Source organism: Eschscholzia californica, unplaced genomic scaffold, assembly GCF_041429995.1.
Source record: "Eschscholzia californica isolate CP2 unplaced genomic scaffold, dmEscCali1.0.p SCAF_5, whole genome shotgun sequence".
NCBI classification, from domain to species: Eukaryota; Viridiplantae; Streptophyta; class Magnoliopsida; order Ranunculales; family Papaveraceae; genus Eschscholzia; species Eschscholzia californica.
Window position 1 is genome coordinate 40,510,379 of NW_028238472.1, and position 117,694 is coordinate 40,628,072.

Consider the following 117,694-nt stretch of genomic DNA (forward strand, 5'->3'; position numbering starts at 1 on the left):
CTTGGTCGAAGGACACTCCTTCAGAAGGGCATCCTCTTCAGACCGAACAGATATATCCTTCACAAATGTCAATGGCTGGTCGTGCCACCTATGATCGGGTAGCTATGGCCCTTTCCTTTTATAAGGTCGGCCTTAGCACGCCGAGATATATGGGCACGACCAGCTTTTAGGCACTTTTGCCCATCTTCTGCTATCTTTGTCCGGGCTTTTCCTAACCATTTTAAGCAAGCTAAGGCGGATCTAATATAAACCTCTTGTCGTGTTCCTTCTAGTCATATCTTCCCGATCAAGTTGTCACTCTTTCGTGTAACCTGTTGTAGGATTCGGTCGAAGTTAGTCGCGTATCATAGGATTGATTCGACGGTCGTAGTTGGCTCTAGCTAAGCATTACCATCCCTAAATCGACCGGAATTGACGATCTTGATAAAGTCATCATTTGTCTTATCTAACAAATTGAGCGCATCTTGGTCGAAGGACATTTCCTTCACTAAGTAATTCTTAAGGTTTTAAAGTGTTGCATTACATATGTCTTTTGAATAAAGGATCTCAATAATACCATATTGAAAATAACACTTACGTCATTTTTAAGTTTTCTAAGTGTTTCAAAGATGTCCTTTTGCATAGAAGACCTCAATAACATATTCTAGAAAATAAAATCCCAATTAAAACTTGACATAGGACCACAAAGATTTTTTTTTTTTAAGTTTTGCATTAGAGATGCTTTAAAGTAAATTTCAATCTAATTTACAGCATCTTCAATGCAATATTCAATCTTACAAACTTTGAGTGTCGCATGGGACTTTTAGAGTTTTTGTTTAAAGTCTTTTATCAATGCGAAATTCAATTTGGATCCCTCATTGTCCAACTCAACATTTTTAAAATTTAGATCGATTGAAATCAAGTCTTATAAATCTTTAAAATAACTAAATATTTCTTCACAAAAATTATCATGTCACGTAAGCAAACAAAACAACTTTAGAGATTTGCATCAGAGACAAACAAAAATTAAAAATATCTATAATGCCACATAAGAATGAGAATCGCAACTGATCTTGACACGTAGGTTTAATGGAATTTTTAGGAGTCCACTTGATACGTGTGAAAATATTCGATGTGAAATCATTTTTTTCCTGATGGGAAAGAAAACTTAGGTTTTCTTACATAAATTCAATTTTTTGTATTTCTTGTGCTGGATAACACATGAGGGAAACTTCTAAGGGCTCCCTAAGATATCACAGTCGCCGCTATTTATTACACGTAAAGGGGCACCAGTTGCAACAAAGTCAGGCGCAATTAGAAGTTCCCAAACCTAATTCTTCATCCCAAAACCGAATTTCATCCTAGAATCAAGTTTACATAAAGGAAATGGATTTGAATGGGAAAACAACCTTGATCTCTGTTTACATGTGATTGTTGGTGGTTTCCATGGTAAACAACAACATCGAGTTGCTTCAACCTAGTCGAATTTCTTATGTTTCTATGTTGTTTATGGGAAACAAAAAAACTAGAGCCTTTTTTAATATACTAGGAAAATTTGTTGCTCAAATTCGATGAAATATGTAGCTTGTAATGAGGGAGTTAGAGATTCGTTTTGATTTGAACTTAAAATTGGTTATGTGAACATTCAATGGCCACCATAGAAAGATCTTCAACTAGTGTGATGGCGAGACAGAGAGAGAGAGATTTAGAGATTGAGGTAGTTTTTTTGAAGATTGAGAGGGAAAAAAGGCAGAGATTGAATGAGGAGAGATATAGAGAGCATTGCATCAGAGGTACGAGAGAGAAATTTAGATGGTTTCTGGAGATTGAGAGAGAGATAAGAGATGGAGATTGCATTGGAGAGAGATGCGCGGGAGGAGAGAGATCGTATTCGGAAGGAGTGGGGAAACTGATTTCCTGATAATTTTCGAACTTTTTTCCACATAAATCAGTTTTCTAACATTTTTAGTCCAACTAAACAGTAAAACGCTCAACAAACAAACCCTTAGTGTTTGCCTTGAAGATGATGTTATTTGTTCCATCTTGAGACGTGGAGCGGGTTGGGATGATTGGATTTTATGTCTTCCCTATTTAGCTACTGAAGACATAAATTTTTTTATTTTTTATTTATCCATCAGCAAATGTGGGGCCCGCATCCTTTTGTCTTGTCGTGTACTCTTTACAAACTGATTTTCAAAATACATACGTTTTCTCTAAATTTACATACTACCATCCTTCACATTCCGTCTCTCTGATTTAATAGCATGAGAAAAAATAAAAGTTTATTTGTAGTAATTGTTATTTTACTTTGTTGAAAAAGAAATTGTTATTTACATAAGTATAACTGAGGGAAGTGTGAGAGTCCTTGTTGTTGTCTCAATAGGAAGTTGATGATGTTAGACTAATACATAAACAGGTAATTGTTGGTGAAAACTCTAAAATATGAGCCTTAATCCTACCATAAGTCCGATATTAATAGAAAATAGTCAAAGGTCTAAAAAGAAATACAAATTTTGATATTTACCAAACAACTCATTTTTTGCATGAGATGGTTATCTTATCGTATTAAACAAACAGGAGATTGAGCCGAAGACCCAATTTTAATTTTTTTGAAGTTAAAAATTATATCTTTATGGTCAAACTCAAAATTTGTAATTTTTGATAAAAGCCTCAAATATAAGTATTTTGTTTTGTTAAAAACCTAATATTTTTTGTGAAGTTGACGCAAAGTGTTGCAAAGATGTCGCAAGTTGTTACAAATTAAAAAAGTATTTAGGGAGCTGAAGACAAAAAAAAAATTGATTAATCTTTTTTCACTAAAAAAATGTAGGGAGTTTTGATCAAATTTCTCCAAAACAAACGTAAATAATTCTATACATTTTATCGTTTAACTACACACAATTTAATTTATGTTGCGCATAAAATAACATATTCTTACACATATCTACACATTTACTAAAAATTAACACATTCGTGATATATTTATGTATTTGTATAGGAAAAAGCCAAATATTTTGAAAAGAAATAGACTTTTTACCTATTTTATATTAAGTTTGGACCTTAAATCCAATATATTTTTTTGGGTCTATCGCCCGCCAACCCTATAAAAATGGAATTCTATATGGTTTTGCAGGTATCATGTCAAATATAGATATGAATTGCCAGTAATAAATGCAGGTCAATATCATATCAAATACTAAATTTAACATAATTTATTTTCATTCAGAACTTTACGTAATTCAGAATTTTACTCCAAAACTCATGATTTATTAAACTTAGTTATAATAAATAAGGTAAAGGTGGGATATATAAGATGGACTTTAGGCTTCTTATGATAACTAATAAGAGTTGATATAATGACCATTAAGAGCTCAAAGTTGGTATACTTAAATCATGAATTTCATGATGTACCAATACCTTGTTATAACTTTTGTACTCTATGTAAAAAAAATTGCAACTTTACCTGTGAGATTTAAAAATAAAAAAATATACTTAGAGCCAACTAAAATGTACATAATGACTCTCATCATGCAAACTCCATTATTTTGACGAAAGAATGTTAGCTAGATAAAGTGGGGTAGATAACATTTAACAACTTATCAAGTAAGTACTAGTTGGCCCCTCTTACTGATGAGATCACCATTCATCATTAGGGCTCCTTTCTCTCGTACCCCGTCCCCTACTCTTTATGAGTTTTTCTTCCTCTTCTTTAGTCGATGAATGAAAACTTTTCTTTAGTCGAAGAATGAAAACATTTTTTGTTACAATGATAGAATGAAAACTTGGTACTTCCAGTATCACTAAATTGTCATTCTCATCCCTAATAAGTGAATAATGTTAGATATAGGATACCTGCCCTAAATCTTTTTTTTGTTGAAACACCTAGAGTTTGTTAGAATATCCACCACATTAGTTGTTACATTTGTTTTTCATATATGTATAACTAAAGTGCTGTTTGTTTTTCTAAATTTTCAAATTTGAAATCTGAATCAGATACCAATTTAGATTTCAGATGTTTGTTATTGTAAATCAGTTGGTAGCCCAGTTGGCTAGTGCATTACTCCGCAAAGCGGAGCTCCAAGGTTCGATCTACTGGAAGTGTAAATCTAGGAATATTGAACTAGGGTTATTAAAAGTATTAATAATGTAATAAAATTTGTCGGGCTTTAGGCCTCTTTCATCTTGTCGGGCTTTAGGCTTTTTTCATTTCTTGGTTTAACTTAAGCAGTTATCATGCTTATCACATCTTCCGATGTATCAATGTCTTTTAACGATTAACGTAGAACGTGGCGATTTCGTAAAAAAAAAAAAACAAATTCTGAAATTTTGTCTAAATGGCTTAATGTCTGAATTGGCTGAATGAAGGCCCATACATTTTCAATTTCAAACAAGTCTGAAAAAGGAGTCCAAAAATCATAAAAGACATATATACGCTGTTAAACTCTTAACATACATAATTATATCCATCATCTTCCATTTTCCACCACCACCAACACCAGGATCCGAGCAACACCTCCATATACCACCACCAGAAACTAGATCAAACCACCACAAACTAGAAAGGGTTTTATGCACCCAATCCTTAAAGAAGCTTGTTGTTCACGAACCAGAAAAGTTTTGATTCACCTTAATCTTAGAGAAACTTGTTGTTCACAAACCAAAAAAGTTCTTATAAATTGATCTTCGATTAGAGAGAGTTTAACCCTCATCTGATCTGGCGAGGGTTTCACTTGGATGATCTGTTAGAGAGAAAGATAGGGACTATGAGTGCCAAAAATCCTTGATTGGAGTGGTAAGAGGTATAATCTTCCACCTAGAGATCAAGGGTTCGAGGCACACGCTGAACAATTCAAAAAAAAGATAGGGACTATGAGAGAGAAATCCGACGAGAGCTACCATCTATTAGAGAGAGAGATTCAACGAGAGTTACCATCTGTTAGAGAGAGAGAGAGAGACGACGACGACGACGAGATTAAATCGATTAGAGAGACAACGAGATTACATCGGTCAGAGAGAGCAGGCGAGATTACATCAGTTAGAGAGAGAGCCGGCAAGAGCTTTTCAATAAGGAGAGAAAGACCCCACGAGAGCTTTTGGAGACTGATCTGTTAAGAGGAGAACGAAAAAAGTCTTGGGGTTTCTAGCTTTTTTATTCACCCAGGAAAAAAAGACAGAAAAAAATTAGGGTTTTTGTGGTCTAATCAGGAGTGTAACAGTCAAAATCCTAATTCAGAGATTCAGATTAGAAACAAACATCTTATTAGTAAAATAATTTAGCTATTTCAGATTCAACTAATTCAGATTCAGGCACACATGAATGAAAACAAACAACGCCTATGTAATCAGTGTTTTTAAACAAAAGTAATCGACGACTAAAGTAGAAATACACGACAACTAAACATATGTAAGACAAGCCAAACCAGTTGCTCCAAAAACGAATCAAACATAATTGTCGATTCACTGGCGAAAATAAACTATAAATAAGGGCGGAAGCTAAGAGTGTTAGGCCTCCCCTGCACACTACAGACTAAAGAATTAACTTACAAGAGGCTTAAAGCCTTGTAATGGCATCCTAGTTTCTAACTGAATGACTAAAATGTTTGGTGTGAGTCCAGTTTTGATTAGTAGTCGAATAATGAATACAATACCTAGAAATTTGTCGAGAGATGCACCATCAATCAGATTCGCTCTGATTCCAATTTTTTCAATCAGAAATCATAACAAACTCATTTTACAAGGTCAAAATACAGGACAAAATTGTTACATATTTAAAAGGAAAATCATTTCACTTAATTTCCGTACATAAATAAAATCAAAGTGAAAAAAGAAGTTTTAGAGGCGCCTCCCAATGTGGCGCACCCCGCACAACCTTTGACTTGGTAAAATCTAGTTTTACTGCATATGGTAAAGCGTTCCAAATACGGTGGGCTCAGACCGAATTTCGTATAAAATTTGGCTCAAGGTCCACCGAGTTTAACTCCAATGTTTCGAGTTCAAATCGGTGGACCCAGGGTGAATTTTGTCACAAAATTTAACTGAAGCGTTCAACCCCAATGTCCTAGAGTTGAAATCGGTGACTTGAGTCAAAATGTATAACAGAATTCGTTTAGAGTCCATCGATTTGAGTTGTATTCAATAGTGACGGCAAGGTTCAACCATAAAATCCATTCAAACAAACCTAATTTTTTCATTGAAAAAAGGTTTGGTTTGTCTACTATTTAGCTCATAATACATCATCCTACAAACACTTCCTCAATTATTAAAGTTCATCACCGTTAAGATTAACTGATTTCAACCAAAAAACCCAAATAAAATCATTGAGATTATCTAATTTGGGATTGTCTAATGACGAGTTTAGAGAGAGAGAAAAAAAAATAAAGAGACAAATTTCATCATTCACTTGAAGACGGCCCTTTTGAGAGAATTCACTTATAAAAGGGTATTATAGTAATTTAAATAAAGTATATACCAAAAAAAAATGATACTGGAAAACATTTTACCCGCAAAATTAAAATGTGATCTGCCACAACGCAACTAGCCTCTACCACACCTTACAAACCTAGTTTGAACTAAAATAGTAAAGCTTGTAAATTTGCAATAAATTTAATATTTTACTAAGTAAAAGCTTGCTTACCAGGGACATAAGGCGATTGAAAAGGGGATATGATAGTGTTTAGAGTATGTTTAAATCCGTCAGCTAGAATTTTAGTGATAATCTTGTAGGTGGTATTAAGAAGACTGATGGGACGGAAGTCCGCTGGGGTTTGCGGAGAGGGAGTTTTAGGGATAAGGCAAATGTGAGTGTGATATGTCAAAAACGTTTGACAGACTTGAGTGGAACTTCCTTATTGAGATATTGAGAAAATTAGGTTACTTAGAGCACTGGACCAATATGATCTTCAGCTGCATCTCTACTTCCTCTATGGCAGTTCTGGTGAATGGACTCCCAGGTCAAAGATTCTTCCCCTCTAGAGGTCTTAGGCAAGGAGACCTCCTTTCACCGTTTATCTTCACTATAGCTATGGAGGGTCTTAGCCGCCTCATCTCCTCTTCTACTGGTTCAGGTAATTTCTTGGGCTTCCCCGTCAACATCTTGAATATGGAGATTACCCATTTACTTTTTGCCGACGACTGTATCATATTCGGCAAAAACTCGATGGATAACATTCATAACCTTAAAAACATTCTAAACACTTTCTGCGAAACCTCGGGACAAATGATCAACTACAATAAATCCAATATTTTCTTTTCCAAAAATTCACACCCAAAATTTAAACGAATGATCATGAGATCGCTCAAAGTCAAATATGCCTCCGCTTCAGAAAAATACTTGGGAGCACAAATGTTTATCGGAGCTAACAAAAACAAAGTCTTTAACGAATTAATAGATCAGATAAACCGCAAACTCAACAAATGGAATCACTCTTTTCTTTTTCAAGCAGGTCGCACGATGGTCATATCCTCCGTGGTGGCTGCAGTACCCCGATATCAGATGCAATGTTTCGCGCTTCCAAAAAGTGTCAACAAACGCATTATGACTATCCAAAAGTCATTCTGGTGGGGTAAGCCTAAAGGCATTTGTACTAAAGCCTGGTCCTCTATTAGTCTTCTTCCCAAACGACTGGGAGGTTTAGGGATTCACGTTCCCGAAATAGATAACAAAGCTTTGCTTAGCAAGCTTGCTTGGAAACTGCATACAGAACCTAAGACAGCTTGGGTGCAAGTGATGAAAGCTAAATATTATCCAAAAATTGACTTGCCGGGCCCAGCAAAACCATACCATTCTTGGATATGGAAGAACATAAGTAAATGTATAAGTCAAACTCGTAACCTCACTTGTTGGGAAGTACACAATGGTACAGACATTAACATTTAGAATGATAACTGGATTCCCAATTGCAGTGCCCCCCTACTAACATCAATAACTCCATTCTTGTCATAGTCTCTCAACTCATAACAAATAACAAGTGGAACGAGAACATATTGAACGATACTTTTGACTCCCCTACCAGAAACCTAATAAAAGCCATACCTATTGATAGTGATGGGAAAGATAAAAAAAGATGGGCTCTCACAGACTCAGGACTCTTCACGGTTAAATCAATGTATAATCATCTTAGAACTAATAATATACCGGCCCCGATGCCCAATCATAACTGGAATTTTATTTGGGCGCTGCCTACCATTCCGAGAATCCAAATATTTATCTGGAAAATATGCTGCAACGCTCTTCCGGTTAAAAGTCGTATCGGCAAATACATAGGCAATAATTTCATGTGTAACAAGTGCATAACAATCGAAGCGATAGAACACGCTCTCTTATATTGCCCTGTGGCAAAAAACATATGGTTTCACTTTAACATTATATCAGAGAACATTACTTCCATCAAGGAATGGATCTTTTCATGGCAAGACCCCACCCAAACGAACATCACCACCAATGGAACACATTTCGCGACCATCCTTTGGAAGATATGGAAAATGAGATCCGATAACTGTTTTCAATACACCATCACGGAGATCAATACGGTCATTACCTCGATCAAAAGCTTCCCAGAAAAATTAAATTTCAAAGTTAATACTAAAGGACAAGATTGATAAATGGAAACCACCCGCGGACCCTTTTCTTAATATTAATGTTGACGCCTCGTTTGTGTCAATAGAAGGTAACATAGGTACCGGGCTTATAGTCCACAATGGGGAATCGAAATTCATCGGAGCATCAGCAACCTCAGATAGAGCGAGAAACAGCGAAGAAAGTGAAACGTTAGCAATTCTTAATGGTCTTCTCTGGGCCGAAGAACACAACCACAGTTTCATCATCATAGAAAGCGATAACTTCAACCTCATCAAGCACATTCAGGATAGTCGACACACCATTCAATGGCAATCTAAAGTCTACATGAAAAGAATCCGAGAAGTCAAAGGAAGACTTGAGAATGTTCTCTTCAGCTACATTAAAAGACAGAAGAATGACCAAACAGACAAATTAGCTAAATGGGCAAGAAAGAAAAACAGATCCAAGATCTGGAAGAATGTTCCATCTTTTTTAGTTAATAAGCACTGTAATAACTTTCTTATTCAATGTTATTGGATGTTTCAACAAAAAAAAAGTAAAAGCTTGCCTATATAGTATAGTAAATAAAGAAACACAAATTTAGTGTTTTCAAATGTATTTACTACTAATACATAAAAGAGAGAAATTTTCGTTTATGCAATAAACCATATGAAGAAGTAAATTTACTAGATTCTTCTCTTCTTTTAGAATATGAAAGTTGGAATGCCTATTTTGTCAATTTGAGAAATTTTTTGGTGTTATTTAGCAACTATTAAGTCAATATTTGTTTGAATTTTGATTTTTTCCTAGTTTATTTGTGTCAACTGGCTCAAAACTCAGTACCAGAAGAGAAGTTCCTCCTCATCTAAGTAAAATTGATTTTCACCCATCCCAATCTTCTCTTGAGTTATTAGATGCTGGAATAGAAACCCTAATAATTTTTAAGTTTGAAATAGTTTTTTTTACTTAGAATAAACTATTAAAAATCCATATTTTCGCTAAAAAAATATTTCTCCTTCATACTTACATGTTTGGTATTTTACCTGTCATCCGAAATAAGTACGTGATCTCATAAAAAATTAGAATGCGACAGATACTTGTATGACCTCATATAGCATAAAAATGAGCACCAATGTATATACACGCCTGTGTGTAAATTCGACCCAACGTAATACAATACGATGTGAGCATAGATATCACTGTACACGCACACCCGAAGGATACTGGAAAACATCTTACCCACAAAATTAAAATGTGATCTACCACAACAGAACTAGCCTCTACCGCACCTTACAAACCCAGTAAAACCCTAGTTTAAACTAAAATAGTAAAGCTTGTAAATTTGCATTAATTTTAATATTTTACTAAGTAGAGGCTTGCTTATATAGTAAATAAAGAAACCAAAAATTTAGTGTTTTCAACTGTATTTACTACTAATACATAATAGAGAAATTTTTTTCCTTTATGCAATAAACCATAAGAAGAAATAAATTTACTAGTTTCTTCTCTTCTTTTAGAATATGAAAGTTGGAATGCCTATTTTGCAATTTGAGAATTTTTTTGGTGTTATTTAGCAACTATTAAGTTTGAATTTTAATTTTGGATTATTTCCCTAATGACCCCCTATTTTGTGACCAGCTTCCCGCCTGGCCCCCCACTTTATGAGAATTACTCATATGGCCCCCTTCCGTTATAACACAGTTACTCTCTCTCTCTTCCATTTCTTTTCTCTCTCCTCCAACATGTTTTCTCTCTCTGCCACCTCGTTAAAACCAGCCACCTCATCACCTTCTCCGCCAAGTGTCGCCGGACCAAGGTCTGTTCTTGAAGAACAGACCTCTAGCGAAGGTCTCCCTTCGCCGGAATGTTAGAGAGAGAGGAAGAGAGAAATTTTTTTTTTTTTGGTTTGAAGGTCGCCGACCGGAAATTTTGCCGGCCGGCGACACCTGTCGGAGAAGGTGATGAGGTGGCTGGTTTTAACAAGGTGGCAGAGAGAAAAGAAATGGAAGAGAGAGAGTAACGGTGTTATAACGGAATGAGGCCATATGAGTATTTCTCGTAAAGTGGGGGGCCAGGGGAAGCTGGTAACAAAGTAGGGGGCCATTAGGGAAATAACCCTTTAATCTTTTCCTAGTTTATTTGTGACTTTGTCCAAGGGTAAAATGAAGCAAAAATATCATGTTGTATAATAGGACATCCAATCAAATTCAAAATAAAGCTAAATTAGTCAAATAATCTTTCTCTCTGTCTCTAGGTTCTCTCTTTGTCTGTCTTTAAGTACTGTTTTTAGAGAGAGAGAGACGATTAGTAACTGATGTCCCACCACCAACTCTCTCTCTCTCTCTCTCACCCAGCCTAAACCAGACCATTTCCCTTCATTACGTTTTCTACAGAGAGAAAGAAACACAAGTAAGAAGTGGAATTTAGAGAGAGAAACACACGCAAGTTCAAGTTTTAGAGATAGAAAGAGAAAAATACTACTTTTTTAGTATAAAAGGATAAAAACTCTAAAATTGATTGGAAGAGAGAGAAACAACAACTATACCAACATACAGGAGAGAAAGAGCTTCTCAAAAGGGGAAAAAAAATAATCCACACCTTCTTCTTGATAACTTCTCTCGAATCTTCACTGAATCCTGGATTTTAAACCTAGATTGAACATCTCTAATCGCCGATCTGCTGTTTCTGTTCTAGTTTTTCTTCACAACTCTTTCATTGGATGAGCTAGCGAAGAAGAGGATTTCTTTTGAAAATATCATTAATGGTATTGTATCATCATTTAACCTAAAAGTGTTTCTATTATTTTGATTTAGTGCTTTAGTTTTGGTTGATTTAGTTTTAGGAATTACTGTCCTTGACTTATTTATGTATGAAGTGTTGAGCTGAATCGATTTTGGAGGATAAGTAGTTGATTAACTTTGTTTTGTTTATGTGAACTTTGTTTTGGCAATTGAAATCACTTCAAGTTATGTGTAGTTTTTGAACATTTGTTTGTTGAGAGATAGAGGTTTTGTTGATCTATTATTTGAAGAAATAAATTTGGTGGAAGTCTTTTTGATGGATATTTTGTGTGTTGACAAGTGATCTATGTCCTAGTTACTTCATTTTTTAGTCCGAGTTTAGAATTTAATCTCAGAAATGCTCTGCTACTTATGGGATTGGACTTGATGTGATAAAAAAGAACTTGAGTTCAAACACAATGGTAACTACATTTTGAAGTAGGGCAAAATGACATGCTTTTGTAAAATTTCTGAGTTTAGAAATGCCGTGCTGGTGTTCGAAATCCCATTGACGATGTAATGTTGCGTATCGTTCATTTTACAGATGGTTTTCAGTGGTTTCGGAATGCTTTAAGCATCTTTCAGGTTGTATATGGGTTTCTTTACGTTGTTTGAACTGGGGCTAAAATAACTTATGGTATAAATTATAGGAGAACAATTTAATTTGATATAGAGGGAGACAAGTAAATTTAGTAGCCATGAAGAAATCCTTCAGCTCCATGCTGATTTTTATGACAATGAGCTGTATAATAATATCCACATATTTATCAACGGTGTACCTTTCTTAATCATATTTCATGAACATTGAGTAATGTATTTGCATTAGTCCTGCTTCCTTGTTTTTATGACCTTTGATTATCTCATTGTTATTTCATTAACGCTGAGTAATACCTTTTCACAAGTTGCAAACTCCTGGTTTTGTGACCTTGCTTGTTATGTTTCTCAATAATGGTTTCTTTTGTAGGGGACGCCTGTCAACATAGTTTTAGGTTCTCATGTGTGGGTGGAAGACCCAAAGTTGGCTTGGATTGATGGAGAAGTTATACGGGTTAATGGTCAGGAGGTTCATGTTCAGACTACAAACGGAAAAAAGGTTTGTGCTTTCTTCACTATTTCTTCTATAGTAATCCATCTCTGTAATCTCTATGCTTCACCTCATGATGACTCCTTAGAAGACCTTCATTACCTAAGGAATTAGTATGTTTGTATGCTGAGTTACTGCCAACTTAATGACTTGACAATACTTGTGTTTTTTGAATATCAATTTGTGATCTTGGGTTCCATTTAAGTTGCAGTTCTCTAAAACTTGCTAACCTTCACTCGATTAGTCGATATTAAACAAGAAAGACGTCAATGCTGAGATGACATGTGATCCTCATCATAACTATTTGCTAGTCCCCCCCCCCCCCCCTATGAAACTGCTAACTGCGGAAGCATTATACAAATTTCCCTACCTAATCTCTGATGTCCAGCTATATAAAATATCTATTGTACACACTAGCCCTTCCTAGTTCTTCTTTTTAAAAAACAAAAAAGAAGCTAAACTAACCTTTGTAATAACCAGTTTTCGTCATAATGGATAAAGAGTTTGGTGCTTAGCTATAACTTTGACATGTACTTCCCTCCTAGTTGTATCAATTGTTTGATTGGTTGAGTGTTTTTAGGTTGTTGCAAATTTATCGAAGGTGTTTCCAAAGGATACTGAAGCTCCAGCTGGAGGTGAAGATGACATGACAAAGCTTTCTTATTTGCATGAGCCTGGAGTTCTGCAAAACTTGGCCACTCGTTATGAACTTAATGAAATATATGTAAGACATTCTTTGTCCTGTGAAAAAGGGTATGAAGGTGATTTAATGTGACATTTCTCTTCCACTTCTTCTATTTCTGCAGACATACACTGGTAATATCTTAATTGCGATAAATCCATTTCAAAGATTACCTCATCTATATGATACCCACATGATGCAACAATATAAAGGAGCGTCATTTGGGGAGCTAAGTCCACATGTTTTTGCAGTTGCTGATGTTGCATACAGGTGATTATCAGTTTTTTTTTCTTGTTGATATGGAGAAAGATCTTTACTTTTTGTTTTTTAGAAGCTAACTTTTTTTCTAGGTGGGCCTCAATTGTTATATATGTCTTCCATGATATAATAGGGCAATGATAAATGAAGGCAAGAGCAATTCTATTCTGGTTAGTGGGGAAAGCGGTGCTGGTAAAACTGAAACAACCAAAATGCTCATGAGATATCTAGCATACTTGGGTGGGCGGTCTGGCGTAGAAGGAAGGACGGTCGAACAACAAGTTCTGGAAGTAAGATGGAGTTCGTGTTTGTTAATGTTATCTTATGTTCTATTATTCCCATTGTTCATGCACTACTTTTTTATGGGGTGCAAGATAATCACCGTTTCTCTGGTTTTCCACGATGCAGTCGAATCCAGTTCTTGAAGCATTTGGCAATGCTAAGACTGTTAGGAACAACAATTCGAGGTGAGTTCTTTCATCTTCTGTGTTGGAGAATATTTCTATATGATTACTATAGCCTAGAGCAGTACTTGTCAACTACGTAGTTAGGTTTGCAAGTCTCGCGAGTCATATCCTCGAGCTGATTTTGGGTGGCTGAATCCCCCCTCCCCCCAACACACAGATTTTTTCTCTTTGTTTCTTTCTATTTTCTTTCCTTTTTCTATACGTGACTTCTATGACAGTGACGAATAAAAGAAGTACACATTATTGTTTCCATGCTAGAAATACTATATTTGTGTTAGTCATTTACGAATATGTATATATATTTATGATACTGCTTTGTCGAGATTTACCGAGTAACTCCGGAATCAATCAGGCAACTCCCGAGGCCAACTACGTGTCTCATCGTAGTATCACACACAAGATGAAAATAAATCTTAACTGTTCTAACTTCTATCATTAGCAATTGTTACACTTCGATTATATTACCATTTAGGGGATTTAACTAAGTATTTAACATATTATCTACATTTATTACTTGCCAAGGAACTAATATGCTTTAAATTTATGTTCATTTTATTTTTGATGAAGTCGTTTTGGTAAGTTTGTTGAAATCCAATTTGACAAGAATGGAAGAATATCTGGTGCCGCAATTAGAACATACCTTTTGGAAAGATCTCGTGTCTGCCAAGTTTCAAATCCCGAGAGAAACTACCATTGCTTTTATCTTCTTTGTGCAGCACCCCCGGAGGTATTTATCCTCTATTCTGATTTCTGAGTTTAGATGTTGTTCCTTTAGCCTGACATTTCACATTCACTTACTCAAGGTAATTTCTATTTCATGATGTAAAATTTACAGGAAATTGAGAAATATAAATTGGCGAATCCAAAATCATTTCATTATCTAAACCAATCTAATTGCTATGAATTAGCTGGAGTGGACGATGCACATGAATATCTTGAAACCAGGAGGGCTATGGATATAGTAGGAATCAGTGAGCAAGAACAGGTCAGCATCTCTTCTAGTTCAGAACAATGATATGTGTGTTGGCTGGTTAGTCAGATTTCTAAAAATAACAAAACTTTTCAGGAGGCAATTTTCAGGGTGGTTGCTGCAATTCTTCATCTTGGTAATATTGATTTTGCAAAGGGAAAGGAGATAGACTCCTCCGAAGTTAAGGATGAGAAGTCTAGATTCCATCTGAAAATGACAGCTGAACTCCTTATGTATGTCCATTACTAGCTTATATTCTGTGTATGTATCTAAATTTAATACAGCTACTTAGTTTATCGAAACTATGTGATAGGTGTGATGCTAAGAGCTTGGAAGATGCACTGATCACACGTGTAATGGTGACACCAGAAGAAGTTATAACAAGAACTCTTGATCCTGCCTCTGCAATTGTTAGCAGGGATGGTTTAGCAAAAACATTATACTCACGTCTATTTGATTGGTAAACGGCGACATGCTTTGAAATGTGAATGCATTTTTGTGAAGTTGTGATTGTCATCTGTTGGAAGTGTTGTTTCACTAGGAATATTTGGTTATAGTGGATGTTTCATTACATGTGCAGGCTGGTGAATAAAATCAATGATTCAATTGGGCAGGACCCAAACTCAAAATCAATAATTGGGGTTCTTGATATTTACGGTTTTGAAAGTTTCAAATGCAATAGGTAAATACAGCAGCTAAGAAAGACATTATCATGATTATTGATTGAAAACAAATTTTCGAAACATATGATGCTTGCTGCCGTACTCATAGCTTTGACGTTCGTTACAGCTTTGAGCAGTTCTGTATCAATTTTACAAATGAGAAGTTGCAACAACATTTCAACCAGGTACATTGTTAAATGAATCAGATGAACTCTGTAGCCTTTTTATATTCTTCAATTTTTAACTCCTTAAATACTTTTGCAGCATGTTTTCAAAATGGAGCAGGAAGAGTACACGAAAGAGGAAATAAACTGGAGCTACATAGAGTTTGTCGACAACCAAGATGTGCTGGATCTTATCGAGAAGGTTCATAACTATGTTCTTTCAATAGTAACACTTAGCCTGCTTGCAACAAACCCTTGTATCTATTTATGTTGTTTTCTTTCTCGTTATGTTAGATCTATTAGCTTATTGCCACTTTTAGATCGAATAGTGAATAAATGTAATACCTGTTAGTAGCTTTAAAGATGACAACTTCATTTGTTATGCAGAAACCTGGAGGTATTATTGCACTACTAGATGAAGCCTGGTATGTTGCTAATCACACCTCCTCGTGTTTATTCCTGTCCCTGTATTAGAACTTTTAAATAATTTGGAATGTTCAGTTCAGAAGCATGTCTCAACTTCTCTGATCCTTACAATTGATTTCTCCACTCACACTGGTGTTGTTCATTCCTTTTTTCACTTGTGTACTCATTTGGTTGGTTCATGCAGCATGTTTCCAAAGTCAACACATGAAACATTTGCCCAGAAGTTATACCAGACATTTAAAACTAACAAGCGCTTTCTTAAACCAAAGCTTTCCCGTACTGACTTTACTATCTCTCACTATGCTGGGGAGGTAAGTGGTTTTATATATGATAATCTCTACTAATCTAATTATTTTCTGCAACAGATTATATAATTCCCCACAATTGTGCAGGTAACTTATCAGGCTGATCAGTTTCTGGATAAAAACAAAGATTATGTGGTGGCAGAACACCAAGATCTGTTGACCAGTTCGAGTTGTCCCTTTGTAGCTGGTCTATTTCCTTCACTTCAATTAGAAAGTTCAAAGTCATCCAAGTTTTCATCCATCGGGTCACGCTTTAAGGTAACCTGGCTCCAGTTCCTGCAAGTTTTCTGTATTCAGATGGAATAATATCTGTAAATGAGTTTTCCCTCTTACCTCTTAAATGGTATAAATCTCTGAGACTTGTGAGCAAATGTTAAAAGCTTGTTAACAATACACTTAAATTGTATTCGGTCAAACAATCCTCCTTAATGCAGCTCCAACTTCAATCTTTGATGGAGACCTTAAGTTGCACGGAGCCTCATTACATCAGATGTGTAAAGCCAAACAATGTTCTCAAACCTGCCATTTTTGAAAATTCCAACATCATCCAACAATTACGTTGCGGTGTAAGTTCACTATGCGAAACATCAGTTTTTAATATCACTTGCGAGTTCACATAAAATCATTTGTTAGCTAAGTAAAAGAAACTTTTCATGTTATTTGTGCTTTAGGGTGTTCTCGAGGCAATTAGAATAAGTTGTGCTGGCTATCCTACAAGAAGGACGTTTTATGAGTTTCTTCACCGTTTCGGTCTCCTTGCTCCAGAAGTTTTGGAAGGAAAGTAAGTCTTCTTTAAATCAGATTGTAGCTCATGTAGTTGCAGAATTGTTTAACTGGGAGAACATTGTATTATAACATAATCTATAGGATCATATGTATGATGTATCAGTGTGGTTCTCCACCCTTTTTCTTAATATTAATTCAAATTATTCAACAAAAAAAGATGATCATTTGACCTCTTTTCTTCCTATACAGCTATGATGAGAAAGTCGCATGCCAAAAGATTCTGGATAAAATAGGACTAAAAGGTTACCAGGTAAGTTTAACGTACTCATCTCGAGATGCTTCACAGTATAATTTAAATGATTTCAAATGGCATAACCCGTATCTTTTCACTAATAGTCAATCAAATATCTGTATTAATTTGTAAACAATTTGTAAATTGCTTGTTTCCAGTTTTTAGATCTTTTTGTTCCTCCCTGCTGCTGAATTTCATTAGTAACGGGCTCATGTTCTATTAATTGTCCACGCGGACATGTCAATCAAATCTGTATAATGCATAATTTCTCCATTGCTCATTTTCGCTCGTGCTTTTAATCTCTCCAGTGTCTAATTTCATTTTAATTGTTTATTGTTTGTGATATGACCCATTACTACTTCGTTATCAGATAGGGAAAACTAAAGTCTTCCTGAGAGCTGGTCAAATGGCTACGTTGGATGCACGAAGAGCAGAAGTATTGGGCAATGCAGCTAGAGCCATTCAAAGGCAAATTCGTACATATATAGCTCGCAAGGAGTTCATATCACTTCGGAAGGCCGCAATTCATTTACAATCTCGTTGGAGAGGTAACTTTCTTTCTTCTGTTGCTTGGTATACATTGTTGAAGTGATAATGGTTACTCTAAAGCTTAAACATTGTCTTAGTCTTAGTCTAAGTTTAAACGGCCTATATATGTTTTTGGTGCAGTTAGTGTCAAACTTCAGTCCCTATTCCATTTGTTAGAAATACACTTCACTTCTTATTCCTTTTGCTATAATTGTTTCATCTGCTTAATTGAGTGTTGATATGATGCCTCTTACTTTTGTTGCAGGCAAGATGGCTATCAAACAATATGAGATGTTGAGAAAAGAAGCAGCAGCTTTGAAGATTCAGAAGAACTTGCGTCGACATATGGCCCAGAAATCTTACTTGAAGTTACGCTCATCTGCCATCAAATTGCAGACGGGCTTAAGGGCAATGGTTGCTCGCAATGAGTTCAGATTTAGGAAGCAAACTAGAGCTTCAATTATTATTCAGGTATGTTTTTCTCTCAGTGAGTCAATGCCATAGAATTTCCTTTTTATTTCTCGTTAGTGTCGTACTAGAGGGTTAAGTACGTATCAACTCAGTTTAAGCTTGTAAGCGTTCGTTAGTCTTATATGCTTCATAGAACACAAAGACTTCAGTTTTTGTGGAACTTAGCTTAAAGCTATCAAACTCTGGATGTCAAGTAATTTAACCCAAGTCATTGGTGGTTTCAGGCTCATTGGCGCTGCCACAGAGAATATTCTTACTATATGAGACTCCAGAAGGCAGCAATTGTCTCTCAGTGTGGTTGGAGATGCAGGGTTGCTCGGAGAGAGCTGAGAAAACTCAAAATGGTTTGTCCTACTTTCTAATGTGTCTTCGTTAAACTAATCAAAAGGGTTTAAGATCATTTTGTAATACATATGGAATGTTGTAGTACTTACCCATAATAATGTGTGAAGGCTTCAAGAGAAACTGGAGCCCTCAAAGAGGCAAAAGACAAACTTGAAAAGCGCGTTGAGGAACTTACATGGCGTTTGCAGCTGGAGAAGCGATTAAGGGTATCACATCAAACACTTCATGTTTATCTACCTTCGCTGATTGTTCTTCTTTCCTATTTTTTAGGTGGCGAGGCTATTTGAATGGGTTTATTTGTAACTATATGTGATTTTATATGCAGACTGATTTGGACGAAGCAAAAACCCAGGAAATCTCTAAATTGCAGGATGCTTTGCATGCAATGCAAGTACAAGTAGAAGAAGCAAATGTCAGAGTAATCCAGGAACGAGAGGCAGCTCGGAGAGCTATTGAAGAAGCACCTCCTGTAATTAAAGAGACCCCTGTTTTAGTTCAAGACACGGAGAAGGTTGATTCATTAACAGCAGAGGTTGAGAGCTTGAAGGTAGAATCACTTGGCTTCAATGTAAACAGATATGCTATGTGATTTTTATCACCTCCCAGAAGCTTTTTTGAAACAAAAATGGCATTTACCTCGTGAGAGTGCCTTTTTTGTTTTAATGCACTTAAAAATAAAGAATAACACATTATCAAGAGTAATTACTTGACATAGTGAAGAAAATATAAAAAGAAGACAATTAATTGTGTCAAATTGAGGAGGCAAATCTTTTTGCGATGCCTATATTCCAAAATGGTTGGTATTATTTCATCTACAGAGCTTAACTTTATTTATAATTATCGACTTGCAAGGGAGAACAGAAAATATTTAAATATAGGCCCTCATCGGTATTTGGGTTTTTCTTGGCGAATTTTCACATCCATTTGCTGTTCTCATTGTGTTTATTTAAGTGCAACACACAAGTTTTCTAGTTAGCCCCATATGAATTTGACAAAATAGTGTGGAAGTTCTTTGGTTTATGATTAGCTACAGATATTCACAACCTGCTTTGCCAAGTTCATGTGTATTGATTAGAAGTTGGTCTATGTAACAGCATATTAGCACTTAAATAAACCCCACTAAGGCACGAGTGGGAAGTGAAAACTTGCAAAATTCCCCGGTATAACCAAAGCCCTAAGGTAATAAGGTGTTATGGTTATCAGAAATGCCATGACTGACGTATAAGTTATAACATAACTAGTCTCCATGAATCATGAAACCCCTCGTATATTTGCATATTTCAATCTTTCACTGGATCAGTTGTGTAGCTCTAATGAGTTTTTGGGTTTTCCTTGTAATCTTGTTTCTATTTTTTAAACCCCTTGCTTTGAGGCTGTTTTAAGGTGAAAGCCTTTACCCTCTGTTGATATGTAGGCTATTTACTGAACTTTTTGTCCCTCCTACAGACTTTATTGCAACTAGAAAGGAAGACAACAGAAGAAACCAAACAAGAATTCGCCCTTGCTCAGGCTAAGAATGAAGAACTGATGAGAAAGCTTGAAGCAGCAGCACGTAAAGCTGATCAGTTACAAGATACTGTGCAAAGGTTTGTCAATTAATATAACCATATAACAGAACGAACTTCAAATGTTTGATTGTTCATTGGAATGCTTATAGTTACTCAGTAACAACTGACTACTTGGTTGGATTAAATCCTCCTGCCTTAAAAATGAAAGGATGGTCTATGGGACCATAACTTTGTTTATATACGAACTTGATAATATTTTTCTATGATTTAGTTTTCAAGAGAAACTCAACAACATGGAGTCAGAGAATCAGGTACTAAGGCAGCAGGCACTTGCTATTTCACCAACTAGTAAATCTTTAGCTTCACGGCAGAGGACAACAATCTTTCAGGTATCTGTCGAACATTATTATAATTAGTGGCACAATTGTTCACTTTCACGCTTTTATTCGTCATTTACAATTGGTTTTTCTTAATGAATACAGCGAACTCCAGACAACGGAAATGTTTTAAATGGAGAACCAAGAACGCCACCAGTAAGGAAATCTTACTTTGTTATATTATTTATGCCACTTCAGCATTTTCACTGATGCAGTAAATAAACAATATAATATGTGCCCAATTCTCAGGATTTGACTCTTGCTGTATCTAATCCACGAGAACAAGAAACTGAAGAAAAGCCACAGAAATCTCTTAATGATAAGCAGCAGGTGATAGTCATATATATATATATGCATACTTGTTTTCTAGTCTAGGGATTTGATTTGAGAAGCAATTTTCTTGAAGTCTGTAGTTCTTTCCTTGTTATTTGCTGATTCTGCTTCTTTCTTGTGGGGGTGAAGGAGAACCAAGACTTACTGATAAAGTGTATTTCGCAAGACCTTGGATTTTCGGGAGGAAAACCAATTGCTGCTTGTGTTGTATACAAATGTCTCCTTCAATGGAGATCATTTGAAGTTGAAAGAACAAGTGTTTTTGATCGTATAATTCAAACAATTGGCTCAGCTATAGAGGTATCTCAGTATTTCCAACTTCCCAGTTATAAATATATACGAGTTAATTAGGATATTACCGTTTATTTGGGGAAAAAATGCGGCTCACATATAGGAATTGCATAATTTTACTGATAATTAATATTCTTATGCAGTCTCAAGATAACACAGACGTGTTATCTTATTGGTTGTGTAATTCATCCACGTTATTGTTGCTTCTTCAACGTACCCTCAAAGCAAGTGGGGCAGCTACAATGACTCCACAAAGGCGAAGAACAACATCTGCCTCTCTTTTTGGAAGGATGTCTCAAGTAATGAGCAAACAGTTTATCTTTTCATGAACCTGCTTCCTTTAGTTTAGTTTCTACTCCTCTTTTGTGTTAAATAACATTTCTGCTGGTTTTGTGTTTTAGGGACTTCGAGCATCTCCACAAAGTGGTGGACTCTCGTTTCTTAATGGTCGTTTGCTTGGTGGACTAGATGATTTACGTCAAGTTGAAGCAAAATACCCAGCCTTACTATTTAAGCAACAACTCACAGCGTTCCTTGAGAAGATATATGGCATGATAAGAGACAACTTGAAGAAGGAGATCTCCCCATTGCTTGGATTATGTATCCAGGTACCTTCTCCCTTTATTATTTTCTATTTTTCCATTAAATTGTTTATTTGTTTGCGTTCTGATTTTGTGTAAAGATGTTTGCTGGTAAGTGGTTAATAGAATATAAGTAAATAAAAATGTTTTCGGTAAGGATTAGTAACTTGATAACAAATTGGATCAACAAATAGTAGACATTATCAGGGTGAGTGCCACCTAACCGATAACTGGTGAGTAATCTAAAACATGAATGAATGTGGTATGACATGAAGTATGTGGTTTGCCAATGACAATATTGAGTATTACACAAGCCTTACAAGGTTATCGCATTAGATTTCATCAATCAATTGAGTGATAGATCTACAATCTTTTACATGTGGGCTCAATGGAGACTCGTAAAAGTATACCATTTTCCTAAAGGGCTTCAAACACATACAATTCCACAGTATTTCACATACGATACAAAAGTATGATTCATATGATGTTAATCTTTTTGGTGTACTCATTTCCAAATTTTGTTTTGTGGTAAAAATACGTGTACTAGTCATATTTATAGTTTATAGATAACAGTTATAATACCATGCTTGGGAATTTAATCATTTTTGCCTAACAACATAGGCTCCCAGAGCATCTCGTGCAAGTTTGGTGAAAGGATCACGCTCACAAGCAAATTCTGTCGCTCAGCAAGCTTTAATTGCTCATTGGCAAAGCATTGTAAAAAGGCTCGATAGCTACTTGAAGACCTTGAGAGCCAATTTTGTGAGTAACAAGTTCCAACTTCTTAATTAATTAAAAAAATCCTTTTAATCAATATTCATACATCCAAAATGGTTTTGGGGAGAGGAAGAATAAAGTCGAAAGCTATCTCGTTCATAGGTTCCTCCATTCTTGGTGCGCAAGGTGTACACTCAGATATTCTCTTTCATCAATGTCCAGTTATTCAACAGGTAATGTGTTCAAAACTTAATCTTGGGATGTTTATATCAAGCCATCTATTCGTTTATGCTAATAATGTTATTGCCCATAATCTTATTATTTTTTCAAAAAATAGAACAGAAATTTGATATCACAGCTTTGTAATGATTTTCGTTCAATTCGTGTAAATTTGATAAGATTTGTTTGTTTGAGGCGAATATATTCTTATACAAATGCAATTATCAAACCTCGTAGATATGTTTTTAGCGAAGTACTCCCCAATGTCATATATTTTTAACTAAAGATTCGTCTCTCCCAGTGTCCATGTTCTTCTCGTCTGGCATACTGCATTCATGAACCCATCATTAACGCTTCAGAGTTATAATTTATGATCATATTTTATGATCCAAATGTTTATATTTCCCATACATCAGATTGGTACCAAATTTCTAATGTAGTTAACATTATTTTCGTTTCTACAGTCTCCTTTTGCGTCGTGAGTGTTGCTCATTTAGCAATGGTGAGTATGTAAAAGCAGGATTAGCAGAGTTAGAGCAATGGTGCATTGATTCTACTGAAGAGGTACGAACGAACAAATCCCGCTTTATTCATCTCTTTCTTGTTCAGAAATCTTACTAACACTCAACCAAAAACTGTACTCAGTACACTGGATCTGCTTGGGACGAACTGAAGCATATCAGACAGGCAGTTGGATTCCTGGTATGATCTATATATCAACCCGTTCATCCATCATTTTCCGCTTCTCCTTCTATATAATTTTATGCAACTAACCGGTCGTTGGAAATTTTCTGATGATTCAGGTTATACATCAAAAGCCGAAAAAGACCTTGAATGAGATCACAAAAGACCTTTGCCCGGTATAATATACTTTTTATATCCTGTGAACCCTAGACAAAGTTCTATTCTATCAATTTATCTTGTATCATCCAAGTTAGGGTTTTTGTATCTTACTCTTTTTTTTTGTAATTTTCAGGTGCTGAGTATACAGCAATTGTACAGAATCAGTACAATGTACTGGGATGATAAATATGGTACCCACAGTGTGTCATCAGATGTGAGCATCATCATCTGAATTAGGTTTCGTTTTTATCTCAGTTTCTTTTCTAATATTTTAACTTCTTTTGGAGTCTGATTCTTTAGGTCATTTCGAGTATGAGAGTTCTGATGACCGAAGATTCAAACAATGGTGTGAGCAGTTCGTTCTTATTAGATGACGATTCAAGGTAGAGTGCTCAAGCTTTTGAAAATGTATAAGCTTATGCATGGTGGTCAACTGACCTAAGTCTCATTGGTAGTGATTCCTCCTCGGCTCATCTGAGCCGTAACCAAGTCTGAGCCCGATTACTTGGATCTCTCTAACATTTGAGTTTTTACCCAATCCAAATTCATCGAAGAGATATTGTATCCAAGGAATTTAGGTTTCGGTTGAAATTTCGGCAGCCATGGAAATGGAAAAATTTCGGTTATTTTGACAGAAATATTCGAAATTTAATTCCTTGACAAGACCATAGTTACCAGAAACGGGATCCGCTCTGGTACGAAAACGGGGTACGGATACGGGGTACGCTAATTAGACGTTTCCGATTCGCTAGGGGGTATAATTATTGGCAAAATTTATGCAATATATATATATATATATATATATTGCATAAATATTATGGACAATTGATTTTCTTAAATTAAATAATATTTCCTAGATCCATTATCCCCAAATTCAGTAACCACTGCAGAACCTAAAGTTAAAGCAATATTCACACTTTGTAAACCCTAAATATCATGTTTTCATCTTTTTTTTCTTCTTGCAAATGGGTTCGCCAGATTTAGCGATCTGATTCGCGTACCCACTCTGAAAGGGTACGATCGAACCAAATCGGAGTTCGCTCTCCAAATGACCGTTTCCGGTAACTATGGACAAGACATTGTTAAGAGAAACTTAGTTAACTTTCGCTAGACATAGAAGCGGAAATATTTCAGTTATTTTGAAATAAAAATTTCGAAATTTAATTCCTTGATTGTGTCAAAGGTGTTCAAAGAATTCAAAAAAGAGGAAATAGAGTTTGCTCTCAATTTTGTGCAACTTCGCTCACGGTATCACATTTGTTGGTAGTTGAAATTTAGCTCAAGACCAAGCATTTGCCTGATTATCTTAAAGTATTTTGGGATAAGATCATGTTTGAAAAAATAGAGTATATCTTTAAAAGTTAGAAGTCCTATTTGTTGTTCGAAGTCATATCTCTGCTCCAATTAGAAAAGGATGGGGCTATAGTAATACTCACACATACTGATGTACATCACAATAATTGACTTCTTTTTATCGTTACTTAGTATTACTTTTTCTTTTTAATCATATATTGATGTAACCTAACTTGTATTTTACGTTTGTTGATTCAGCATACCGTTTTCAGTCGACGACATCTCCAAAACAATGAAACAGATAGATATAGCAGATATTGATCCTCCACCTCTGATACGTGAAAATTCAGGATTCGTCTTCTTATTACAACGTACAGATTAATCTATCATCAAGATCAGTATGTTCCATCCGCAACTCCTTCGAATCGCACATAAACTGTGGTTCTTCATCTTTACCTACCACTTGTGCATATATCCATAATTCATCATGTCACCGTATATGTACATTATATACATACTATCCATCTGCATTCAAGGTTATTTGGTCTAGGGCACGATCTAGATGCCTCCTGGTCCAATATATTATTTTATGATTTGATTGATTTTATTTTTCTTTGCACCTCCTCTCACGATGGGAGGGGTATCATTTTAGAAGGCAAAATGGAACTATGGGTCAAGGGTTCTTTTTTTTGGTAATTTAAGTGTAGTTCATGATAACAGCCGCATTTTTAGGCAAATAATTGGTTGATGTATTAAAATTACAAGAAGATGGTGAACTTTTATATGATTTGATACCTGGGGTTTCCTTTTTTTTTTTGTACAAATATTCTCCTAACATGTAATCTCAGTTTTAAGTTTTAACCACAACTGACAAAGGTTCACCTCGTATTAATCGGCCGTTTGGGAAATAAAGAAAAATCTCCGCAGCATAAAGACTTAGTCGGTCAATATTGACTTAGAGGGAGTATTTACTTTTCAGTCCAAAAATAAACCTAATTGGTTCTTAGCTCCTACTCTTCATCTTCACCTCACCTCCACTAATTTCTCCCTACTACCACTATTTTATTCTCTTTCCTCCTCTCTTCCTCTTAGTCTTCAATGTTGAATGAAGATCCTATGCACCTCAGAAGCTTAAGGTACCACTAATTTCTCCCTACTACCTTCAGCCATATTTTAGGGCTCAAGGTACCAGCATTGCTTACGTGCACCATCTTAGTCTTCTCGTGAATCTCATTGCAGACTTGGTTGTATTTGAGTCAAGATAGGACTTAGGTGCCTAGGATAAGCGTGATCCTCTAATTCCGGGCTTGAGTTGTAGACCTCTTTTTTATTCGACCTACCTTGTTGACCAGTGGGTTGATCCAAAGGCTTTCAGTCTATTCTTGGCTCATTGACCCCAGTCAACTGATGACTATTTTTTTGCATCATCAACCACTTTGATATAAATTGCCTTCTCACGAACCCTAGATATTTCACTATTATGGATCTCTTTCTCACTCTACAAAGCTCTATCTCTATCTTTTTTTTTCTTTCCTTCACTAAGGAGCGGTTGCACCATCTCTCTTTTCTATATGCTTCCGTGAAAAGTAAAGAGGATTAGGATTTTTAAATTCACCAGTATTCCAAACTAACATAGAGTTTTGTTACTTCCATCCATTTCTACATAAAAAAAAATAGGGGTGTTACATTATGTCACTGTTTTAGGGAAACACCAAAAAATTCGGAGTACAAAATTTTGGGTGGAAACTTTTGACAAATCTTTTTGTTTCTTTCAAACTCCGACTACCATTTCTTCTCTATTCCTCGAAAGTCGTCAGGAAACTGCTTTTGTAGGCGACTCCAATTTTTTTCTTTAGATCTTTCTCTTTCTTCCTTCGGCCAACGCCACCGACCACTAGTACCTATTTTCTCCTCTTTTTTGGTTTTTTCTCTCTCCCTCTCCTCTGTCTATCCCCCCATCCTTATCCCTTTAATTGTATTGATGAAGGGGATCATCCTATTTGTCAAAATGCCAATCTGATTTTGGGAGAAAATTCTCCCAAATTATTTTGGTTATGGATTTGGGGGATTTCCCCTCAAACCAGTAGTATGTGTTCCGGCAAACGAGATGTTCCCTTTCGCTAGAACATACAAAAACGGAGAAGGGAAAGGAGGAGATAAATAGAAAAAGGGTAAGAGAGAGTGGGGGAAAAGGAAAGAAAAGTGAGAAAGAGGGGACAAAGAGAGGGGAAAGGGAGAGAAATGATTGTGGCAGTTGGAGGTGGTGGTGCTCGGAGATGGAGGAAAAAGACAAAGAAAATGAAGTTTTGTTGGTCTAGAAAATTTAGTAAAGTTACTATTTCTTTTTAAAATTTTGCATCCCGAAAATTTTAGCGTTTCTCCAAAGCGTTTAGAACAGTCATTGGTGACAACAAAAATATGCATATGAACCCAAATTAGCGGCAAACCTACTCAATGAATTTTGGGATTAAACATTCATTAGGATTAGTCGATCTGGAATCTGGAATCTGAACCAATGTATTGTATGTATGACTTGATTATTTTCATGTGTTTACTTCTTTGACGATTTCAGATATTAAATAATTTTTTTTTTATCAAAGTCGGACTTGTTTTATAAGCTGAAAATAGGTGCATTGGATATAAATATTTAGTTTCAAGTTTTTAAGATAAAATTAGAGGCAATTTTTTTTCTCCAAAGCCAGAAAAGACCAATGTTTTTTTATAATGGCGAAAGAAAGTCACTTGGGTAAAAATTATGAAAAGAGAAATAAAACTTTAAAATGACATGTAAGTTCTGCCCATAATCCAAGTTGCTTCGTCTTTAACCCTCTTCAAACCAAAGAATCTGATTTTTTTTTTCTCTCTGGACCTTAGTTCTAACAAACAAATTAATTTCCTAGATAGCTGTAGTTATTGTTCGATTTTGGTTGAAACAAATAGTAGTTTGCTTTATTATTTTATTGTTGAAACATGTTGATGGTTGGTGAAAACAAACAGTAGTTTGTTGGTGAAGCATATTGGATCTGTAGAACAAATTGAATGTGACACTTCCAACAAAAAAAAAAAAATTGAATGTGACATACATACCTTTGCTGTAACCAGACAATTGCTTAATTTTCAATTTTTAAAGCATTTTGGTGTTATATGAAACAAAACTAAAATTGTTGTTTGTATTGAATAAGGTGTTGCTTTGTCTTGAACAAATTGGTGCATGTTTGTTGATTTCTTTTTCCTTTTTTCATTCTTTACCAAGTAACATTTTGTCCCATTGGTCCAACGGTTTGAAGCACACGAACAACATATTGTATTGAGAAAAGATCAGTTTGTATCGAACAAACAATTGTTGTTCACCTTAGACAAATGAATGTTTGTCTTGAAGAAAAAAAACTATTTTTTGTCTTGAACAACTTGTGTTTGTCTAGACTCTAGAACAAATTGTTGCATGTTCATTATTTATTTATTTTTTCATCTTCTCTTGTTGTCACGTGATTGGTTCAACTGTTTGTATATAACAAACAACAGTCAGTATCGAGCAAACAACTTTTGTTTGCCTTGAACGAACTACAACTTGTCTTAAACAAGCTGGTGGTTGTTCATCGTGTTTCTTTTTTCATTTTCCCTTTTCATTCTTTTTTTGGATAACTTATTTGTCCTATTGCGAACTATTTGTATTGTGCAACCAACTGTTTGAGCAAACAATTGTTTGTATCGAGCAAATATTTTCGGTTTGTTCATGTCGTTTTTTTCGTTTTCCCTTTTTATTCTTTTAGGGGTAATTTACTTTTTCAAATGACCCATCTGTTTGTATAGAGCCTGGAAATCGTCTTAATGTCTGTTATACAACCCAAGACAAACTTTATCTCTACACCAAATTCTAAATTTTTCTTATTGTATAGTGCAAGTAAATATTGTTCTTTCCTCACCTTGTTCCAGCAACTTTATCTCTACACCAAATTCTAATTTTTTTTTCTAAAGCTAATTCTATTCTGTAATCATGTCCATAATATCTGGAATTGGTGATCGAAGGGTCACGAGACAAACCAACCCTCTCTTTGGTGCCCTTGTTTTAACATGGATAAATAATAAGGCTACAATTTTCAATAGGTCTCAAATCGAAAGTAAAATTGGAATATTAAACCGAAGAAAGTACGAAAATGGGGCATTCCTGCCAAAGAGATCTAGGAGTTCTTCCACTACCCACAACACTTCCTACTTTATATTAACACAGACCTGCCATGACTTGACTCAGTTCATGATAGCAGAAAATTTGAGCACATTTCTTCAGAAACCTTTTTCACTTGATATATAAATATATAAAACAAACAACATTTAATAGAAGCAGATCTACTTGCCCATTTACAGTTACACTCATCTCTTAATCATATACCTCTGTTTGCCTCACCAAAATTTTGTTACCCACCAAAAACCAATACAAGACCATTGGGCGACCAAATCTTGATCCTGCTGTAAAAGAATGAATAGAAACAAATCCGAAATGCAATTTATATACCAAGTCTTGTTCACTTAGTCCCTCGTATTTTGCATAAGTTCGAACCACTGCAACAAAAAAAAAGGAAAAGATGTTCAACAAACAGATCGAACTCCAAAAAGATAGTAGTAATTTGAGAATCTTACTTGGTTTAAGATGTTTACCTGTCTTAATAGATCTGCAAGGGTTCTAGGAAGTGCTTCCATGTTCTTCAGAATAATGTAGTAAGGGAAGGGGAAAGAATTCAAGTACTTGGTAATTTCGCCTTCCTTTGTTGCTTCCAAGTAGTTGATGATAGACTCTTCTGGATTGCCTGGATTGTCTATTAACAAAAACGCAACCATTCGTTTCTTATTCAAAGCATCTCGGACTAATCTCTTCAACTTTTCCTTTTCAGTGAATCGACCATCAGATATGATCAAGATGAGTTGCTGAAGTGGGTTTTGACCAGAAGGCAGGCGTGAGTGAACCACAGCTTCATCAAGCTTGTCGTTCAAGAACTTCAACAAATCAACCATTGGCTCATCAGCAATGGTGTTTTCTTGCTTGAAGGTCAAGCTTGAGATCATCTTCATCCCTGTTTCTCCAGTAAAAGGTTGATTGAAGTCATGAATTAACTTAATATTTCCTTTCTTTCCAAAGCTTGTAATGGCTAATTGCCCAACTTCAAGTTGGGACATTGCTCGACAAACTGTAACTAAAGCCTCAACAGCTACACTGCCACAATAGCTTTCGGACATACTTCTAGAGTCGTCCACAGCAACCATTACTTGATAATCACGTTTGTTTGGTCGTGTTCGTCTCAACCATATCTTGTCTTTCCTGTAATGACTTGCAATGTAGGGAATTACCTGGATAAATCAAAAAACCAAACATACAAGTAAGGGCAAAAGATAAATCCAAATCTCCAGTTTTTAGATGAACACGAATTAGCTTTTTGTTCCACTGATACTCTTACTTAGTCTTACTCGGTGCAGTGGTGGTGCAATCTCTACCTATAATTTAAATCACCTAGATTTTAGAAAGTAGTTAATTGAAGTGTATGGTCAGGAAGATGCTACATCAGCTTCTGCTCGAACCAAGTAAAACTCTAAGAGGAATACGTACTTCTCCTTGTTTTTACACTTAATTTTTTGCAATTAATCAGGAAATTAATCGTCTACCTCAGTCACTAACATGTAAGAAAGAGTTGGTAGTAAAAAGTAAGAAATTTGGGTGAACATCAAAATCTGAAATTTACCTTTTTCATGTTTATTCGCTTCCCAGTTTTATAATCCCCTTGGAGTTTGCTTGCCACGGTAGGTTCCATAACGAGCCGAAGTTGCTCGGCCAACTCTTGTGAAAGCCTTGTCGTGCTTAGTTCATATTTTCGCCATAAACTTGCTGCGTTCTCCCTCATATCACCAGAGATTTCCTCAAGCAACTCTGCCTTCCCCATATCTTCATCATCATCTACTCTTAGGTTACTAATCCCCAACAAGCTATCATTCATGTACGACCTATTAATGGCAATCAAATCACCCAGCATGTTTCCAGGATCATCATAATCACCTTTTGGTGATCCCTCGTCCTCAATTACACCATCACTGATAATTGGGTCCTCCGTCCTTTCGTCAATTTTTTGTTTGAAGGTGGAACCAGTATAATTTGTAACGGGTAGAATCTCGGGGTCATTCTTCTCGATCTCCATATCAGCGATGTTTTGCTTCTCTGTTGTATGATCTTCGCCTCCCTCAGGCTCATTTCCTTTCATATTCTTGTCCATCTGATCAGATGTAGCTGGTCCTAGTGCCTGGGAAGTTCCATTTTCAAACTCAGAAACGAACCCGTATTCTTCAGCTTTGTCATCTTCCATATCATCAGAACCATCTTCTTTCCTTTTTTCCTCTGTATCAATAGATGCTTTCACTCTTTCCTTCCATTTTTCTAAAGCATCCCCGAGACTACGGAAAGGGTTTGGATTAGTCCTTTGCATAGATTGGGAATCATTTTTATCTTCTTCAGATTGAGCATTTGGTTGATCATTGGTTATCTTTCCATTTTCGGATGAATCAGGTATTGTCATTTCTACTTGAGGAACATTAGTAGAAGGCAAGCCCCTTGAAGGAGCAAGACCATTCTGCATGTTACTGGTATTAGCCCATTGCTCCTCTGGTGCAACAGTGCTTGAGTCACATGCTTGTGCGTCACCATTCATTCGAGTTGCAGTTTCTGCATTAGGATTTTCATCTCTAGTTAAATTAGGCATCCCTTTATTTGGAGCAGTAAGATCAGTCTCATGATTCTCATCATGATCATGATCCATACCCTGATCATCAGTTTTACCCCCTTCTTCTGATTCTGCATCCATATCTTCATCATTCTCTCCATCGGTCTTTCCATTTCCATCATTTCCTTCCTCGCCTTCTTCACCATTATCTTCTTCAGGGTTTGTTTCTTCCATGGAGTCAATATCTTGATGATCTTCGACAGTAATATCTTCTTCATACCCTTCGTTTTGCTTGTCGTCGGGCTCTATTCCCGATGGATCTGCATATGCTTCATCCTTGTCCATCACCATGTCATCCATGTTTTCATCATCTTCAGGAATGTTTTCACCTTCATCTTCATTCTTTGGTTTATTAGGGTCATTACCGTTTGTTTCCTCAGATTCCTCTAAATTAGCAACATCATCTTCCTTGCCCCTGAGTTCGTTGGAGCCAGAATCTGATTCTTTCACAGATGGGCCTGTTTCGTACTTCTCATTTTTGTTCTCCGGATTTGTTTCTTCATCATCTTTGTCCCCAAGTTTTTCATCAGCTACTTCACCATCATCACCAGTTTTTCCCATAGCAGAATCAAGCTTTTCTTCATCACTATCCCCGTTTTCATCATCTTCAGAATCCTCGCTAACACTAAAAGTATCTGCCGCAAAATCTTGATCCATTTCTATGCCTTTTTCATTCTTACTCGGAACGTCATTTTGGTCTGGTCCTTCATCGGGCTGTATAGAGGAAACACAGTAAATTACACCAAGTGTCGACAAGTATCAGTATTAGCCCACAAAGTGAAGATCGGGAACCATCAATTGAAGGAGACAATAACCTGATGAACAAAGAGAAATACAAATGATGAAATGAAGAACGTGATGATTAGAAACAACCATACCTTCTCAGAACTTCCAAGAAGTTGATCTTCATCTTCGATTTGATCACTCACATCTTTCAGACCAGCACCTTCTCCCATGCCTGTTCCAGTTGCATCTTTCGATTTTTCTCCATCTCCATCATCCACTTCTCCAGGAGGAATACCGAACCCTTTGGAATACAAGGAAGCAAACACATTGGCAAGCATGTGAGTCATTTCCGCAACCTGCAAATACAAAATTGGGTTACATAAAACTGCAAAACTAGTCAAAGAAAAAGTCCAAGAAATGTGCTAAGAGAAGTAATGTACAGTTCTGTGCATGGCTAAGAACTCCAGTAGGACTCCATCTGCAAATGTCAATAGTGGATCCGTCAACATATGAAGATGCTTCAATTGTGTCTTTACTTCTGAGCAGAGACTGGGATTTCTGTCTCCAGCCTGGTCTATCGTGTCAACCTGTATAAAAACGCATTCATTGGCATAGAAGTTCATAAGCAAAAGAGAGTAAGACAGAGAGAACTAAGTAACAGCATTTCAGCTACAATCCTGTGCTAAACTATACAAAGAGATTAGAATAAGGTAAATTGCATACCCCAAGTTTGATTGTTTTGCTAAGCTTTTCAGAAATGAGATTCAAACGAAGATTCACTAGGGAAGATTCGAATATAACTTTCCATGATGTAATATTCCCCAGGGATGAATCTTCTGGGAGAAGAAAACTAGTGCTCATTAAATTTAGTGTTCGGAATGCTTCCATGATCTGCTTGGAAGTTTCCTTGACAGAGTCGGCAAATGCAACTTCAAGATTAGTCAAGGCATCCAAAACACCACTCTTTTCTGAGGCACTGGTCAACTTCTTTTTAGGTTCCCGAGTGGAATTAAATTCCTCCATTACCACCTTCCCCTGCAAAATTAGAAGCTCGTTTATCTTTGTTGACTTGTTTTTGTCAGATAAAGAAATTCTCTTAGAAGGAAGAAAAAGAGAGCTTAATCAAACATAAAAACAAGTGAATGTATGAATACCGTGGTTATTATTTCTCTAAATCGACCGAGCAGAATCTCTAACACCGATCTTCTATCAATATATTTTTCACTACAAATGTGGATTTGCTTCTCAAAATCGTTAATTTCCTCGAAATTCTGCATAACCAACTGCTCCATCTGCTTTGAAACTACAAAAGGAAGTGAAGAAGCTTCTGCTTCGGTTATCATTCTGTTGTCCCCTAGAAGGTATCGATCTAGTGATTCCTGTTAAGAGAAATGTCATTAGTACATGAAATATATTTTACGAAATAATAATATCACATGAAAGAGAAGATGTTCACCTTAGATTTCTTAAAACTCAACATGAACTTTTCAATAAAATCAAGAATCATACTGGACTCGGCCTTGACACTTTGACAAGTATTCGAGTGAGAACTTGTGACTTTCCTTAGTAACAAACATCCTTCATGTGACATGGAATATAGGCTGTCGAATAACCGCTGATGAATTTAAACGAAAAATATGATTAGAAACATTTAGAAAACAAAGAAAATTGTTGGAGGATTTGAAGGTTAAAGACTACCTTTTGTTGCCACAAGCACTTATAAGTGGCGTGCTGGTTCAAGGAAAGAGAACTCTCTCTACCAGCTTCATCACCAAAACGTAAATCTCTTACGCAAGCTGTACATTTCTTCAAGCTGTTCACATGTTCGGCAAAACCATAAGCAACCGATCGCTGCTCCTGTTGTATTACCATGAGGTGATCCAGGAACGAGGCTGATCTGACAACCTACAAGGAAAATTTATTAGGCATGAGTAGATGCAAAATCCAGTGTCTAGTAGAACATGGATGCCATTTCTATTGCTCAGAGAGAGAGAATTACTTGTTCAAGACTGAAATCTTGGTGGAAATTGAGACAGATCTGCCGGAGAAGCTGAACCATGGCTACACTTTTATAGTAGTATTCACTTGCTCTTTCCCAGTTCGACTTGGAGCTCAAACTGGGAAGAGACTGAACCATGGTATCATTGTTGATATCAAAATTTGAAGCAAGGATGTGCTGCACATCGTAAGATGGTTGAAGAAACCAGCTACTTGGTTGGTCAGATTTGAGACCATCCTGCAAAAGATTCAACATATAGATATTAGTCTTATGAAAATCAAATTTCACTCAAATAACTAATATTAGAGTTAAAATGACTATTGCCATCCAAGCAAAACAAGTCAGACTCAGGATGATTCAGATGAAGACAAGTCAGACTCGGGCAAATTAGAGATAGTTAGAAGGAAAAAGGAACAGAAGAAAATATGTTTCTTGAGGGACCAATTTAAAGCTATGATACTCTATATAAAAATACCTCAGAAACCATGGACTTGTGTCTTGATAGCCCACAATTTTCTAAAAGCTTTAAAAAGTCAGAAAGTGCCCTTCTCTTTCCAAAACTCTTGTTCTCATCTTTCCAACGGTCAGTACAGTCAGCTGCAGTTCTGCATATATTTTCAAGAGAAATCCATATATCCTTCGATTTTTCCCAGTATGCGAGGCATGTAGACTCTGAATTGATGTGTTGACTGATGATACTTCCAATCTCTGTTAAGCATTAAAATATAGAAGTTGAATCAGACGTTTCAAAAAAATTTAAGAAGGAAAAGATTTAGGAAGAAAGAAGTGTCAAAATCTAACCATCAGTATCCTCTAAGGCAGGTATCTTTATAGCACATGGCAGAGCCAACACAACTTTCTCTCTCCAGTCATTGTACCATATTGGCACGGATAACCTAAGAAATAGCAACGAAGGTCAAGAAACAGTACTTTTACAAAGGCCTAAATAATGAAAAACAAACCCGGCAATATAAGAAATACCACCTTTCTTCGTCACTGAACAAAGTCATGTCGACTGAAACTGGGAATACCACCCCCGAACTCGTGTCTGCTGGAGCAGTGGAGGTTTTTGGTCCTAGGAGAGATGGAACTTTAATTCCTTTTTTCCCGGCCTCTTGACTTATAATCAGCATCACTGGTTGTTGAAGGAGATCCTGCATATACCAGCTTAACTTTGTTATTCTCAAAATTTTTTACGCTATATAGGATAGTACTGCATCTTATGCCAGAAACTGAATCAAAGAGACAATTTTAAGTCACTTGAACAATTTTTTTTATGAAAACGCTTGCAGTTGAATAATACCAAAGATCTTGAAAACAAGGAAAGTAGTTTTGGTTACAGTGCAATTGCGGTATGCATGGAAATGGAAATATTTTGGCGATTTCGACCGAAATATTTCGAAATTTATTTCCCTGACAAAGCACTGTTAAGAGAAAGTGAGAAATGTAACTAAATTTAAGTTTCAATGGAAATTTCGTTAGGCAGGGAAATGGAAATATTTCAGTCATTTTGATCAAAATATTTCGAAATTTAATTCCTTGCTTGAAAACTGATACTTCTACTGAGACGTTTCATAAGAGATATAGTAATTGCTACTTGCATTGAATTTTTGTATTATTTTTCGAAGCTTTTGGCGGGTCCTTTTGGAGCTGTCTATCGACAAATAAATCTCAGGGCGTTCCCACCGACAAAGCTTGAGATGCTGTTTCAAATCAGCCACAATGTTTTTCCTCTGAGCTTCAATGTGCTCCAACACTCTGAAGTAAAAAAAAATAACCATTAGCATTACATCCCTCTCTATTGTCAATTGGAAAAAGACTAGAAGAATCCTACAAAATATTGATGGATAACTTACACTGGTAGAAATTGCACATAATATCCGAAAACATTGTACAGGATCTTCAAATTGTCCATCATAGAAGCACTGCATAATTGAAAATGGGAATGTAATTTATCCGAGGGATCTGGGATCATGCATACAACTAACTGCAGATAGGAATTTGAGCTAATTGGGCATTGGAATATATGAAGCGGAATAATAGAAGTGGTCTGGATCTGACCTTGAATACGATTTCAAGTGAATGCCACGATTAATTTGACCATGGAAAGCAAGTAGAAGTCGAAGGCGTTTCCCGAACTCCCCTATGCTTGACGTCTGAATAAAGTCCTCCAAACTGCATATTCCAGTTAATGAAGTAAATATTAGATAATAAATGAAAGTATTTGTAGGCCAAAAATCAGTTTGGCACAGATTGATTTGGACTCGTACAAGAAGATTTATACCTCTGTATTGTAGATAGACTATCTCCAGATGAGTCACCAGTTTCCCCACGATGAAGAACCGAATACAAGGGAAACCACAACTGCGTAAACGACAAAAACGATTAAGATATAGAGCTATAATTCATACTTAAGGACTAAGGCATGCAAAATAGCAGAAAATTACCTTTCCAGCATTCATCTCATACTGTTCCTGAACTCCATTCAGTAGAGCTGGCCAAGATTCGAGCTCCAACTTCTGCCAGGAAGATGCTAGAGTACGAATCGGTTGCAATTGAACTGAAACCAAGAGATTAAATATCAAATTATTGGTCATAACGAGAACAAAAATTGTTTCATTGAAGTAACTATTTACCAGACAGAGCAAACTTCGGAGCATTTTCCTCCAACAGTTGGCCTCTGCTCAGTAAAAATTGCAAACCTGCAAGAGCCTTCCAAAAAAAAAAAATACATATGCGTCAAGGATCTGTTTATTGGAAGGTTTTTGTTTATTGAGGTTTCTGATGAAATAGAATTACAAAAACTGGAAGCATGAATAAAAGTAACTACCTTAGCCACAGGAGTACCCAATGGAAGACCCAACAACATTTCAGTTACATCCAGAATCTTCTGCACATTTGGATGATCAGGCCAGTCATTCAAAAGATTAAGAAGCCTTTCCCGGAGATTTCCAAGTGGTTCCACCATGGAAGCCAGCACAGGAGTATTTGAATCCTGAAAAGAAATAAAGCAGTTAAATCAAAAGAAATATAAACAAACTAACAAACCATATTCATTAAAATATGAAGAGATTTGTTATCATATGCACAACCTTGTAAAAGTTGTAAGCAGTAGCAAGACGAGATGATTCAAACTTTTCCTCGAACTCCAAGCATACACGTAGTAAGTGCTCGGGCATAAGCTTCGCATCTAGGGTGGACGATATTATACCTCTCAAATCTGTAATCAAGTACACAACAGATTGAGAGATGTATAGACAGAAAGTCGTTTATTTAGAAGGTTAACTAGACAGATCATCAACAATCACCTTTGACTATCACCATTCCCAATTTGTAAGAATCAATGAATGAAGATAGCTTTTCTGCTTCCGGTATCTGCCAACTTCCAGGCTGAAAGGATAATTAGTAGATTAGCACAGCATTGCAGAGATGTTCATGATGAAAACAAAAATTATGGTTCTTGGGGAGAAGATTTATCTGTAAATATCCAAAAAATGACAACTTACAGATTCAACTAGATTACTTGAACCAAAAAATTGATCGTGAATATAGACCATGTTCTTCAAAATGGAATCCTGAAGGAGGTTCCATTCTTCTTCGAGATTTTCATTTTCCTTGGGAGGTGCCTAGAAAATGGAATAAAATACTATTTAGGGACTACAAATAGAAAAATTCCTAGACTCTAGTCCATGTATAAAAACAATACCCATTCTGTAGCTTCCCCCTCTGCAAGCAAGCCTTGCCACTCCATAGATAAAGTCTCATCTGAGAAAGAGCTTCTGAGTGATGATACGTCAACTTCCAGAATGTCTTCAATCTTGAATTGCCGTGTTTTAAATCTGTAGTTCTGAGCTTCATCTTCTTCTCTTTCTTTTGTTTGAACTTTCATGCTCATCCACAGTAGAGAAAATTGATTGAATATCTCAGTCAGGAGCTGATTGGAAAAGCAACCATAGTTAGCATCGATCTTTTACAAATAATTTCGTGAACTGAGGTAAATGTTCATGAAACGACAATTTCTCACCGTGAAGCATTCATCATCCATAAGCAGCGAACTAGCTACGTCATGTGATTTCCGAACAAGAACATTATGATAAAGAGAGGCATGCAATTGCAACACGGAACCCTGTGATTGGTTAAAAATGATATTTGTCACCAACAAAAAATGAATAACGTCATCGATAAATACCATTACTAACTATGTAAACATGCATGACATTAACGAAACGTTTTTTTTTTTCTAAATGTTTTATAATTCTACAGAAATTCTTCAATCTCTAGTGATCCGTTAAACAGAAATGATAACAAATGACGAACTAGAGCTAGCAGATTAGCAAGGATTCTTCTTAAGGGAATAACAAACCATTTTATCATCGCCGATTTCTTTTCGATTACTGAAAAGCTTTTTCAGAAGGTTCACATCCACAGTATAAGAAGATTGAAAATTGAGCCCTTTGTTGTCGATTCCAGTTGAAATGGATACAACTCCAGAACCTCGAGGGAATTGCATGAAAGAATAGATTGTTTCCTGCGAATAAATAACAGGAGTAAGAAACTGATACCTGGGTGAACTAATGTAAAGAAAAAGAACGCGCATTACCAGAACAGAACTGATGTCCTCCTCAACCTTATCCAAAAATACTTTCTGCAGAGAACTTGACACAATCATTGACAACCCCAACTTCATTTCGTATACTGCAACTTGAATAGGTTGAAGCACATCCATATATGAAGCATATTCATCTGATAAACGATTTACAAAGCTGGTTGCAGTTTCCTGGTTACATAAAGGTACAACTCGTTAAAAATACGTAATAATCAGATATAGAGAAACGAGAAAGTATTGACTACAGTTAATAATTACCTGCCAGTTGGATGCCTGATAAATCATTTCCATTGTATTCATATCCTCTAGGTTCTTAGTCAGGAAAGATGTAACCAATCCTAGGAAATCGGCACACTCAGATTCTAACTTTGTAAACTTATCAGGATTGTCCCGATATACTACCTGAAAACAGAAGGTTTTGTTAAACAAATATATGTCAAAGTACTATTATTGGTTGGGTAATAGTTTTAAACACTTGCCAAATTACAAACTGAATATTACAATTAAGCGAGTATTGTGATATGAAAACAACTACTTGTAAACAATAAAGAAAACATTGGGACAGAAGGCTAAAAAACATTGAGCAATAAACGGTGTGAGGATTCCTGTGAAGAAACTATCTAACATTTATACTCGCATTCAACTATCAGTACAAAATTCTTGGAGTGGAGGCCATAGATATGACTTCTTTTTCAGCAAGGTAAATAGAACAGGCATCAATATCCGTATATATAAGAACAATAAAATGAACAAGGTAAATTTGACAAGAGGAAAACATTCTAGATTAGAAAGCAGTTCGATTTACCTTTCTTTTTAGCTTTCTCCTCTCTTCTTCAAGAGATTCTAGGGAGAGTACTCTCTGTTTCTCATCGTCTTCCGTAGAGCTCCTTCCTGCTAACAGATTGCACTCCTCTCTAACCTGTAAGAAGCAACAATTTCGAACACTAAGTTCAAGTTGATATAGTCTAATAAACATGGAAACTGGGACAAAAAATGATTTTACAGGCCTTAGTAAAACGCGAAGGGAGAGATCCCCATGTAGAGTAATCTCTTATGAAAATCATGTTTTACATAACAACTAAATATATACGAGTCTCCGGTTTTAGCAAGTCTGAAAAAACTAAATCGACACATATTACGAGTTAGTAATTGTACAAAATGACACAACTTGTAGACTTCTTATAAGTGATTTGTGTCGTTGTGGTTGTTTTAAAATGTTACATTGAAATAATATGACAGTTACAAAAAAGAAAAAGAAAATTTCACCTCTATTTCAAGTTTAAGCGAAGAAATCTTTTCCTCTAACTGAGAATGCTTGAAGGAATATTTAGTGGCTGGATCAAGGTCGCCAGGAGACAGGATCAGGTAGAAACGCAATCCTCCAATGTGCAACCAAGCACGTCCAAGATTGGACAGCAAATCTAAAATGTAAGGTAATCAGAAATATTAGTCAGGAAAAAGAACAATTCCATTGACCGAAATAACTGAGGAAGATTATCGGGTGTCTTGAAGCCTTACCATGAGCAGGGTGCTGAATGTATAGCTCTTGAAGCAATGGTTTAATAAAAATATCCACCAAAGAAGTCAATTTGTTTTTAACCAAAGAAGTCCTATTAATGTGGCTTGACGCAGCAATAAGCGCTGCTAACGAATCTAGATCTCCTTGCTGTGACCAAATAAAACATAAAATGATGTTTTTCAGAAGAGCAAAACCAAACCATGGAGCACAACTTTTATGATGGAACAAAATGTAGTTCAAAAGGTATCAAGTCTGAAGTAGTTAAAAGAATATGATACAAAACTATCCCAAAAGATTCATTGTACAGAACCAAACATTCACAGTACATATTAGACTTCGATAGATATACATGCAACTTTGATGGGCCTATCAGACCTTGCTTGGGGGTTTGTACAAGTTATTCCAGCCAACTGTAGGTCGGACTTGACATTCAGAAATTCAACCTCAAGTTAGGTGTTGATTCAAAAGAAAAACAAAGAGACATGAACTCGAATTCAAGTTGAGAATCTATTTTTACCTAGGTTCATTCCTAGGTAATCGTAATTTAAGCAATGCAATGTACGAGGCTACGAGCAGGGCATACCTATGACACCTAGTAACTGGTATCATCCAAGACCCTTCAAGAGGAAATAAAGATTACTGAAGCAGAAGTCTACCTTAACTTGACCTCCAGAAAAGGAACAGAAAATTGACTTGATCTCTTCATATTTTTCCTGCTGGAAAGATTTTTTGTGTGCAAATATAATCTGGAATATGGAACATCATATAAGGACAGATCCCAAATAAGTTCCAGCAGTTGAAGTAAGAAACCAACAACATACTACCTGTTGGAAGAGAGACTGGGCAGCATATGAAAGAAAACGAAGTACGTCTTTCTCTGATGGAGAATCTTGCCATATACATCTTGAAGCAGCTCTAAGTTTCAAACAATGCACAGAGTAATCCTTGATCGTGGAAGCACCTTGCCTGACCATAATAATACGAGAAATAAATCAAACCTCAGAAGTACTGAAGAAAAGAAGAGCAATTCCATCACCAAGCATTTTATTTAATGCCAGGTACAAAACTACCCTGAGATTTCAAAACACAAGCGGGAAAGAGGAATTAAAGATCTTACAGAATGTTGTCCAGTGTTGCCATTTTTGAGGGAAAGAATAGCATATATGGTAATGAAATATCATAGCCATCTATCTTCGAAAAGTTCCGGATTGGTTCAGGACAATAAGTCCAGACAGATGAATGCCACTTGAACCACATTTCAAGGATGTAAGTGGACACTTTTCTGTTCACCAAATCAACTGATTCCCAAGCATCCAATGTCCATAGAATTGCCTGATGCGGTACAAAATCTGTTGGAGGTCTCGAAGAAAATTCCAGCGAGAATCTCATAGCGTAACGCAAAATCTCAGAAATATTTGACAAAGAAGGCAGAAGTACTTCTTCATCAAGCAAAATAATATTTGATAGTCTTTCAAGTAGCCCCATATCAAGAGAAAAACTTGTGCCATCACACAAAGGAAGGATCTCACGCCAACTTCCGAAAACAGAATCACTACATAAAATTTCAGGGATGAAAACGCAACACGCAGCTGAATGTTTGTTCAAGGAAATGGCCATTTTAGACGATAGAGAAGCCTCCATCTTGAGTTTATCACATTCATATCTCTCCATAAGCATCTGGGGAATCTCATCCAATTGTTGGACAATACTGGGATCAGCCTTTGTAGTATAATATGATGAGAGGCAAACACCTTGCAGTGCTAAGGATTTGAGTTCTTTGTCAGCTGATACAATGACCTCCGAAGGAAAATGATTACCAGATGAAACTTGCTTCCATACTTTTGTCCTTTGTGGCCAAATCGATTCACAAACACTTGAAAGCTGCCTTGTTTTTTCATATAACTCCGCAGAAGACGGCAAAAAAGGATGACCCCCATGAACCCATAACAAAGATTTTGGGAAATTAAAACGCCAGGAAGAATTTTTTACCAGATTATCGAACTCTTTCAATAAGTTGCCAACTACTTTTGCGAAGTCTTTTTGCAGTTTTAGCATATTCTTCATCAATAAACGCAGTGATAATATCTGGGATTTCGGTTCAGATGAAGTTATTGCTTTCCAAAATGATTTGTGATTATCAAGAAGATCCATGTACAACTGAGTTCGATCATCATAATTAGGGGAAACCACAAGATTGTTCAGTACCTCCTTCTCCAACTCTTGAAGACACTTCAGCAAAGGAATAAAATCACGAGTTTCTTTATTAAATTCATGTTCATCCTCAGCATTCCATTGTTGCAAACAGACCCGTAATAAGGGGACCCACTGAATGGCATTATAGAGGCACCTACTACTCTTTTGAAGTGCTTCATCAGATGAAGTTAAGTCCACCAACTTAGTTGAAAGCAGTGGAAGTAGTTGCTTATCACCATCTATTCCGTAAAGAGAAGTAAGCGTTCTTTGACATTCAAAAATACATTTCCAAATGGGATGGTTCAGTTCTAGTTCAAATATGCTCAGAAAAGATTTGAAGAAGCGGCAATTTGGTTCCACTACAGAACTAAACCACTTTAGCCAGAAGACATAGAGTTTAAGATCCCCCTCAGTAACCTGTTCAACCATCCAGTTAGCAGCAAAGGAAAGCATCTTATTTGCAAGTTCCATATCGAACTTCTTAATGTCAGCATCCCTCAATCTGGGAGGATTTGAACCTGTGGGAAATAGAACCAGTTCTAACATATGATGAGGAATAATGGATGGATATAGGTTGTTGACCACCTGTAAGTACGCCTCTATCTGACAAATGCCATCAACAGAACCAGCTTCACTAATCAGACTTCTTTTTTTGCCTAACTCATATGAAGCACATTGAGCCCCCAAAAATTCCAAATACATGCAATTCTGTCTCATGGAAGCTTGTCTGGAGTTCGATGAAAAATCCCTCAATTTAATTGGAGTTGGCCATCCTCCTGGCAGAGAACACCCTAACAATGGATCGACTTCATATAATTTTGACCGAGATAGATAAGAAACTTTTGCATATGAGATGGCATCCTTCCCCTCAGTGTCACCTAAAGAAGAAAGATAGGTATGCTCCCAACTTAACTGGAGACTCCACAGAGGCATATTACCGTTCATGATAAGCTGCTGAAATAACTGAACCCATCGTGAGAGCTCAAGGAGTGTAATTTGCACGCCAAGAGTTAAACCTGTTTTTCTGGCAAATAAATGAGCTTCAGCCATTGCGTCGACAAACTTAGATATGGGTATACCTGCTTGGACTAGGAATCTCTGCACATCTCTTTTCTCATTCTCCTCATGGTTATTTTCTCTTACCCCATCGTATAGCCAGTACGGCTGCATCACAAATATTTCGACTCCTCGATTTCGCATTGCTCTAGATATTTCACCATATTTTGGGTTAACAGTGAGGAAGAGTCTAAATTTACTGTGAGGATGGAGCACCACTGGTTTTCCATCTACAAGACCACACTCGTTAATAGTAATTGATCCACTTGGTTCGACCAGAGAGTTGATCCTATCAAGAACCTATATTTAAAACAACCCAAGGTGAGAAGTGGAATACAAACATATGGTATCAAAGAACTAGAATAGACGATAGAAAAGCAGAAAAAAGTAATAAATAACCGAGATGATGCACCAACCGTGGGGTTGCAAAAATTCGCATTCTCCAGAACAATCCATTCTCCACATTCAATGGCCTTTATTAGTATCCCTGTAACCCATTCGAACTTTGCGGAAAATACCTGCTTCTTGTTATTTTCTTGCAATTCAAGGATAGTTTTTTGAGTTTTACTTAAGTCCTCATCAGACCAAGATACACATTGCATCTCCAACCCCAATTTTAATTGCTCAATTGTTTTTTTTTGAATAATTAATTGCTCAATTATCTGAACCAGTAAATCCAGAGAACTACATGGGGCGCTCTTCCAACACTCAGCATACGCTGAAGTAGAAGTTGACATAGGGTCGTAATTTATGCTGGATAAGAAAAAAGACCACCTTGAGAATATGTTTTTTCTCTCAACTGCTAGTGCTTGTGATGTGGATTCTAAACTCAACCGACAGAAGTCGTCAACGTACTTTTTAACTTGGGCAATGACAGATCTGAAGTTTCGAAAAGCATTATATTGCTCAAAGCACCCAAGCAACTCGGAACTATCAGTTGCAGATGAGAGATTTAACTCATGGAGCACATTACCCGTGAGCTGAGAAAGTAACCTCACAAGTGATGTTTTACCTGATGATGATTGACCAACCACAATGCACAACCACTGATGTTGTACACAATGCATGGCAGCTTCCATGATATAACGATTTGCAGGTAGTATACAGAGCTCATTTTTCGAAACTTTGAATGGTTGAGAATGGTTTCTCTCAATAACTGAGTTTCCCACAATCAAGGACTGAGGATTGATCTGTACTCGAGGATTAGGATTTATAAACGGCTTCACCCCAAAAATCTGTTCATAGAGTTTAATTACTTCTCGACGATCAGTTGATGTGCGCATTCTTTGAATATAGACTACGTTGAGAAAGCAATCCACTTTCGATTTCACAGGCGCAGCATCTATTATCTGACATGACCGAATAACATCACGTAGGTTGAACTCCCAAGGAGAACCATCTTGACCATATTTGTGAAGCAACATGGTATCCTCATAGAGACGCTTATTAAAATGAATCAACTTGGAAAGAAGTGACTTGGGGATTAATGGGTGTAGTGAAGCACAGATTTTAAGATAGTCATCCTCAACCAACTCATCCACATAAACCTTTGTAAAACGATTAAGAAAGGATTTTGGCAGGCCTTTTCTTCCACCGCCCTGAGAAGACGGATTTTGGCAAGCAAAAACTCTGAAAGATGATGGACACTTGAAAGTACACTGGAGCTCTGGGATATATACTTCGGCACGGTGGTCAAGTATAGCATTCAAACCCTCTAAAACAGACTGGGGAGCAAGATTGAGTTCATCCAACAAAACCCAATCCCCGTTCTTTAGAGCTTGCAAAAGGATCCCATCGCACCATGCGAACTTCATTCCTTCCTCATCTTCAATGGGCAAATCTAGACCCAACAAATCCATCATATCAGTCTGTTCAGAGAGGTTTATCCGCACAACATTATGCCCTGAATATTTGCCTAGTGCAACAATTAAACTTGTTTTCCCAACTCCTGGACTACCTTCCAACAGGACAGGTTTTGCAAGTTGCATGGCTCGCAGTACCCTCAATGCATTTCTGCAAGTTGTTGGAGCTAAGAACTCAAATCCCTCGGGCTTACATTCCTTGTCACCTTTTGTGATGTAGAAGGGGTTAATACCAAATCGAGAGTTAGATTGCTCATTGTTGCAGCCCATATTCATAGTATTACTCATTTCACTCCAGCCAAAATTTTGCATTTTGGCTATCTGTAGTTCTTCAGCATCTCTTAGCTGTAGAGAGTCAACAAGAAAAGACAGAGATTTCTCTCTCAGCGCTCCTGCATCGTGCCTAGAGATATTAGAACCCAAACTTAAACCATCTAGCAAAACAAGGAAGACACCATGTAGGAATGCATAATTAGCTCCAAGACACCCTTCAGCTACATTAATAAACTCAACCCAAGATAGGAGATCTCTTACAGTCAGCGATCTTCCTGTTTGTAATTGGTTGAACCACTCCCAAAAGTTAATCATTGGATCCATAGTGTTCAAAATTGTTGGTTTCAAACATCTTTGTGTAGCAATACTTCGAAGTTCTTTTGAGTCGCTAACAGGAGTCACCCATATCTCAGTAAACCTATTTCGAAGAGCTGGAGATAACTCCTTCTTCCCGTAATCACCCCCTGGATTCATTGTTGCGAGAAGAAAAAAGTTTGGATGAGCAGTTATTGTCTCCAAAAGTGGTCCACCTTTCTCCGCCAATGACAACTTTTTTTCTGGCTCCAATACACTGTTCAACCGTTCAAGCACACTATCGTCAGCCAAGGAGATCTCGTCAACCAGAAACAGGTCCCCATCCTTCATTGCTTGTATAAGAGGTCCATCTTGCCAAGTAAATATCGTCTGCCACTTCTGATGCAACTGAACAAGAACCTCTATACTTTGCTCAAAACTTCCAAGATCTTGCTTGCTTACGTTTGGATGTGATACATCTCCTTTCCTGTAAGTGTCCCTTATTACGTTCAGCTGACTTAATGTTGAAGAAGCTTCGCCAATATCCGAAGATATTGCAACAGGCCCTGTGAAGTGAAGAAAAACATTTGATCCCCTTAGTTGCTCGACTAGACAACTGAAGTCCTTCATTAACTTTGATCTATCCCTCACAGGGTAGAAACCCCCAAGAAAATCTGACGTTTCTGTGTACTGATGGCAGTTTAAAATGTGCAGCTTGGACTTCAGAAAGATACTTAGCAACTGGCAGACCGTAGTCTTCCCACCACCAGTCTCACCAACAAGAAGGACAGGCTCGCGCATTTTATAGCAACGTTCGATAAGAAAGTATAATCTCTGCATAGTTCTAGTCCATGTAATATTCCCAAGATGCTCATGTATTCCCGCATAGGTGGATGGATTCAAATTTGAGTAACATGAGGATGCCTCCTGTATTTAGCAAAAATAAATTATCAGAGCAAGGAATATAATAAATTGTGTCTTGGGATCAGATACGAAGAAAAATAGTCCTATAACTGAAGTGGAAAGGAACTAAGAGGATGTTGAATTGCTCTGGGCAAACCCAAGGCTCGTTAATTTTAGTGGAAATTGGCAAAAAGTCTCTGGTCAAGTTTTCCTGTCAAAAAATTATTCATCAATTTTTTTTGGGCTACAGCTCCTTATGTAAGGTTTTCACATGTTTGCACAGTTTGCACACATTTGCATAGGGCCCTCGGCCCTAAAAAGTTATTAACATGTCCTTTTAACCAAGACCAGTAGGAAATTGAGTTCTCTGGGCAATTTCCTGCTAAATTTATTAGTTTATCTCAAGGAACTAATTTTTCACGCACATAATATTGAGGGTGCATTTTTCTGAATCAATAGGCTACTTCTGTACCAAGTCCAAGTCTTCTAGAGAAGAAGAAACTGAACTCTAACCAAAAAGCGATTACTAAAGCATTTAACTCAAAATAAAGAAACTAATAAACAAACCTGCAGATACAAATTATCCTTCTGAAGTTTAACTCGTGGGAGATTCTTCACCAAAATTTCTTGAACAACATTCTTCTCATTTTCATCTCGTAACCTTTCAGCCAGGAGAAAATAACCGTCTTTGGCCAGATCTTCGTATGACTTTCCATCAAACTTCCTGAAACGGTCTGCCCAGCGAAACAAGTCCCTTGGAGTTATAAAACCATGCTTTCCAGCGAAAACTTTGCTGCTCTGCCTATGTAGCTGCAAATCCTCCATAACCTTAACCATCTTTTCAGCGTAACTTGGAGGTATTTCACATCTTTCTGTTAGTATTGTAATTAACTCATTGCCTGGAATTTCATCAACATGAATCTCCACAAAACGATTTCGAAAAGCTCGAGAAAGCATTTTACGCCCTCCATACAACGTGGGCGGGTTCTGCGTGGCAAAAAGCATGAAATTTGGATGTGCCTGTATAGTTTCTTGTAGTTCCGGCACAAAAAGCTCTCGATTATCATCTAACAATCTATTCAGTGCTTCTAGAACATCTGATGGTGCAAGGTTAAGCTCATCGAGAACTATCCAAGACCCAGTTCGAACAGCCTTCACCAAAATGCCTTCTTGAAACACAAGCTTCCCATAAGCATCAGTAACATAAGAACCCAGATATTCTTGTAGATCAGTGTGCTCATGGTTATTAATGCGAACAAACTCATGACCAGTGATTGAAGCGAGATAGTGAACAAGGCTTGTCTTCCCACTTGAAGTAGGTCCCTGTAACAGAACAGGATATCTCTTAATGAAAATAGCACGTGCAAGGTTCTTTAGATGCTCTTTAACACTTTTTGTAAGAACATATTTTTTCCCGAAATCATCAGACTTCGAAGCTTCTCCAAATTCTGAACTCTTCATCAAGTAACGATCAAATGGTACATTTGGGGGCATAGATCCTCCTAAATATGACATTATCATATTGTTCATGAGTTTTGCACTAGGTCCATCCAATAAGGTCTGGAAAAACATACAAAGTCCATCATAGAGAGCTCTTTGAAATCCAAACTCCTTTTCTGCCTTCTTTGTATATTCCAGTGCACGGTAGAGAGATCTCAAACTAAATTGAGGCTTTTGATTAGCGCTGTCTTGAAGCCTCTCTTCCGATCCCTTCTTAGCTGCCTTATAGAAATTCACAATCTTACTCACTAAATTTTTACGACTCTCGTCCATGAATTGGTTGATAAAGAGTGCCAAATCTCCATCATCCAATACCTCATCAACAAAATATTCAGAAAATCTACTCCTTAAAGTGCAAGACAAATCACGTTTTCCAGCATCAGTAGCCGGATTCATACAAGCAAAAATGCGGAAATCAGGATGGCGCTTTATATAATCAACATCTCCTCTTTCTGCTAAGCAAAGTGAGCCACTTTCTCCTTCTAGAACACCGAGAACTCTTTGTAGCGTCTCTGGTGGAGCCAAATTTACTTCATCAAGTAGAATCCAGTGACCCTTTCTAAGTGCAGTAACAAAAGCTCCTTCAACAAATGAGAATGCCATGCAAGAGGAGGAATCTATCTGCCCACGAGCTGTATCAAGTCTACCGGAAAAACCTTCCCAGGCTTCAATGACATCTCCACTCAATTGTTTCTTCCGTTTTATACCAGATCCTGATCCTGCTGCTGCAGGCCGTACATAGTTAAGGACATCGTGACAATATCTTTGAAAGGCCTCTAACAGTTTCTTCCAATCCTTCTTCTCCCGATAATTCTTTAGGAAATTAGTTACTGCCGCATTAGCCTGAATAAGATATAAAAGGGTCATGTTAGACGTGTAAACTCTATAACGGAAAATTGATCTGAAAAACTGATCCGGAATAAGATATAGATGGGCCATGATAACATGAACTCAAAAGTTGAAAAAAAAATGTCAAAAGCAAGATACCTCGGAGGAAACGGTCTTAGGTAACAGCTCTGTGAATTCATTATAAAGAGGGACACATATGAACTGAGGATCTGTAGGTTTAAGCCCACCTAGTAGATCAGCAACATCACTCTGCTGACTTAAGTTCTGGAATCCAAACACATTGAGATAAAGTTACCTCCATACACTAGCAAGCAAGTGAACAATCATACACAAGGAAACAGAAACATACCAAAACTGTAAGAGGCTGGCCAAGCCTCGTCGCCAGATTCTGTACAAGTGTAGTCTTCCCAGTACCAGTTTCACCAACCAAGAGAACAGGTTCATTATTTTTGACCGAGCAAGCTATCTTCTGGAGAACATGTAGTGAACTACGAATACCCACAAATGGTTTAGGTTGTTTATGTAACTGCATATGGAACATCAAGGAAAATATTAGATAACCAAGTTAATATTGTTTGATACATCAAATTCCAGTTAAAAAGGCAACTTACCATAGCATGAGTTCGTCTTAGGACAACACGTCCAACTTGCAAATCCATATGTTTCTCCTGCACATGAATTACATTAATAACAACGATAATGATGATGATGATGATGATGATGATGATGATGATGACGACGATGATGATGATGATGATGATAATGACGATGATGAATTGATGATAATGAGCAAAACCATTATAATGAACAGAAGAAACCTGAATTGTCGGCTTATTTAGAGGATATATAGTTTCAGTATCTGCCGTCATAACTCCCCAAGTCCTTGCAATTTCCTTCATTATCATCAGCCGGTTGTCTGGGGAAGCAGAAGATGATGCGAAAATATCTACTGCCTGAAATATATGGTCCACTTTTAGCAACAGAAAACCTACTATGCCAGCTACCTTCTCAATTATCATCTCTTAAAACCATTTGAAATTCAAGAACTGATCTGCATCAAGCTCACCTCTTCATAGACACTCCTACATTCGTAAACCGACAAACTAAGCGCTACAAAGTTGAACCCTAGGCCTTCAATTCTCTTGCACCATTTCAAGAGGTCCCTGTCATATTATATAAGAGAGATGTGAAACAAATAGTCGTGAAGTTTTTCTTGAACAAAACAAAGAACTGCGTATTGATAAAAGAAACGTAATTTTCAAGATGAAATTCTAACTCTAGAGCCACGTGCGACACAAAAATATATATAGAAAGAGAAAAGTTAATTTTAATCAAGCTCGCCTCTCAATATCTCTATAATACCGAAGTTTTTACTAGTCATGAAGTTAAGATGAAATAACTGCTAGAAGGGTGTTACTACCTCAAAGAGAATCTATTGAAAGATCGAACTCCTCCAATTTGGTATGATGATGCATCATTAACTCTTTCGAAGGTTTCTGTGTGACAAAACCAGCTTATTCAAACCTACATTCAAAACCTGAGAAGCATACTGCTCACAAACAGAGATTTCATACCTATGATTTTCTTCGCAACAGATTCCAGCTTTGGATACCATGCATTGACAATATCCAGTAAGTCCTTACTATTAGGTGATCCAATCACCACTTTCCACCACAGGCCACCAAGAGAGACCCTGCCTATTAAGCAAAAGCATCATCTAGTTAATATTCGTTGATATCCAGAGGAGGAGGAGGTTGGGGGATAAGATGGTCCACGAGCATATGAAACTATAAACAATTTTTTAAAATAAGTTTTTATGCTTCAAGGCAGTTTGCCCTGACAAGGTGAGGCGGTGCCTCGAGGCGTACGCCTTGTGCATAAAGGCGTAGAATATTTGTTTTCCAAAGGAAAATTATATCAATTATGTAAAACGTAGCATAGTTTTTATACTTTACTACCGTAATATACAATCCTAAGTGTTCAATAAACAAAATACTAATATTTTGTGTTGCCCAACAACTCCAAAAATAACTGGTGACTTCAGATGCAAATGTTTTAGTCTCGAGTTCAAACCGTATGTCTCGAGTCATCAGGTGACAGCCTCGCCTCAATGCGTACGCCTTGAATGTTTTTCAAAACATTGACTATAAAGTCATGTAATATTAAACTAAACAAAAAAACTCCCAAAAAACGGTCAGTTGCAACAAACCTTCTGAATTATGAGAACCGTCATTCGTTGAACTTGATATTGTAGCAAACAACCGAAAGCTATCTGCCACACTTACTGCCTGCAAAAGCTTAAGATGTATCAATTGCAAAAGAAGGGATTTCATATAGTATTTGCACTTCCAAAAGACATTCATATAATTGAAGCATGTCGAAGGTAATAAAGGTGAAAAATAATTAGGGAAAAAGAATTTATGTCCAACCGACTCAAGGAAGTCATGCAACAACAATGGTACGGCACGGCACTGTGAAGCATGTTTGTAGGGAATTAATAAGTTGCTGATTGTTCGATAAAGTCTAGGCCTGGGCTTGGTGCTCAGGTGCTGCGGCTAGAGGACATGGAGGAGGGCATGTGCAGCTCATTAAGGATGATACAGTTGGTGTTTGAAGGATGAGAATGAAACATATTCGATGTTTCGTTTGTTTTTGTTTCACTTTATGGGCTTTTAGTCCGTACCTCTTGTTATGGGTTCAGGTTCCCTTAAGCATGCTCATTAATGCAAAAAAAAAGACTCGGCAACACTTGTCAATTGCCGGTTCAAGGGAAATTGGGGCCCTAGATGAAAATGGAGTAGTTCCCACTTCCCTACATCTAAATATGAGCACATGTGCATTAAAGCACAACCGTCAACGTACGAGCAATGGAATGATGGGATTAAACTGTCGGTTATCCGAAAATAACAAACACACTTGTATCTAGAGATACCATTCCAGAGCAATGACCAGAAGTCAAAATAATGTGAGGTTTAACGCTATCATAGCAAGACTCCAGACTTTTAGATTAATTAAAGACATGGGTTCCGAGATAACTGATGGTTACAACTGACTCAAAGTGTTGGAGCTATATCAACGAGTTAACGAGATTACATTTCACATGTATATGAGCTTTGTGCGCCTTCTGTATGACAGCATTTCACGAGTACCATGAACACAGATAAATTGGAAAGAGTAAGCGAGCATTGCCAAAATAACTACATTGAACTTGGGCACACAAATCTTCAGCCAAAGAAAGCAAAATTAGATAGAGCGTATTTACCTCCCCGCGACCAGTTAAAAATGTGTTTGAGCCTGCTAGGAGAGGTAATAGTATGCATTGTACATCAGATGGTGCTTTGTCGAAATCCTCGAATACTACCCAAAATCCGTTCATAAGGGCCTTCATAAAACAAAAGGCAAGCACATTTGAGGGAATCAAAAGTATTACTAATTACGAATCCGAGCATAATGAATAAATTTGCTCTTAAACTAACAAACCTGAGTAAGTGAGCCAGGCTGCCATTTAAATTCACCGGGTTTTTCAGTACAGATATAACTCCCGATTAGCGTTTTGCCGTCCATTTGTTCATCCATGTGAATAGATAGAACTGAAGAGAAGAAGAGCCATAACTCGTGACGAAGGTATTGAAGATAAGCATATTAAAGCATGACATTGTCACTTAGATCTACTAAATAGTTGCTACCACCCTAGATAATATGTGCGAACTAAGGTAAAACAGGCAGTAGTCAATTGTAAGATTTACAAAATATCTACCAGAAAGTTTCTTAGTTTAAATGCCTAAGGAAACCCCTCATAAGTGTCCATAGAAATCTAAGATTATTGTCAAGTATCACTTGGGTATACATATATATATATATATATATATATATATATATATATATGTATATATATATATATATATAAGTATCAGTCAGGTATATAAATATATGTGTAGAGAGAGAAATAGACAACTAGTTGAAAGCCTTATGATGGGTTATTTATCTTACAACCTGCACATGAAGACTCTTATAACATGTTAAGAGCTTCATTGCGGTATGAAGAAATAGAGTACCTCGATTTCCACTATCTTCGGCCAACTTGTTGATAAGTGCTGTCTTTCCCGAACTAACAGGACCATACAGAAGGACAGGCCACTTTTGACTGACCGCCAGGAGGACCATCTCAAAGCTCTTCTTTACAGTAGATGTCAAGACAAAAGGCTTATCCACTGATTTTGCATCCCTGAAAAGTAAAAGTGAATGTCAAAAAAAAAAAGCAAAGAATCATGTATAGATCAAGTAGGTGCACATATTTTTTTTTTTTTTGAAACATTTGAATTAATATTGAAAAGAAAAAAGTAGGTGCACATATTAATTCCCAAATCTATACCTATTTGTTAGCCTTCTGCTCCTTCTTGATGACTCCTTGTTTGAGCCTGATGAGCTTTTCGTCAAAGTCTTACCAAGACCAAAGGACTTCATACAACGTTCCTGATTAAAATCAGTATTCTCATCCACATTGTCAACCATTTCTAGTTCATTTCCTTCGAGGTACCACCCTAACTTTTCCAGTGATACATCACCGCAAAAATCATCCCACCTGCATATGGAAAGGTAGATAAATAAGATATAACCACTAAATTGTTTAAAACAAAAACTATTCTTGAAGTAACTAGGTTGGCTAGAAGAAATAATGACTAACCGTAATAAGCAAGCAAGAGCCTCTTCTTTTCCTAGACCAAACTTTTCAGTTGCTCTATCACTCATTTGCAAAGTTATAGATAGAACTTGTGATGTACACCATCTTATATCCAAAATATTCTGGGTAAAGTGCGGATCAATGCTTGAATCAACGCTTGTAGATAGATTTGCAAGGTCCCAAAAAGAAGCCCAGTCCCAGAGTTCACAAAAGACTTGGCGATCTGTGCGAAGTAAGCGTAAAGATGTGCGGACAACATCCAACAAATGAGTTCCATCCTGAGAAACAAAAACAAAAGAGAACGTTATACTCATTTCGAAGAGATTTCAGCATGTCCTGTCATGAAAAGAGTACATGAGAATACACTACTAACATCTATGAAGTAATGATCAAATTACCACCTCTGAGTTGTATATAAATTTGTGAGGAACCAATAGACAATAGATCAGAGTACAGTAGATTTCCTTTTTGTGAGGTTGTGAGGCACAAAATCAAGCTAATTTTAGTGGGTCGGGACTGATATTGATAATATGAAGATGACGATCCTTACACTTACACACTTTGGGCTAAGAGAAAAAGTTGGACACAACCAGTGTCGAGGGACTTTATTTTGAATTCGATGGCTATGTTCGCATCATTGAAACATTGTAGACTTTTGATTTGACCTTTACATTTTGATTATGTTAGTATATAAATATATTGATATATTTATAGCTTCCCTTGTTCTATAAGTCACTGAATAATAAATTGTAGCAGAAAACAGTAGAATTGTACCTTCATTAGCATTTGTGAAACTGAATCTGGTGGCAAGAGGCATTGGAAGGGGGGAGGAGCAAAACTAAAATAAATTAATATGGTCCTGCATTATACAATAGCTTGAATTTAATCACGTGAAAAGAGATAACGTAAGAAAATAAGCTGGGATATCAGATTATTCTACCATAAAACATAGTTAGAGTCTTGCATGAGAAATTAAGAATAAAATGTATGTTTGCCATCTCCTGTGACCTAACCAGTAACATATGTGCCAAAGGCTTCCAAAATCCAAATACAATCGACCCCCAGTCTAAACACAGACACAAAAACATTCTACAAACACTCTTGTTCATGTTAGGAATGTTAATAGCAATGCCTGTTCAGAAGAATACTAAGAACTTTCTACACCACCCTTTAAGCGAACAAATTACGGTCCTTGATCACAGCTCTGGACATGTTCTACACCCCTTCCATTCTAAGCAAGCCATTTAAATGCACTTAGCAGTTCATCAAGACTTTGCAGAATCCACATATTCTTCATGAAGAAGATGAAAGTTATACATTAAGAGCTCCCATACTAATAACCAATTAACAAGATCATAATTTCTTATTTCCTGTAGCTAGAAACTGAGTCTACTACAAGAATACTAACAACCTTCCGTAAGCTAATGATAATCAATTGAAGTTCAATCCGAACTTATACGATTAAAACAAAAGAAAATCAAGCTAACCAACTTACCCACGTAGATAAGGTAGTAAATCCATTGCTCTACAGAATGCGAAACAAGCAAGTTCATGCAGCTTCAACCCCATCCCACTTTTACAATGAGCCTCAATAACATTAACATCATCTCCAGTTTCCATCATCGTATCGTCCGAATTAGATATCAAACATGGCACCAAACGAAGTAAAGAGACAGTTTTTTCAACAATTTTTCGAGAAATAGGACGAAAACAACCCATAATTGGAATTGTATAATCTGGGTCCAGGAACAGTTGTGCTATGGAATTCACTACTTCTTCTTCCTTCAATTTATCTCCCTAAGAAAGCATAAAAGAAAAGTAAAATGAGCTTTAAATTTTCAAAAAGAAAAAAATCAAAACTTTTTCAGATGTTATTTATTACCTTTTCTATTAGAGATTTTAATGTTGGATTGGATTTGAGATTGGGGGAACGAGCTAGAAACCTCTTGAGAGACGATTCAACGCTAAAACTACCGTCAATCGACATCTTTCTCTGATTAATAATCTGTAACAAAAATATTGAACACAATAGAAAACAAGTTAAGTTGATAAACAAATTAGTATAAAAATTTGAACCCTAAGTTCCAAGTTGAATCCAGAGGCAGCTAATACGATATAGAACGTCGAAGAGGTTTCCCAGAAGAAGAAGAAAAAAAAGGAGGGAAACTGAAGGAAATGGCTTTGGGTTTAGGGTTTAGCACTTAGCAGTAATATATGGACAGAGTGGCGGTTCAAGCTTTTCTGTTCGGCTATTTGGACGTTATGTTTAGGGTCATTTCCAAGTTGTGCTCTAAATTGTTACTAAATGGAAAATTTGGGATCCAAACTGGAATTTACCATGTTAAACGGGAGTCAAAACGGGTAGGAATCGGCCGCTCTGGCCTACCTGTGTAAGACCTAGGGCGGGCCTAGGGGAAAGGCCCGCGAGTCCGGATCTGCCCGCAAACCGTCCGAGCCCGATGTGTCTGTGAGCGTGTGCCATCCAAGACATACATTATCCGTCCAGACCGCCAAGTTTAATCAGTCGGGCACGAAGACCAGAGTCCGACCGATAAGCCCACTGATTGATATGATCAACTTACTTAAACATTTTGATCTTATATAAATAGTTATAATCAATTAGTAATATAATTAGCGTTTAGGCTACACATTTGCACACATGTGCATGGAAAGACTATGTTTCTTATATATAAAGTTTTGTATCTCTTTCATCCCAAATAGTTTACAATGTACGACTATGTTATGGTTACAAAATAAGTTTTGGTCTCCACATCTAATCCCTCGTCACAAGTGATAAAGAAAAAAGTGATTGGGGTTTTTCATAAAAGAGTTGAGGAATAGAACGCTCTTGTTTAGGCTAAGTTTAAGGGTTTTGCTTGGGTGAAATCTTAATGAGTATCTTTAATGGACACTCAAACCAAAAAATAAGTATTGTGCCTGATTCCGACAGGTCCGGTCCCGGATTACCCGACAATTTAGGCGGCTCGGACGGGCAACAGACAACCAAACTTTGCCAAGTGTCAGGCTGATTTATCTGAATGTTTGGATGGACAAATTGAGAATTTGTACGTTCCGCCCGCCAAAAGAGCAAGTGATAGTAGACTACCCATCCGGTTCGTTTCCCACCCCTAGGCAGTTGGAGCCCGTCAGAATTAGAAGAATGATTTATGAGTGGCAAAGAATGGGGCCTAAATTTGCGGGTTTTTGACCTTATAACATCAACACTAATTGATAACTGAGTTTAATAATTAGTAATTGAGTTTACACATTTCGGTTTATTATTTTTGGCAAAATACGAGGGTCGTCTTTACCGTAAAATAATTGAAATTATAAATTTAATTATCTACAGACGATATAAGTCTCTACAGATCATATCCTTTACTAAACCTAACACTAAAGTAAGATATTACAATTACTAAAATCACATTATTTAAAAATTATTCTCGGTAGTCATATTTTTTTACACGCCAAATAAGAAGACATGAAAATGCCCCCATCTGATTCTTTTAACTTTAGCATGTTAGTCTATTTCGAGACGTTATTTGATCACAAATTGAGTGTTTCTCTTACCTAAGTGTTTTCTAAATAATTATGCACAAAAACGAATAAAAACGGGAGAAAGAAACACGAGGCCCATCTTGTATCGAGGTCAAAGGATGATGTTATGATGATTATATGATTTATGTGTATTTGATGAATTGAAATAAATCGATTTCTCATATTTAACTAATTACTCTTTTCAGACGTACTTCCATGCACCTCATGTAGTTAATATGTGATCAATATCGATCGTAGTTTAGATTTCCTTTCATGCATGCAATATGCCAAGCATATCTCAAAGTTAGGCGACTAGGCAACGCTCTCAATGACTCGGTATCTAAGCATTAAATACTCTTATTTGACTAAGTATGATCTCCTGACATACATATAGCTTAGAAATGTCTACTTTAGGAGTTTAGATTTAGCCTCAAAACATTAGGTTTCAAGATTATTTTTTTTCACAAAGTATAAATATACAAACTTTGAACCAAATTGTGAACATAAAATATAGGAGGCAGAAGAGAGAGAGATAGGAAGGATGGAGAGAGATAATGATGGTGGTGGTGGATTTCTGGCGATGGTTGATAAGAATAAGATTTAATTTTTTATTTTCTATTTCTGTGATGGGTCGCTGGCGAGGTTTCGGTCGATCGTCGCCAAAGACCCTTCTCTGAAGATGGAGAAAGAAAACATAAAGAGTGGTCGTTCGAAAGGAAGAGTAAAAAAGAAATAATTAGTCAACTGTTAAAGTTGACTAAGATTGACTAACAGAAAAACTTAAAAGAGGATGATATTGGAAGTTGGTCATCTTTTGACGTACGGTTCACTGAGTGAAAAGATTTTATTTATTGACTCACCTTCGGGAACACCTGTCAATTAACACGCATAGCCATCAGGAGCTTGCCTCTAGTTCGTAAACAAAGCCATCAAAAGTTTTTTTAAAGTACGTTAACATAATAACCATAAGAAGCTTCGTTAACATAACCATCAGAAGCTTGCCTACCTGGTATATTCTTTGACCCGTGAACATCGTTGGGATGATCAATCTACATATGCATGAGACGATTGGTACCTCTGGTAGATTACATTCATGAAGCCTTTTGTTTTACAATTAAAACACCACTTTCAATGGAAACACTTTGATTTCAAGATTTATAGAATGTTTGTACACTCTTTGGTGGGTAATTCTTCAGTTTTTATCATTTTTCCACCAAAATAAGAATTTAGACTTTCACTATTTTCCATGATGTTCACCATTAAAACACCAATACAAAGCTTTAACTACTAGAAGATGACCTTGGAGCAAGATAATGGTGTGATTTCGAGATATTTACCAACAAATAAGCTTGAAGTAATAGGGTAGAATGCAGTGGCGAAGCCAGGAATTTTCTTCTGTGGGGGCACTTTTAAAAAGAAAAATCCACATAAATTAATAAATCAAACAATATATATTAACCCATTATATTTTAATTTAGTGCATTGAATACTTTCCGGATCGAGTCAATAGAAAAGTGGTTCGTCCGGCACTATAGTTTATCATATTTAGAAAACGACAAATTTGGACGAATTTTTTCTTCCAATCAACATATTGCTATTTAATCTTCTTTGAATGATATAAGAAATACGTAGGTAAATTTCATTATATTCTTAATTACTATATTTTTAGAGTAATTTAGTTCAAATTTTTGAAGAAAAAGAACTACACAATTTAATTTAGAAATTTATACAAAAGAAAGCAAAAAAAAAACACTTGCTTTTTAGTGGAAAAAATTCACACGCAATCAAAATTCTAAAGGTAAATAAATTATATATTCATGTTTTTATCTTATTTGATTTCAAAGGCAACTGACTATATACGATCACATTTTTTACTAAAATATTTTACTTTTTATGTTGATTGTAATTTAGTTGTTACACTTTATTTATGTAAATAATCAAGCAAGGTAACTAATCTAACACATTGAACGAAAATGTAAATGTTATGCAGAAAAATAGTTTTATTTCAAAGAGGAGATGATTAGGAAAAATCGTGTTACTCATCAGACTAGGTTTACGAAGGAATTAACTTACAAAATAATTGGTATATATCATTTCACGTTGAAAGAATGAGATTATGGTGAGATGGAGTTTACACTATTTTTCCATGGACTTGAATTAATTGCTTAATTTTTGTGGTGGATACATATGAGAAGTGGATTTTCTTTAATAACTAAATAGTGGGTTTCTTACGAAGAAAAGAAATAAAAAAAAATCATTTACAAATTAAAAGAAATTATTTGAGAATAGTGTTAAGGGGAGGTTTTGGGAGCTTGTGGGGGCATGCACCCCTACATGCCCCTTACTAGCCCCGACCCTGGTAGGAAGTGGTGGTCAATGGAGGAATGTCGTATTTTTAGAAGTGGTGGAGGCTTTGACACTTCCTGACCGAGTGGTGAGTGGAGTAAAACTTGACTTGGTCAAAGCAAATTGACCAAGTCAAGTGAAATGTGAGTGTGACAGGTCACAGGCACAAACCGTGCAACAATGATGATATGCCCGGCCTGAATCCCGGTCGGGTGAGTTGGATCGCCAGCCGGGCATAGCACATGACGACATGACATGGTGGGTTGGTTTCCTCATATTTTAGATGGAATCCAAAATTAGTCCCTCGTATTCAGCTTAATTATAAATAAGGCCTGCTACTTAAACCATGAGTCCGCTCAACTTTCTTTCACGACAAAATCTCGATTAGTTGGGACATTTTAGATGTCCCCAAATGTCTGTGTTATTGAGACATTTGAAATGTCTCCAAATGTCCGTGTTATTAGTTGGGGACATTTCAAATGTCCCCAAATGTCTGTGTGGTACATTTCAAATGTCCCGAAATGTCCCGAAATGTCTCTGTTTTTCGTTTGAGACATGAAATTAAGGACATTTCAAGACAAATTGGTTATATGGACATTTGGAGACATTTTAGTGCAAAAGTTGGAGAGCTATTGGAGAGAGAATGTTTCTGAAAATATGGAAGACATTTGAGAAAATTTGGGGACATTTCAATAAGGAAGATAATAAAAAAAAATTATTATTATCAAATTAGAATAATAATATATATAACAATGTAATACTCTATTATAGTAATAATAATATTATTATTACCATACTAATAATAAATAATATTATTATATTACTAAATTATACTATTATTATATTACTATATTATACTATTATTATAGTATTATAATAATATTTCATTATTATATTACTGTGTTACTGTATTATTATTATATTATTATATTATATTATCTCATTATTATATTACTATGTTATTGTATTACTATTATAACATATTATTATATTATATTATATTATTATATAATATTATATTATTATTATATTATATTATTATTATATTATATTATTATTATATTATATAATATTTTAATAAATATCAACCAAATGTCTATCAATGTCCATATATATTCACGAATGTATATCAAAGTCGAAAAATAAATATTTGAAATATTAACAAAAATATTTTATTTCATATGACAAGACAATAATAATATTAAAATAATAAATATCAACCAAATGTCCATCAATGTCAACAAATATTCGCAGATGTCTACGAAAGTTGAAAAATATATATTTGCAATATAAATAAAAATATATTATTCCATGTGATTAGACCATAATGATAATATTAAAATAATAAATGTCCGCTAATTATCTATCAATGTCCCCAGATATCCACAAATGTCTACAAACATGAAGAATATATTTTTGAAATATTAATACAAATATATTATTTTATATGATTAGACAATAATGATAGTTTTAAAATAATAAATGTCTACTAATTGTCTACCCATGATGAGATAATAATAATAATAATAATAATAATAATAATAATAATAATAATAATAATAATAATAATAATAATAATAATAATAATAATAATATCTATTACACATTTTGTCTATGGATTCAATATCTTGAAATGTCCAGTACATTTTGTCTATGGACCAAATGTCTTGAAATGTCTCCAAGACATTTTGTCTATACCCCCTTAAATGTCTTGAAATGTCTATAAAGACAATTTGTCTCTAGGTAAATGTCCTGAAATATCTTAAAATGTCTTGAAATGTCTATGAAATATTTTGTTTCTGAGTGTCCCCCAATGTCAAACTTGCAAAATACATTGTCTTTCACAATAAAGGGCGTTGCCTATAAAATTACCCATGTCTTAAACCACTACCATAGTACCCCCGTTAGAAAGAGAAAAAGTAAGACAAACAAATGAAGATTTTAGATAAAAACAATTGAAACCCTACTTTGAATAACAAATTAAAGAAAAATAGGAAAATTTGGAAAGAATTCCCTAGTGATACTGAATTCTTAGAATATTGAATCATGTACAAAAAAAAGAAAGCTAGCATAAAATGTGAAGTGTGAAGTGCTAGCAGTGTTGGCTCAAACTCGTAACGAAAAGCCCACCTACACTCAACATTAGCACATCCACCATTAGAGCTACTCTATATTGTAGTCTTCCTTCTTAAGGAGAGTCTAATTCGAGCCCTAAACAGGGACAGGTTTTCATCTTCTCTTAATGCGCCCAGAGATCTGCAAGTAGATCGATAAGGAATACACAATGAGAAAAAAGAAGGGCTTTTAATGTTTCATTTTTTTGTTGAAAGACTTTTAATGTTTCATGAAATATAAGAAAATTTTTAAAGCACATTGGGTCTAGCAAAAGAGTAAAACATATCTTGTGGGTTTAAATTTAATGCTCCTTGAATTGCTCAACAAAGAAACAATAATCAAACCTCTCCAAATAGTTTACCTAAATACATTAATAAACCCTTCCAGTATATGCTTTCAACAAAAAAAAGAAAAAACCTTCCAGTATATATATATATATATATATATATATATATATATATATATATATATATATATTCGAATAAATACCCTTCCTGTAGGTCAGCATTTTGGGAAACAAAAATAGTCTTCGGAAAAAAAAGTGGAAACCCAAACAAACATGATCCGAACACACCTTTAAGGACTCCTACAGAAAGTCGTCGACTGGAGTTGTCCGACGACTTCTTGTCTTTTTTTTTTCTCTCTCCCTCTCTTCTCTCTCTTTCTTCTCGCTCTCTAACTCCGGCGAAAGGGCTCCTCCCCTTCGCCGGATGTATATAGAGAAGAGATGAAGAAGTGTTGCATGGTGAAAGTGTCGTCAGAATTTATGGTGGAGGTCGCTAGAGTTCATGGTGGAAGTGGGAGAGGAAGAAGAGAGAAGAAACTGAAAACATTAAGTGTTTGGAGGAAACAAAAACTTTTGTTTCCATCCAAAATTTTGTATCTCGAAAAATACTTTTATTTCCCCAAATCACCCGCCTTCCGATATTAAAGCTATAAAAATTATCTGTATCTAAAGATAATGGGTCAGAGTATCCAATCAAATTTGTTTATTTTACAATATGATTTAAATAGTGAAAAAATGGAGCAACATAAGTTACCCCAATTAATAAGAAATTTAGGTGAAAATGTCCAAAATATGAATCTTAATAAGGCCATAAGTTAATATTAACAAAAAGGATAATGTCACTATGCCCGACACGAGTCCTGACCTAATCTCGGTGAGCTGACGTGTCGGGCCATAATCTAGAGAGAAAGTGAAAATTTCTGTCTCTAAATCACTGGAACTCGTGTCGGACATTGCATCACGATTTGTAACACAAGATAGACCAAAAGTTCAAAAAACTAAAAATATTTATATTCACCAAACAAATAATTTTCACGTACACTATTTTTATATTCACCAAACATAAATAATCCTATACATTTGCCAACAACTGATAGCTCAGTTGGTCGTGCACATGTTCTAAAATCCTCAAAATCCTAAGTTTGATTTTTTTTTTGAGTCAAAGTAATATCTATTGATAGGAATTAAGGATATTACAATGCGAGAGAGTGCAAGAAGAAAGACAATTGAAATTACAAGTATTTGTCTTTCTAGAGGTACTAGCCAGGTTATGAGCTGACATATTAAACTTCCTATTCACAAACAAAAAAGTGACATGATCAAAAGAAGACACTAAGTTCTTGACATGCTTCAAAACATGTTTGGCAGTCCAATGTATCGAGTTATGACGGCCATTCAAAAAGTTTGAGACATTTGTCGAGTCTCCCTCCAAAATAAGTCGATGTACATTGTGTTTCTTTGCCCATTCTATACCAAAACAACACGCTTTACTCTCCCCTTCATCTACCGATCGACTCAAGAGCTTGGTGGATCCTTTGGCGAGCTGTCTACCTGTGCAGTCTGTAATGGAAATAGCAACAAAAGTAAGAAGAGAAGACCTATCCCATGCAGCATCATAGTTAATCTTTATATAGCCTGACGGTGGAGGCGACCATTTGGAGACAACAGGAGGTAGATCAGGTTGGTAGGTATTGAGATGCGTAAGATGATAAATTATTTGACTTCTTTTACATTTTGAAATTGTGCTGTAACTATAATGATGATAAATAAATAATTAAATAAAAATCTAGTTAGTAAAAAAATAGAAAAGAAAGAGAAAATTTAATTGGGGGAGAAGTTATATAATAAAGGAGCGCCGTGCCATGTGTAAGATGACAAGATAACCTCCATAACTCTGTCATCATTTTGGTTATGGTGGCAGGTTTCTTCTTCTTCTTCCTCGCTCCTCTAACTCTCTGATTCAATCCCAAGAAGAAGAAAACCCAAAGTTGTGATTATTGCGAGAAAATGTCTAGCAATAACCAAGAAACCATTGATGATGGAGATGCATTTCGAAAGGTGAAACAAAGATTCAGCGACAGAACAAAGGTTAGAAAATAATTAGCTTTTGATCTTCAAAATGAAGTTCATCTTCTAAGTTTCAATGATCTTTTATGTGGGTTTGTTTTATTTTTTGCAGAAAGTTGCTCAAACAAAAGAGATTTTATCTAAACAAGCTGTTCAAACCAAAGAGATTTTATCAAAACAAGCTGTTAAAATTGCTAAACAAGCTGAAGAACATGAACAGTTTATCACCAAGGTATCTGTATTAATGGGTTTCTTCATTTGGATCCAGTCTCTTCTTTTCTCATTTTTAAGGGTTTTATTGAAAAGTACTATTATATATTTCCTTTGTTGTTTTAGGTCACACATCTGGTGGGGGTTCTAGGGTTTGGTGCATTTTGTTTCCTTTTAGGATCAAGTGAGTAAATTATTACAATTTTCTAAAAGAGTAGCAGAATGAGTTATTGAAGGCAAAATTTGAATTGTTTGTTTATTTCTTGGTTTTCAATCTTCAGGACCACAAGACATTCCTTATGTATACTGTCTGTTCTTTGTTACTTTTGTTCCGCTTCGATGGATATATTATCGATTCAAGAAATGGCATTATTACCTTCTGGTAAGCACTGATCCATCTTAGAGCATCTCCAATGAAAGCATGATTTATATTGGTTTAAATTCAAATATTTACGAGTTGGACAATTACAGATATCTCAAGAGGACTCTCTAGAAATAGACTGCTCTTCGAGATATCTCTATCCAAATTGAGTTTTGCATTGGAGAGAGTTTTGAGCAAAAACTCTAAAAAAAACCTATGTGGCACCCGGAGTTTCTAAGATCAGAGTGCTGCATTGGAAATTTTCTTACTCCCTTGAGGTTTGAGTCATACTTTTCCAACTAGTAGTTTTCCTTTTACGTTCTTGTGAATCATTGTAACAACCCAAGCCTTTAATATAGATTATCCCAACTTTTGCCTCCCAATCGGGTACATTTTTTGTTCTTGGCCACAATCTCACCCCGGAAGGCCTCAAACTTACTAAACTTGAGCATGCACCTATAGCTCAGTCTCCTGGAGCTCCTCCTAGCAATGTGAGGTATTACAACCACATATTTATAGAAGTCTCCTTTTTCCAGGGACTTGGATTTAGTTGGTACCTTTGTATCCATGACTATGAGAAGAGGTTGAATTTGTAAATATTCATGGTTTCTTAGACTTCAGAGTGTGCTTCTTCTAGGTAAGAGGCGAGCTTTTTATCTTAAAAATTATGGGCTTTAATATGTATGAAAAGATTGATATGAAGTTAATAAGACGGGAAGTGGAGAAGCTTATTCCTTTCGAAAGTTATGCATCTTCAATCCATGTTCGCGTTGAAGTTTGGTCTTGGTGAAGATGTTGATTTAGGGTTTGAGAGTAAATCTTAACATATAAGATCCTCCATAATTCGACATTTCGAGTAGGATTTGGATGCATTGTGCGACATTTAACTCCATGTAAAACAAAATCCTGAATGCTTTCCATAAGTTCTTGATTGGAAGTCTGGCCTTGATCTCTGTCCCACTATATCAAATGGACGTTTCAAAAATTTCTCGTTAGTAGAAATTTGAGCATGTAATTGGCTTATGAATCTCGTGTTTGGTAGTAAAGAGTTTTTTTTTATGACATACCAAACTTATCAAGCACGTTTAATACTATCCTTTTGTTTGGTGAAGGATTTCTGCTACTATGCCAATACGATTTTCCTGGTCATGCTTCTCTTGTACCCAAGGAATGAAAAACTTTTCATGGTTTGCTTCTCATTTGCTGAGGTATGCATAAGATTCTTGTTATTTCTTGTGATTTGAATGAGCAGTGCAATTACTTTACCAAACTTGTAACTTCGAAAATGCTACTCTAGGGGCCACTGGCTTGGGCGTTGATTGTTTGGAGATGTAGTTTGGTTTTCAGTTCTGTTGACAAAATCGTTAGCGTTCTCATACATCTCTTGCCTGGTGAGTTTGTTCTTTTTCTAGTTTTGGGTTGTTATTTGTTAAAATGTTCACCTGTTATTCGCTGAAAGGCAGTTTATCCTCAAGTAGTGGTAATTAAGCAACTCTTACTTGATTCCTATAGTTGTTATAACTCCAATTTGGTTTACAGGGATTGCTTATTTTACTATTCGATGGTGGAATCCTGTGACCTTTGAAGCTATGCATCCAGATGGAAATGCGAGTCGAAGAGCATCATGGCCTTATGTGGAGGACAAATCGTACCTATGGACATGGCTCTTTGTTGTGCCCTTAGTTGCTTATACCTTGTGGCAGGTTCTTTATTTTCTTATTGTTAACGTCCTACGTCGTCAAAGGCTGTTAAGAGATCCGGAAGTAAAGACATCATACAGGTTCCCTCTCTCTCCCCATTTACTCTTGTCGTTATCAAAATGAGTATATTCTACGGTAGTTTTAATCTCCTTACTTCCGAATTAAACAAGTACGGTTGAAGATTCAAATGACTAATAATTTCTAAGGTTTAGCTCAACATCCACCAATTCTATGATTAATTCAACGACATATTTCAACCCGGACGGTTTTAGGGTGCCCATAGTAACCAACACATCCAACTTTTCACTGTTTAGGTCCTATTTTGATGGACTTGATGAACAAAAAGAAAGAGACCACAAGGGGAAACTGGGTTTAAAACATTAAGGCCATGTTTAGCATGTCAGATAGGAATGAAATTACTAGGAATCTAATTCCGCTGGTGCTTAGGAAAGAGGCGGGGATGGCATCACTTTATGTACCGAACACCAAGTTAGAAATTTAGTAGGAAATAAAATCCTATTCCTAGAGAAACCAAACATTAAAGCTGTGCGATTATCATGAATCACATTAGGAAATTGCTATTTGTGGCAACCGAATTCCTGTAATCCTTTCCTGCGCCAAACAAGGACTAGCTAAACGGGAACCGATAGAGTGGTGTGGGGGTTTACCTTGTGTCTTTTTCTTAAGGTGTCCTTGCTTTGCAGAGAACTCTCAAAGAAAGCAGAAAAAGCAAACAACGTATGGTGGCGTTTGAGTGGACTATTAGGAGACCAAAACCGAATGTTCATGTATATCTTGCTTCAAGCTGCATTCACCGTTGCGACCATGGCATTAACCGTTCCGATTTTCTTATCCTACGAAATGCATGTGGTTTTCCAAATACTTAAAGTCTCTGCATCGATATGGAACGGAGGAAGCTTTCTACTAGAGGTAATGCCAAGACAAGTAATATTGAAGGAGAAGAAGAAATTGGAGATGCAACCCGAACCAGTCCAACCCGAGCAGCCTACAGACACGGCGGAAATTTCAGCAGAAACCAGTTTCTCCGTCGAGGACACGTTAGTAACTTGTACAAGTGGTTTGTGAAAATCAGGTTTTGGCTGTAAAAATGTCGTAAAAGTGGGTAAGTTAGTTTGCTTGAATGGAATGTGTGTTTTGTACTAATCCACAACAATGGATGTTCTAGTGTAGGTGAAGGGGAGTAGTGTGAAACAAAAACTAGACTATGATGTTTATGAATTAGAAGTGGGAAAATGTGTTCGGGGCATTTGCTTCTGCATTTCTCTTATTTCGATCTTTATTTTCTGTCTATTTTGTCATGTTTTTAACTTCATGTGGTTCGATGTAAAAGGAACAAAGAAGGACTAAGATTGCAAACTAATTGACATTAGATAACAACCTAAAGAAGTTGATAGAAGTAATGCAAACAAGGCTTAATTCATTCAATTTTCATTGGCTCATAGAAACAAAGAAAGAAGAAAGAACAATCCTGTGGTTGGGAACGGCTTAAGCACCCCTAATTTAACCGTTACCCGAAGAACAAGTAATCAAAAAAAGTAATTGAGAAAATAAACCATCACACTGAACACAAAGACATTTACGTGGTTCGCTTGGTGAGACTTAACAATGACGCGATTTCCACTTGATTGAAAACAAGTTACAAAGGGATGTTAATATATCTTTAGGGTTTCAGTTTATATAGGCTACTGAAGACTCTAATTCCACTGCTTCTCTTTCTAAATCCGAAATATACATGGATAACCGCCTTAACCAAAGTCTTGTTTAGCAGACTATCATCGCAGATCGTCCCTGCTTAAAAGGTCAGGCCTGCTAAAGGGGTCCAAACACATTTCAGAAATGTCAGAAACTCCACTGCCTTTCCAAAGGGACTTTCTATTCTAGTGGGGTTAAAATTACAAAATTACCTTGTTATGTCTTTTTGTATATTTTTTTCATTTATTTTAACATTGTTTTTGTCATTTCAGCGTGTTAAGTTTGTGGAAATTCAACTCAAAATCAATTGGCAAATGAGTGGAGAAGACCTAGACATTATATTTTCCAACATCATGTGTGTCGTTTTTTGAGCCTAACACTTATGGTGTGTTTGGTTGTAGGATTCCTAAGTAGGATTCCTATGAAAAGTGGAATTTGGTAGGATTCATGAATCCTTGGTCTGTTTGGCTACCAAGAATCCTAGGACTCTTGAATCCTAAGGATTCCTAATTCTAAAATTTGTATTGGACCAAAATCCCACCCTATCCCCTAGGATTTGTTAGGATTTTGGATTAATGAACCTAAATTTCAAACTTAAAATCAACAAAAAAATATTTCCTTCTACAAAATCATTATTTTTTTCAAAAATCATAATTTTTTTAAAGACGTTTAGAAATACTTAAATAATAATAAGTCATAGGATTCTTAGTTGCCAAACAAGCCGAAAAATATTACTTGAATTCATGAATCCGCGGAATCATGAATCCCAAGGACTCATGAATCCGCGGATTCATGATTCCGCCATCCAAACACACCATTAATATTTTTTGGGTTATTTCCCAAATAGCCCCCAACTTTGTGACCAATTTCCTGCCTAACCCCCTACTTTATCACAAATACCCAGATGATCCTCTTTTTGAGTTACCGTTAAAATTCCGTTAACTAGTCATCATCTCTCTCTGCCACCTCACCTCCTCGCCACCTCATAGTCTTTACCGACGAAGATTGTCGGCCGACCAATTTTCCGGTCGACGACCTTCAAACATAAAAAAAATTATTTTTTTTCTTCTCTCCCCTCTCTCTTTAAATTTTTATTTTTTTTAATTTTGCATCAAGATTATGTGAGTTTTACAAAGAAGAAGAACAAGATGTAGATCAAATTTTCAGAAAGTGCCGTATGGCACGAGAAACATGGATTTGCCCATCATTAGAGTTAAGGCTGGAAGGAGAAAGAAAATTTCATGATATTTTATATAATTGGTTGGCAGGGGAAGAGAATGACAAAGTAATTGCATTACAAATTTATGTATTATGGTACTTATGGAAACCTTGTAACAGATTGGTTTTTGGAGAACAACCCCATGGAAAGTCGACAAATTATAAATGTTGCGATGGAGTTAAATGATGAGTTCGAAGTACAAAGTCTACCAGATAATAGCTTCCAAGGAAAAAGGACAAGCTGGACAGACATAACAACAGTTCGCAGGAACTCCGCTTTGGTCATTCAACATCGACAACGTCGGCACCAGGGGCAGAGCTATAGGTGGGCTATGCTGGGCTGCAACCCGAGTCTTCCCACCTGTAACTTCTACTGCGCTTTTTTACGATATAGTCCGAGTCTTTCGATCTGACTTATACTTTGCGTTGAGCTTTTTAACTAAAGACTTCAGCAGCCCAGCTGGTAAGGCAAGAAGTTTATATCCATGAGGTTGTGACTTTTCAGCCCGCCCATACTCAAATTCCTGGCTCTGCCTCTGGTCAGCACATGCAAAGGCAGCACTACTAGCTCTGAAGATGATATCCCGTGGAGGATACGTGTTTCGGAAGATCTCTAGTAAATTCTTTTTTCACAAAAGATTCATTCAAAATTTCGAACTATAATAAGAAGAAAAAAAAAAAAAAACCAGAACCAATACTATTGATCAAAGTGAAAATCATTTCATTCATCGTAAAACACATTACATAAGGGGGATATACCATAACAACTTACACTACCAAAAAACACATTGAACTTTCATATAAACCCATACCCTAAATTCAAAACCACACAAAACCCTAAATATTAATAAACCTTAAGCAACTTTCACTTGAATAGTCTTGGGTTTCTTAGGTTCAGGAGGAGGCAATTTCTCAACAGTAACACTCAAAACACCATCTTTACAAACAGCTGAAATTGATTCAGTATCAGCATTCTCAGGTAATACAAATTTCCTCATTATTTTCCCAAATCTTCTTTCCATTCTCAAATACTTACTACTACTAATACCTTCTTTTTCTTCATCTCTTTTCCTTTCTCCACTAATAACTAACACATTATCATCTTCTAATTGAACTTTAATATCATCTGATTTAACACCAGGCATGTCAATTATGAGTATGTAAGAATTGTTGTATTCTTTGATATCTGCTGGTGTTGTTGCCATTGCTTTTGCATCACTAAAATATATCGAACTTGGTCCTCCTCCACAACCACCATTAGAGTTTGATGATGATTTTTCGTTTTCTTCCATCATGTGACGAAGGGTTGAGATGATTGGGGATTCGAAATCCATGAATCTGATATCCATTTTCTAACTCAAATGTGAGATTTTGAGATTTGTATTGTGATTTTTAGGGTTTTTGATTTCTGATGGATTTGATGGTTGAAGAAGATGGCGAATTTATAGTGGCTTGGGGGAAGTTCGAGAATGTTCTTCATTCTTCGGAGAGCAGTCGAGACTCGAGAAAGCTGTAGAATGTTCTCTTTGTTTGACGTGTTTTCCCTCGTCTAGGTGAATTAATATAACCGTATTCTAGAAAGAAAACGGATTCCTAACCGGGAAGCTTTAATGGCGCCGCTGTAAGTATTAACGGCACCTCCGTTGGGAAGATTAATATGAGTGAAGGAGGCGCCTTTTACAAAATGCGTCTTTAAACTTTCCTTCCTAAATTCCTCGTGAGAGGGGTTTTGAAAGGGGTGTTTTTTCGTCAAACACTTGGTTGGCCAAGTGATTGATAGTATTGACATAAACTCCAAAATTCTAAGGTTCCAGGTTCGATTTGCAGAGGAAGTGGAATCAATGGCTATTGAATTTGAGTCATGAAAGATATAAATAAAGTAATAAGTTTGTCGGGATTCAGGTATTTTTCATATTGTTGGGCTTTAAACTTCTTCCATATTGTTGGGCTTTCAGCTTCTTTCATTTAACTTAGGCGATTATCGTGCATTATCGTGCTTATCACATCTTCGCGATGTATCAATGTCTTGTAACAAATAACGGAGATCATAGTCGTTTTCTCTGAAAACCTATACAAATAAAAGGAATACGAGACCACACACAAATTACTTAATTGGTATTTGACGAGTCAATGTCTAAATAACCTAAATATTTCATGAAGGGCATTTTTGTCACAAGTCAGGCATGTGGTTGGCACGTGAACCACTTAACTGATATTTAACAGAAAAATTGAGAATAAGACTCTAACGCCGTATGCATTTTCATTTTAGAAGTGAAGTCCTAGTATTTTTAAATGGATGGGTAAATGTCTAAATAACCCCAAAAAAACATTCCTCTCTACCTAAATATTCTTCAGTCACCTTCTCCTTCTCCCCTCTCTCAGTCATACTCTCCATCTCTTCCTATCCCTATCTCCTCTGTTTCTTAGGTTTCAGTGGGAAGTGCAAACCCTTGATAGTCGAGTGTCTTACACTTATTTCGTCGAGTGTCTTACACTTTGGATGATTTCGGTGGACACGCTTTGGAAGATTTCGTTGGAAAGCCTCTTCGAGGGTTTCAAGCCAAACTCGAGAGACAGAGAGTAGTTGGTGGTGGTATGGCGTGGTCGGTAGTGGTGGTGAAGAAGATTAAAAATAGAGAAAGAAAAGAGATGAAAAAACACAAATATTTTGAACGTCCCCATCACCTTTTACGTAGAGGGAAACAGATACCAAACGGTTTTCGCAAGGAATCAAACCTTTAGATAAAACCAACGCCTGTGACCATTAAACTGCAACGAGATTTTCAGTTTATGTATATTAAGAAAGTACAGCTCAGATTGCTCTAAAGAACCGAAAGCAGCTACTTTGGGGGCCAGTAGGCCTTAAGGATGATGCACCAACCTTTTGGACAATCTGCCATGAAATGAGAAAAAGATATACAGGTGTGGTGGGTGCAATAAATATAACGAATTAGCCACTCCTTAAATCCAATATTGTGAGCCAAAGGGAGAGAAGTCTTCTTTCTCTAGTTACCATGATCACCAGTTCCTTACAGACTTCATGCTAAGAATCACTATCAGAGCAACTTCAATTATGTAATAAAAATCTCATTTTGTCGCTCAGTTTTTTCAATGAATCTTTATATGAGCAAGCGTACACATAATCAAGTCCATTAGGTTTTTTTTATTAGAGAGATGTCAAGTTCGAATACAGTTAAGAGAAAGAGTTAAAATGTTAAAGAACAGAACATCAGTCTATCGCAACTAGATGTGAAAGAAAGCAATAGTACAACAAACAAATCCAACTGAATCTTACCGGAATAGTCTTGTTTGGAGGTCGAAAAGCATCTGATGGACCCAACGATCATCGTCACTGTGAGATATATACAAACATGGTTTTAACGGAAATCAGATCGCCCGTCAAGATAAATAGTAATTCTTGTCACTCTTCTTCGCCGTCACTGTCTTCAGGTACCGGAATATCATCTGCAACTCCTTCAAGAAGAGAGCTTACATCCTCTCCTAACTCCTCTAACCTTGAGCTCAATTTCTCTACCTTAGCTTGTTCTTGCCCTAGGCAAATAAGTAGATCGTTTAGCTCTGCTTCACTTTCCTTAGATGCTTCTTCTTTAGCTTCTGCTTTTATTGCTTCAAGGTTTGGAAGAGTGTCACCGTCTCCTGCTCTTAGAAGTTTTGCTTCTGATTCTAGCTGGATGTTTGCTTGTTCAAGACTCCTGTAAGCTTCGGATAAGCTTTTTAAATCAGATTCCATTTTATTGGCGAAATTGCGATACGCAGATGCCTCGGCTTCAACTTTCTCTTTCTCTGATTTGAGAATCTCAACCTGTTGAATTGCTTGTTGAAGATTTCTTTGGAGGGTTTCTGTTTGGATTTTTTTCTGGTCTTCATCCTGGTCTGAACCAGAACGAGAACTTCCACTTGTTTTAGCTAACGTCTCCGCTGAAGTTGAATTTCGACCAAGAAGATCCTGAAGTGCAAAATGAAGGATGAGAACGATCACATGCGGCAAAGTTCTTTTTTTCTTTTCTGAAGTTCGAAATCTGATTTTGTATGTAAATTTGTATTCTTCTTTAATTTGATCTTATAACAAGTCCACTTCAAATTCACAAGTTTGCCCCTATAAAATAGGTCTGAATTTGAAAAGAAAATTTGTTTTAAGATCTGATTTTAATAAAGATATAAAAATATGCAGAAACTCATACGCAATATGTAAAAAACACATAATATGATAGTATAAATCATATGGAGATTCAGATGTATAAAGAAACACTACCAAAATGTGAATACGAATGCATGTTCCGGCAAAATATCACATACCTGCATCTCCGTGCACTTGCTCTCCACAAACAATTTCAGTCGCTTGATATACTCGGCGTCACTCTCACCTTTCCTTTGTTCTAATTCAACCGGCAGAACAACCACCTCACTCTTCGAATGACTATAAACATCAACAATGCTAGCTCTAATACTTTCCTCCAACTTTTTCACAAAATCAACGAACTTGGCATCAAAAAGTGACATAAGCAATGGACTTTCGCCATGCTTCCAATCAGTATCATCTTTATCATTAACATCTCCAATCTCTGTTACATTATAAAGTAAACCCGGTTTGGCAGAAACAAAAATGAAGCTTTTCTGCATATCTTCTAACCTTAATAAGTACGAAGTAAGTCCAACTTTCTCACAAATGGCATCAACCACCATGGAAGAATTGACACTTTTGTCAATTGATTTGTTGTATAAGAAACACTCGCCCAAGAGAACAGCGGCTAATCCTTTCGTGCAAATAGATACTGATATGTTTGAGACAAGCTCGAGAAGATAGGTAAGGTGGGGTCGTAAATTGAGAAAGCAATGAACTGCATCCGGGAACTCGGCTAACCATGTGACAAGTAGTTTCAGGATAACGGGTTGGATATATGAATCTTTGGACGAGAATGAGTTCTTATGAGAGCTTTCTTTGTTTTTCATGGAGGAAAGAGCTAAATACTTCACTATTCGGTGCATTAGTGGCTCTTGAACACCTAGAGATGGGATTGGTGCTTCAAGTTCAACTCGTAGAACCTGTAGTGTTGAAAGAATTAGAATATGAACACCATAAAAGGTTATGTTCTTCCTGAGTTCCTGCTCAAAATTATTTTATTTTTATTTTTGAAAAATTTAAGTTCATAATGAAATGAAAATTACAAAGATGAAGAAAAGGGATGAACTTAATTGATCTGACTTGTTATTTCATTAGTTCATCCCAATTCAAAATCAAATCAAAATATGACCCATCCTTGGCTCGACACATATTTCCTGCTCAAAATTAATCCTCGTTTAACAAGTATATGAAAGGCATGTATTACTCTTGATGTTATTTTGTTTTTAAGATGTTTCTAGTTTTACTTGGTTTAAAGAACATTGGAAAGGATGATTACTGGTTGAGTGGTTGTTATAAACTGATGAGTTTTCTATGTGGGGTGACTTGAGAAAGTGAAGGAAAATGTGGAATGGTTAAATAGGAAGAAGATATCCCACACGTACATTTCAGGAATATAGGTATAAAATAAGCCATGCCCGCTAGAAAATTTATTATGTATATTTTTTGAAACTTAAATTTATTATGTATATAGTAAGTACTCCAATTTTATGTACACAAGAAAACAAAAGAAACATTGAACAATAATGAAGCAAAAAAAGAAAGCAAAGGTGTGAAAGGAAAGAAATGAAAATGCATACCCGTTCCTTGCAATGGGTATTGTCCATCAGTATATGTGAAAGTACACTCGCAGCTCTGGAACATGTCTGCACTTAGGGAAACATTAATAGTCACTTAAAGGTACAGGTTTTACTTAGCCGTACAATAAAAAAACTGAATGGATTAAATTAAAAGTTGAACATTGGTATAATTCAACTACATATTCCAAAAAAGAAACAAAGAGAAACTCAAAAGTGTCTCCAATGCCAGCTCAAACCAATCCTGTTTAGAATTAAAGCTGGATGCATCAATTAATGTACCCGGAAGAATAACTCTTTAATAGCTTTCTTATACTTTTGAATAATCAGCAGATTCTGTGTTACCTCAAGATCTCCATCAGTTTCGATCACAGTGAGACTATGCAACAGCATGCTGCCATAAGAAAAAAGTTTTAGGAAGATAAATAATCAAAATGTGATATTAAACATAATAATGTAGTAGCAAATTACAATGCAAGTCGATGATCATAATGTGCATACCTTCCAAATGACATGTTAATGTCCTCCTCTATAGGAGCATGAGCCATTGATTGTGGTTGAGGAATCATAGTGGAAGCCAACATCGCTTGGCCATCTGTGTTTTTCTGCTTGAGATATAAGAAGAGCGATCGTCAACGATAAATCCGTAATCATAATGAGAGATGGGCATGTCCCGACTCCCTATAGGTGCATTACGCATAAAATGAGAGAAAATTATTTGAAGGCCACATCCCTACTTCCAGTAGTTCATATCATTGAATTATGATACATTACGTGAAAATGGTGTCTGAGCTTATAAAATATGAGTTTATGTACATACTTTGGATTTAGGAACAAACCTCGCAAAAGCACTTAAACACAAAGTCAGCAGCTACAAACTCTTCTGGACTAGAGGTGCGCAAAAGAATCCTAAGAATTGAATTTAATGCAGGTTCAACATTTGGTTCCTCTCCTAGTACTTTACTCGCAAAAGCGTCACAATTATGAGGATGTCCAACAAGCAAACCTCCAATGCATCGTAGTGCCTGAAAGTGTTACGATAATGCCTAAAACATATATAGTTATATACACAAAGGTGTGTGCTTTTGGATTTATAGACTCCCAACTTAGAACATAACACATACGTCAGGACGAAAAAGGGAAGCTCATAAATCATAATACAAAATGCACGAATCATGATCCCCTTGGAACAAACGTATACTGATAGACACAGTACACACTAGGCAAATCAAAACTAGAAACACAAATCTTAAAGAGATACAATGTTGCCATCATTACTTCCTAACAGATAGTAAAACCCCGATAGGATAATAAAATAGTTCAATCGTTCTTCCTCTTATCCCACAAACAAAGACGATTAAGTAGCACCAGCTAATCTTGTTCACATTCTAACTTCTGATTATGTTTAGAAAAAAAAAATAGCTACGAAGTTAAGTTTATCTCAGCCCTCTACAACTGACCAGAGGCGAACTTTTCAAATCTTAGAGGTATTAGTCAATTTGACATTTGATATGACATACTATCTATACTGCATCTGTCCCTAATGTTTTCCTACATAATATGCTCATTATTAGAGAGTTCGAAAACAAGAACAGGAACGTACTGAACAACGTAGATCAACTGGTGCCCGTTGGTTCTCAACTCCCAACATTAGAAGATAGTCAATGACTTTTTTCTGCAAATTCACAAAAATGAAAACAGGTGGAATAGCTTAGACATTTAAAAAGGTACATAATTAAGTAACTTTACCATTTTCGACAAACCTGTAACAACACCGTTTGGTTAGATACCCTATTTGCATCTCGTCCGGGTTCATATTTCAATCCTCCCACCAATAGCAACTCAATGGCTTCTAACGTTCTGAGCAGATTTACTGTCTACTGGCATTATGATGGTTTTCAGCCACAAGAAAACTTTACTAGTAACGATGAAAAAAAAATACTTTTGGTGCATTATCGTAGACAGTCAAAAACTATAACAAGCACAGTAGTTGTCGTTATGTCTTACCTTTTGTTTCTTGAACTTGTGGTTACTACCTTCATGCTTCAACATTGATATTAAAGGCTCAAAGCCCGTAGTTTCTCGCAATAATGTCTGAAAGATGAGAGGAAGAAAAGTTACTATCTCAAGGGGAGGGGAGAAGAAAGAACACAGCAAAACAGCTGCAAACCTGATTTGATGCGCCGCTAAGGAGGTTGTTTAGTAGTTCAAGACAGTCCTGTGCAGTAAGAGAAACTAATAAGTCATAAAAGCAGAAAGAAATTCTCAATTACTCCTCAAAACTGTTACACAAGAAGAGAGTAATAGAAAGCGATAAACTAATTATACCAAAAAATATATCACACGGAAATTAGAATCATATCTTTTTCGTAGTTTATATAAATTTGAAAACAAAATGATATTTTCTTCCACATTATTTGTGATCAACGAATATTTAAGATCTCTACATATCTCCACCTGAAACTAATATTAGTTTTTGAAAACCAGGACCTTGAAAGATAGATATGGCCGAGATTTTATATAAATTCAGGGCTTGGAACTAGTTGTATATGTTAGACGTACAGGCTACAGTATGTCGGTAACTAAAGGTAAACGAAACATACCTGTACAACAACACCGCCTTCAGAACCTCCTTCCTCTTGTATAATACTAAATATCTTATCAAATGCACCTTCGAAGACAACAATCTTTTGAATTTCCTGAACTTGAAAAAGGTCATTATTTAGTAGGTCTCAAATACATTTTCAGCTTGATCTATACATAGACAGATATGAGAGAACAATCACCTCAGCCTCACGAGTCAAGTACGTAAGAACTAACAGCGCCTCATTCCTGATAGCCTATTAATGATACAGCGAAATCAGTCTCAATGGCAGCATTCACAGCCAATAACTGTTTTCGTTTCTTATGAAAGAGAAGCTTGCAAAGATTTGTTCAAGAACAAAAACTAAATTATAACATCATTGATCGTTATGCTTATCTATTACAAAAAGGTAGAAGACAGCGAGCACTGACCCTAAAAGAGAATATAAAAAATCCCAACGCTTTTCTTTCTTTATGTTATTAAAACTTAAAAAAGATAACACTATAAGGTTCTCTGAAGGTTTTAGGTAGAAAATTTTCACTACTCTGCCCTAATTCCTTATGAAATGGTTTGATCCGTAGTGTAAGAAGAATCTACATTACCTCGCGATTCATAAGCATATCCATGAGACGAGTTATTCCTCCGGGGAGTGTAAGAATTGCTTCTTGCAACCTAAAGTAGACTCAGAAAAATGAGGACCTCGTAAATGTAATCTAATAGCACCAAGAAAAGGGTAAGAACACTTGGTGGTGGGCCATATAAGGATGATACATAATACATATACATATACATCGATACCTATTTAGAGAAACTGTTAGAAGGGCAGTCAAAAGTTGAAGTGTGTAGTATTGAACATTGAATTCATCGTCTTCCTGTAAAAGATTGATAGAGTATGAGTGATGCAGCTATACGCACAATGCATGGAACACTTAGTAGACAACACTTTCTACCCAAAGTACACTCACCAGCAAACTTAGAAGAACAGATATATTTCCTGCTTCTCCCGAAAATAAATCAGAATTCATCACTGCTGGTCGAACCTCATCTTTTTGTCCTGCAGCTCGATTAATAGGTGTAAGGGCACTTACAAGAGTTTCAAGCGCACCTTGAACCTTCACAGAAGAATGAATATATGATCATATTATACTATCATAGGTGCAAATCCCCAAGTATGTGAAATGCTAGAAGCAACTACAAAAAGATTCATATAGGTGCACTCTCCAATAAAACTAAATACATTGAAGACATGAACGAACCATATCTTTGTCATTGCGTTCTTCCTGTAAGATACCCATAAGCACTGAGATACCTGCAAAGCCAGAAGTAATTAATTGTGTCAACTCAACGGATCATTTTCGATTCAGTCTGAACCACCCATTAATTGAAATCTCCTACTATAACTGGATCTAGTCTATTGCAATTCCTGTACTCAAACTGAAAAAGGAACTAGAAGAAAGAGGCTCTTACCTGTTGCCCCAAATGCTAGCTGGGCAGACTGACTTTCTCCCATAACAGACTGAAGTTCATCAATAGCTTCCCGCCTATCTTTTGCTGATACACCATTTCTAATACGCCCAAGCAAGCTTTCCACATAATTGCTGAAACAATGCATGCATTATAAGTTGATTGATTTCAAAAGGATACAAAAAAAAGAATGTACTTCAAAATTAAACAGGTAAGAATTGAATCTTTAATTTACCTATCATCATCATCATCATCCGAACCAGATTTATCCTTTCCAAAAACAAGTCCACCAACACCCTTCATGAAAATTTTTAAACCAATTAAGTACCAAATTACAAACCATGAAAGTTGAAACCACAAATTCTAATTCAAAACCTCAAAAAAATTGTCTTTTTTTGTCATCCAATTTCAGGAAACCTGAAGAAGTAGTGAGTTAACATGAAACCCTAGTTTAAGTTTTACTTGCAGTAGAATCGATCACAACAAAATCTGAATTTCCCAAATAATGTTCCAATAAAAAACCCTAATACGCTTGCATGATTGAATCATAAATGAAACTGATAAGAAAATGACAATAATCCAGAAAAAAAGAAGAGTACCTGAGCTACTGCATTGAGATTGAGACGACCGAGCTTGAAATCCATCGGATTATAATTTAGAGTAAGAAAACCGGCTTAAGAAAGAGGTTTAATTATGATGTTAAAATCAATTTGGACCAAATTTGAGAGGGTTTTTTGTAGATAGAGAAAGTGTGAGAGCTCTGACTTCTAAAAATGAAAGGGAGTTGCAGGTGAAAGCCGGGAAAGACGAGTGGGAAGTTTTAAGAAACGTTTGTGATTGATTGCCCACTACAAGGACCATTGTAGTAAAATGATGCATAGGTATCTTGACCGTTGAAGGTAAAAGGATTGACCACTTCACATGTGATGATAATCTTGTTTTTGGGAACGGCTAAAGGCACCTGGTGGATTTGTTGTTCGCCTCGGGTGCCTGATAGCACTTCGTACTCGGACCTGTCCGAGTCCGAAAGCCTTGCTTTCGGACAAGTCGATCTGTGTCCAGATGCCATGCGAAGAGGATCCTTCGTCTTCAAGGTGTTTCAAATATGGAAACCCTTTGTCTTCGCGAAGGCAGAACTCTTTCGTGAGACGAGGTTCCTCTTCATCAGAATGAAAAAGAGAGAACAAAGGAAGAAGAACAAAAAGGGGAAAAAACAGAAAACGTTGTAGGCGACCTTTGTCGATGCTTTAAGAGAAAAATTTAAGGGAAGTCATATTTCCACACCTAAATTCTTTTGTTGGGAAAGTTTTTGTTTCCTCAAATCACCTTCCCCTACAAAATATTTATGAATTTACGCAAATCTTATTAAGCAAACCTAGTCAATCCTCCCAAACACGCGCAAACATTATTAGGCATATAAAAATGGTTCAATCATTTTGACCAAATTTAGGAAGTTTCGACCAATTTTCTGATAAATAATTCATATATATATAGATATCTTCTCGAACATTTGGAACTAATAAAACGGTCGTTGCTTTGGGGCATGTGGTTTGGTTCCAGCATGGAGACTTTGGATCCATCCAATTTAACCTAATTGATTTGATTATGTTTGAGGCCATCATTATTTTAATTAAGGCACAAAACTTCAGATGTTTATTTTACCATCTTCATCTGCATCTTCACTATCACCACCACCCCCCGACTGTCACGATTTTGCTCTATCTCTCTCTACCACTCCTCTATATCTTCCTTCATGTTTTACTCTCTCTCCTCCTCAACTCTCCCAATATCTCTCCCCATCTCGCTCTCTCCCTTGCCGGATCATTTAGTACCTTTAGTGAGTCATCTCGGATGAAAGACTTCGGTCCAGAGAACGTTGTCTTTTGTCGGAACGGAGTGAGAAAAGAAGTTTGAGAGGAACGGAGTGAGAAAAAGAGTTTGACAAGAAGAAATGAGATATTTTGTGAGGAAAAGAGATGAGAAAAAGGGAGGGGATATGGGGGGGGGGGGAGACAAAGAGAAAGAGAATAAGAGAAAGAATGAGAGGAACACCTATAATAAAAGGTCCTCCCGGACGAAGAAATTTTGGTGCAGAGATCAACTCTTCCTTTTGTCGGACAGAGACAGAAACAGTGTTGAGCATAAGAAAGTAACAATTTTTTAGATGAAGAGCGAAGAAAGACATGTTAACCCGAATGTAAATTTTGGGGGGCATGTGATGGAAAGAGACGCCTTTAACACTTGAGGGGGTCGTTTTTTAAACTTCCCTAATTTTTTCACAAATGGGGCTAAACTTTTGTATGCTTTTCTTTGGGAAATTTTATATACACTTGCCTTTTTACTACCTATGATTACGTTAACCTTTACCTATATATGTCACTTACACACACAGTTGACTTTGTCAGAAAAAAGGCAGCTCGTATGAAAATCGAGTCTCACAAGAAAATTGAACCTTTTTGTCCACAGTTCTTCCCTCCCTCTCTCTAAAAGTTTTCCAGCTAAATGGTATTGAGACAATAGTCCAAATATTATCTTTTGAGATTTTAAAGTCTCTCTACTAATTGGAAAAGGGACATTACTTTTACGAATTAAATTGAATAAATTAACTTTTTTGGATAAAAATTAAGAATTAAAATAATACAAGTTTCAGAATTTTCTTTTATTTCCGTGTTTTTCTTCCTTAGATCTGCAAATTCTTGCACTAAACCCTATTTTAACATCTTCAACAACCAACAACCATGACACATAAACATTATATTCATATAATCCTAAGTTATTCTCGTCTCTTTCCAATGTAATACATTTATTATTTCTAAATACATTAATGATGTTGCAATAACGGAAGATGATGCTCTCCCATTGGAAAGTTTATTTAGTACTTTGCAACATAATACCATTTCACTTTATTAAAAATATTGATGAAGATTTTTCTATAAAAGTAGAAAATAATTTTGGTACGTACCACGATTACTGTTTTTTCTTTGTCGCTAGAATTTCAGCCGTTTTTATTGGCGAAGATGAAATATTTCACTCAAACTTCGAATTGTCTTATGACTGAACAACCATATTCATTTTTCCACTATGGTTGAAATATTTGACATATTTCGGCCATAGTGGTCGAAATTTTGATACATTTCTATTACTTTGGTCGAAAACTTTCCTTCAAATTTTATTCTATCATTTGTTCCGAGTTCTTAGAGCATCTCCAATGCAAAACTCAAAAAAAATCTCCATTCGTCCTATTTGTCAAGTTCCAATTGAGATTCTCACTCCTAGGTGTCGAAAATTGAGATCCTAAATTCTTATATGTCTCCAATGCAACACTCTAAACTCTTTTATTTTACTTACGTGTCATGGTTATTTTTGTAAAAATATAATTAGTTATTTTGGAAATATACGAAGACTTGATTTCTATTGGTTGAAATTTAAATATTGATGAGCTGGACAATTAGAGATATCTCAAGAGGACACTCTGAAAATAGAGTGTCCTCTTGAAATATCTCTATTCCACACTCGACACATCATCTTTGAGATCTTAGTTGAGTTTTGCATTGGAAATGATTTTTTAAGAAAAACTCAGAAAATCCTATGTGGCACTCTGAATTTTTAAGATTGAGTTGTGCATTGGAGATGCTCTTAGATAGAGAAAGAGATCTTCAACTATTTAAAATATTTTATTTTTTAGTGAGTTTATCTTAAAAATTAAAGTATTTAGAACATACTATTATTTTTAAGTGAATATATGATGATTTATTAACTTTTTCGAAAAGTTGTGTACTTACTAAAAAGACCAATGTCCCTTTACTAATTGAAGGAAACAGAGTCAAGTTTGGCTCGATGCGACTCGTCAAACTCAGAAACAGAACATACCATTGTGTTCATCTCGTCGAGCTTTTTAATTTAGATCCAAGAATCACTCAAATCTGATTCGGGATGAATTAGAAATTCAAGTTTAAAGTTTGGATGATTATCGGTTAAGTTAGGTACTAAAACGTCAAAGTGGACAAAGTTAGATTGAGGGTCATCTGAGCAAAGCGAGCACGTCGAGATCTGGACGGCTCCCGTTCACGCCGAGGGAATGCTCCAGATCTGACGGATGCACATTAGAGACTTCGGGACAATGCCAGGACGGCCAGAATCGTTGGATCTGCGAGATCCAATGGCGTGCGTCAACTTTGTGTCTGGATACTGATAGGATTTCTTCAAATCTTGATCTAACAGTCATTTTGCTGATTCGTTAGGCAGGTTTCGGGACAGATCTAACGCCATCCAACAATGGGCGTTTCTTCCGCGTTTCTAGCCAAATCAGACACTCCAAAATGCAACCGAAATTCCTGTTATATAACCAACTCATTTCAAGAGTTGTGTCCCAAAAAAGTGAAGATATATGTCCCAAAAATCAAGAGATGTATCCCAAATGAAAGTGTCTATTCGCTTCCTATATAAACAACCAAAATCAATTCCAAAGACAATCCAGTTCATTCTCTTCTTCTCTTCTGAGATCAGTATTCTGGTGTGTGGAATATAATTTTAATTTTAGAAATATTCTAGTATATCTAGAACTCTGAAGAAAGAAGTCTCCGAGTGAATTTTGTTTATTCTCTTCTTCTCTTCTCTTATGATATCAGTATACTAGTGTGTCTGGAATATAATTATGATTTCAGAAATATTTTAGTGTGTCTGGAATTCCAAAAAGAGAAGTATCCAAGTGAAGTTATAACATTCAAGTGTCTAGAAGTTCCATTCACATCACTTCAGGAGCTCATATTATTTACGAAGGTTCGCCTACTTTCAGAATATGGAAGTACCATCTTAAATTCTGAAAGGATAGTCGTTGTATCCCGAAGGCATACAGCCTAATTGTTGGTACTGTTACGGGGGTGTAAAATGTCTTAAGGAAAGAGAATTTATTCTCGCCTCGACTCCATAGATTCTTGTTTTCACCCTCCATTAATTTTGTCTATCTCGGTTAATCCGAAAGAAGGATTATGATAAGTCAGTATTCGTTTATTGTCTATCTCTCTATAACTTAGAGAAAGAGAAATTTCCTACTTCAACTCAGACTCTGTCTTAATCAAGACAAGACAGAGATAAAGTGAACTCGATTCATAACCAGAGGAACAACACTAATTAAGTCCCAATACCTTAGAGACTAGCCCATGTCCTGAATTTTTTCTCTCCTTCTTTCTCCCCCTCTGTGCTAGGACAACTAAAGAAAGATGGTGGTGGAGGTTAGGGTTCATTTATAAGAAATTGCTAGGGTGGTGGCAGGCGAAGGGTGGCAGTGGTGGTAAGATCGTACGAATATCTTTCCCTGGCCTTCATGATTTTTTAGCCGCGTAGACCTACTGAACTCATATGTCTGGTAGGTGCACACTACCGCCGCTAAGAAGCTACCGGCTGTATGTTAATATCATATTTCCGATAGTGGAATTAGGATCTAGGGGGTCCTCCCACACCATACTTGCACCAGAAGCTACCAATTCCTCCCCATTAACTTCTTTTAGGCCTGTGTTGGGCTTTAATGGATTTTAGAGGGAAAGATAAGGTGAGAAGAAGCTACCAACTCCACCAATTAATTCATGTATGTGATGGTCCGTGGGAGGTGACCATTCACAAATAAAAGTGAGAAGAAGATATTTTGGAGAGTGATGCAAATACTTTAGAGAGAGGGTCAATAGTCTTCTCCAGACTCCAGTATGAAATATTTGGAATATCTTCTATTTCGAGATCTACCGAAATTAAAATTTAATTTACCTCTTAACAATGTCTGATACGTGTCGTTGCGGAACCAAAAGTAAGTTACTTCGTTGCCGAACCAAAAGTATGTTACTTCCTTTCTATTTTCAAACTATGTCGGTTGGCACGCCAATTGGCCACCACTAAGTCACTAACTACCAAAAATAATGATAGTGACCTCTGATTTCAGCACCATCTTTTAACTCACAATAGTGTGCCTAACTTTTGTTCTCATGTAACATTAACATACCACCTTCCTACAAGTTAAAAGAAGATGGATGCTATGAGAAACTAGATTAAAATTATTTGCATTTCATATGCAAGTTCATGATCAGGATATGACAATCATGAAATAGTTGATATTGATAAACTGGTCAATAATATCCATTGAACAAAAATAAAAGATGTCTCCACATTAAAACCAGTCAAACCCACCATTTTTAAGCTGAATAAGCAGTTGAAGTAACAGAAGAAAGTACCAGTTCATTTGTTCTTGATCAACTTATCAAACATATCACATAAAAACATCAAAAAGGAAAGATAAAAGTAACAAAGCCAAGGATGATTTGCCCATAGGAACTACCAAGTTGTCGATTCTTCCGGTTCAGTTGACACCATGTTTACACCAAAACTGAACCAACTAACATGGTTGTTTTTCTTCCCATGTTCGTTTTTTACTGTCCAACGGGGACTCGGTGGTTCGACCCGTTGCACATAATTCCGCTTCCTCCATCTTGGATGTTTCCTCCCAAGTGAGAATAGCCAGAGAACCTAAAATCAGATTGACGAAAAATATCGTCACCATTGGATGCGGTACTGATTTCAGAGCAAGATATAGTGGAAGTTCCTCCAATTCTTTCAGATTCTGAAGATACATTTCCACATAACTGTAATGAAGCGGATTCTGAAGAGCTTTGCCCATTGATGGAGCTGTTTTGCTTCGATTGTTCTAGCTTCTTCGTGTTGAGAAAACGTCCACCCGTTCCCCTAGCCCTCTTTAGTGCATGAAGATGCCGAGATTCGTGTAGATATGGCTGCAAAAAATGAAAATTTCGAATATTTAGAATCACTTTCTTTTTGTGCTTCGTACAAAAGAATATCAAAATTTGGTTTGGAACTTGCGGTCGGAGTAATGTTTAACAAGGACGGTCGGGGGGGGGGGGGGGGGGATCATTTTTATTTCAGAGTTCGATTAGTGAAAGACAAACCACTAGGAAATCATTGTGCCAAGGACCACTAATCAAGAACAGAAGGTTATTCAGGCTTGAAGACAAAAAAGTCTTCCTGTGTTCCACCATAACGGTGTCTACCAAGGATTCGCAGATGTTAATTTTAGGACTCCCCGAGTGACCTAGTGAGAAACATAGTTTTTGAGTATTTACATCGCAAATACCAGAGAAGATTTTTACCTTTCGGTCTTTGATGAGTTTATTATGAGCTTCAAGCTTTGCACGTGATTGTCTCCGTCTGATAATTCCTCGATATTGTTTTGCATTTACAAAGATCGGTTCGTTTTCTGCAAGCTCAAGAGGCAATGGAACTCGTGTAGGTGCCACACCCATCATTTGTGGATGGATCTGCTTAGTACCAATTAAGATAAGTTCATTAAAGAAGCAAGACGTGCAACTAAATGTATTTACAGCTAACAACTACCAAACAAGATTTGAGTTCGATGCTTAAAATGTCATCCAATCCAATACACCAAGTCATTATTTTTTGTCGACAACTAACCCGTTCCCTTATCTCCACTAAGTTGGACTGCAAAACTACCAGTCCAATCCTCCCCCACTAACAGGTTGGTTCCAAACTTCCAATCCAAGGAAATAGAACTGGGTCGGTTAGGTCACTCTAAATTTAACATTTGTTGACCACCCGAAACCCTAACTTAACGTTCTTTAAACTACGGTTTGCTGAAAACAATCTGTATTTTCTTAGTTGTGTCATAAGAGAATAATCTACGTATCTAGTCAGAAATGATGCTATTACTCGACAGACTAGCCAATTGTCCTAGCCTCCTAGGTGCTACTTAGTGAACAATATTTCTGGTTTAGTTCATCTAGATCACTAGTGGCTTCAGTTGGTAAATTACCCCTTGAGCAGAGGGCTTGACTGTTGAATATTTGGGCATGCTCCCATTGTTATTAAAATAAATGATTTGGGTTCCATAAAGTTCATACAAGAATGTTTACTAGATGAAAATAATCAAGAGATCTAAAATGTACAGATGACATCTGTCAAGAATGAAAGCAAGAATACCTTATCGATTAAAAATCCCTAAACACACGACAAATAAGTAGAAATTTTTATGCATATCTGAATTGTGCAAGGCGATGGGTACTTTTTCAATGAAATAACATAATTCCAAATGATGAAAAAATTTACAATAAAAAGACGATTTGGTAAGAAAATATCAGGAAAAGATAGAGGAACAAAGATACGTACAATAGCCTGTGGTCCATAAGAAGCCAGTAAGCCACCCGTGTAAGGATCAATATATGGGTATGGTAATCGAGCCTGAAATGGAAGGGTGAGATAGCGAGAAACAATAGATATAGCAAGATGGCAACTATGTCTGTGTTTTGGATTGTGTTTTTCACGGATAATTTTCATGAGAGTTGGTTGATAACAATACGAACGTGATTTTTTCATAAGCAACTACTTTTCAAAGTAGCTCAAGAGCTTCACTCTTTCGAAGTCGTTTCTTAAAGAAAAAGAAACCCATAGCACATCAAGCCTGAATTCCCTACTAATTAGTAAAAGTATGAACTTACCATTGATTGGGTATAATCAACTTGTGAATGAGGCAAAATGAATTCTTGAGTTCCAAGTGATAAAACTGATGTCACGTGAGCATCAGCTTGCTTCCCGAAAGACTCAATATCTTCTGCATGAATCAAATAACAAAAGCTAAATACGACACTGATCTAGCTAGCATATCCTAAAATTCGTGTGCTTCGGTCCAAGCATATTATAATTTGAATATGGGAAGTGACTAAAAAGTAATAGGGAGATACTGAAGATACCCTAATATAAATTTTAGGGCTTTAACCTCGAAGGAGAACAAAGATAATTGACGATCATATAAGCCGTCCTAAACTTCCCTTTTTCGCATTTACATAAGTAAGACAAAAGAGGAACCGAATATGGGCCAAAAAGAGAATACTAGCATAATACAAATACATAAAGGGTTACCAGATTGAACTGAAACTTGGTGCCCATTGCTTCCTCCAATATTTGACACTTCATGATGTGATTGACCAGAAGAATGAGTTGAAGAAGAGTCCTGATCTTGTACTTGAAAACTCAACTGCTTCACATTATGACAATCTTGACGAGGAGAGTGGTGCAAAGAACTTGGTGGAATTTGTGATCCGTTTGAATTCCACCACACTTGGCAATTGACATCACCATGAGAGATTGGTTGGGAAGTACATCGATCAGAGTCTTTGTTGGACATGTCTTTCATTGTTTTAGAGTTATCTTGATTCTTGATTGTATTATTCCTGCCTACGACGTTCAGAAATTTACCGGAAACCTATTTCACATGCTACTCCAGTTTCTACTACAAGAAAAATAAACATCTAAATAAGTTGAAGCCGGGCAGGTTGATAAACTTAACACATTGAACAAAAGTTTTAACACAAGAACTTAAACGGAGTATACAATAGCAAAGAAAAACTCTTACGTGGAAAAGCTAGAGTCAAAATGGAAAAGCTAAATAAATTGTATTTTTCATTTAAAAGTAGATATTGATACCTAAATTTGATAACTAAAACATCAACAAGGTCATCTAAGTGTCAGAAGAAAAATGCACTTTTAAATGCTTTAAAATAAACAAAGAAGCTATGAGCGTGATCAGACCTAGTGATATTCACTAGGGCCAGAACAACATCAGTGGTTCTTTTTACGCGACAAAATCCGGTGGACTGGAAACAATAAAGTCCACCTCTAAGCAGTTGGGGAACGAAATTCAATTTAAACTTCACAAAATCTAGATTCCACGCAAACCAGCCAACTTGGGGGGTTTATATTGGTATAGGCTTGAGCCACCCCTGAGCCTTCTCTGAGCCCCCCAGTTATTTAGGTGGATCGGTCGATCCCAATGGCTTAGATACATAATACTCCTTCAAACAACATAATTGACACCTACCAAGTTCCAACAAAGAAAATCTTTGAGAAAACCTAAAAACAGTTTAGAGTCCTCGATCTACTTGTAAGGTACAATAACCTACTTATAGGATCCATCAAATGCGACAAAGAACTCAATGAAGTTCATTTATGGCCCTGTATATATATATATGTGTATTCAGCAAAGGAACTAGGAAATTTCGAACACATGAATAAACCCGAACTGCATAACCATGGGGCCCTTAACCTAAAATAAAGATTATAGCCAATTAATTGAGCCTTGGGCAAAAATAGATAGAAACAAGCAGTGCAAGAAGGAGGTCCCCAAGAAGCGTAAATAGATAGATCCAAGGAAGTCAATTGCATGTACATCTAATCAATAAAAGCTCAAAAGCAAGAAGACTCAACAAAGAATTCTTGATGAAATATCAAATTTTAAAGTTACAAACAAATAACACCCAACGCCATTAAAACCTCTTCCAACCTACAAATTCAGATCCTAAAAGTCTTCTAAGTTCTAATTATAGTGTTCATATTCACAGATTGACTTCAATAAAGAGCAAGAAACATTATAGACTCAATAACAAAGACAGAAAGGAAACATGCAACATGAAGAAAAGGTGGACTAGACACCTAAATGAATCCAAATATATGTTAGTCAAACACTCTTTAGACTCATCTATAGCAAACAAAGTATCAATAAATTCCTTGATTATCACCAAAATTGGACAAACCCACAGCCATCATCATCATCATCAAAGACAAAGTATAAGAACAAAAACAAAGTAAAATCACACAAATCACCATCAAAATACTATTAAGAATTAGGGAAATCCCATACCACCCAACTTATTCTCAAAATGGTAATTTCAATCTAAGTTGAACTAAATAGAAGCACTCAAATCAAAAATCCTAAAAAGATAAAACTCCCCAAACAACTAAAAGCACCAATAAATCTTTACCAAAACTCACATTTCAACAACCAATACATCAAGAAAAAAAACATGATCAAATTACTCTACTTACATTAAAAACAAAAAATATAACCCAGAAAGATATCAAGAGACAACCCTCTAGTTAAAATAGTAAAGGAAAAAAAGGGGAAAAGTCTCTTATTAGGAAATTTGAAGCATCTAATGTTTTCATCTGAAGTCAAAGGAGGGAAGAAGAAACATGAGATAGAATATGAAGGAAAAAGTCACAAACAAGAGAGAGAGAGAGGAACCTTTGGGATTTGGCAAAGAGAGAGAAATAAGGAGAAAAATGTTGGGATAGATCTGGGCATGTTTCCTCTCTTCAAACCTCTCTCTCCAACCTCTTAAAAATCTTTCTCTTTACTTTTTTTTTTTTTCTTGGCTTTGCTGCTAAAAAGCTTCCTTCCCTTAAAACAACACCTACCCTTTATTTATCAGAACTTGATTAATGAGTATTTACTACTCTATTTATTATTAAAGAAACAAATCCAAACAATTTACACCATGGAAACACCTCCTCCTCCTCTTTGTACCACCACTCACAGCCACCACCACCACCACTCACAGTCACTAACACCACCTTTTTGGTCAATAAAATATTATTTGTGACTGACTTGAGTTGTTTTTTAAAGTAAAATCCAAAACAAAGCTACTACTAAGTGCTTGGCCTCTCTCTCTTGGGGTTGAGCTTTCTCTCTCTTACTTAATCACCTTAACCATCAGCCGCCCTCTCTCTCTCTCTCTTCACTCTTGTATTTGATTTTGTCGTTTTCAAAATTGGAGATAACATAGAAAAAACAGCTCCTTAATATTTGCCCATTTGGGTCTGATTTATTTCGTACTTGCCCCTTTCCCTATTTGAATTTTTGTTTTTTATTATTATTAAAAAGGGTTATTCAGTGAGTAAATCTCATTTATTTATCAATATTAAGGGTTCACCTCCAAAACGATAATGTTTCAGGAATTAACTCTCATTTTCACTTTTTCAGTCAGAAGCTCGTTAAGTAGCGCGTGTGCCACTCTCGTGTGTTTTTCTGACGAAATTGCCCTCTTCAAAACTGTTGGGTGATTTAGTGATTATTTATCAATATTAAGGGTTCACCCTCAATCAATATCTATCATGTCGCCAGGCAGCTCAATCCTCGAAAGAGCAACTTTAGATCATCATCGACCTTCATTGGTAATCTAGGATCGTTAGGATATGCGACATCTTCTTGAGAGTCAAAATTCAATAGCAGCCAGACATGGCCAGCAGCTCTCAGAGCATGCGTATGATGACAATACAAGTGTTTCTCATTTTCGACATATCCAGTACAGAAGATTCAAATGCATCACAAGTTACGGTAATATGAACAATGATATAGGTATAGGTTTCTGAGTTGCTATTTTGTTTCCTTTTTCTATCCTTATAAGTTAAACTTAAATGATAGGTATGAACAGTTAATGAATACATTCCTAGAGGATGTAGACTTATATCTACCTTGCACATAAAGGAAGCAACGCCCCTAGAGGGCCTACTCGAGTACTCGTAGTCGTATCTAGACACATACACAGGAAACTGCCAGAATGAATGAAACATAGCAAACACATATGCAAGTCTTCCATTACCGTTGGGTATGCATCCTTAAGATCAATGATCCCAATACCTTCTGGAAACTTTCTAATCAAGACAAACAGTTGATTCTTGTCCTTCAAATCATGCTTGGAAAGCTTCAATAAACAAGTATGAATCACTGTAGATGTATTTTGTTAATTACGAATAATAAACGTGCATGCGTACAGTTGAAGTTTCGTGTATGTTTGCATTTGTTCATCAATGCCTTCTCCTGTTAAGTTTGTGTGTGGTTTGAGTTACTTTGAATGTTTAGACTGCTATTTTTGCAAGAATATTGTTGTAAGTAAGCAATGCACGTATATAATATAGGCGTTAGTGCATACCCTTTCTTGGTGGAACCAAATCGATTGATTTTAGTTCTGTGGATTGATCAAGAAAACCGTTAGAAGATCTATGTGAGTTTTGAGTGATTTCGCTAAACCCTAGTTTGGAACAAAATTTTCTACCAATTATACTTCACTCTGTAATCTTTGCGTATGAGTTAGCACCGTAAATCCGTCCCAATACACAAGTCTTATACATACACATGTAAAGTTTGAATGTATGATTATATTTCTGTTCCATTTTGTTACGATGGAGATCTAAAGAGTCTTAAAAACAATAATGAAAGTAAACAATCACACAAACAATAAAGTATAAGGAAGTTATGTTATTTGGTCATCAAACCTATTCCTCGGCGAATAGTGACATGATAATTTTTATTTGGGGCTGAACCCCTAATGTTGATAAATAAATGAGGTCTAATCACTAAATAACCCAACGGTTCTGAGGAAGGCCATTTCGTCAGAAAAAGCACACGTGAGTGGCACACGCGCTACTTAACGAGCTTCTGACGGAAAAAAAAGAGATGGGAGTTAACCCCTGAAACATCATCGTTTTGGGGGTGAACTCTTAATATTGATAAATAAATGGGGTCTAATCACTAAATAACCCCATTAAAAATTAGTAATTATACAGTATGTTGTAAAGCAATCCCACATTGGTGATGAGAATGAGCGGGGTGCTCCTCATAAGAGGTTAAGCACCCTTCCCTCGTGAGGCCTTTTAAAACCGTGAGACCCAGGTGTGCCAAGGCGAACATTCACTAACAGCTCAGAAGGTTGGTCCGCACCATCCTATAACACGTTATCAACACGATTTACTCTACTGTGTTGTGATCTTGGGAGAGTGTGTTGTAAAGCAATCTCACATTAGTGGTGAGAAGGAGTGAGGTGCTCCTCTTAAGAGGTTAAACACCCTTCCCTAGTGAGGCCTTTTAAAACCGTGAGGCCCAAGTGTGCCAAAGCGGACAGTATAACTAGCAAGCCGGAAGGCTGGTCCACACCATCCTATAACACGTTATCAACACGATTTGCTCTACTGTGATGTGGTCTTGGGAGGGTGTGTTGTAAAGCAATCTCACATTGGTGGTGAGAGGGAGTGAGGTGCTCCTCTTAAGAGGTTAAACACCCTTCCCTAGTGAGGCCTTTTAAAATCTTGAAACCCATGTGTGCTAAAGCGGACAATATCACTAGCAGCCCGGAAGGCTAGTCCACACCATCCTATAACACAATATTTAAAAATGAGATGAGATGGAAGTTTTCTTTAAGTAGATGTAAATTGAGAAAAATAGTTTCTAAATTGTGTTTTTTTCTTCGGTCATCACCTAAAGTTACTCTGATAAGAAAATTTCTCCATCTTAAACACTTTATAGACCATATATTAGAGAAATAGTTTGAGGCGAAAGTTTTTTTTTTTGTTGCAATTTAGAAATCTCTAAATGACATTTCAAATTGAGAAATTTGGTCGAATTCCATATAAATTTCTTGTTTTGATGAAAACTTATAGCTTAATTTTTTTCTAGTCTTTAGCTCCTTAAAGTATTCTTTTTCTAATTTGTAACTGATTGCAACTGGCTTGCAAAATGTTGTAACTGATTTTTCCAACTACTTACAAAAGGATTGTACTGATGGAATTCCACTACTCATGCATATAAGTAATGAAGAACACAAATAATGAAAGTTACCCAAGATCTCTATTTGATGAATTAAAGAGATGTAAAAGATTGTAGGTACTTACCCGAATCCATAGCCTGAAGATATAGTAGATTTTGAGTGTTACCCTTATGATTTGGGCAAGATCTTCTAAACCTTGAGAATGGACGTTATTTATGATTTTTCAAAAATGGGAGTTGGGAAATCACGTCACATCTCTGGTTTAGGGATTCACCCTGAATAAAATGGGAACTGCCTAAGTGGGTATTATTAGTTACCCAAGTAATTATTAAAGAACTCATTATTCTTTGATAATTACTTTTGAGGGCTTTACACATAACATATTGATAATATGCTCCCCACACTTCAGACTGATATTTTATGGTCCATAATGTATAAATCGATTAGATCACCTTTTGGGACCTTTAAGTGAAATAACATGTATTATGTAATTAATACATATATTAATCCACATTAGTCATTAGTAGTAAAAAATACTAACATGTAATTGTTTGAAAAATGGTTGCAACAATTGCAATAAGAGTTGCAAAAACATTGACTTTTAACCAAACAAAATACAAATGTTAAGTTTTTGTCAAATAAAATATCACTTGTCTTACCCAATATTCTGTTTGAGATTTGGAGAATTTGTCCAGATGATCTTGGAAATAACTTCATCAATGTCATCATAGAGTTTCTATAGAGATTCTTACTAGAAAGGTAATTTTTCATTTGACCCCTTAGTTTACTACCAGCTTGGTACCCCATTTTACACAAAATACTTGGATGTTTTTACATTTTTCGATGCATTGACAAATGACCAACCAAATTTTTTCCTATGTTGTCCTTTTATCTGTTTTACGGATTTCTATTTTAGTCTTAGTTTATCTATTCTAATTAATCTTCATTATTATCATTTTCTCTTCTCTAAAATCGTCTGCATTTAATTCATGAATAAGATCAGATATGTTCCTTATGAATAGATTAGATTTGTTCCACATAAACAAATCAATCTTCTAGAAAAAAAAGTTAGAGAGAGTAACAAATAAACAACTTCGTATAAAAACTTAGGACTTGTATTAGTGAAGTTCCTTTTAGTGAGAGAAAAAGGGCAAGAGATAAATTAAGGGTCTAAATCATCAAGCAAAAGGGAAAATGATAATATGGGAGAAGTTTTTCTTGACTTATTAATCGGTGCATCAAAAATATAAAAAAAATGGCATCTTGGAATATATTTAGTGTAAACTAGGGGCAGACGTGAAACTATTTATTGAAATAGTGGATTAAACCAGAAATAAATCATTAGAAACGATTTCTTAGTAAAGACGCTAAAAGAAAAATCCAACATGACACTCTAAATTTTAGAGTGATATTCCATTGGGATGCTTTAACATCATCTACTCATTAATCTAGATGTTTGAAAAGAGCTCTTACTTTTTAGGAATACTACTAATACCAACATTGAACTAAGGGATGGGTCTATCTTTTCGTATATAACACCTGCAAGTTCATCAACATCTAGATTACCTTGCCTATAAAAAAAGGAGAAAGAAACATGAATAAAAGAAGGTTTTGAGACTCAAAATCACTCGTAAAACAACATTTGATTCTTGATTGTGTTATTCATTGTGTTTGGAGTTATCTTGATTCTTGATTGTGTTATTCATGTCTAGAGCATAGAGAAGTTTATTGGAAATCTATTTCGAATAAAAATAGGTTCAACAAAGTCTCTTCCCCTTCATGTCCCCTTCACGGCTTCACCTAAGTTTGTCTATCTAGATTCTTTCACCTCTCCCCTTCACTAATCACAAATTTCTCCAACTCCATGATGCAATTATATTCTTTTCTGCATCATAAATCTTAATTTTATGTTTTTGACACAAATTATTCATAAATCTTAATTTTTTCTCAACTAGGATCACAAGCTTAACGAATAACAACATTTTTAAATTAATTTTTGAGTCTATAGACCAAAAATAGGGTCCTAATAGGATATTTAATCCTCTATAATCCTAAAAAGGATTTGAAAACCTAAATAATAATCTTAATAGATATCCGGTCCTTTTAGTGTCATCTAGAGAGATTACACAAATCCATATAATATTTATTATATATGCAATACCTATATTAACCTTCGGTTAATATCTAATCGTGATTTTCCTTCTAAACCGTTTTAGATTTCTCTCCATATTTATCTCAACTTTCTCTCTCCAATCACGTTCTTTATGTAACTAACAACTCTCTCTCTATAATTCCGAAACCGAAATCCAGAAACTTTCCCATTACCTCTCTAAAAATGAAATCATCATTAAACCTTCATTAAACTCTCGCCCAGCTGTAAAAAACTCCATTGATTAGTATTCAATCAAGAGCCATCATCACAAACTCCATTGTCATTTACAGTTTTTACTCATCTTCTCTTTATTCTAGCCACAACTATTCAGGTTTAACATCTTATGTACATTTGCTTATAGTTAACGATTCATATTGAAGATTTCATAAATATCAAATGATCGTCTTTTCCATTCATCATTTACAATGAATCTGTATTGCTGTTATTTTCCATAACTAAAGTGTTATTTCATGTATTTGATATCTCTGTTTCATTTTTATTGAATCCATGTAATCTAGATCTGATGTTTTCATTCAAATATTTCGATTTCTCACAGCTAATATTATCTTCACATCAAATTGAACTGATAGTACAGGTAATGTTGGGTATTAGATTTCAGTCATTTAATCTCAGATATGTAAAGAAAATACTTGGTATGTATTATACATTATGTATAATTTACGTTACATTATATATATTTTTTAATAATATTATGTGGTAAATAACATGTACATATATGTAATTTATCACAAAGTACGCATACTTTCTTACATAGTTGTCTATAAAATGTTGTAATAGGTATAAATTACAATTTTACATGCGACAAAGTATGCGTACTTTATTTACAAATGAATGATATTCTCATACATACAGATATAAGTACGTATTTTGTTCTTTACATTTTCAATTGTTTTCGTATCCAAACAATTTTTCTGTTTTACAATATCAATAATTATGTTTTACAGAACAGATGGAGATTCAAGCAGATTTATCATTACAAAGCAAGAAGACGATATTAAAATCTGATGGTTGGGATAAAATGTTTACAGAACCTGGTCAATTATTTCCCGGGGGTGCTAAAGCATTTCGATTTGCTCTTCGTCAATATAGTATAAATACTGGCCATGATTTTAAATTTATTAAAAATGATTCGAAGCGGGTAACAGCTGTATGTCCTGTTGAAGATTGCAAATGGAGAGTACATGGATGTGCGCCATTGAAATGCGAATCCATGTTTATTTTGAAAGACATGGAAATGAAACATGACTGTGAAGATTTCATTAAGAAGACCAAGAAACCCAAACTAAACAGTTCATTTGTTGGGAAACTTATTTTAGATGATGTTACAAGAAGCCCGGATCGTTCGACAGCAAGTCTGAAAAAAGACTTCTTGAAAGATTATGCTGTCCAACTTCCATATTACTACACTTATGAGGGGAAGAAAGTAGCAATGAATGAAGCATTTGGTCAAGAAGGAGACTCATATGCAAAACTTAGATGGTATGCTGATGCCTTTTCACGTACCAACCCAAACAGCATAGTACAACTTGAAGTTGACGATGTGTCTCGGAGATTTAAAAGAATTTTCATTGCACCACATGCTTGTATAGCTGGCTTTCAATATTGTCGACCAGTTTTATATGTGGATGGTACATTTTGCAAGACTCATTTTAACGGTTGTATACTGGCTGCTGTGGCTAAAGACGGTAACAATGGTAATTTCTGAACATTCTTTATAAGTTTCATCCAAATTAATCTATAAAAGTATCTCATTTTTCAACATCATTTTCTATCATTTTATATAGATTATTTTACATTTACGATAAAGTATGCATAATTGTACATAATACTGTCATACTTTATTAAGGTTTCATACTTTAAAGTATGAATATTATGTAAAATTTACCATACAATATGAGGATTTTACATAAGATTGCTTGATGAATATTTAAAGTTTCATACTTTCACTTAAATATTTACAAATTACAGGTCTATTTCCGTTAGCATATTCTGTTGTTGATGTTGAGAATGACCAAAATTGGGACTGGTTTCTAAGGCATTTGCGCAATGCTCTGAATATGGAAAAGACGTATATCTTTATTTCAGACCGTCACAATGGTATAATCAACGGTGTCAAGAACATTTTCCCGACAGCACACCATTCCTTCTGTGTATGGCATCTAAGGAACAATCTGAATTTAAGATTGGCAAATGGAGCTAGAAAATTAAAATTCTTCCAAACATTAATTTTCAAGGCTGCTAGAGCTCTCCCGGAATCTGAATATCACGCAACTATTAATCAGATGATACAAATGGGTGGTTCAAAAGTTGCAGCATTTTTTAATTCCTTAGACCCTGCCTCTTGGGCAGATGCTTTCTTTCCCGGTATAAGGTACGATCTGATAAATAAGTGTATTCATTTCATTTACTATATTGATAATTTATGTTGACAGTACATATTATACCGTATACAGTTTTGACTTTAAGTAACAAATAACACGTATTTTACACCGCATATCCGATAGTTTATAGAAAAGTATGTATTCTTTTTGTTAAAAATTATCGACTCCAGGCTGAAATATTTAAAATTTATATACGTTTTATTTGATACAGATACACGGCGATATCATCTCAACTCTCAGAATCCTTTAACAATCAGATTCGACATGCTCGTGGACTACCAATTACAGCAATGTTGGAGGCAATTCGTATTCATATAATGAACAAAATGAACACAGCAAGGGAATTGTCTAAAAAATGGACGACGTTCTTGTGTCCAACCATAACTGATTTGTTGAAAGCAAAACATGATAGTGCTGCAACCTGTAATATTGCCCAGGCTGCCCCATTTATATTCGAGGTTTACTCAGAACCTTCTCATTGTGTTAATCTTCTACAGATTTCTTGTACTTGTAGAAGGTGGCAAGTTGATGGTGTTCCTTGTGAACACGCAATGTTGTGTATTAAAAGCTTGTCTGAAGACCAACAAGATTGTTTTTACGATCCTATTTGGACAACGGAGTCTTATGTGAAGACTTACCAGGAACATATAATGCCTATATCCAATGTTGATGAACCAAGGATTTTTGATGAAGCCACCAAAATTCTCCCACCGTTGATTCGTCGTAGACCAGGTCGTCCAAGAACAGTACGGATCGAGAGCTCTGGGAATATGCCAAGAAAATTAAGGATATGTGGTAGGTGTAAGCAACCTTCATACCACAATCGGAAAACATGTAGGGTAAACATCTGATGTATTTAAATATATGTTACATAACACTTGCAATCCACATAATTTTCTAATATGCAATCGTTTTTTCCTATGTTTTGTTTCACTATTCTATCTTTATTCTCTATCAGAAGTTTATTCTCTACATGAAGGTTATACTTGCCTAACATATGTGGTGTATATGTTAGCAAAACCAATTACACAAAATACAGTACAATTTATGTATTTTGGTGCAAAATTGTTAAAGTTTTTACAGAATTTAAATTTACATAACGTGTTCTGGTTAAAAGTTCTTGTTTTGTTTCATAAATTTACTGTTATTTATTCTTAAATATTCATACTTTGTCTCATGTTGTCCGTACTTTATTTCATATTTCTTACGTGTTTACTACATAACACGTTATTTATCAAAACGTTACTCATGTTTATGTAATAAATGAAAGGAAGAAACTTGATATATTTCAGACATTTTTTAACAAATATGAATTTTTAATTAAAAATTACAGTTCCAACCATCAAAATATTTTATACTTCAAACTGGCAATTGTAATTCATTACAACTATTTTAAATTTCAAAACATAAAACCATACTTTAATCTAAACTATATTAAAGATTTTTTCCACAAATCTCTGGTTTCATTCAATAGCTCGTACGTCAGTTCCGCTCTTCTACGCTGAGCTAATTCAATCCAATCTCTTGCAAGGTATTCCTCCGGTACTGCCCATTTGTAATGTTTCATAAACACTAAATCCATATGAAGCATAACAAATAGTCCACAATCCGCACTGTCAATCATTTATATAAAATTTAGTATGAAACCACAAAATAATTTATAAACTATGTAATTATCTGTATGCATTACAGTAATCATAAAAATGTGAAATTTTATGTACTTACTTTTCTCCTTGTTGATGATCATACGGCGTCTTCGAAATCTTACATTTCTTCTTAAATTCAGGACTCACATATTTTGTTTTGTGAAGCACATCTAATATGTATTGTCCATATCTTGCAGCATTTTCTTCACATTGTTTACGTAGCTTTATGTCAAAGAACAACGAGTTGTAATGGGTCCAAGACTGATCAAAGTAATCAAATACTAACAAAGTCCAATGAATACCCCTACTAACATCTGTACTCATCGCATGACACATTGGAGCCACTATATAAGATATAAGCCCTCTTTCAGCCTCCTTTAATAACCGTCCGGATAGGTGGGGGTCTATGTTAGACTGGGCTGACTTGCAATTGATCATTGTCTGTCAAATAAAAACAACATACTGTATAAAACAAAACAGGTACATTGATATAAATGATTCATAATTTACAACAAACAAAACACTTGAACCTAATAAAGTATACATAGTTTTCTTATCAGGCAAACCTTTTTATTTGACAAAACATGTAATTTATAAACATAAAAACTTTTCTATTATGAAATTATGACTTCTGTAATTAAAACTTACCCATAATTCAGATGCGAGAACGAAAACTTGTCCAGCCCCTTTTAAAACTTTTGAAGATAGATGCTTTGACCACCAATTTATAAGCTGAGCATCGGTTTCACAGTTCATCATAAGCCAATTCACCTCTCTTCCTCTAACATCACTTGTTAGATTTGATTCCCATACAATTGTTCTGCATGTTAATTGTTGTTAGTTTAACAGATGAATTTATAGCAAAATATTTATATTATATTAGATATATTAGATTATGTTTGTTACAATCATCATAATGTAACACAAACAACAAAACATTTCATAACATATTGAAAATGATTCGAAGCACTTCAAATTCATTACTTCATCTTCACTCCTTGGTTGAACTCCTCAAGCAGACCCTTCTCATTGTCTTTCACTTTCTTCCAAACCTTGCTCTTCTTCCAGTTGCTAAGTGGTTCATCATCATCAATCGAAACTCCCTTCCCCTTTTTATCTTGTTCTTCAACATTGACTACCTCCTTTTTCCCAATTTCCTTCTTTTTATCTTTCTCGGCCTTTTCTTTTGGCTCGGCCTTTTCAGTTTGTTTCCTTGTTCTCGGAGCTTGTTTGATTCTCTTAATAAGAGAATTCTGTTTAGGTGTTTCACCCCCATCAACTGTTCTGTCCGATCCACCCTTAATAGCTTTTGATTTTGTTCTCTTCTTCTTTACTGATGTTGGAGTAGTCTCGACAAAGTCATCATCTACGAGTCTTTCTGTTTCAGCATTCTCTTGATATGCTTGAGCAACTTGAACAACTTCGGTGAAGTCGGGTGCATTTGTGAAATCTATTCCCAAATCAAATTTGGGAGTTGAACTATATTGCTTCTCTTCCTCATTAGGCACCAACACAATGGCCGTGCATGGCACGTTACCATCATCAACTGAAAACAACAATCATATAAAAAAAAATGGATTCATCACGAAATTGACATATAAATATTATATCATTTATTCAGTGATATTTATATTTTATGTAAAGTATGCATACTTTACCAAAATGAGTAATAGACAAAAGTAAAAGTATGAATAAATACTGACCTTCCTGTTGTTGTTCTTCCACATTTTCATCTTCCTGTACTTTATCATCATGTTCTACTCCATCATACATCTCATCATTGACATTTTCTTTTTCCCCAACATTATCTACATCCTCATTCTGGTCCCCATTATCTTGACCCATTCCTTCATTATGATAATCATCCATAAATGAATCCTCCCTCTTTTCAGACTTTAGAAGTAACCTCAATTGTATTACTTCATTCCTCAAACTTTCAATTTCCTCATGATTTTTCTTTATTTCTTCTCTTTGATTACTTACTTCTCTACTTAGGGCTTCGATTTTCTCCACCCTATTCAACTCTTCATCAAAAGGTATATCCACAACTACCTTTTCTGTAAACTTCAACATTTCTTTCTCTTCTTCACTCACATCATCCACAACATCCTCATAAACCTGCAAGTAAACAGTTACATAAATCACAGGGTGTTCTTTATATGCATTCGAATAATTTATCATAAATTATATGTAATGTATGATAAATCACATATAATTGAAAAAGAAATACAATATATTTATAAAGAAATTAAACTTTCATTAATAAAAGTTCACATAAAAAGTTGGTTTTACCTCCTCAGGTTCAAGACCAGCTAATTCATTTTCCATTCCATTCTTGAATCCATCAACAGACCACCTCAAGAACCTTGGGGTTCTTGTTTCATTCAGTGCATTCTTCGCATACAGATTAGTATGCATGCACACCCAGAACTAAAGAAACAAAAAAAAAGTATTAAAAATTACTCATACTTTATAAGAAAGTATATGCTATTTAAATAACAAATTAATCCAAAAAAGAATACTCACAGGCAACAGTAACAAGCAACCAGATGCTTTGGTGGGGTCTTCTGAATGCTTCTCGATCGTTTCCATCATATATGAATGTATGGCTCTTGGCCATGACACCCTGTTGATTGCTCTTCTAGACTGGATGTTCTTATAAATACTAGGCAATACAGTGAAACCAGCCAAAGTAGCAAATAGGAAGCTTGCCGAAAACATCATAATTAGAAGTTGAACAAATTCTATTGCTGGTTCACTGTTCCTTACGCATTTGATTAGTGCATTCCCAACAACAGCACTTGAGAGACCCATATTTTTGTTTCTTGATGCTTCAAGTGTTTCCTTGAAGTATTTGTTCAAGAAAGCACACTTCAAAGGATCTAGGTCATTTTTCTTAGGGAATGCCTCATATTCAGAACCCTCCATTGGCATTCCCAACAACAAAGATACATCTTCGGGTTTGAATTCTAACTCTTTACCCCCAATAACAAATTTCTTTGTCGATTTTTTATATCGACAAAGAACATCCAAAATGGCAATTGTAGGACGACTAGTATAATTCTCCCTTAATATCGTACCTTCTGCCATAGCATCAAACAATTGACTGAAAGGAGTTTTGCTAATCTCCTCCTTCATTTCTTCAGTCATGTAGGTACGTATGCTATTGATTAACTCTATTGGTTTGCTGAGAGTGTATCTGAATAGTGCCGATGTTTTTTGCACCGGTACTAATTTCTGTTCACCTATTATATCAATCCACTTACTAGAGCTTCCTTTGTCCTTAATCTTCAAACTTTTTGAACTACCACCAGCCTGCAAATACGACAAAAAAACACAATTGTAAACTGTCAGCCATTAATCATCTAAAGTATGCATACTTTAACTAACATGATTGGAAATTTGTTAGACAGAATGAATAATTTAAACTTATATCCAAAATTTGTACATCAAACTAGGCATAATTTGTTAAAAGAAAAAAACATATATGTATGTAAATCATAATTTATCATTCAAAATAACAATAAATTAGAACAAATTCCAGATACTTTACCTCAGATACTGATGTTTCTTTTGTTTTCGATTTCTTCTTAACAACTACTTCTTCGACAGTGGCCTTTCTCTTCATAGGACTCCTTCTTAATGTGCTTTTTTCTTCTGTAACATTCGCTTTAGATTTCCCTTTTGGAGCCATTAACAAACTATTGCTGCAATGTAAAGGACATCTCATTAAACCCTAAACCAAGATCAAATATATCATTAAACCATTTTTAAGAAATATTGTTTAATTTTATATAAATTATCTGTTTTTTATAACACAAAGTTATCTTATTATTAAACAGAAATAAAAGTTTAAAAAGAATATTTAGGTTTTTCAAGTAAAACAAAAGATTTTAATGTCGATCCCTTCTTTGTAAACATCTAAAGATCTATTAATCATGAGACAAAATCGATTTTGTACCCCTTTTTTAAATAATAACGAACGAAAAAACCCTAAATCTGTCTTAATCTCCTTTAAAACGAAAACAAACATCATATCTAGAGAGAAATCTTTACCAAAATCAACAAAACCTCTTCAATATGAAGTTAAACTGACATGCAACAACTATTTATAACGATTTAAACTGAAAGAACAAATCGTTTCGCTTTCAATCGATTTTATAACGAAAAGGGGTTTACTTTACAACTTACCTTTTCACCTGAATCGATTCTTCAATGTAAAAGATGAATGGAGAAGATGAAATGATATAAACTTTCGGGGTTTCTAGATCTATTTAGGGTTTATCGATTCGATCTTCTGAAGAGATTTGATGAAAATAGAAATCGGGTATTTTAGAGAGAGAAAATGAATTTATGAAGGGATAGTTAACACTTTCTGTTTCAGCTTCCTTAGTACGGCCCGAAATCACGCCCGGCGGTTTTGGGAAAGTTTCCCAAAACCCTCGGAAATTCAAATATCCCGGGTTTTTTAGATTTAGGATACATTGGGTAATATCCAAAAAATTATCCATACTTTATGCCCTTCTTGTAAAAGGACTAAAAATCCATAATCTAAGAGGAATGGTCTATAAACCTATTATCAAAATGATTTTGGTCTATATACCCATGGACTCTTTTTAAATACTTTAATTACAAAATAATGATAGATAACTACTCATTTTTTAATTACTCTTAAAAGTGCTATAAAAGTAAACGTCTTATACTTAAAAACTATGAAAAACAAACATTATTGCACTTACAAGCAATAAAACTTAATAAGAGGGTGTTTGATTTTCTTTTAGCACTTAACTGTTACCAATAACTAAGTGATAATCACTTACTAGCTAGGTGTTCCATATTTTAACACTTCTAGGTGCTACTACTTACTAAATGATAACCACTTAGTAAGTGGTATGTCTTGTTTTCCATCAATTCTAAAGCCATGATTTTGGTTTTTATATTGGTTTTATGTGTCATAAAAATGAGTAATTATCTATTTTGATAATGTTAGCATTTCATTATTTATGAAGTTCGTGATTTAACTTAAAAACAACTAAGATTATTGAATACTTTGTGTCAACTAAGATTAAGTTCGTGATTCAACAAAAAAAAAATACTTTGTGTCAAAAACATAAAACACAGACAATTAAGAATTATGAGGGGGAAAGAGGTTACATTGTATCATGAATTTTGGATGGTTCCGTGATTAGTGACGGAAGAGGAAAGATAAAAAAAACCTAGGAAAAGAACTTAGGTAAAAGATGACTGACGAAACGAAAGTCTTGATATTTATTATTTTCTTCTTATATTATTTTGTTCTTGAAATCCTACTGAAACACATAAATAGAACAAATCTAAATCATTTTTATACTTACTTTATTTTTCTTGGTACTGCAGTCGGATTTTTAATTCTATGAATTATGAATTATAACATCTTACTTCAACACATTTTATTATCTTTCATAAAAAAAAAAAAAGCACATTTTATTATATATGGGTCAAGGTTCCTTGTCATCTTTGAGTATAGTGTAAGGCGGCATAGTTTGGTTTATATGGTTAATTGGAATCTAAATAAACTATTAGTCAAAATCATTAGAATCTCCAACCCAAAGATTCCAACAACAGGGTCCACCTTCACCAAACCCATTTGATTGAGTGTTACAAGAATATAATACTGTATTTTGTTCCGCCCCCACCTTTTGGAGAAAGAAAGAAAAAGTTTTCGGGATATAAAATATTAAAGAGTTAATTCCTATTTGGCCCCCTACTTTGTGACCAGCTTCCTTTATGGCCCCCTTTTTTTCGTAAATTCAAATATGACCCCCTTTTCTTAACACCGTCAGTCAACTTTTATGGTTAATCTTTTTGTTTCCATTATTACCCTTGTTTGTAAAAGAGATTTTGGAAATTCAAATTTGACCCCCCTTAAAAAATGGGTTGATTCTCAAAACATTTAAGTTGCTTAGAAAAAAATTAGGGGTCAAAACAGAATTTCTTTTAAAAATACCAAACACACTTCTCTCACCTCCATGTCATCACCAATCTGCCAACGTCATCACTCCCCTGCCACCTCATCATCTTCTCCGGCCATGGTCGCCGGACGGCGAAAATTCCGGCGACCATTTTTTTTGTTTTTTTTTTCTTCTCTTCTTCTTCTTCTCTCTTCTTCTTCTTCTTCTTCTTCTTCTTTCTCTCTCTTCTTTCTCTTTCTTCTTTATTCTCTCTCTCTCTCTCCCTCCTTTCTACTCTCTTTCTCTCTCTCTCTCTAATGCTCCGGCGAAGGGGAGGACCCCTTCGCCGGAGCACTGGTTTCCAGACGAAACCGGCCTGGTTTCGTCTGGAAACCAGACGAGATCTCGTCTGGTCTTGAAACCAGACGAGATCTGGTCTCGTCTGGACCAGATCTCGTCTGGTTTCCAGACCAGACGAGCTCGTCTGGTCTGGCCTGGTTTCCAGACGAAACCAGGCCGGTTTCATCTGGAAACCAGTGCTCCGGCGAAGGGGTCCTCCCCTTCGCCGGAGCATTAGAGAGAGAGAGAGAAAGAGAGTAGAAAGGAGGGAGAGAGAGAGAGAATAAAGAAGAAAGAGAAAGAAAAGAGAGAAAGAAGAAGGAGAAGAAGAAGAAAAAAAAAAAATGGTCGCCGGAATTTTTGCCGACCGGCGACCATTGCCGGAGAAGATGGTGAGGTGGCAGGTGAGTGATGACGTGGGCAGATTGGTGATGACATGGAGGTGAGAGATGTGTGTTTGGTATTTTTAAAAGAAATTCTGTTTTGATCCCTAATTTTTTTCTAAACAACTTAAATTTTTTGAGAATTAACCCATTTTTTAAGGGGGTCAAATTTGAATTTCCAAAATCTCTTTTATAAACAAGGGTAATAATGGAAACAAAAAGATTAACCATAAAAGTTGACTGGCGGTGTTAAGAAAAGGGGGCCATATTTGAATTTACGCAAAAAAGGAGGCCATAAAGGAAGCTGGTCACAAAGTAGGGGGCCAAATAGGAATTAACTCAATATTAAAATGTAAAGAAAATGTGGGTTTGTCAAAGAATGTGATTTTGAGACTGTGACTTGGTTATGTAACTCTCTTCTGTTCAACAAAAAAAAAAAAAAGACTGTGATTTTGAGACAAAGAATAATATTCGGAAAATGAGTTCTTCATGAAACTTATGTTTTTTTTGTACATTTTTTGGAAGCATATCCTCTTTTAACCCAAAAATTAACTTGATCAAACATTGTCTCATAATATACATCTTCTATATCGCCTTCACTACCACGACTTCCCATCACCACAGTTCCCACCGTCATTGTCACCTCTTCTCTCTCCGCTCTCACTCTCTGTTACCCTTTCTATGGTTCTCTCCCTCTATCACTCTTACTATCTTTCTCTATTGCTATCATTATCCATGTCACTCAATCTCTCACTGTTTCTTTCTCAATCTCTCATTGTATTTCGATCGGTCTCTAATTATTTTTCTTTCTTTCTCTCTCAGACACTGTTCTGGCAAGGGAAGTATTTCCTCTGCCAGAACCAGACCTCGAGGAGGGTTTCTGGGGAAACTCTCCAAGGATTTCGTGGCCACGAACTATGTGATCTCCACAGAGAGATCTATACCAATTGCAATAGAGAGAGGGAGAGATAAAGACTGTGAGTAAAAGAGATAAAGACTGTGAGATCTACAAAGAGATGTGTCTACAGCGAGAGAGCTGAGACTGATCTACAATGAAAGAGAGACATCTACAACGAAAGAGGGAAAACTACAATGCAAGAAAGATATTTAGAGCGAGAACGATAGAGAGATAGTTAGTGAGAGAGAGAGAGAGAAAGAGAGAGAGAGAGAATTTGAGACAGTGGGAGAGAGAGAGGGGTGGGGGTGGGAGAGAGAGAGATAGTAAGTACGAGAACGGGAGAGGGAAGAAGAAGATGAAGATTAGGGGGAAATGTTTGATTAAGTCAATTTTTGGATTAAAAAAAGAATATGCCCTCTATATCAATGTTTTTTATTAATTCTTTATGTCCAGAAATTTTTCTTTATTTCCCAAAGTCGCGACCTTTATCAAGTACTCCAGAGTACGAAATTTTAAAGAGAAATCGCGGCTTTAATACAAAAAATCGAGGCAACGAACTTCTTTCTCATCTCCGGCGACCACCTCTGGACACCCATTCCCGGTTACCGCTTCCAACCATAACCATTATGTCTCACATCTCTTTCTTTTTTCCTCTTCTCCTCCCACCACCAGTACTTATCTCTCTCTTCTTTCTCCTTATTGGCTTTCTCATACTCTGTCTATTTATTCCAGCGAAGGGAGCTAGGTCCCCTTCGTCGGAACCCGGATTTGAATTGGGAATCCTCCAAACCAGGACGTACTAGCTTGAGGAAATGATCCCCCTGAAGGAGATGTCCTTCGACCAAAGATGCAATGCGAACATTTTGTCGGATAGAACAATTGATGAAGAAGATCATCAAGTCCGGACAATTTAGGGGTCGTAGTGTTTAACTAGAAATCAACTACGATCGTCGAGTTACGAAGTAATTCGCGGCTAACTTCGACCGGATCCTACATCGGGTTACACAAAAGAATGTCTATTTGATCGGATGATATGACTAGTTGGATGAAACGTATAATCATGGGAGGGTCCCATAAACACGTCTCATAGGCCTAAAAGAAGTTTAGGCAAAGATAGCACAAAAGGCCCGAAAGAAGGGATTTTGGGTCGGGACTTAAAAGTGGAGGTTTAAGGCCCGGATTGGGGCCGACCTTGGCTGGCCGGTAATAAGGCCGGCCAGATCTGGCCAGTTAGGGTAGGTTTGGGCGGCCACAAGTAAGGGAAAAGAGAAAATAGAAACTAATTTCTATTTTCGACTATTTCCTCAATCTTATTCAAATGGGACTTTTAGGAAACCTAATTAGGGGGGACTCAAACTTAGGGTTCTATATAATGTCTTTTCGGGACTTGAATAAGGTGTGGAATTTCTCAAGAAGCTTTCAACCTCTACAACATCAAGTAGAGAGAGAAAGAGAGATAATTCCCAAGCTATCTAATTAGTAATAAAGAAGAAGGTGTTCTTCATATCAAACCACCATTGGAGTTCTAGCTAGCAACAAGGTTGGAGATTAAATTGATCATTCGGGTGTCTTGATTAAAGGAGCAACACTTGGAGCTCCTATTCTTCACATTCGATTGAAAAGGTTCGAGGGGAAATTTAACGATTAAGGTCATCCTAAACTCTTAATTAAATATTAGATTATGCATGATGATCTTGGGACCTACTAGTGTTAGACATGAGATGTCTGAGATTCCTCTTTGGACACTAAAAGACACCACAACCCAACAGTGGCGTCAGAGCCTCTTGCACATAGCTAATTTTTGCTAAGTTTCAGACCAATCCATGATTGATTAGATAGATAGCCATGTCTAAAAGTGTTTTAGGCTTCAATGTGACATAGAGATGTCGACAAAAGTATCTCTCAGATGATCATGCATATATAATTGTTAGCCTTGAATATTATATGAATGCATGTGATGTGAATGCGAGAACTAGTATGGTCATAGAAAGTTATTTCTTTCATTCTTGTTTTAAGCATGGATGGGTGCAATTTGTAATAATTTTAATTTCAAGTTTACACGATCTGCGTATCGTTTGAGTCTTGTAATTAAAGTTTAGGGTTTGTGAGTCCATTGAAGAAACTCAAGGATGGGATCCTGATTCGAGTGGGAGAAATCAATGGAGGTTCAAAGATGGAGATCTAGGGGAACCAAAAGGCGAAACAAGAAAAAATCCTAAGAAGATTAGCTCTTTTAGGACTAGGGGTCATACTAGGATCCATATGTGCTTGATTTATTTTCTCGCGCGCGTTTACTTATTTATTTACGTTTTAAGCCGTGGATGATAGTTAAGCTAAATAGTTCACTATAGCACATACCAAATTACACGTAATAGTCCCTAAAAGTAATTTTGAGAAAAATGTCTACCCAGACTAAGACACCCTTTGAGCCCTCGATCGAGAAAGGTGGGTCGGCTTTCGCAAAGTGCCTCCTCTATCTTGGGACAATGCTGGTAGACTCATGGCAGGGGTCTACACGTCTAAATGGTTTTTCTCAACGAGATCAACAAAAGAGTTTTGGATACTCGAGACAAAATGATGGATTAGGCATTCATTAATGCAATCTATCAACCAAGAGTCATAAGAGTATGATCAGTGAAGTAGTTCGCTCACCTAGGACGACAGAGTTGAGGGCAGGGCCCTAGTCCGCTTAACTTCAGAGAGTTGGGATTTTGGAAATCAAGTTATTCAATTAAGGACGATTTTATTGAATAATGTGGGAAGACAAATTCTTTCGAAAATGATAATGTGTTTAAAACTTTGCAATTCTTTCACTCACTTCTCGACAAGGAGAAGCTGAATGAGCACAACGTCAACTTTCACTCACTTCTCGACAAGGAGAAGCTGAATGAGCACAACTTCCTCGAATGGGAGAGCAACATGGGAATAGTTCGCAGGATGAAAGTCAAGCTAAATGTGCTAGAAACCCCAATTCCAATATTGGATGCTAGTTCGACCCTAGAAGAAAAGGAACATGAAAAGAATATTTGGAAGAGGACAAAATCGGTAACGTGCCTGATATTGGCAACCATGAAACCCATTCTTCAGAGCAGTTCATAGACATGGATGGCTACTCCGTGATTCGACATCTTACAGAAATGCTCCAGAAGTAGACAAGATTGGAGAGGTTTGAAACCTCCAGGACGTTACTAGACATGTGCCTTGAGAAAGGAAAACTAGTTGGATGTCATGTTCATTAGATGATCAGGCTCATTGGAAAGCTAGCCAAGATGGGTTTTCCTTATAGCCAATAAGCGGCTACCAATACTATCCTTCACTCTCTCTATAGTGGGTCAATCAATTCAAGATGAACTACAACATGAATGGATGAGTACTTCAGACGACCGAACAAGATGTAGCCATAATGGATCATAAGAAGGATGCTCTTATGATTCATAAAGACAAAGGGTTTAAGAAGAGTGGGTAACAGAAGAAGAAAACTGTGTCCAAAAGAAAGGGCAAACAAACTGCCAAACCCAAGATCAAAAGTCCACCTTCTGATACCAAGTGTTTCTATTGCGATGGAGGGTCATTGGAAGAGAAACTGCCCTAAGTTCTTAGACGACAAGAAGAATGAAATAGTAGTTTCCATTTCAGGTATTGGCAGTTAATTTATCAAATACTAAAAATTCTCGATTTGGTATGAGATACCTAATGCCATGTCATTGTGAATGTACATGAGCAACTGGGAACTGAGTATTTGGCTAAAGGAGAAAAAATCCAAGAAGGAGCAGAAGCTATGTTTGCTTGGGATGCTAAAAGGGATCAAAATCTTCTTTAGGCATTAGTCTAGATTAATTTGTTTTTCTAGTTAGGCATCATCTTTGTACTAAGTATTACGGAGAATCAATAAAAGAGTTTAATTCTTAATTGAGATGTTTAAAAGTGCTAAATTAACAAAATATACCGAAAGATTCTAAACTTGGTTATACCTGTAAAAGAGCCACATCAAGATGTGACTTTTACAACGGGATCATCCCAATGACAAAGGGATGAGAACAGAATGTTCAACGTAACCAAGAAAGCTTGAAAAGCGAAGAATCGAATGATAAGAAAGAAGGTGTTGAGTCAACAACAGAAGATTGATGTCACTTCTAACCAATCCAAATTGGAGCATCCAAAAAGATAAAATTGAAGAGTACAAAACAAGCATTGTCCTCCGATAAAAACTTTGTCTAGACACAGCTTCCCACATATAACTAAAATCCATCTAAACGCTATAAGGCCGTGTATAAGGATTACAAGACACAAATTAACAAATCTGACGCAATTTCTGTAGAAGAAATTTGGGCTTCACATAATTCATCAAGAGAACAAAGAGGTTGTTGCTTATGATGGTATCCTCCTAATAATTAGTTCAGAAAGGAATAATTAGTTACGTAGGATAAGTGGGAGGAAAAGTTGACTGCTTCGACCAAAAGCAACAAAACTGTTAAAAGAACAATACGAGGAAGATCCAAGTACCTACCTGATGGGCCCAAAAGATTACTCTAAATGGTCATCACTCGCAAGTATACGGGCGCCAAGTAATAACCCGTTAAAGTCGGGATCGATCCACGCAGACTAAGTGAAACCACTTCTAAAACTTGGAACTAGCACAGTTTTGTTTTTGAAATTGGTTTGGTGATATAAATAAGTACTCAAATAAAGTTAGTTTAAAACAAAGAACGGAGAAAAATACGAATAGTAAAAAGATCAGTGGGGGAAAAGTCTAGGGTTTTGAATCTACTCTAATCACGCATAAATGTCGATTTAAATCTTATATGTTTTGTAACTCAACAAATAATCAACTCTTAAGGGCTCTAACTATTACCTATCAACTGTCAAGTATCCACCATTAAAGAACCTAATCTAAATATAATGGATCAAGACTTTCGAAGTATAAATAATGAAAGATTCAAAAGAAATCAATATATGTCGTCTAAGAACTTAAGTTATCAAAATAAAACTCTAAATATCATGCATAATCAGAACGTCGTCAAAACCCTAAACTCGAGAAGTTAATTACTCATAATAAAAGAGATTAACACTAATAATAATTGGAGAGAGAAATATGAAAGGAGAAATGAAAATTGTTTTCCTCTGTCCGCCAAAAACTTCCCTGGAGAAAATAATTTTGGGTTATTTCCCAAATGGCCCCTAACTTTACCAGCTTCCTGCCTAGCCGCCTACTTTATCAATAATTCCCGCATGGGCCTTTTTTTCAGTTACCGTTAACTTTCCGTTACTCTTTCTCCTCCATCTCATCACCTCTCTCTGCCACATCATTGATCACGCCACATCATCGTCTTCTCCGGCAGGGGTTGCCGGCCAGCCAAATTTTCGGTCGACGACCTTCAAACTTTTTTTTTCTCTCTCTCTAAAAAAAAAAATTAATTCACTCATCTCTCTCTCTATCTCTCTAAACACTCCGGCGAATGGTTTTTTAGAGAGAGAGAAGAGAGAAAAAAAAAATAAAAGGTCTCCGGCGAAACCTGCCGCGGAAGACGATGATGTGGCGTGATCAATGATGTGGCAGAGAAAAGTGATGAGATGGAAGAGAGAGAGTAACGGAAAGTTAACGGTAACTGAAAAAGGGGGCCATACGGGAATTATTGATAAAGTAGGGGGCTAGGCAGGAAGTTGGTCACAAAGTTGGGGTCCATTTGGGAAATAACCCAATAATTGTCCACCAACGTTGGAAAATGATTTTCCGACGAGACTTCGTGAACCAAACAGGTCCTTCTTCTCAACAACAAGCCTTTTTTGTTTGTATTAAATCTATTTCTCTCTAAATTTGAAGGAATGAAGAACATAGAATAATAATATTGATGAAATCTTAATAATTCTCTGTTACAACTTTCCCTCTTTCTCTGTTTCTCCCTTTTTCTCACTAAAAGAATCTCTATCTATCTCTCTTTGTTTCTTCCTTTCTGTCACTAAAAGAAACGCAACAGAAAAAAAGAAAAAAAGAAAATAATGATAATGAAACATTATTGATGATCAAGTATTACTGAACCTCCCTCTCTCTGTTCCGTTCTGTTAATTTCTCTTTCTCACAAAAAAAATACAAGAGAAGAAGAAGAGAGGATGATAGAAGGTCTCTGGTATCTTTTTCGTTTTAAGCTGAGATGATCCCCCCAAATGAGAAGATTCAAGATAAGATTTTCTTCTCTCTTTTTTGTTCCTCTATATAGCCTAAAAATACTAGTCCCAAATCCTTCAATATTTCCTTCTCAATCCACTCCCTATCTCTCTAGCAATCTGATTTCTAAATCTTCTGTTAATAGCAAAAACAAACATCCTCTCTTCTTGATCTAACCGAGCTCTCTGTAGATTCGGTTTTCTCTCATTTGTCCGAGAGATAAAGAGAAAGTATATATTATGAAGACCAGTTCCTCCTAAATTAGCCTCTGATTTCCGTTTGTAATATTAATTTTTCAGCTATAATCGAATTCCCTAAATCTCTTTCCATCTCTAAAGCTTTGTCTTTCCTTTTCTCTCTCAAAGAATCGGTTTCTGGTAAGTTCTCTTTCTCTCTCTAGATAATTCAAAAGATACGGGTGAGAGAAAGATAAAGGGAGAAAAATTCTCCAGAGACACGGTAGCCAATTGTAGAAAGACGTGTTGGCTGCCATGGGCGAACGATTCCCTGCTTCACGACTAAAGGAAGAATGCACAATCAGTTCCATCAGTTGTAGCCACGCGCGCAAAAAGGATTTCGGCCGTTAGATCTGCTAGATATGCCCAGGTACACGGTAATACTATTCGCTCAGTTGTAATAAATCCAAGATATCTGGAATCCCTTAAGTACCACCGCCTGTGAACGAAACCAAACCGAAACCCATCTAAAACGTCAGATCCTCCTCCACTTACACGCCACGTGCCTCTAGATGCTCTTTAATCATCCGACTTGGACCAAAACTTTGACCCTCTTTATTTTCCTCATCCGAATTCCGATTTGGCTTCCGTTTTCACCGTTGAGTTCGTCTTGGACTATACTTCTCACCCAAGCACTAATGTTGGCCAAAATTACCAAAATCAACAATTGATCGTAATGACGCTAGCATGCCTTTATCTCGATTTTACCTGTTTTTCACATTGAACTCCGTAAAAGAACCTGAGAAAGAGGAAGACACAAATCCTTAGAGGAACTGCTCGAAATGGACTAACTCACCTAAGTTAAGAGATTCAAATGTGACATTTTCATATCTCATCAAACATCCCCAAACTTAGAATTCACTAGTCCTAGAGAAAAATAGAAGAATTAAACTAAACCTAATTCACCTTTTTCGTAGGGAATCATGGTTGCACTTAGCACGTGCAACAAGCCGTTAAGCCTCTAGGTTACCCTAGAGGACGAGTTTTGTCTCCTGAGGGTTTGCAGTGAATATACCCACAAAATTCAGTATTTCAAAATCCAGAAGGGTCTAAATCTAACATGGACTGAAAAATGTTTGTCCGGTATAAATCTTGAAAGCTAATAAAAATGAAATGGAAGTCAACAGACCACACAAATGTTAAAAACCTCTATACTAGTAATCTAGACGAATGGCACGTGACCAGCCAATATGAGTATCATCTCGGTTCCGCACAGACAAGACTTTGGTTACCTTCTCAATACATTTTGCCTCGACTTCTGCCTCACGGTCATACACTTAAACAATTTAAGTCACTCAGAAATGGTTCACTCAATGTGCAAGTATGAGCATGTAGAAAAACTCAACACATTACAAAAGACGGACTAAATTTTTTGTGAATGACTGATCCCATAGAAAGGAAACAACCACTAATACGGGATGGGGAAACTTACCAACTCTTCTCACCTGATCTACTATCTAACAATATTTCCTAGATGTCAATAAGCTCTAATGGCAATATGAACTAGAACTTCTGAGAACTCAATGTCTTCAGATCTTCAAGAACTATTTTAAGGGATAAACACTTCAACAAAACTAAACATTTTTTTTCTTCTATATATTTTTTTTCTTTTTTTTCATACATATCTGGTACTATACAAATACTACTTTCTTGGTAATACTCTTATTTTCTTGGGTAAAGTTCTCTTCATTTTGCTGCATCCCTTATTCTCAAGGTTTTAACTGATGATGGGGTTCCATCTTCCTCTAGTTGACACTGCTTTCAAGTTTCTCAGACTACAAAGTAAGGTTTACATTCCTAAGGACATCTCTTATGGTTGTAAAATTTGAACTCAAGAGATCGAGTGAGCTCTTTTAAGCATTGCGAGGTTGAGTAGCTCTTCACTCTACTCAGAGTAAGCGCAGAAGAAATCACTCAAAACAAAAAGAAAGGCTCAGAATCTAACACGAGGTAAGTCTCCACTAATGACTAATCAAGTTCTCTCAGAAAAGTCTACTATTCACCTATCTAACACTCACAAGGCTGGTGCGCAGACAACTTTAAGACTCGAAATTTATGAAAAAACCTTTAGCAAACGGATAGTAAGACCAACCAGACTCTATAACTATTAACAAGCAAAACAACAAGATCACCTTTTCAATTCGAAAAATTAAAAAATTTGAAATTTTTGAACCCTTTTGAATTTTTGAAATAAGGACTCAGCAAAAAGTTCAATCCCCTATCCCCAAACTTAAACTTAACATTGTCCTCAATGTTCTGAAGACTAAAAATAATAGGATGAAGGAAAGATATTACCAAATTCAAATGTCTTATGCACGGGTTGCCTCCCAGAAAGCGCTAAGTTTAACGTCTTCAGGCAGATATAACAGATGACTCGAAAAAAATAGAAAGAATAATACCTACTGGATTACGAATGTGTGACTAACTGTAAACCAATAATCGAAACATCTGTGGATCGACCCAAAACACAAAGTATTCAGCGAACGATAGTCTCACACTTGAGTAATTTGGTGATACTGCAGGTGAGACTATCAAGAAAGAAGGGAAATCCCCAAACTTAGACAACAATAAGGTTGTTAAGTTTGGCAATGCACTAGAGAGTACAAACCGGATAGAAAGGGTCTTTATATGGATAAAAAACATAGGGAAAGAGTGCTTCAAAATCTACACATGGTTTTGAGGGACAAAATGCAAAGTAATCTTTAGGACTAGCAATGATACCCGGACTTAAACTAGGGTTCTCTAAAACAAGTACTTCGGGTTCCTTTAATGGAGAAAGCCAGCTATCAGACTCACAGTCCTTAGAAGTCAGGTTAGATAGTCCTTTTATAATTTCTTTTATCATGTTATCATCGGTGTCCTCAAAAAATTCTAAACCTTCGCCTAAGTCAGGCGAGTTACTGTTCTCATCTTGCAAATTGGTTAACCATGATTCATCATCCTCAGTTGGGAGTTTCGACTTCTCATCATCTTCAACTCTAGAACACTCTTGATTTTGGGGATTCAAGTTCGATACAATGAGAGGATATCTCAATATTTGGCTCTATCGTTTCTGAGATTTTAGTCTCAATAACGATGTTTTCGGGAGAAATTTATTCCTCTGGAATCATATCCTCGTCATCGTCATACACATGATATTATGTACCGTACCTTACATTCTCATAGTAATCCTCTTCTATAATACTTGTTCTCTTATTGAGATTTTATTTAGAGTTCTTCCATTTTCTTCAATACGTTCACTTAGATCTCGACTTTCGTCAAGATTAGACTCTAAATTGCTCTTTACTAGCATATTAATAGTTTGGGCCGATGAAGATGATGCTGAAGATGGAGAGTAAACAATTTCACCGTTATCCGTTGAGGTTGAGACACGTGTGGCGTATAAGACTCTCCATTACTCCTAGCTAGCATACTAATAGTTTCTGCAATAAAGATGAAGAGTCATTAGTTTCATCGTTATCCCATTGAGATTGGGACCCGTGTGGAGCATAAGACTCTCCATTACTCCTCCTTAGCATACTAATAGTTTGGTGCAATAAAGATGAAGAGTTAGCAGTTTCATCGTTACCCATTGAGGTTGGGACACGTTTGGAGCATAAAACTCTTCATTATAATGCATGTAAGATGATCTATCAGGATATCTATAATGTGGCTCATAACCTTCTTGAGGTTGACAATAATCCCTACGATCATTATGCAAACTGTAGCTAGACTGATTATCACGGTTTTATCCATTTGCTAAGTACCACCATGGTAGAT

General features: G+C 36.0%; 7 protein-coding genes across 12 annotated transcripts; 2 read left to right on the top strand and 5 right to left on the bottom strand.

The window, feature by feature from the left end:
• Window positions 1–10,750: 10,750 nt before the first annotated feature.
• On the top strand, window positions 10,751–25,652 carry LOC147539218 (myosin-17-like). Its single transcript, XM_086642110.1, has 39 exons — window positions 10,751–11,300; window positions 12,281–12,409; window positions 12,981–13,124; window positions 13,207–13,352; window positions 13,474–13,630; window positions 13,749–13,807; window positions 14,375–14,534; window positions 14,643–14,792; window positions 14,874–15,010; window positions 15,091–15,237; window positions 15,358–15,459; window positions 15,567–15,624; window positions 15,704–15,805; window positions 15,991–16,028; window positions 16,214–16,340; window positions 16,422–16,592; window positions 16,769–16,900; window positions 17,006–17,115; window positions 17,310–17,370; window positions 17,723–17,900; window positions 18,146–18,351; window positions 18,576–18,695; window positions 18,804–18,902; window positions 19,022–19,243; window positions 20,143–20,282; window positions 20,476–20,593; window positions 20,687–20,737; window positions 20,831–20,911; window positions 21,044–21,214; window positions 21,349–21,504; window positions 21,607–21,813; window positions 22,408–22,548; window positions 22,666–22,736; window positions 23,187–23,286; window positions 23,368–23,424; window positions 23,526–23,582; window positions 23,699–23,779; window positions 23,866–23,948; window positions 25,117–25,652. The coding sequence occupies exons 1-39, from the start codon at window positions 11,298–11,300 to the stop codon at window positions 25,238–25,240; spliced, it is 4,596 nt and encodes a 1,531-aa protein (XP_086498236.1). The 5' UTR covers window positions 10,751–11,297; the 3' UTR covers window positions 25,241–25,652.
• A 3,482-nt stretch (window positions 25,653–29,134) lies between these two features.
• LOC147539219 (midasin-like protein) lies at window positions 29,135–56,351 on the bottom strand. Its single transcript, XM_086642111.1, has 52 exons — window positions 55,960–56,351; window positions 55,573–55,874; window positions 54,852–54,936; window positions 54,081–54,355; window positions 53,769–53,978; window positions 53,452–53,621; window positions 52,877–52,986; window positions 52,659–52,778; window positions 51,606–51,684; window positions 50,971–51,093; window positions 50,817–50,892; window positions 50,463–50,559; window positions 50,215–50,349; window positions 50,008–50,064; window positions 49,746–49,922; window positions 49,535–49,660; window positions 47,615–49,390; window positions 44,132–47,071; window positions 41,584–44,015; window positions 41,291–41,432; window positions 41,123–41,212; window positions 40,466–40,613; window positions 40,214–40,368; window positions 39,753–39,866; window positions 39,206–39,349; window positions 38,942–39,118; window positions 38,705–38,869; window positions 38,366–38,467; window positions 38,048–38,275; window positions 37,848–37,967; window positions 37,650–37,731; window positions 37,434–37,561; window positions 37,172–37,336; window positions 36,978–37,053; window positions 36,789–36,901; window positions 36,626–36,705; window positions 36,403–36,516; window positions 36,198–36,266; window positions 35,943–36,099; window positions 35,326–35,495; window positions 35,143–35,237; window positions 34,817–35,049; window positions 34,342–34,578; window positions 34,041–34,247; window positions 33,799–33,957; window positions 33,497–33,721; window positions 33,066–33,377; window positions 32,783–32,929; window positions 32,495–32,698; window positions 30,588–32,330; window positions 29,512–30,198; window positions 29,135–29,415 (listed from the first exon to the last, which is right to left on the bottom strand). The coding sequence occupies exons 1-52, from the start codon at window positions 56,062–56,064 to the stop codon at window positions 29,383–29,385; spliced, it is 16,416 nt and encodes a 5,471-aa protein (XP_086498237.1). The 5' UTR covers window positions 56,065–56,351; the 3' UTR covers window positions 29,135–29,382.
• Window positions 56,352–64,103: 7,752 nt separating this feature from the next.
• Window positions 64,104–67,966, top strand: LOC147539220 (glycerophosphocholine acyltransferase 1-like). 2 transcript variants are annotated; one of them, XM_086642062.1, is made up of 9 exons: window positions 64,216–64,449; window positions 64,541–64,570; window positions 64,604–64,660; window positions 64,765–64,822; window positions 64,920–65,020; window positions 66,112–66,207; window positions 66,297–66,390; window positions 66,539–66,779; window positions 67,404–67,966. In XM_086642062.1, exons 1-9 carry the CDS (start codon window positions 64,369–64,371, stop codon window positions 67,783–67,785), a joined length of 1,140 nt encoding a protein of 379 aa, XP_086498188.1. In that variant the 5' UTR covers window positions 64,216–64,368; the 3' UTR covers window positions 67,786–67,966. The 2 variants fall into 2 exon arrangements, with proteins under 2 accessions (XP_086498187.1, XP_086498188.1); XM_086642061.1 differs by having other exon boundaries at window positions 64,104–64,449; window positions 64,541–64,660.
• Window positions 67,967–70,330: 2,364 nt separating this feature from the next.
• LOC147539221 (17.1 kDa class II heat shock protein-like) lies at window positions 70,331–71,174 on the bottom strand. The gene has a single exon (XM_086642086.1). It carries the CDS (start codon window positions 70,977–70,979, stop codon window positions 70,485–70,487), a length of 495 nt encoding a protein of 164 aa, XP_086498212.1. The 5' UTR covers window positions 70,980–71,174; the 3' UTR covers window positions 70,331–70,484.
• A 1,596-nt stretch (window positions 71,175–72,770) lies between these two features.
• On the bottom strand, window positions 72,771–80,437 carry LOC147539222 (golgin candidate 6-like). 3 transcript variants are annotated; one of them, XM_086642082.1, is made up of 19 exons: window positions 79,996–80,437; window positions 79,632–79,693; window positions 79,400–79,530; window positions 79,189–79,241; window positions 78,898–79,044; window positions 78,731–78,804; window positions 78,535–78,604; window positions 78,135–78,188; window positions 77,952–78,047; window positions 77,519–77,566; window positions 77,356–77,442; window positions 77,112–77,225; window positions 76,952–77,023; window positions 76,188–76,373; window positions 75,850–75,953; window positions 75,694–75,742; window positions 75,352–75,417; window positions 73,948–74,694; window positions 72,771–73,597 (listed from the first exon to the last, which is right to left on the bottom strand). In XM_086642082.1, exons 1-19 carry the CDS (start codon window positions 80,038–80,040, stop codon window positions 73,052–73,054), a joined length of 2,751 nt encoding a protein of 916 aa, XP_086498208.1. In that variant the 5' UTR covers window positions 80,041–80,437; the 3' UTR covers window positions 72,771–73,051. The 3 variants fall into 3 exon arrangements, with proteins under 3 accessions (XP_086498208.1, XP_086498210.1, XP_086498209.1); XM_086642084.1 differs by having other exon boundaries at window positions 72,771–73,670; window positions 73,899–74,694; window positions 79,996–80,283; XM_086642083.1 differs by having other exon boundaries at window positions 79,400–79,532; window positions 79,637–79,693; window positions 79,996–80,138.
• Window positions 80,438–85,497: 5,060 nt separating this feature from the next.
• On the bottom strand, window positions 85,498–91,039 carry LOC147539223 (nuclear transcription factor Y subunit A-3-like). 3 transcript variants are annotated; one of them, XM_086641765.1, is made up of 6 exons: window positions 90,489–91,039; window positions 88,328–88,694; window positions 87,907–88,019; window positions 87,578–87,649; window positions 86,545–86,712; window positions 85,498–86,169 (listed from the first exon to the last, which is right to left on the bottom strand). In XM_086641765.1, exons 2-6 carry the CDS (start codon window positions 88,599–88,601, stop codon window positions 85,810–85,812), a joined length of 987 nt encoding a protein of 328 aa, XP_086497891.1. In that variant the 5' UTR covers window positions 88,602–88,694; window positions 90,489–91,039; the 3' UTR covers window positions 85,498–85,809. The 3 variants fall into 3 exon arrangements, with proteins under 3 accessions (XP_086497891.1, XP_086497892.1, XP_086497893.1); XM_086641766.1 differs by having other exon boundaries at window positions 88,328–88,697; window positions 90,489–90,993; XM_086641767.1 differs by having other exon boundaries at window positions 88,328–88,697; window positions 90,290–90,489.
• Window positions 91,040–100,883: 9,844 nt separating this feature from the next.
• On the bottom strand, window positions 100,884–103,136 carry LOC147539224 (uncharacterized). Its single transcript, XM_086643087.1, has 4 exons — window positions 102,513–103,136; window positions 102,279–102,416; window positions 101,690–102,104; window positions 100,884–101,532 (listed from the first exon to the last, which is right to left on the bottom strand). Exons 1-4 carry the CDS (start codon window positions 103,134–103,136, stop codon window positions 100,967–100,969), a joined length of 1,743 nt encoding a protein of 580 aa, XP_086499213.1. The 3' UTR covers window positions 100,884–100,966.
• Window positions 103,137–117,694: the final 14,558 nt, after the last annotated feature.

Excerpts from the sequence above, each read along its gene's own strand:
- LOC147539219 (XM_086642111.1), bottom strand. The coding sequence starts at position 56,064 with ATGTCGATTGACGGTAGTTTTAGCGTTGAATCGTCTCTCAAGAGGTTT. Across the intron at positions 37,054-37,171 it reads TGGGTACTCCTGTGGCTAAG|GCTCTTGCAGGTTTGCAATT; the intron begins GTAGTTACTTTT and ends TTTTTTTGGAAG. Across the intron at positions 33,958-34,040 it reads AGTGCTTGTGGCAACAAAAG|CGGTTATTCGACAGCCTATA; the intron begins GTAGTCTTTAAC and ends TAAATTCATCAG.
- LOC147539224 (XM_086643087.1), bottom strand. The coding sequence starts at position 103,136 with ATGACTGAAGAAATGAAGGAGGAGATTAGCAAAACTCCTTTCAGTCAA. Across the intron at positions 102,417-102,512 it reads GTTGCTTGTTACTGTTGCCT|TTCTGGGTGTGCATGCATAC; the intron begins GTGAGTATTCTT and ends TTGTTTCTTTAG. Across the intron at positions 102,105-102,278 it reads CTGGTCTTGAACCTGAGGAG|GTTTATGAGGATGTTGTGGA; the intron begins GTAAAACCAACT and ends GTTTACTTGCAG.
- LOC147539218 (XM_086642110.1), top strand. Across the intron at positions 17,371-17,722 it reads TAGGACTAAAAGGTTACCAG|ATAGGGAAAACTAAAGTCTT; the intron begins GTAAGTTTAACG and ends CTTCGTTATCAG. Across the intron at positions 20,283-20,475 it reads TTACAAGATACTGTGCAAAG|TTTTCAAGAGAAACTCAACA; the intron begins GTTTGTCAATTA and ends TCTATGATTTAG.
- LOC147539223 (XM_086641765.1), bottom strand. The coding sequence starts at position 88,601 with ATGAAAGACATGTCCAACAAAGACTCTGATCGATGTACTTCCCAACCA. Across the intron at positions 87,650-87,906 it reads TTGATTATACCCAATCAATG|GCTCGATTACCATACCCATA; the intron begins GTAAGTTCATAC and ends CTTCCATTTCAG. Across the intron at positions 86,170-86,544 it reads AACTCATCAAAGACCGAAAG|CCATATCTACACGAATCTCG; the intron begins GTAAAAATCTTC and ends CATTTTTTGCAG.
- LOC147539220 (XM_086642061.1), top strand. The coding sequence starts at position 64,369 with ATGTCTAGCAATAACCAAGAAACCATTGATGATGGAGATGCATTTCGA. Across the intron at positions 66,208-66,296 it reads TTTGCTTCTCATTTGCTGAG|GGGCCACTGGCTTGGGCGTT; the intron begins GTATGCATAAGA and ends ATGCTACTCTAG. Across the intron at positions 66,780-67,403 it reads GAAGTAAAGACATCATACAG|AGAACTCTCAAAGAAAGCAG; the intron begins GTTCCCTCTCTC and ends CTTGCTTTGCAG.
- LOC147539222 (XM_086642082.1), bottom strand. The coding sequence starts at position 80,040 with ATGGATTTCAAGCTCGGTCGTCTCAATCTCAATGCAGTAGCTCAG. Across the intron at positions 77,443-77,518 it reads TTAGCGGCGCATCAAATCAG|ACATTATTGCGAGAAACTAC; the intron begins GTTTGCAGCTGT and ends CTCATCTTTCAG. Across the intron at positions 75,954-76,187 it reads TGTTTAAGTGCTTTTGCGAG|AAAAACACAGATGGCCAAGC; the intron begins GTTTGTTCCTAA and ends TATCTCAAGCAG.
- LOC147539221 (XM_086642086.1), bottom strand. The coding sequence starts at position 70,979 with ATGGATATCAGATTCATGGATTTCGAATCCCCAATCATCTCAACCCTT.